Source organism: Antechinus flavipes, chromosome 5, assembly GCF_016432865.1.
Source record: "Antechinus flavipes isolate AdamAnt ecotype Samford, QLD, Australia chromosome 5, AdamAnt_v2, whole genome shotgun sequence".
Lineage (NCBI taxonomy): Eukaryota > Metazoa > Chordata > Mammalia > Dasyuromorphia > Dasyuridae > Antechinus > Antechinus flavipes.
This window is the reverse complement of record NC_067402.1, coordinates 285924581-286059172: the sequence shown is the minus strand read 5'-3', so window position 1 is coordinate 286059172 and position 134592 is coordinate 285924581. Positions and strand designations below refer to the sequence as shown.

Sequence of the window (134592 nt, the reverse complement as noted above, 5' to 3'; positions counted from 1 at the left end):
AACTGGGTCCAAGGCAATCCCAATAGACTTTGGATAGAAAATGCCTACCTGTATCCAGAGAAAGAACTATGGAGATTGAATGTAAATTAAAAAAAAAATAAATGTAACTGGGAAAAAAAACTTTATTTAAATAAATAAAATGCAGAGATACTGGAGTGGTTTGCCATTTCTTTTTCCAGCTCATTTTACAGATGAGAAAACTGAGGCAAATAGGATTAATGACTTACTTAGGGTCACACAGCTAGTAGGTGTCTGAATTTAAATTTGAACTCACATCTTCCTGATTTTACATCTGGCCCTCTTAGCGACTCTGTCCCCTAGCCACCCCTTCATTCAGGTATTCACGTTTCAATTGATGGACAACCAATTTTGTCTCCAGTCCTTTACTCTGGGCTTGGGGATTTTCCCCTTCCAATCTGAGATGCATTTTTTCCTTCTTGCACCCATCTGTGAATACCTTACCCAGTCTTCAAGACCTTACCCAAAAGTCTACACTTTCATGAAGCTTTCACTGATTCTCCAAACAAAAAAGGGCTCTCTCGTTCTTCTCTGAGCCCATCAAAGACCTTTCTTTGCACCTCTCTAAGGTGCAATACATGTTCTCTCATGTCAAGGTTACTTGATAGAAATGTGAGCTCTTGTTCAATTTGTTTCACTGAAAAAAGCATTTATTATGTGCTTCTTGTGTGTCGGGTCTACAGCTAGTTGTATATAAACAAAAGTGAATCTGCTCTCCAGTAGATAACGACAAAATGCAATCTACTGGGTCAGCCCTAATCTTTTCCCATAGTTCCACAGCTGTGTCTTTCACTGCCTTTTACACATCTTGAGTTGAATATCCCATTGACATCTCAAACTCAATTTGTCAAGAACAGAATTCATTATCTTTTCTCTCTGCCTTTTCCCCAACTTTCCTATTACTGTGGAAGATACCGACGGCTTTAAAGTCATCCGGGCCTTTGCAAAATGGGTCATTCCTGACGCCTCACTTCCCCGTTCCATATTTATTATATTATGAAATCTTCCTTCACGACTCTTACATGTGACCGACATGGCCACCATCTTTGTCCACACATTTGTGCCCTTCCTCCTGGACTGTTGCAATAGCTTTCTTGTTTGTCTCCTTGCCTCAAGTCTTTCCCCACTTCAATCCATCCTTCATCCAACTGCCTTAGTGATCCCCCCAAAACTGACTGCATCAAATTCCAGTGACTCTTGAGGCAGCTAAGTGGTGCAGTGCACAGTGCACCCATTCTGGAGTGGCAAAGACTCATCTTGAGTTCACATCTGGCCCCAGACACTTACTAGCTGTGTGTCCCTGAGTAGGTCACTTCACCCTGTTTGCCTCAGTTTCCTCATCTGTAAAAGGAGCTGAAGAAGGAAGTGGCAAAACATTCCCAATATCTTTGTCAAGAAAACCCCAAATGGCATCATAAGGAATTGGACACCTGCTGAAATGACAGGACAGTGGCTCCTGATTACCTTCAGGATCAAATATAAAATTCTCGAAATCGCTTTTGAAATCCTTCAAAATCTGGTCCCTTCCTCCCTTTACTGCCCTCCAAGTACTCTGGGATCCCTCTGCGTAATGGCTCTTTCCTCCTGTCCGATTCCCCATCCCCATCTTGGCTGTTTGCACTGGCTTGTACTTTCCCACCTTTGACTTGCAGCTTTCCCAATTTCCTTCAAGACCCAGCTCAAGTCTTTCCGGGTCCCCACTCCCCTCCAGGACTTGCCTTCTGAAATTACCTCCCATTACCATCTACTAATGTCTGATAAATACATAGCACTCAGTGTGCCAGCTTCTCCATTAAAATGGAAGTTCCTTGAGGGTCCGACCAGGATTGTATTTTTGGCTTTCTCTGTGTCCCAAGTACTTAGCACAGCGCCTGATACATAGCAAGCTCTGAACAAATGCTTGCAATCTTCCTGAAAGGATAATAATAACAATAATAATAATCAATACTAGTTATTGATTAGAAAAAAAGACCCCCAAGCAAATTTTGTCCCAGAAAATAGTCAGGTCTCCCTTTGTTTCCTCTCCATTATATCCCATGACAATGAATGCTTATATTTCTGTTAACTGCTTCCATCAGCTTTTAAATACCCCTTTTCTCCCCTAATTTCCTTTCATTTCAATGGAGTCGAGCTGAATTTGCAAATGTATTATCAACTCCTTTCAACATCAGGTCCTTGTTTTCACCGAGTGCAATTTGGCCAGATGCCCCCTTCTGATGTCACTGGACCTCTTTGAGAAGGAAGGACAATTTTTAGGTGAAGATACTGAAGGCTTAGATGGGAACTGATTTATGTAGTGACTAATCTGAGCTTCTCACCCTAACCTTGTAACTCCAAATCTATCAAGTCTTTTGTATTTTTCTCTCCAAATCATCCCCTCCCTCATTTTAGTAATGATTAAAATATATCCGTCAACATATTTTTCAATTATTTTTAAATTTACATCAACATTTTAAAAATTATTTGCTTATTAGTATTTGTTTATTTTTTATTACAGCTTTTTATTTACAAGATATGTGCATGGGTAATTTTTCAGCAACGACAATTGCAAAACCTTCTGTTCCAACTTTTCCCCTCCTTCCCCTCCCCCCCTCCCCTAGATGGCAGGTAGAGCAATACATGTTAAATATGTTAAAGCATTTTAACATACATTTATTAACTTCTTACTATATCCTGAGTTTTGTGTCCAATATTGCAGAAGAGCCAAATCCTGAGAAGATGTAATTTTTGTCTTTAGGGGTCTGGGATACACATAACTCTACTCCATTCCATTCAATACACCCTTAAAAAAAATAATACATCCAAGGGACTAAACCATGGCAAAGCAGTAGCAAACAGCTTCTGCCCTCCATGAGTTTATAAAATTTTGGGATATGTTATGTGTAAACAAGTAAATATAAGACCATTCGAGGGAGGAAAAGTAGCCCAGGTGATCTGGGAAGGAAGACAAAAAAAATCTAAGATATTCATAGAAACAAGAGGTGGAGTCTTGAGTTTGAGGAAAAGCAAGAAAACCAGTATGGCAGGAATGTACAATTTGGGAAAGAGGATAATGTTAAATCAGTCTGGAAAGGAGACTGGCTGTGAAGGGCTTTACTTACCAAGCTGAGAGGCTTGCAGTTTATCCTAGAATTAAGTGGGAGCCATTAAAGATTCTTGAGCAGAGGAGATGCACATATAGATAGTGCAATAATATATGATTGATGCCTCAGAAAGGGAAATTTATTGTTCTTCAACCATTTTCAGTCATATCTGATTCTTTGTGATTCTATTTGGAGTGGTCTTTCTATGGCAAAAATTCTGGAATGGTTTGCCATTTTCTTTTCCAACTCATTTTACAGATAAGGAGACTGAAGCAAATAGGGTGAAGTGACTTGCCCAAGGTCATATAGCTAATAAATGTCTTAGGCCAGATTTGAATTCAGGAAGATGAGTCTAGCCATTGTACCTCCTAAGGATGTGAAAAGGTGAAGTGGGAAGAAGATTGTCATTTCATAGGAGAAGGAACCAAAAAAGGCTTCTTGGAAGGAATAGTTGAAACTGTAAAAAAAATGGGTTTGAATTGAAGTTGCAAAGGAAGGAGGATTTTACAAGGAAGAAAGAAGAAAGAGACATATATGTCCGAATCAATCGACTTTTATTTCTCAATGTATCCCTTCTCCCTTCCCTCCTAAATAAAAAATATCAGAAAAGTCTGCCATTTTCTATAGTGTTCCATATTTGAGTTCCTTACTCAGCAAAGAAAGAAGGGAAATGCCTTCTAATAAAGGCATCTTTTTTGAGGTTGAGAAAAAGCTTTATTAAGTAATGACTCTATTCCTATATATTGTGCAAGATTCTAGGAATACAAAGACTTCAATGAAACAGAGCCTGCCCTCAAGAAGCTTACATTCTCCGGAATTGGAAAAAAACAACATGTACACACACAAGAGTACAAAATACAGGATGTATATACAGAGAAACCAGAAAATGATCTCTCGGTGGAGGAGGCATTAGCTTCTGGAGATGGGGAGGTCAGCAAAGTCCTTGTGTAGGAAGCAGCTCTTGAACCCAACTGGGAAAAAATGGAAGACTCCTACGAGGTGGGAGTAAGGAGTAAGTGGATTTCAGGTTGGGGAGGGAAGTGTAGACAGCCTCCGGGAAGACACTGAGACCAGACATGGGAGAATTAGAATGGGAAATAGCAATCCGAGCAGTTTTTCTGGATTACAGAACACATAAAAAGGAGAAATGTGTCATAAATTTGGCAAGGGTCTTACCAGGCTTTAGATCCGAACAAGAATCCTCGGGGTAATAGGGAGCCACTGAATTTATGAACTAGGGAAATGATGCAGCTTTTTGATGCAGAGTGTGGGAAATGGACAGTAATAGGGGAAGATCCTTGCAGGAGGAAGGGAGATCTTAAAGAGCTGGAATTTGAATCTAGATCTTCCCACGTCAAGCACTCTTTCTACTGTTCTACAATGGGAAAAAGGGAAACAGTAGGGTGCCATTTTGCATAGAGTTCAAGGAAAATGAAACATGTTAGATGCTATATTTTAACATTCTGTGTTCTGAGATCCCTCTCAGTGCTAAAATCTCAAAGTTCCAAGGGTTCTCTTCCCATCTTTGACATCCCATGTACCCAGATATAGCCTTGTTATAATTATGTTCCAAAATTTGAAGGAATATGAGAACTGTAATCAATTTATTGAGCTCCTTCTCTGTGGCAAACACCATGCTATAGTGGCCCTAAACAAAGAATGAAATAATCCCTACTTGAAATGAGTTCATACTATTGATTACAGTTCTCATATTCCTTCAAATTTCGGCAGTCTATCTAAAATTGTGTCAATCTATAAAGGAAAGAAAAAGTCGCTCTTGCTCTTTAGAATATGATTATAACAAAGATATATTGTTTATGTTTTTTACTACTGGGGGCCTAAAGCATGGCAACTGCTCTGGCTCCTTAGGTGGTGGTCGTCATCCTCCTCCTCATCATCATGCTTTCTACAGTCCTATATGGTTTGAAAAACACTTTACTTATATTTTTAGTTCACTTGATCCTCATAACAACTCTGGGAAGTAGGTACTATTATCATTCCCATTTTACAGATTTATATTTTACAAACTGAGGCAAGCAGATATTAAGCAACTTCTCCTGGAAACTCAGGCATAGAAATCCATTTTCTGGGCCAAGTCCTGAGCTTTTTTATACTTAGTTTCGAGAGGTCTTGAGTAAAACTGGGAATTAAGGTGTCTGTTTTTTTCCCAAAGAGTCACCCAACAACTCCCCTTTCCAACCCTTCCCCAGTAGTCAACCTCCTGTGTTCAAAACACTAGCTTTTTTTGTTGTTTTTTTTAAACAGCCCTCAACTCCACCCTATCAGTTAAGGCCATCAACCCCCGCTGGGTTTGGACATGGAGATAAGAAGAGGCCCTGAGAGGGAGGTCAGGGGAGAGGAGGATCACAATGAGGAGGCATTCCAGGAAAAGACCCCAGAGTACACAGAGTCCTGACCCTTTAACTTTTGGAAAACAAAACACTTTCACTTTCCCCCACCCCCCAAACAACTTCACCTCCTTCAGGAAGTCTTCTTCTGTGGACTGGTAGGGCTTGGAAGATGACTTTCCTTCTTCTGAGAATACTGGATAAGGCAGATGAAAGACAAGGAAGAATCCAAGCTCCCTCTGAGCCGAGACACCTGGGGGTCTACAAGAATCGGGGTGGGGGGATCTTAGGGAATAAATAACAAAAATATCCCCCCAATTCCCTCAGCAAAAAAAAAAAAAATGTCCCAACATGTTCCAGAGGCCAAATCTAAGAAAGAAGCAAACAATTAAAACCCAATACCTCAATTGTCTATTTACAAATAATCAGGTAATGAGTAATAAGCAAGATGAATTAGGGACCCTATGCAAGGAAGTCCATTTGACATTACAGATCTCACTGAGGTTCAGTGAGGTTGGACCCATGTTCACATTATGACTCTCTACAAAAGGAGCAGGACCAGTTAAAAGGGTAGAATAGCACAAACATATAAACACATCTGTTCTGCAATTCATCCATCTGTTTTCACTTTTATCCACTCGTCCGTCCACCCACATATCCATCCATCCATCATCCATCCATATATCCATCTGTCCTTCTATCCATCCTCACTTCCATCCACTTATCCATCCAATCACATATTCATCCATCCATCCATCCATCCATCCATCTAGCCACATATTCATCCATCTATTCATTCACCCACATATCCATCCATCCATCTAGCCATTCTCACATCCATCCACTCATCCATCTATACATGTGTGTATAATTTACATCTATTGTGTTTATATTAACTTCATTTCTAAATACGTTCCTTTTCCTTCTCCTCCTTAGAAAACCAACTTTGTAACAAAGAATAAGAAAGAAAGTGGGGAAATGAATCACCTCCATTCAGCAAAATTAATCAATACAACAACTGAATCTGGTAGTACACAGTTGTTAGTATATAAGCAGTATACTGACTAATTCCAAAAGTATTTGTATGGTTTTAAGCTGTTAAAAGCTAATAGGTTCCATACCCACAATCCTCCACTTCTGCAAAAAGCTAGGGAGAAGTACATTTACTTCTTTTACTCAAGATTTGGTCATTATAAATGCACAACATTTAGTCGTGTATTGATTTGGTGCTTTTCACATATATATCATTGAAATCATTGTGCAAATTGTTTTCCTGGTTCTGCTGACATTATTTCATGGGAGTTCATCTTAGTTCTTCCTCCTTTCTTCACATTTGTAATTTCTAATGACATGGTCATACTCTATCATAGCTCTTCTATGATTTGTTTAGCTGTCCCTCAATTGAAGAGTACTTATTTCATTTCCAGTTATTTGTATAGTATTATATATCAAAAACTTGTATGTGGGAATCTTGTGATCCAAAGCGAGTGGTGAGTATTAGGGAGGAAGCTTTGTGAAGATCAATAAAGGAAAAAGCAAAACTGATATTGTCAGTGCACAGTGCACAGACCACTTGGACAGAAAGAGGAAGTAGTTGAGAGATTCAGGAAAAAAATCATAAGTCTGGAAAATATATTGGGGACTGGAGATTTCAGTTACCTGAATATCTACAGGGATTTCTCTTTTTCTGCTCAAAGCAGAGAAACTAATGATTCCTTGATTTTTAAAAATTAAGTCATCCTTTAAAAAGTGGAGGAAAACGATAAGAGGGGGGCTTCTTTTGGTTCTGATTGTCACCCACAAAAAGGAGCTGATTTGGGGGTGAAAATGGGAAACAGGAAGCACAGTGAGAACTTAATCTTAGAATTAATGATTGAGGGGAGAAAGGCCAGACCTAGTCTGATATAATTCTTGTGCTGGAGAGAAATTGTATTTCCAAAAAAATGACAGAAAAGTAGGAAGCCATGGCCTCAAATTCTCCAGGGGAAGTCAGCTGAGGAGGTAGGAAAGATTCCAAGAATGAAATTCTGAAGACCCAAAGAAAAATGAGTCAGAGGGGGGAAAGCTAAAGAAACCAACAAATGCATATTGGCTGACTTCAATTTTCTTTTTTTTTTTTTTTTTTCCTTGAAGCAATTGGGGTTAAGTGACTTGCCCAGGGTCACACAGCTAGGAAGTATTAAGTGTCTGAGGTCGGATTTGAACTCAGGTCCTCCTGACTTCAAGGCTAATATTCTATTCACTTGCCATTTAGCTGCCCTTGACTTCAATTTTTAAAAAGACAGAAGCAAGAGGAGTTAACAGATGATTAATTAAACTAAATGCATTTATTAAGTGCCTACTGTGTGCTAGGTGCAGATATACATACACACACAAAATGAATCCATCCTTCACCTCAAGGCGCTTACATTCTATTTTTTTTTTGTAGGTTATACATATACACTCATATTGAACATATTTGCACATTAGTCATGTTGTGAAAAAAGAATCAGAACAAAAAAATGAGAAAGAAAAAAACGACAAAAAAGTAAAAATAGGATACTTCAATTTTGGTTCAGACTCCATAGTTCTTTCTCTGGGTATGGCATTTTCCATTAAGAGTATTTTTGAATTGTCTTAGATCATTTCATTCCTGAGAAGAGCAAAGTCTATCAAAGGTGATCTTCCACACAGTGTTGCAGTTACTGTGTAGTTTACGTTCTATTGAGGGTCAACAAGCACACACAAAAACAGTCAACAAGCATTTATTAAGCACCTACAATATGCCCACCATGGTCCTTTAAGAATAAAATCAGGAGGTTAAAGCACAGATTAAGCTGAGCTTGAGGACATAACAAAATTTATTTAAAAAACCCCTATATTGGGGAAAAGAAGAGATAAGACCTCTGTCTCCCAGGCTGGGGACAGTGCAATGAAGATAACAGTTGACAAAGAAAGGCAAAGGAAGATCTAATTTGACTTCTGTCTTCTTTCTTGTCTTGTTGTTCCTAACAATGGTCTTTGAACTGGAAGCACAGAAAGAACAGAAATGGCTAATGAGGACTTGGTATCTAAGATAAGCAGAGAGATAATTGGTGGATATCTACGTGATAGCCTTTGGGGACTTTGTTGTGGCAAAACCAAATCTTTTATCCTTTTCTGTGTCAGACTCCTTAGGTTGTTGTTTAGTCAAGCCTAGAGGCTGTTTTTGAAGGCATTGATTAAAATTCATTAGGGTATTGCCAAGGGAACCAGTTATGTTGATTAATATAGTAATCAAACTATTAAAGAAATCCAAAAAGTTTACAGGCTTTTCAGGTTAAGAACCCCTATTCTTTTTTTTTTTTCCTCTGAGGCAATTGGGGTTAAGTGACTTACCCAGGATCACATAGCCAGGAAGTATTAAGTGTCTGAGGCTGGATTTGAACTCAGATCCTCCTGACTTCAGGGCCAGTGCTTTATCTATTACACCACCCAGCTGCCCAAGAACCCCTATTCTATATGAACCCCATTTTCAGGAAGGGCAAGAGTTGGGCAATACATCTGCTGAACCACACTCAGTGATAAACAGGAGAGATATGTCAATGCTGGAGAGCATAATGATTTCCAAGCAAGAATGGAGTCTCCAAGCAATAAGTCAGTGAACTTGACTTGAATTCTTTGTGTAGAGGAATTGGGCTCTCCATGTGGGAGGGCCGGGCTTACCATCCCCTTATGTGCGCCCCCAAACAAAGAAAGACAGGGAAGATAAGAGACTAGTGCACCTCCCACCCTGGAACTCTACCTCCAACTCCCGCAGTCCAGAAATTAAAATGCAAAATCAGTATTATAGAATATTTCATAGATTTATCACAATTAGTGAGTATTTTCATTTTCTCTTGTGAGTCTTATCTCCTTTATTTCCCAACCTTCACTCGGCCCAAAAGGAAAAATACTGGAATTATAGTTTTAAAATCATTTAATTTAATTTAATTTATGAATTTAAAGATATGGTATTATAATATCTGAGTTATACCCTTCCACTCTCAGGGATGTAGAATGCCCTTCCTCATTTCCTAATTCCGTCTCCCTTCCCCACCAAGAAATAATGTCTCCCAGACACCATTTTCAGAGGAGAGTTATTATACCTTTCCCATCCCTCTAACACATCTGTCTCCCATTCTGAGACCCCTTCCAACTCTTGACCTTCTGTGTCTGAAAGTCCCTCCCAGCTCTCCCATTCCTTGTTCTAAGGGCCGTCCCTGTTCCTAGATTTCTTGTTCTAAAGCAGTGGTCTCCAAAATTAGGTTACTGAGAGCATCCTGCTCTCCCATTTTTTTCCCCCCTCTGGGACAATCATACCTTCCCATAATTCCAAGAACTCTTCCACTTCTCTTCCTCTCTGCTGTGCAAGTCCCCACCTCCCCATCCCCTGTCTAAGTCCAGCGATGGCCCCTCAGGGCGGTTAGAATCTGAATGAGTTGTTACTCATAGCAACCGCAGGTGCCACTGGGAAAATTTGGCTCAAACTCCTCCTGCTAATCTTGATCACCTCTTGAGTCAGAGCCCTGTCTGCCTTCCCACCCCCTTTGTTTGGGGTGGGATGGAGTGAGTCACTCTGGAGGAGCAAGCTTGGATGGGTTGAGATGTGGACCAGGATATAATTACATTATTTTTCTGCCAAAATTCACTGCTCTTCCTAGATTTCCTGTGACTGTGGAGGGAACCTCAACACCATCTCCCTGGAGATGGAGACCTCATCCCCCACTCTCCCTCTCCCTCTCCCAGCCAATCCATAGTCAGCTTTTATCCTTTCTACCTCCACAACATCTCTTGCATCCTTTCTCCTTCACTAATAGCCACCACCCTGTTCTAGGTCCTCATAATCTCTTACCTGGATTATGGCATCCTGCTCGCCTACGGCCTCAAGGCTCTTCCCACAAAAATCCCACCACAGAGCTGTCGGAGTGATTTTCCTAAAGCAAAAGTCTCCCATCCCCAATTCAATAAACTTCAGTGTTTATCTGTTACCGCTCTCTTTTTTTATCCTATTTTATCCTCGTTATCTCTAGGATTAAATATTATTTCATTATTTTTTAGTTTCTATTTGTATAATTTTAATTTTTCTTTTAAAAAACACAAATATATAATTTTATATAAATTGGTCCTTTTGCTTTTGCTACATTCTTTTTAAAAGTTTTTTATTTTCAAAAAATATGCACAGATAATTTTCTTTTAAAAAACACAAATATACAATTTTATATAAATTGGTCCTTTTGCTTTTGCTACATTCTTTTTAAAAGTTTTTTATTTTCAAAACATATGCACAGATAATTTTTCAACATAGGCTTGTGTTTCAGATTTTCCCCTTTTCCTCCCCACCCCCTCCCTTAGATGGCAAGCAAGTTTTATTATACATAAAATTATTTAAATGCTGTTCTAAGGTTCCCCTAGCCCTGACACTCCCTGTTCTAAGCTCCTTTCCAGTTTTGACATTCCCTGTTCTAAGGTTCCCCCAGCCCTGACACTCCTTGTTCTAAGTTCCTTTGCAGTTCTCCCAGTTTACTCTTCCTATGTAGCTTCTTTCTAATCCCAAACTCTCCTTTTGGGTCACTGATCCACCTCAGGCTTCAGGCAAGGTCTGAAGGGAGGTGTTTTTCTGGGGATTTCCCTGCAACTCTGAAATTACACCCTACACATTTAAATCCCTGTATCCCACAGACTCTACCCACATGAGGCCATCGGTCCTACCAATGCCAATTAGTGCAGGTCCTGTGGGTGCACAGGAAATTCCGGTTGACTGAATAAAAGGCCAGGAGGCCGGAGGGGCTGGTTGAGCAGGGGCTGGTGGTCAGACAGGTTTTTCCAAACTTCTTTGTAAGACTGGAGTCACCCAGTCCTAGAACATCAGAGCCTGGAGCCACCTTTGTAATCCTGCTGTCAAAATTCGAGTTTTACAAATGGGGACCAGAGAGGAAAAAGGATTCGCCTAATTATCTATGGTGATTTGAGGGCAGGCCTGTGACATGAATCTATAAGGCAAGATTCTTGAGCTAGAGCTCTGGGACGTGTATACGTGCAAAAGGGTCTGTGTTAATATAGCTGAAGGTACAGAAAGTACCTGGAGACCAGCTCGGAACACAACGGCTCAGAAACAGCTCTTCTGGGGCCTTTCCCGGCTTCCCCTCCTCCTTCCCCTCTCCCCAGCATCTGGGGCCTTCTCCTTGGACGTCACCTCCCATCTCTCTGGAGGTATCTCTACACAAGCATTTATTTATATAAGTATAATTATAGATTTAGTATAATATATATAAATACTATTTATATAAGGATAATTATATAAGTAAATAAACCAAAGAAAACAGCATTCCTTACTAGAATGTAAGTTGCTTGAGGATGAGAGTTATTTTCCAATTAAAGAAAATTTTTGAACACAACAGGAGAATTTTCATATACAAAATACAACAACAAAAGATATTGGATATGAAAGGAAATTGTTATGTACAACTCTTTTTCCCTTTTAAGTACATGATAAATTCAACAAATAACTTTTTTCATTTAATAGTATTTTTTTCAATTTCATATAAAGATAGCTTTCAATATTCATTTTTTTGTAAGATTTTTGAAATCCAAACTTCTCCTTTTTTTCCTCCTTTTTGAAGACAGCAAGTAGTCTGATACAGATTATACATGTATAATCATTCAACACATAATTTTCAAAGCTATTCTACTTGGGTGTTTCTTTCTGACTTTCTTTTTGTGCTCTTTTGAACATTAAAAATGATTTAATGACTCTCTCTTTCCCTCCCTCCCTCCCTCCCTCCCTCTCTTCCTTCCTCTCTCTCTCTCTCTCTCTCTCTCTCTTTCTGTTTTTCCTCTCAGTTCTGCTCTCTCTCCCCCATCCACTCCTTCCTTCTGGAAAAAAAAAAGAGGAAAATCTCTTACAACAAATAAGCCTAGTAAAGTCAAACAAATTTTGACTTTGGTTGTGTCTGAAAATGTAAGTCTTGATTCCGTTGCTCTGTTCCATTCTCTTTCCTCCAAAGGATGGGCAGCAGATTTCATGTTTTGTCCTCTAGAACAAGATTGAATTGCTCGGGGTTGTTAAATCTTCTAAAATTATTTGTCTTTATAATGTTGTTATATAAATAGTCCTCCTGGTTTTGTTTATTTTCTTCTTTATCACTTTATACAAATCTTTCCTGTTTTCTCTAAAATGGCTTAAAAATGTATTTTTCAGTTATCAAGATGTTTTTTTTCTTCCTATATCTCTCTGGAAAAAAAAGGAAGAAGGAAAAGAAAGAAGGAAGGAAAGAAGGAAAAAACTGAGAAAAGGAGGGAGGAAAGGTGAAAGGAAGGAAGAAAAAAGAATCTGAGGAAGAGGAGGGAGGAAAAAAGAGAGGAAGTGAGTGAGGGAGGATGCAAAGAAGAAAGGAAAGAAAGAAAGAAAAATGAAGGAAGGGAGGAAAGGAGAAGGGAGGGACAGAAGAAAGGAGACTGGGAGGGAGGATGGAAGGAAAGAAGAAAGAAAGGAAAGAAAGAAGGGAGAGGGAGGAAGGGAAAAAGAGAAGGAAGGAGAGAAAGAGGGAGAATTACAAAATGCCATAAGCACAATTGAACAAAAAATCTCCACATTGATCCTAAACAAAAAATATATTTCTTACTCTGCATGGCCTCTGTGACATGAACTTGATATTTTTTGTCAAAGAATCTAAAATCATCATTGATTGGGAGAAGCTAAGTGGCCAGTAGATAGAACACCAGCCCTGAAATCAGGAGGACCTGAATTCAAACCTGTCCGCAGACACTTAATGCTTTTTAGCTGTATGACCCTGGGCAAGTCATTGAATTACAATTGCCTCAACCAAAAACAAACAAACAAACAAATAAATCATGATCGATTATGTAATTAATCAAAGTTCTTAAAAGTCTTTCAGAATTGCTTGTTTTAATGTTGATTTTACAATATAAATTGTTCTGGTTCTGCTTACTTTATTTTTTTATCAGTCCACACAAATTTTCCCAGGTTTCTAGGAAACCATCCCTTTTGTCATTTCTTTTGGCACAGAAGAATTTATATATGACCACATTGATATACCACAGTGTGTTTAGTCATTCCCCAGTTGCTGGGCACCCCCTTGTTTTCCAGTTTTTGCCACCACAAAGAAAGCTGCTATAGATAATTTTATAGATATAGGCCCTTTTTCTCTTTCTTTGGTCTCTTTGGGATACAGATCTAGCACTGATAGACCAAGATCAAAGAGTTTAGAAATTTTCTGTACATAATTCCAAATTCCTTTCCAGAATGATTGGACCCATTCACAGCTCCATAAACTATACATCAAACAATGTCTATTTTCCTTCTTTTTTCCCTCCCTCCAAAACTTGTCTTAAAAAATTTTTTTTGTCATCTTTAATGATGTGAGATGCAACCTCAAAATACCTTTAGTTTTTCTGTCATTATTAGTGATTTGGAATATTAAAAATATATGATTAGAGAGAGCCCGGATTTCCTCCCTTTAGAATTTCCTGTTCACATGTGTAAATTATTTATCAATTGGGAATGACTTATTTTTATACATTTGAATTAGTTCTTGATGTATTTTGGAAATGAGATCTTTATCAGAGAAACTTCATGCAAAGATCCTTTTTCTTAATTCCCCTCTTAACTTAATTGCATTGTCAAAAAACATTAAGTGTCTATGTGTGTCAGGCTCTATACTAAATACTAGGGATACAGAAAGAGGCAAAAAGCAAAGTCTTTTCTCTTAAAGGAGAATGGGAAAGGAGAGCCTTCCAAGGCAGGGAGGACAGGTAGGAAAAATGCCCAGAGCTAAGAGAGGGAGTATTAGATTTGTTTCTGCAAAAACTTTTATAATGGCACGTAATCAAAACTCTTCATTTTATGATCCTTTAATCCCCTGTTGACCTTGAACCTATTCTACTTAGAGATCAGAAAGAAGGACTTCCTTCCTTGTTTCTCTAATTTATAACATGATCTTTTTTTGTTTAGGTCTGCCTTCATTTGGACCTTATTATTATCTGAGGTACAAGTAGTTGGTTGAAATTAATTCTTCGGCATACTGTCCAATTTTGCTAGCTGCTTAAAAAAATCCAACAGGGATTCTTTTCCCTGGTAGCTCTGGGGGCTTCGTATTTATCAAACCCTGTGTTACAAGGTTTGTTTGCTCCTATAGATTGTATATCTAATTGGGTGCACTTTTTTTTAATGAAAGCTTTTTATTTTTCGAACATATGCATGGACAATTCTTCAACATTAGCCCTTGCAAAACCTTGTATACCAATTTTCTCCCCTTTCACTACGCCTTCCCCTAGATGGCAAATGGTCTAATATATGTTAAATGTGGTAGAAATATATGTTAAATCTAATGTATGCATACAGATTTATATAATTATTGTTCAGCTGCACTTTTGAAAGCAATGCCGAATTCTTTTGATTGTTTATGCTTTGTAATCCAGTACCCAAACCAGACGTCTTTCCACCCTACTTTTTCCTCTTCTTTTCCTTGAATTTCTTGACCATTTGTTCATCCAGATGAATTTTCTTATTATTTTTTCTAACTTTATGAATTAATCCTTCTTCAGTTTGATGGGTACATTGATTTAGGTAGTATTGTAATTTTTTCTTATATTGACTCAGCCTATCCATGAGCAATTAATATTTCTCTAATTATTTAGCTCTGTCTTTATTTCTGTAAACAGTGCTTTGTCATTGTATTGATTTTTAAAAATACATTCTGTGATTATTTTGAATGAGATTTCTCTTTATATCTCTTGCTGGGTTCTATTGGGATTATATGGAAATGCTGATGATTTGTGTGATTTTATTTCATTTTTTTCAACTTTGCTGAAGTTATCTTTCAGTTAATTTTTTTGTCGACTCTCCAAGATTCTCTCTAGGTCAAAGCTTCTTAAATTGTGGGATTAAACTGAATATGGGAGTCATGAAATTATGATTTATTATCAGTAAATATTTGATTTGTATATTTATTTTGCATCCTTATACACTCAGGGTCATGTAAAAATTCACAGATAAAAAGGGATTGTGTGGGGATCAACTATGACGGACTTGCTTCTTTTTAGTTCAGTGATCCAAGGCAATCCCAATAAATTTTGCATGGAAAACCCATCCAAATACAGAGAGAACTATGGAGACTAAATGTAGATTGACAATTGCTATGTTCACTTTTTTCCTTTTTCTTCAGTAGTTTTTCTTTTTTGTTCTGATTTTTCTCTTCCAATATGATTTATAAAGAAATATATAAAAATGTATATGTGTAACAAAAAAATTGTTGTTTCTACATGTCACTAATAAAAAGTTAAAAAAAAAAAAAAGAAGAAACCTTGCTCAGTCTGGGTCATTTTGCTTCTTTTGTTTCTGGTTCTCATTCCTTCAGTCTCCTTTTAGTTTTTATCTTATTGTGTATACCCAAATGTGAACACCTGAAGACAAACATAGCTAGAGATGGGGAGTCACAGTGGTTAGGACATTGGACTTGAAGCCAAAACCATGGTTCAAATCCTGCCTCTCGGATACTTACAGCTGAATGACCTTAGGTAAGTCACAGCACCTTTGCCTCAGTTTCTCCATGCGTATAATGGGGGAGTTGGGTTATATGGTATCTTCCAGCTCATCTATGATTCTACAATTCAAGTTCCTGATATGGCCACATACAGAGAGGTCAGTTAAGAAGCATTTATTCAAGCTTCTCCTGTGAGTCAGGTACCTGAGAGAGGAAGACAAATATACACAGTCCCTGCCCCCAGTGAACTCACTTTTTATCAGAGGAATACACAGACACTGTCACGTACATCCACGCCCACACGCAGGACCAGACAGAAAGGAGATTTCAGGGACACATGTCCCTGTTCTGTCCCCCTTGGCTTCCTGGAGTTGGGTTTCTTTTGCCCAGAGCTGCCACGAGCAGATGCAGCTAGGCCCTAGAAGTCCCTGAGGCAGGATTTAACCCCCAGTCTTTTTGGCTTCGGATTCAGTGACTCCTGGGGGTTCAATGAATCCCTATGGCTCTTGAAAACCAAACTGGGCTCCAAAGCGGCACCTGTAGCAGCTATTAGTCATCGAGAGTTGTTTGTGAAACGCTTGGCTGTCCTGATCATTACTCCTTCCCCTCCCTCTTATTATTCTGTCTCCACCTCACTTCCTCAGCACTTGGGACAGCACACAGAGCCCCTCCCTGTGTGGGTCCTATGGCAGGAAACCGAGATATAGCCCCTCAGGGTCACAGGAGCTGACCAAGGTCCTGTCCAGAGTGAAACTCCTCCAAGTCCCAGAAGCATAATCAAGCTCTTTCTTTGTCTCTTATCTTCAGGACCCTTGGGAAATATGGCCAACCCTCTCTGAGCTTTCCCCACTCCCATCCTGGACTGATGAACTTAGGATTGTTGATTTAGAATTATAGGAATATCTGAAAAGTCTAATGAGAAAGATGAGGAAACTGAGGTCTACAGAGGAAAAATTTGCCAGAGAAGAGGATGATCGATTGGAAACTTATTGTAGAGATAGAGCTAGTGAGCTCTGACAGCTGATTAAATATGGAAGGAATGGGAAAAAACAAAGGGGGACTTGGAGGTGGTGAGTCTGGGTGGGTAGAAGTGCCTTCAAAAGAAATAGAACATGCTATGGATTGATGTAGAGGGCAACCCCTGCTGGTCTTCGCATCCCACCTTCCCACCATGTAGTCCTGTAAATCTTGGGGAGAAAGGAAGAATTTGGTGAGGAAGGGTTCTGCCTGAAGATCTGCATGAAGGGGTATCCACTTCCTTGTAACTAGGTGGTATAATGAATAGAGCACAATGCTTGCAGGAGAGAAGACCTGAGTTTGAATCCCGCCTTGAATGTTTACAAGTTGTAAAATTAGTTGTAAAATGAGGAAATAAGACTTGGTGATCTTTTCCAGTTCTAGATCCCTGTTCTCTTGGACTGAGCCCGGATTGCTCGTTAGGAAGTCTTTTCTTATAACGAGCCTAAATTGTTCTCCTTGTGACTCCCATCCATTGCTACTTCTTTTGTCTCATAGGACCAAATAGAGCACTTTAATTCCTCTCCCCAAATATTTAAATAGTCTATCATTTCCCCCAAGAGTCTTCTTTTCATTATTCCAAACACTCTGGTTTCTTCAACACAATCTTGAAGACTCTCGTCATCCTGGTCCTCAACTTTAGGAGATACTCCAGTTTATTAATGTCCTTTCTATAATATGGTCTTCTGAATTTCATGCAGTCCTTCAGATGTGTCCTACCAAGGCAGACGACATCTTTCGTTCCAAAGATTGACTCTAATAATTCAGTTTAAAAACTCATCAGCTTTTTTGGCTTCCACATTACACAGTTCACAAACATTGAATGTTCATTAAGACACTCAGATCTTTTTCATATGAACTGCTCCTTGGCCACTAGCCAACATTGCATCCTGTAATAAAGAAGTTGCTTTAAAAACTATATTATTAATTCAGATTAAATTTCAACTAATTTGATCGAGTCCCTTATTCTAGCCTTATTGGAAAGTTTTTGGATATTGACTCTATCATGCTGTATTCACTACTGCCCTCAGCTTGGTAACGTCTCCAGATGGGATAATTATGCCATTTGTAAAAATGTCTGCCGGCAGTTTCAGGACAAGGAAAAATAGCAAGAACGCTCTACTAGACATCACCCTCCATCTTAATATCAGTCCATTCATTAACTATTCTTTTGGGTTCCACACTTGGATCTGCTTTGAATACATCGGAACATATGGAATCCAACTGACTTCATTCCAATCTTATCCACAGGGATGAGAAAAGAGACTTCGTCAAATGTGTTTCTGAAATCCAGTCGTTCCGCATCTGGCCGATTCGCTTGATGAACCTGTCTAGTAACCCTATCAAAAAAAGAAAATGAGGTTAGTCTGGCCTGGCTTGTCTTGGATGATGCCGTCTGGATCTTAGTCATTGTCACTTCCTCTTTCTGCAGGCCCATAGGCCATCCCATTAATAACACATCTTAGAATTTTGCCTGAAATCACAGCCATTGGCCTATAGGTTTGAAAATTCCACTCCACAGGAAACTCGTGTTTCCTGTTTTTTCAGAGATCACCGATGGGGGCTTCTCTCAGGCCTCGAAGATTTTGTTTCCACTTAGCTAACTAAGCACTGTATCATGCTTTTATGATAGCCTCGAAATCCCTCATTTCATCTATTTCCTCTTTCAGATTTGTTGGTCTATAGCACACTTGAGCAAAGTAGAGATGACCCTCTTTGGGATTTAACTCCATGTTAAAGATTTTTTTAAGTATATCTTTCCTTATTTGAAATTGTTCTCCTCAAAGAAAAGAAAAACAAAGTAAGAATTGAGTGGTTCGGCCTTCCCTGTACCCGGGATGTTTCCTTTCCTCTCCTTGGCTTTTAAGAATTGTTAGCTTCCAATTGCATGTGTTTAACATATATTGGATTACTTGCCATCTAGGGCAGGGGATGGGGGAGGGGGAGGAAATTTGGAACACAAGGTTTTGCAAGAGTGAACGCTGAAAATTGTCCATGCGTATATTTTGAAAATAAAAATCTTTAATTAAAAAATAAATAAAATGAGTCAAACTATAAAAAAAAATTTCTTAGCTTCCTTCAAAGTTCACCAAAAAACTTTTCCTGATTCCCTTAGCAGCTAATCTCTTGACAGCCTTAATTTATTTTGTATTTGTTTACATGTGTATATGTTATTTACCTCAATAGAATGTATGCTCCTTGAGGGCAGGAACCGGTTTGTTTTCGGTTTTGTATCCCCGGTGCCTAGTACGGAAATCCTAGTGCAAGAGTCGGTACTTAATCAATAATTGTTCATTGATCTATGGCCACATTCTCTATGAGGGTGAGGACTTCTGATACCATTCTTATAGGGTTATAACACTCATCTATGTCCTTAGTTACTTTCCCTTATCCTTTTGCACTTCTTTTAGAAATCAGAGTGGTTCGAGGTGTATTTATCTCTCTCTCTCTCTCTCTCTCTCTCTTTTTGAGGCAATTGGGGTTAAGGGACTTGCCCAAGGTCACACAGCTAGGAAGTGTTAAGTGTCTGAGATCAAATTTGAACTCAGGTCCTAGCTGCCCCTGCATTTATCTTTTTAGAGACGTTCTCATCAGAATCATTTGAATGGTTTCACTCTTGAGAGTTTTCCAGCCCTCTTGGACTTAACTTATCCTGTGAAATCTTACCCCATGGGAGCCAACTTATTCCTCGTCTGAACTTATTCTCCCTAAATCTAAATTTTAGGCCACATTTTGCCTGACTTTTCTCCCCTTATTTATCACTTGCTTCTAAGATGGCCCAGTCACATTTTATGGAACTTCCAGTCAATTCGCCTTCAGCAATAACTTCTTTGTTGACCAGAATCAGGTCCAGAGTAGACATTCTCTTTGTTCTTATCCCAGATTTGAGGATTCTAGACCTGTAACAAGGAGGGATTTCAAAGGCCCTCTAGGCAAATGCCCTCATTGGATAAAGGAGAAAACGGAGGCTCAGAAAATGTATAGATTTATCCCGCTAAAGTCGGAAGGGATCTCAGAGGACAACAAATCCGACCTTTTAGCACAGGCGATTATTACGGCCTTTAGAGATTAAACAACTTGCCCCAAGTCATACTGCTGCTACATGACGGAGGCTGAGACAGAGGTCATCTGACTGAAGAGTCAAGGCTCTCTGCTGTACCGTGAATGAAATGGCCATGGAAGCAAGCCAGGCTCTAATTAGCTGCCAGCCCTGAGTAGAAAACTCCCAGCAGGGGCTCCGATCTGTCTGTGGCCTCTCAGCGCCTGGTCGGTGACCGGGGTCTCTCCCTTCATCCATTTCTTCCCTCCGTCTCGGCAGTCTGTAGCGCACAATTTTGCTGCCGATTCTTTTTCGGTCGATGTTCCTTTTCGTGCTTTCCAATGGGTCTCGCCCTTCCTTCTCATATTGCCTCATAGGAATATCTCCATAACAATATTATTTTACGCCCTCTTATCTGATCTATTAATTTCAGATAAGGAACATCCCTGAATCGAACAAGTCTCAGGGTTAGCGATGAGGACGATGTTCGTGTTACATCGTGAATTTTATTCCCAAAAGGCCCCTGGAAGGTTTTTGACGACACCCGTTACAAGTGGACCGTATTTAACCCACTGGGGAAATCGAGGCAAAGGGTGGAGTGGCTCGGTCCTTTTTCAGCAAAAATAGAGCTGGACTTCAACCCTTAGGAAGCTCGTCAGAGGGTGGATCCCTGGAAGCCCCAAGCGAGAAGATGGGGCTCTCTCCGGCCTCCAGATGGGGCCCCCTCATTAAGGTCATTACAAAATTCGAGGACCTTAATTACTCACCTTAAGAAGGGTAATCAAGGCTGGGCTTTGATCCAGGGTCTTTTATAAGCTTGGCTCGGAGCTCTGGGTGAACATTCATCAAACTTTGGGTGGAGGGCCTGGCCGGGTGTTAGGAATTTATAGGAAAGATGAGGGGGCAGAGAGGATGAGTCAGCAGCAGGGCGAGGCAGAGCATCTGGCCCCCAGAGCCCAGGGCTCAGAATCAAGTCATCTCACCCTTGCGCGCCTCAGTTTCTCTGGCTATAAAATGGGATAATCATCTCACCGACTTCATGAGGTCACTGTGAAGCTCCATCGAGGGCTTTAGACACTTGAGCTTTTGTCATTATTGCTGCTGGTAATTAGCAGGTGTGGGAGGTGAGGAGACCAGCTGATACCAGACTTTTATGTTATAGAGAAGAAAACAGGATCAGAGAGGTGAACTCACTTAGCAGAGGTCACCTAGGTGATAGGGACTTCAGTCCAGGACTGCGGACTCCTGGTCTAGCGCTGTATACCTGTTATCTCAACAACTCCAAGGTGGAGATTCTTATTACTCCATTTTACAGATTAGGAAACTGAGGCTGAGAAGTGAAGGGATGGGCCCAAGCTCAAAAAAAGGTTTGAGAACTGATCTGGCCCCAGTTTCCCATTTTACAGATGGGGAAACTGAGGCTCAAATCTACACATAGGGTTTGAACTCTGGATTTCAAAGTCAGTATTCCGCCTACCCCACCCTGCGGTAATACACCTGGCCTGATGAATAAATTGAGGTTTAGAAGGGGAGGATAATGAGCATTTCTATAGCACAAACATCACTTCATTTGATCCTCATAACCTGGGAGGGAGGTGCAATTATTAGTCCCATTTTACAGCTGAGGAAACTGAGACAGACAGCAGTTAACCCAGGGTCACAGAATCTGAGGCTGAATCTGAACTTCTGAGTTCCCAATAGCACTGAGATGTGGTACCTTGGAGCATCTTCAGCTGTACATCAGATTGTCTTTCGCCTTTCTTTGTAAAGCCAGAGCTTAATGTGTGCTTGGCATACAGTAGGCGCTTAATAAATGTTTATTGCCATAAATTCTATGAGGGAGATGGGAACAAATATCATTAACTCTGTCTTACAGAGGAAGTCCCTAAAGGGACTTGCCCACAGTCACACAGCATGGAAGAAGCTGAGTTGGGACTGGAGTCCAGACTTTGTGATTCTGAGTTGAAAACATTTCATTTTCTCAGGACTGTTTCCCTCTCTACAAAATGGGGAGGGGGCGACAGGGAGATTTGAACTTGATATATAAGTGCCTCTAAGTTGCTGGGAAAGAACTTTCACTTTTCTAAGCCCCTCCCAGCTCTGACATCCCCTGTTCTGAGCTCCCTCCCAGCTCTGACATCCCCTGTTCTCCCCCTGGAGGGCACTTGTTGATTGGTTAATGGAGAGATACAGGACAAAGAGATTGCAGTGAGTCAGCTGAAGGCCTGGGAGGACTCACAAGGGGCCACGGCAGCTTCCTCAAAGAGCAGCAAACAAGGACCAGCCTTCCTCTTGCCCGGCCTCAGTGGCAGAACCAGAGTAAGCTCCTAAGATGCTGTTTATCGGGGAAAAGCCCAAAGGAGGATGGGCCAACACAACAGGTAGTGAGCTGCCCATCGCTGGCTGTCTTGGGGTGGAGGCTGGGGGGGTCACTCATCACAGTGGACACAAGCTCAGGGAAGGATCCCCAACAGGAGCCCTTCTGTCCTTCTACAGTGATGTCCCGTGGGCTCCGGTACCAGTCGTGAAAACCTGAAACCCCTTAAAGTCACCTCGCATTCCCACAGGCCAGTGGGGAGCTCCCAGCCCTGTCCATCCCCCCCTTCTCTCCAATCAAGTCCTCTCCCTACCTCACCGGGACCATTATCGGCCTCCAGCGTGCATGTCACTCCTCCTGTCTTGAATCTTCAAAAGCTCCCCGCTGTTTACCAATTAAGGGGCGACATTCTCAGGGCTCTCTACCTGGCTCTAGCCTACATACCCAGCATTCTCATGTACGCCCCCGTTCCCAGGTAGCTAAGCGGCACAGGGGATAGAGCACTAGATTTGGTGACCTCAGAAACTTTCCAGCTGCGTGACCATGGTTAAGTCACTTAACCTGTTTCCTCAACTATAAAATGTCCTCTCAGGGATGCTGTGGGCATCTAACGAGACATTTGTAAAAGACTGAAAAATTAAAGTGCCAAACTACTGAACATTATTATAATTAATATATTAATATTTCTGTCCCCCTGGTTTTCAGTTTTTGAATCTCTGTGACCTCATTTTGGGTTTTTCTGGCAAAGATACTGGAATAATTTGCAATTTCCTTCTCCAGCTCATTTTACTGATGGGGAAACTGAGGCAACCAGGGGTAATTGACTTGCTCAGGGTCACTAGGCTCGTCTCTGAGATTGGATTTAAACCCGTGACGAGTGTTCCCGATTTCAATCCCAGTCCCCTCTCCACTGCAGCTTATCTCACTAATTGATATTTTCTTCGCTCCCTTTGAGTTCATTTCATCTTTGCGTCACCATTGCCTGGCACACAGCAAGTGCTTAATGCTTAGGGCTGCTCCTGCAGGTGGAGCTCCTCTAGTCTTTTCCTGTCTCCACGGGGAAGGAGCTGGGTTCCCGGCCTGGCTGTTCTGACCCAGCTCTCAGTATAAAGGAAGGCCTTGGAGTCCGAGGCTCCGTTCTGCTCTGTACATATCATCTCGGAGCCCGTGACCTCGTTCAAACCGTATTTGATCCCAACAGAGCTAACGGCTTCCCCGAGATCCGTCCCCAAAGTGATCGAGTACTTTTCTGATGAACAGAGGGTTCAGGGTGTTAGTTCCCCACAGCCCAGACTTTTTTTTAACAGCTTCCCCGAGATCCGTCCCCCAAAAATCAAGTACTTTTGTAATGAACCGAGGGTTCAACGTGTTACTGAGGAACAGAGGGTTCGATGTGTTATAGTTCTCACCGAGGGCAGGGTTCGGAGGGTTATATTCTTGTCAACCCCCGGCTGCCTTGCACCCAAACATGTGTTGGGTCATTCCGGGGCCTTAAGAGGGGAACGTGCCGGGGGGTGAGGTGGGGTGGGGAACACAAAGGGAACCGCTTGGAACCTGCCGTTGCCTGGCTATCGTCAGTTTTGGTCGAACTGCTGTGCTCACAAGGGAGGTCTCTATCTGGAACCGTGATGTAAAAATAAAACAAAATCCAAATCCCTAAACTCATCAAGCAAATTTAAGTCAATTTTTTAAAAAGCCAAATGACGGCACAATGTCCCTGAGGCTCGATTTGCTCAGCTGAAAAATTCATTCCCAAGATCCCACTGCCAATACTAGCTTTGGCTCTTTCTGGGCCTCAGTTTACTCATCTGTTAAATGGGTTAGGTGGCTTCTAAGGCCCCTTCCAGTGCCAAATCTCTGATCCTATTTATTACTGGAACGCAGAGGGGCAGAAAGGCCAGCCCCCCTTCCCTCACAACGTCCACTTCCCTCTCCCAGGGACCAAGGACCCAGAGCTAAGTAGGATGTTTTATTAAGTTAAAAGTTTTGCTGTGCAGGGAGGGCACCCCGCCTTCACTGTTTGGCTTCCGCGGTCCGGCTCAGGGCTTCAGGGCCCAGCTCCTCCCTCCCAATGTCCATCTGTCCGTCCGTCCATCCACAGGCCCCGGATGGCAGGGGCAGCCAGAGGCCCACAGCAGGCAGCAGTGAAGGAGGTGGGGGGCGGGGAAGGGGGAGGGGAGGGAATAGCTGAGTCCTCCTCTTCCAGACTGAGCCCCGGGGGCCGCCTGACCCCCGGGACCGAGCCGAGGCTGCCGGCGTGGGGGCCACGGGGTAGGAGGGGGCCCACTCGGTCCTAGGCACTCTTAAAAAACAAAACGAAACAAAAAAAGGACATAAAGTGTTTTTTCTTTGGGGGAAGAGGAGGAAAAAAATCTATATAAAAATCTTTTCACATATAAAATCCCGAAGAAGGTGCAAGTTAAGACCCAGTGTGACGGGCGCGCTCAGATCTGCAGAGTGTGTGTGTGTGTGTGTGTGTGTGTGTGTGTGTGTGTGTGTGTGTGTACGCGCGGCCCATGAAGGCGTGGTGAGAAAGCTTGGCTTCTGGTCTCCTCGGGAGTGGCGAGACCACGTCTCCCTTCTGCCGGCCCGATCCAACGGGGGTGGGGCAACTGGAACCTGCAGGACAGGAGGGATCACAGGGAGGGTAAGCAGCTCCCCTAAGTCACACAGCAAAGCCAGGGTCACACTTGGGTCTCCCATTTCCTAGTTCTCCGTTCTTTCCTCATCTATTAAATAGTCCCTGCCTGGTCCGCCTTGAAGGGGCGCTTTGGGAGAGTGATGTCTTTAAAAACCCTTATGGATTATCCAAGCCAAATACATTTTACAGAAAGGGAAACTGAGGCCCAAAGCAGCACATCAATAAGCATTTACTAAGCACTTACTGTGTGCCAGGCATTGTGCTAAGTGTGAGGATGAAGCAAAAGACAGCCCCTGCCCTAAAGCAGCTTACAAGCTCGTGAACATGTCAGAGGGAGATCATGGTCATCATCACTATTTCTGCTCCCTCCCCACCCCGGGTCCCCGACCGCTTCCCATACCTCCTCAGCTCTGCCTGAGAATCCCTAGGTCTAAGCACGGAGCCCTATCCCACCCCTGGGGTCCTTCCCAGCTCCCCCAGGTGCTGGGCCCTTCTCCACCTGATCTGTCTCTTGGGGGGCCCTGTGAGTGGTCTCCTGCCAGGATGGGGGCCGCGGAGGGCAGGGGGTCCCTCCCTGGGAGCCCCCGCTCACCTCTAGTTGTCCAGATTGTTCCGCATGGACTCCTTTTCCCGCAGGGCGGCCATGGCCAGGCGCAGGTGCTCCTTCAGCTGCTCGATCTCCCGCTCCGACCGCGACTTGATGTGGTTCAGCTCCACGTAGACATCCTGGTACTTCCCTGAGGCGAAGCGCTTGTCCTGCACAGGGCAGAGGCCTCCTGAGGCTCGTCCCGGCTTCCCGGGGAGCGGGGGGGGGGCAGCTGGGAGGCAGGGGTTCTGCTCGGGGGCAGGGGCCCGGACAGGCCCGGGTCTGAGGCCGTGGAGAGCCTCGGGTCTGGGAGACGAGTCGGCCACGATGCAGGAAACGCAAATGTGGCCCCAAGAGATCTCGCTAGCCAAGTTCTAACTCTTCTGCTGGCATCCAAGGCCTTCGCCAGGCTCCCAGACTCTCCGGCATCCAAGGCCTTCTGCCAGGCTCCCAGCCTCTCCGACATCCAAGGCCTTCGCCAGGCTCCCAGACTCTCCGGCATCCAAGGCCTTCTGCCAGGCTCCCAGCCTCTTCGGCATCCAAGGCCTTCCCACAGACTACCAGACTCTCCAGCATCCAAGGCCTTCCCACAGACTACCAGACTCTCCGGCATCCAAGGCCTTCCCACAGACTACCAGCCTCTCCGGCATCCAAGGCCTCCTGCTCTTAGCCTCTCTCTGGCTAGATTAGACTGGAGAGGCTTCTGGCCTCCGCTCCTCCTCCCTCTCCCAGGCCCGAATTCCCATCTCTTCTGGAAAGGGCGCCTCACACCACCGCCTCCAGGCAGCCCCCTTGGATTCCCCTAGTCATTCCTGACCTTCCCCTTTGGACTGGCCCTGCCTCAGGCACCGATCACCGATGGAGTAAAGCAGGACTGGGGCAGCTTATCTACGTTCTCTATCTTCTCTGGCTCCCACCAGGGGCTCCGGGCAGTGAGGGTGGGGTCATTGCTGAGAGTATGAATCATCAGGGCCGGGAGGGGGCTTAGAACGGGGGATGTCGGAGCTGGGAGGGGGGTGAAGGGTTCCCGACCCTCCCACAATGCTCAGCAGCCTCCCCACCAAGGCCGGTTCCGCAGCCCTGCCTGCCCCCCCGTGCCCCAGAGCCCCCCCTGGGCTCCCGCCAGCGGTCCCACCTTCTGGATCATCTGCAGCTCATCCCGGAGACACTGCACTTCCTTCTTGAGATACTGCAGCTCGTTCTCTTTCACCCGGAGCAGCACCTGCGGAGGGAGGGCAGCCCTGACCCCTTGGCTCCGGGGGGAACCACGAGGGCTCCCAGGCTCGGAGAGCCAGGCCCCGCTTCCCTGCTGGTGCCCTCCAGCGCAGTCTAGTCTCTGCCTGGCATTCAAGGCTCCTCTCCCCTCCCTATCCGAGTCTGGCTGAGGGTCTCTGAATTCCAGAATACATTTATCCCACTTTGAGCTTATTAGCAAAATGATTTTTCTTTACAACAAATCGGAGAAGGAGGAGACGAAAGTACGATGATTCCATTTCCTTCCTGGTTACGAGGGGGATTTTGAGCAGGGGGGAGGCAAAAGCTCGTTCCCTGACCCTCACCTCTTAACAATGACTGATATAAGTCAAAAAGTGTGTCTATAAAATGTATTTCTTGGGGCAGCTAGGGGGCGCAGTGGACAGAGCGCCAGTCCCGAAGCCGGGAGGACCTGAGTTCAAATCTGACCTCAGACACTTAATACTTCTTAGCTGTGTGACCCTGGGCAAGTCACTTAACCCCAATTACCTCAGCAGGAAAAAAAAAAAAAAGTTTTTCTTCAAAAACATTATTATAGCTGCCATTTCACAGATTAAGAAACTGAGTCTTGAAGGTAAAGACATTTGTCTGAGATTACCTGCAGAAGACAGACTCACATCCAGGTTTCCCCAGAGGATGCCCCCCCTCACTTGAGTCTTCCCGAACGGTTTTCCTACCCGAAAGCCCCCAGAAGCCTTCTGTGCTTGGTTTGGCAGAATCTCGCCCCCGCCCCGGGCAGACCCTCTGCCCACCGTCTCCCCTTCTCTCGGAACCGCGAGATTTAGGGCTGAAAGGCCGCCCACGCCGCTTCCCACCCAGTTTTACAGATGAGGAAACAGGCTCCCCTCACTGACCCACTACTCCTACAGCGCGCGCCCAGAAAGGGAAGGTTTGCCAAATGTCTCTCAGATGACGGGGCCTCCGCCTCCTTCCCCTGTGCTTACTTCTCCCAGCAGTTTCTCCCAGCAGACCCTGGGCTTTATACGTGCTAGATCAGTGTCTGCAAGCCAGCTTCCCTGACCCCAAAGCGAGGGCTACAGCCAGGGCTCTTTCCTATGGCCTCCCTAATCTGTCAGCTGTTCCAATTGACTGAAGACCTTACAATATTCTCACGCTTTCTCTTTCTCCCTCTCCCTTGTTACCTGTTTTATTTTTCTAGGTCAGCACGGCCGGAGTTCGAATCCTGCCTCAGATATTAACCAGTGGCGTGACCCCAGACAGATATTTTGCTTCTATCTGCCTCAATTTCCTTCTCTGTAATATGAGAGTCCCACATCGTGGGGCTCCTAGTAACATCAGCTGGTCCAAGCTGGACCGAGCCGGTCAGCTATCACTGAGATGGGTGATAACATCCGTTTCCTCAAGGGTTCAAGTAAATCCTTTGGCGGCCTTGTAACGCTCCCTCGATCCCTGAGGGAAGGCCTGTTCTGGGTGACTTAACAGAAAGGATTATTTTATTCTGTTGTCTTTGGATCTCCTGGATCTAGCTCAATGACTGGCACACAGTAGGTGCTTAATAAATCCTTGCTGATTAATTTTGAAGGCCCCTGGCCGTCCAGATTCACAATTTCTTGTTTTTTTTTTCCCCTCCCTTATGTCCCTTGCACAACACCGAGAACACACAGATCTTGAATTCCCCCATCTTTTTTTTTTTGATAACGTGTGAACCTGGGCAAGTCACTTCTATTAAAAATAGGAGCGACAGTTCACTTTTTTGTTCTTTTTTTTCCCTCTCATGGTTTTCCTCTTTTGTTTTTTTTTTTCTCCCAACGTGATTCATAAAGAAATGTTATTAAAATAATTATTGTACACGTATAAGCAGCAAAAAACCAAAACAACTCATTAAAAAATAGGGATGTTAATAGTACTTAATACACTTAAAGTCTTCATTATTTCACAAGTTTAGAGCTGGAATGGACCTCAGCAGCCATCTTAGCCCATGTTAACTGGGGCCCCGAGAGGTGGCCACAAAGGTAAACTGAGGAAGGATTTTAATCTCATTTAAAGTGCCGGACAAATGCTGATGGCTATTATTATTTTAATTTTTACTACTAATGATGATGATAAGCACATGTTAATTGGATTTCTCAATCAATTTCAGGCAAACCTGATAGGACATGTTCGGTCCCAGAGAGGAAGGGAGCGGACACACGTGACAGATTTTAGGATCACCCCAGTAGAGAAGTTTGTGATCACTAGAATCTTTGGGTTTAAAATGGAACAGTCCTTGGCTGTCATCCAGTCCAACCTTCTCTTTCTGAGACCTACAGTGAGGAAATTACTTGTCTAACATCATGGTGGTATACAGTATACAGTAGGAGTTTAATAAATGCTTGCCTTTTTTCCAAAACCAACCTGGGACCCAGGGCTCCTGCCACTCATCAAAGCTGCTGGGTGGGGGAGAGGGATGTCTCACCTCTAATTCACAGGAACTCCTCTCATTGTTGCGTCCTAGGCCGTCACTGGAGGCCTGGGAGGCGATGAAGTTTCTCAGTCGGCCGATCTCTTCTGACAGGCGGGAGTGAAGCTCCTGGCAACCACAGCATCAAGAGTGTTAGAGCTGGAAGGGACCCCCAGAATCCTGGAGTCCAAACCCTTTATTGAACAGTGCAGAAAACTGAGGCGCGGGGAATTTAAGCGACCTACTCAAGGTCACATAGGTGGTAAGTGACGGACTTCGGGGACACGGAGCTTGCAGGGGCCGAGGATGCCCGCTGACAAGCTTTCGTCCTGATCCCAGAAGTAAGGCGGGGTCTCCTAGGGCTAAGGAGGGGGATTTTTCCCAAAGAGGACACGTGGAGATGCTGGGACATCCCTCCATGTGCTCAACTCCTCTCTCCGTCTTCTCCCCATCCCCCCAGCCCATGAGCCTACCTGGTTCTGCCGCAGGAGCCCCTTGCCTTCCTGCTGGCAATGCCGTAGGATGCGTTCCCGTTCCTCAGCCTGACGGGTCAGGTCTCCGATCTCCAAGCACTTTTGGGAATATTGTTCAGAGAGAACCTGCAATTCTCGCTTCAAGGAATCCACGTCGGACCTACGGGCAAGGGAGAAGGAGAAGGGAGGAGAGAGAGAGACAGAGGGAGAGAATGAGAGAGAGACAGAGGGAGAGAGGAGAAAAAGAGGGAGGGAGGGAATGAGAGCGACAGAGAGATTGAGAGATAGCGAATGAGATAGAGACAGAGAGAATGAGAAAGTGAGAGAGAGAGAAAGAGAGAGAGAAACAGAGAGACAGAGAAAGACAAAGAGAGAGAGAGAAACAGAGAGAGAGAGAGAGACAGAGAGAGAAAGAAAGCATGAGTCATCTCCCACCTGCCAGGCAGCCCAACCCACCAGGCCAAGGCCTCTCCCGAGTGATCAGAGCTCAGAGGCCTAGAAGGAAGGGAAGGGGCTCATGACCCTCAAGAGGCCACTGACGACTAAGAAGCACTTCCTTTCTCTGGCCCAGCTCCCACAAGGCCCTCACAGAAGGCTCCCTGGCCTCCGCAGAGTCATAAGTTAGGGACAGTTGTCCAAAAAGTGAGGATAACACATGTTATTTTAGCTAGCCAAGCTAACCTACTCAAGGGCAAATCAAAACTGCCGAACCTCCTCATGTGTAACAGAAGATTTACACTAGATTAAAAGCCTAGTTGGGATCCATGAACCTGTTCTTAAAAAGCTTCTGTTAACTATAGTTCAATAGAATTGGTTTCCTTTAAAAATTTTTTTTATTTCCTTATTTTACGCTTTCAGAAACATTCATCTAATTAAGAAGAGGTTTCATCAAAATGCTAGAAAGGGCCAAGATGCATGGAGAGAGTCAAGGACCCTTGGATTAGATCATATACTTAGATCCCGCCCAGCTCTGACATCCCTTGTTCTAAGCTCCCTCCCAGCTCTGACATCCCCTGTTCTAAGCCCCCTCCCAGCTCTGACATCCCTTGTTCTAAGCTCCCTCCCAGCTCTGACATCCCTTGTTCTAAGCTCCCTTCCAGCTCTGACATCCCCTGTTCTAAGCTCCCTCCCAGCTCTGACATCCCTTGTTCTAAACCCCCTCCCAGCTCCGACATCCCCTGTTCTAAGCCCCCTCCAGACGTGACATCCCCTTTCTAGGATCCCTCTCCTATTCATCTATACATCCGTGTTGAGTACTGACATCTACTGGTGAAGTGTGATACTGCAGCAATCTGCAATTCGTGAGTTTGGGGAATATTAAGGCTGGAGGTTAAAGCCCACTTCCAGGCTGGGCGGTCTCTAGGTAAGGGAGAGGAAGGCTGGGATGGCGATTCCCCGAATGTGGGGAAGGGGACGGCTAGCACAGACACGTCTCCCCCACTTCAGAAATCAGCCGATCCCACAACCAGAGCCAGTTACTGGTTGCCTGTCTAAACTTAAGGAAAGGATGGGAGAAAGCCTGAAGCGCGCAGACTGGGCGCAGAAGCGCTTCCCCTCAGAGAGCTGGCTGACAAACAGTCACCGGCTCCCCTGCTTAGCCCCCTCAGAAAGGGCCGCCCATGGGGCCACCCGGCGGGAGCCAGTCGCCCAACGGACTCCACGAGCTCCTTCTCTTACTGGTGCTGCTTGCGGAGACTCTCTGGGCCTTGCTGAAGACTCCGTGTCTTTCCCAGTTCCTTGTTTAGCTCTTCCTTAAAGGCTTTCTTCATGGCTTCTATGGCTGTTGGAGAAGAAAGAGAGAAGACGGCACGAGGCAGCTGTTAGACACCAAGCCAGCCCTCCTTTAGAATGGATGCTAAAAACGGTTATTACGTGTAATTGGAGGAAAATAAAATACTGAATAAATTTTTCCCCTCTGAGGCAATTGGGGTTAAGTGACTTGCCCAGGGTCACACAGCTAGGCAGTGTCAGAGACCAGATTTGAACTCGGGTCCTCCTGACTTCAGGGCTGGGGCTCTATCTACTGCGCCTTCTAGCTGTTCTTTAAATAAATAATTTTTAAAAAAGATTTATATTTTTAAAAATGTGTCAACCATTCAGAAGAAGGCTTTTTGCCACAAACTTCTTGGGCTTTAATTTCTTCAAGCAGAAAAATAAGGACTTTGTGATCCTTTGTAACTTTAAATCTACGATTATATGATCCTGTGTGTATCCGATATTCTTTGAGCCTCAGTTTGCTTTCCTGTGATATGAGGGCCGTGGACTAGATGCAAGTTCTTTCCTATATAAATGTATGATCTCTCTAAGCCTCAGTTTTCCTCTCTGGAAAATGAGGGAGTTGGTCTTTATGACGTCATGTTCAACGATCAAGGTCAAGAGTACCTTTGGTTCTGCCTTTCACCGCCTCGATTTACGCAAATCATTTACCTCCTCTGCCTCAGTTTCCCCATCTAGCAAATAAGAATCTTAGACCACATGATCTCCCTGAGATCCCTTCCTTACCATGACAGTCAATGAAATAGGGATTCCTTTCAGTCCCCAAGCTTTTTCTAGGTTTCCCATCTAGGGCTGGAAGGGCAGGAAAGGCCGAGGAGGGGGGGCTCACCAGAGGCTGTGGCTGCCGTCTCCTCTGCCAAAAGCCACTCCTTCTCCTGCTGTAGCCGCTCCAGTTCCCGTTGGTGATGTCGCTGTAACTCCTCCATCACCTGCTGGTGGGACGACTCCATCTCCGCTAGGCTCCGCTCACACGCTTCCTGCAGAGGCCGGAGCAGAGGGGTCACTGAGGGGCAGGGAGGACAGAACTCTCCTTATCTGGATTCTGGGAAATGACCCTTTGGTTTTTCTGGGAGCAGGCAGAGGGAATTCTGAGAGGTGGAGAAGAGGGCCTGCATTTGTTCTGTAACACATGCCTCCAAGTGCTGAATTTATTTACCTAGTTTGTTATTTCTACATGGCTTACAACTTATAAAATTGGTTTATTTTATAAGTAGTTCCTAATTATTAACAATTTAGAAATAGATAAAAAATTCTTATTCAAAACAATGTGAAATAGTGATTTTTACATCTTTCTGCATAGTTTATAAAATAAATAGAAATAAAAAATAAATGTATATATATGCTTATATTTATATCTGTCATATCCCCTCAGAAGTATGTGAAACAGCCCTGTGTAAGATAAAAGATGGAATATCGCGCTGAAGGTACAACTGGAGGAAATATTGGAAAGGGGGCGAAAATGGAAACCGAGAGCTCAATTAGACAACAATAACAACAACATCGTATAGTCATACGATGATCAATTCTGATGGACGCGGCTCTCTTCAACAATGAGATGATTCAAACCAGTTCCAATTGTTCAGTGATGAAGAGAGCCATCTACACCCAGAGAGAGAACGTGGGAACCGAGTGTGGAATCACAACATAGCATTTTCACTCTTTCTGTTGACGTTTGCTTGTATTTTGTTTTCTTTCTCGTTTTTTTTCCTTTCTAGATCTGATTTTTCTTGTGCAGCAAGATGTATGTATACATATATTGGATTTGACATATATTTTAACATATTTAATATGTATGGGACTACCTGCCATCTAAGGGAAAGGGTGGGGGAAGGAGGGGAAAAGTTGGAACAGAAGGTTGTGCAAAGGTCAATGTTGAAAAATTACCCATGCATATGTCTTGTAAATAACAAGCTATAATAAAAAACAAATGAATAAATAAAAAGAAAAAAGAAATCTATTGCGATAATTTAAGTAAGATATAAAAGAAGGAAAAGGTCATCATGGTCTAAGGCAGGGGTCCTCAAACTACGGCCGCGGGCCAGATGCGGCAGCTGAGGACGATTATCCCCTTCACCCAGGGCTATGGAGTTTCTTTATTTAAAGGCCCACGAAACAGAGTTTTTATTTTTACTATAGCCAGCCCTCCAACAGTCTGAGGGACAGTGAACTGGCCCCCTGTTTAAAAAGTTTGAGGACTCCTGCTCTAAAGTAAAGTGCTCTGATGATAGTGGAGAAGGGACGGATACTATAGATGCTATGAAGGCAGAAGTTCTGGGAATGGATCAGATGGAGGAAATAAAGAAGAGGAAATATCTTTCATAGGATGATTCCTGAGTGACTAGAAAGTTGCAACTCTCAAAGTATGGAGGAAAAGCAGGATGGAACGCTACGGGGAAACGAGCTCCATAATGGACATCTTAAATTAGTGATTATATTGTAACAACGATCAACTGAAAGATTTAGTTTTTCTTCCAGTTTGAAGAGTAACACCTCCCTCTGCTATGAAAGAGACATTACTACAGGAACTAGAATGAGGCAAAAGTTGAAGTGAAAAGCTTTGAGGGCCCTTCAGTGGAGTCTGAGACACGAACAGATCCAATTATCCCGTATTTGGAAATGAAATGAGTCATCTAGAAACAGATCAAGAGAGTTGTTAGGAAAAATCAAGTCATGATGAAAAGGATAATCCAGGTTAGAAAAGGCTATCTAAATCCAGAGGGAGAACTATTGAACTCTTTTTTTTTTTTTTTTAAGCCATTTGGCTAATATGGAAATGTGTTTTGCACGACTTCACATGCATAATTGATAACATATTGTTTGCCTTCTTAGTGGGTGGAGGAGGGAAAGAATTTGGAACTCAATTTTTTTTTTAAAGTGAAAGTTCATAAAATAAATAAATAATAGTCTCTCTTCATCTCAAAAAAGAATTAGAAATGCTTATAGGACACCCAAGAGAGAGACTTATATTTTGATTCCATGAAAACAAAGGTTATTTTTTTTTCTAAGCGTAAAATCATTGCAGCTAGGATGAGATAAGAAATGGTTAACTTGGAAAAATCAGCATCAAATAGTTCAAATAAAACTTATTCAAGTTACATAAAAATGTTATAAGGACATAAGAAGAGCAATTCTTTAATAGATAAGGCATCAAAGGACATGAACCAAGATTTTTCAAAGAAGCTATCAACAACCATATGGAAAAATGTCCCAAATTGCAGGTTCTTTAAAAAACGTGTTGAAAGAACTATGGGGCAGCTAGGTGGCGTAGTGGATAGAATACGAGCCCTGAAGTCAGGAGGACCCGAGTTCAAATTTGGCCTTAGATACTTAACATTTCCTGGTTATGTGACCCTGGGTAAGTCACTTAACCCCAACTGCCTCAGCAAAAAACAAAAAGAACTCCGAGGGTTCAACTCAGTTGGGCGATTCTGACAGCAAAAGAAAATGACAAATACTGGAGGCAAAACAGGCACATTAACAGAATTTTGAAGGGGATCTTACCACCTTGGAAAGCAATTAAATTACATTAAGAAATCATACGCTTTGCCCCAGAGAGCCCATTTCTAGACATATGCCCCCCAAAGGGCAAAGACAGAAACCGAAGTCCCATTTACATTAAAATATTCACAGTAGCACTTTTTACGATAGAGGAAAATTAGCAACAAATAACTACTACATGTCAATTATGGCTCAGCTAATTATGAAATATCAATATCATGAATGTTACTGTACCACAAGAAATAAGACTTAACCAGGAAAATAATGTATACTTTACATTATAATAATGTAAGTAGAAAGAATACAAAACGAAACTTGAATCTGGAAAAGAATTGGGAAAACAACAGTGAACAGAACAGGGAATCCACCTTCAAATTCAGCCACAGACATTTACCAGCTGTGGGATCCTGACTAAGTCACTTAAACCTGCTTGCCTCAGTTTCCTTATCTGTAAGCAGTAAATGGCAAACTGCTCCAATATCTCTCCAAGAAAACTCCAAATGGAGTCACGAGAAGTTGGCCATGATTAAAACAACTTAACAACAACAGCCTTCCTCCCTTCTTTGGGATGGTAGAGGGCTCATGTACTCAGAATAATACTATGATGTATTTGTGGGTCTTATTGAATTTTTTTTTCCGATTTAAAAAAAAAATTATACTGGAGATGGGTCACTGAGTAGAGAAGGGGAGTAGACGTAGGGGAAATGAAGTTGATATAAAGCAATTTTGAAAATGATTATAAGCCAACAATGGTAGTTAGGACACGGAACCAAGAATGAATATGAAAAAGTGCCAGAGTCTTATCAGGATGGAGTCCGGAGCCCAGGCTGACCCACAGCTTCCACAGATGCCAAAAAACAACCTCCCCAACGCCTCAAGACCCAACCGAAAGGTCAAGACCATGAGTGGAGGTAAATGGGATGACCAGCGGCGGAAAACGGAGAAAATGACGCCCTCCATTTCTAATTTCCCTCACTGAGGCGAACGATCCTCGGACCAGAAAGGACCGAATGAAAAGGGGTTAATGAGGGAATTTAACCCAAGATAAGGGGGAGACGGTAAGAAGACACCTGGCCATCCTCCACTAGGGTGAGTCACCCGGTCCCATTTGAATTACATCCCAGGGCACAGAAAGCAGAGGCGGATGTGATTGCCAGGCGGCTATCGGGATCTCCGAGAAGCAGAAAAAAGCGGCAGGCCTGGAGAGCGAACGCCTTGGGGTACGGGAAAGAAGGTCGATGCTGAAAAGATTCGTGCTGAAGGTCTTTGTGGGAAAATACTATGGGGAGGATTAATACTATTGGATGGAATCGAGGGTAAGATGCAGCATGGTGTAGTCAGGGGAGCTGGACTCAAGAGTGGGGGAATCGGAGTTACTCCCGGATTGTATGTCCTAGACGGCTAAGGTTGTGAGCTTCAGACTTGTGTCAAAATACATTGGTAGAGGTCTAGGCCCTATTCCTTGCATTATTAATATTAGCATATTACTAATTAGTATATTATTAATCACCTACTAATATTAATGAGACCAATGGCTTGGGATACAAGGAATACTCTAAGTCAGAACGGGATGGTTAAGAATGAATGATGCTGGATGAACTTAATTTCCATCTTTGCGGATATACCCAGCCATAGCCCTCAGAGTTTCCTTGATTTTTCAATAAAGCTGGTGGCAAAAATCTCTCTCTCGTGGACAAGATGGAAGGATGGCGGTTGGATGATATTGAGGTTTGATGGGTCTGGGAACGATGGGCTCACTGAAATTAATTTCAACAGAAATTGCTTTTTAAATTTCATGGATTTTATTTTTGGTGTTTAAAAAACAACTTTCTAGGAAGGGATCCAGAGATCTCACCAGACCGGAGAGAGGTCTTTAATCTTGTGTCCCACTGAACGGTGTTTAATATTTTTGCTGAAGATTAAATGGACATTAATTAAGTGCTTACTGTATACCAAACATCGGGGATATAAAACTAAAACAAAGACAATTTGGGGACCCGGATGAAGGCACAGGAATACTTGATAATCTGATAATTATTGAATACGTAGAAGAGATAAAGATGAAAGAGATAAATAAAACTGGACAATGGAAACATTTAAAAAATTCATGTTGGCCATAGGTGAGTCGAAGCTGATATGATGATGACAGCTTACAAATAAGGCTTGCAAAGCAAATCATGTGGACCATCTCATCACATCAACCCTGTGTGAGGGATGTATTATTATCTCCATTTTACAGATGCAGAAACTGAGGGCGAGAAGTGAAAGATGAGATGTCAAATGCTTAAATGAAAAATCCTACATTTGGATTAAGAAAAGTGAACTATGTAAGTAGTAGGAAGGGGAGATGTCCACTTAATAAATGCTTGTTAATTGGTGGATTGAAACATAGTTAGAAATTAGTGTGGGGCAGCTAGTGGCGCAGTAGATAGAGTATTAACCCTGAAGTCGGGAGGACAGGAGTGCAAATTTCCTAGCTGTGCGAGCCTGGGCAAGTCACTTAACCCCAACTGCCTCAGGGAAAAAGAAAAGGAAAAAAAAAGAAATTAGTGAATGAGAAGACTCATAGATCTCAGAGGCCTCTATCCTCAATGAGTCAACAGTGAGGAAGGAAATAGGGAATAAGCATTTATTAAGCACCTACTATATACCAGACACTACGCTAAGGGTCGTGATCTCTTTGGTCAATGAGATGACTATGAACAAAACCAAGGCCATCTTGTATTAATATGCAAGGAGTCTATAATTTTGTCAGTGTGGAGGCCTTCTCCACTGATCCCAATTGTAATGTTACCAAGTAGAAAAATAGGTCCCGAGACCTGTCGGAGGCACAGGAGGGGCACTTGGTTTCATTCTACAAGAAACAAAATGGCTAATGGACCTGCCAGACCCATTAGGGTCCTTTACCCTGGCCAGATCACACCCAGATGCCATATTTCAGGATGTCCATTGACAAGGGTGCAGTCACAGAAAGGTACCAGATGGGAAACTAGGCCTTCCAAGAACAGCTGGAGGAGCCGGGCAAATGGAAGCCGGAGAAGAGAAATGATGTCTAAGTAATAGAATCGGAGTTTCGTATATAATCCTCCTCTTTTGTTCTTTGTGTAAGGAAATGCTCATGTTTGCTCAATAAAGAAAATCTGGGGGGAAAGGAGAAGAGAAGACATGGAATTGAGGGGAGAAAAGTAAACAGCAGTCATCAAATATGTGAAAGGCTGTCACATGAAAGAGGAAAATGCGTCGTTATACTAGGCCCCAGAGGGTGGAAGAAGGATCCTGGGTGGAGGGTACAAGGGAACAGAGTTAGATTCTATGAATGAAAAAAACGACTCGACTTGTTCCAAAGTGGACCTGGCTGCCCAGAGCAGTGGGGTCCCCATCCCGGAGGTCTTCCATTGGCAGTCGGTTAAGCTCTCATCCAGCACATTGGAGAAGGGAGCCTCGTTCAGCGCGCGTCGGACAAGCCGGTGACCGAAGTCCGTTCTAAGGGCGCCATTCTGAGACTCATACCCCCCAGAATCCAGCTGGCTACCTGCCCTGCGCAGCAGTCTCCCCACAGAGAGATGCTCCCCATGGAAAGCTACCGGCTCCAGGACAGGACAAAAGGCAGATTTTTGAGCTTCCCACCATTCCTGCTCCCGATGTCCTTCTTCCTGCTGATAATCCTCCCTTCCCATCACGCAGCCTCCAAGCTCCAACTCCTTCCTCTCTCTGTTCCAAACCCCATCTTTCACCCAGTTGTGCTTTCTCGCCCATCCTGCTAGTAGCACCCTCGCGCAGCATCTTGTTACTCTGCACCTAGCCTGTGGCCACAGCCTCCGGACTGGCCTCCCTGACTCCAGTCTTTCCTCCCCATTTATTCCAAGCCAATTCAATTCAACTCAACAAGCATTTATTATAAAGGTCTGTTCCACGTTAGCACTGTGCTAGCCCTGGGGATACAGATGCAGAAACAAACAGACCTTGCCCACAAGAGGCTTCCATTCTACCGGAAAAGTCAAACACATACAAAATGGGGACATACAACACATTAAGGAAATACAAAGTAACTTTAAGCAGGAGAGAGCTCTGATTACTGGAGGTTGGAAGATTAAGACAATATCAGAGGGGCAACTAGGGGGGCGCAGTGGACAGAACATCAGCCCTGAAGTCAGGAGGACCAGAGATCAAATCTGACCTCAGACACTTAACACGGCCTGGCTGTGTGACCTTGGGCAAGTCACTTAACCCCAATTGCCTCAGCAAAGAAAAGAAAAAAGAAAAGGAAGCTGCATGTAAGGGAAATTCGTTAGCATAATTTAAAAAGAGAACATCAACCGGGAGGAGTTAGAGGAAGGAGACTGGATTCAGGGAGACCAGTTAGGAAGGAAGCCTTTGATTATGGTCCAGGGAAAGGGAAGGAGGGAGGAATTGGGGGGAAGCCCAGGATGGGAAGAAGTGGGATCTGGAAGGACCCCCAAGACTCGAAAAGCTTGATGGGGAGGGGAAGAGGGCTTGACAGAGAAGGGTCAAGGATGATTCCTCATTTGGAAATGTGTGTGACTCACAGGAAGAGGAAAATCAGGAGGGCTGCCCCGGTTAGTCTGATAACATCGCTCTTTTGTCCTAGGGGTCCACCAAGGTCACCTACTTCAGAGGAGAGCTGAGGGAACTTGAAGGATAGCTTGAAAGGCAGTATGGGGTAGTGGTTAGGGTCTCTGCCCTGGGAATCAGGAAGACCTGAATTCAAATGACCTTGGGGAGCTTCATTAACTTCTCACAGCCTCAGTTTTTTTCATCTGTAAAATGAGGCAACTGGATGCTAAATCTATGGCCCTATCCTAGTTCCTCCCCTCCTCCCCAGATCCTTGTTAACAGAAGAGGAAACTGAGGTTCAAAGAGAGTAAATGGAGGCAGGGATTATGGGTTAGTGTTTGTATTCTCAGTGTGACGGAACGAGGAGACCGGGGTTTGAATCTCACCGCCATATTAGCAGCGGGATAGGGGCAAGTCACTCCATATCAGTTTTGTTCATCTGAGATATGGGGATGAGGCTTGAATAAGCTCGTTCACTCTGCCGGGCCTTGGGCGGCTCTCCAGGGGTGCAGCGTTCCAAAGCCCACCGCCCTCCCCCACGCCAGGAGGAGCCCTCGCCGGCGAGGCTACACAGTGGCTTTTTGAGGAGCTTGGCGAGAGGCCGTCCGGCTGCTCCGCCATCTCCCCCCATCCGCGCCCTGCTCACGTCCCCTCGCCCTTTACCTGGGAGATATAGCCCCGGGGGATGTGGCCGTCCTCGTGAGGTTTGGGTGTGTCCCGGGAACTGTCCCCTCGGAGGCGGCAGGACTCCAGCTGAGCCCGCAAGGACTGGACCTGTGTGAAGAGCAGGGTGGTCAGTGCTGGGGCCCTGCTGGCAGAGGGGGCTCTGGAGATTCAGTGGCGAGAAGGCCGGGACTCCCAGGTGTCAGAGAGGCCCGTACCTCCTTCTCCAGGGCCTCCGTGGAGTCTGCCGAAGGCCCCTTCTGCTCCCCTTTGCTCTGCAGCGCCGTCAGTGGCACCCGTTTGTTCTCCCTCAGGGGCAGCTTCTCCAGCTCCAGCCACTTTTTCTCGATCTCGTCACTCAGCCGGCTCTGCTGGTCCTCGGTGAGGGGGCCCCCCAGGACCTTGCGGGGCCCCTCCCCTGCCCCCGGTTCCCCGGCCCTGCTCTCGGTGGCCTCGAACCACTTCCGGCGCTCCTCGGAGCGCTGGGCCAGGTCTCGCTCCAGCTCGTCCTGCTTGGCCCCTCGGTCCGGGCCCCGGACGCTCCCTCCGCGCCGCTGCGGGGTGCCCGGGCTGAGCGGGGAGAGCTCCACGTAATCGAAGGCCTGGCGCTGCCCATCGGCCTTGCGGTTGGGTCCCCGGCCGATGACTTCGGACGCCGGCCGCTGCTCCTCGGACTTCAGGGAGCCCTTCTGGGAGCTGTACCCGTGGATCGTGTTCTCTTTGTTGCTGTCGGAGAGCCTGGGGAGCGAGCACAGCGGGGACAGAGGGCGCAGTCAGGGAGCCGGCAGAAAAATGAGCCAGACCCATGCTTGGCTGGCTTTCACTTCCTGCCCCGCGCCTTTGCCTAGGCTGTGCCCCCAGCCCGGAAGGAACGGCTTCATCTCTACCTCATTCATTAACTCAGAGCCACCCCTTCCAGGAAGCCTTTCCTGATTTCCCCAGGAGTCAGGGCGTTCCTTCCTCAGATTCCATTCAATTTGTGGAAATCCTCCCCAAGGGACGGCAATTCCCTGAGGCAGGAATCTTATCTGCCCATGCCCAGGACCTAATACCAAGCGCTTAATAAGCTCCCCTGGGTTGAATTTTCTCTCAGGTTTGTGACATTCCCCACAGATCAAAATAAACAGCCTGAAAGAATGGTAGGACGGTCAGAAAGCTAGGTTCTATGCATGGATTCTAATGCTGCTCTGCAACTGTAGGTCTCTGGGACCCTTTCCCTCTTTGTGCCTCAGTTTCCCCAACTGTAAAATGAGGAGGGAGCATATCATGTGATCTTTAAGTTCCCTTCTACCTTTATATTCTATCACAAATTTTTAATTATATTTAGATACTACAGAAAACAAAGGATCAAATTCATCTCTTCAAGACCCACAGTGCAAAATTATTTCAAAGGTGCAAAATCAAGAAAAAATGCACTCAAAATTCTAGCTTTGTATTCTAGAGAAATATCGAGATAAGCAATAAAGTGGGGGTCACAGATGGAATGCTGGGCTTGGGGTCAGCAAGGCTGGAGTTCAGATTCCTGCTGTGTGACTTCATTTTACCTCTCTGAGACTCAGTTTTCTCATCTCTAAAATGGGGCTAATAGGAGCTCAGACTGTTTAAAAAAACACGTCCTTGAGCATCTCTAAGCTGTATTGGATTGCTTAAAGGAGGTGGGAAGGGAGGGAGAAAAATTCAAAAACAAGCTTTTGTAAGAGTAAATGACAAAAACTATCTTTGCATGTATTTTGAAAATAAAAAGCTGAGGGGCAGCTAGGTGGCGCTGTGGATAGAGCACCAGGCCTGAAGTCAGGAGTACCTGAGTTCAAATCTGACCTCAGACACTTAACACTTCCTGCCTGTGTGACTCTGGGCAACTCATTAACCCCAAATGCCTCAGGAAAACAAACAAACAAATAAATAAAATAAAAAGCTGTAAATAAAAACAAATAAATAGATAAAAAGAAAGTAAAAAAGAAAAATTTGGAACATAAGATTTTGTAAAAGTAAATGTTGAAAACTATCTTTCCGTATATTTGGAAAAATAAAATACTCTTAAAATTAAAAAAATATATATATTATTCTTATACATGTTTAACCTCTACTGGAAAAAAAATAAAATAAAATAACTTATACTGGATTACTTGCTGTCTAGGGAGCGGGGAAGGAAGGAAGCAGGGAGAAAAATTTGAAACACAAGATTTTACAAGGATGAATGTTGAAAACTATCTTTGCATGTATTTGGAGAAATAAAATACTCTTAAAATTAATTATTCTTGCATATGTTTAACCTATATGGAGAAAAAAAACAACTTATGTTGGATTATTTGCTGTCTAGGGGAGGTGGGAAGTGGGGAGGGAGGGAGAAAATTTTGGAATACGAGCTTTTCTAAGGGAGAATGTTGAAAACTATCTTTGCATGTATATTGAAAATAAAAAGCTATTATTTATTATTATATTATATATAATATATATTTTATATTATTATTTTTTAAAAAGTTAAAAAAAAGAAAAATTTGAAACACAAGCTTTTATAAGGATGAGTACTGGAACTATCTTTTACATGTATTTGGAAAAGTAAAATACTTTTAAATTAATTATTCTTACACATATTTAACCTATACTGGGAAAAAAAAAACCCAACAACTTATACTGGATTGCTTGCCATCTAGGGGACAGGGAAGGTGGGGAGAAAATTTTAGAACACAAAATGTTGCAAGAGTAAATGTTGAAAACTATCTTTGCATATATTTTTGAAAATAAAAAGCTATTATTTAAAAAATGGGGCTAAAAATCAAACCAGCCTCAGAGGATTACTGGGAAACTCAGTCAGGCCGTGTGCTTAGGGCACTATGCAAACTTTAAGGTATTACTTGTTTTTCTGATTTTTCAGTCATGTCTGATTCTTTGTAAACCAATTTTGGAGTTTTCTTGGCAAAGATACCAGAGGGTTTGCCATTTCCTCCTCCAGCTCATTTGACAGATGGGCAAATGGAGGCAAACAGGGCGATATGACTTCCCGAGGGTCTCACAGCTAGAGAGTGAATGAGGTGGGATTTGAATCCAGGACTTGCTGACTCCATCCATTATGGCTCCCAACTGCCTTTCGGTGTTATATCGATGGAAGTTATTAATACACTGAGAGACAGGCAGAGAGCAGCACGACGTGATGGAGCCCGTCCTGACTCTGACATATCCTGGCTGTGGGACTCTGGCCAGTTTATCTATCCACCTGGCAGGTATCCCGGGCAACTCTCTAAAAGATAAATGCCCCAGTGGGTACCAGAAGGCATGGAAGCTTCCTCCCTTGGCGTTCCCTGGACCAATGACATCACAGGCTCAATTCCCATCCCTCTGAGACAGGGACAATCGTCCCCTCTCTAGCTCCCAGAGTGGCTGGGAAGAAAGAACTTTGGAGCATCCGGGTACAAATGGGGGTCTCTCTGCTCCGGGAGTTTATACCTCATGATCAGCTTAATCTGCTTTTAGAAGACGACCTCCGCCCTCCTCCCATACAGACCCCCCCCTCCTGCCCGCCTGCTCGTGCACGTACTTGGTGACGTCTGGGGCATTGGCCGGTCGTACGGTTTTCCTCAGAGCCTCGATCCAGTTCCTCCGGATGCCCGAAGTCATGGCGGACAATGTAAAGACAGCTTCCTTCGTCTGCAAGGAGACCCCAGAAACGGTTTAGTCCAAGCCCGGTCCCATCCCCCTGCTGGATGGATCCCAGCTTCCAAGATGTCTCCTCGGGGCTGTTGAAGGAGCTCTGGAATAGGTTGGGGGTCCCATTTCTCTCCTTCTACTTTTGGGGTTCAATACTAAACAAGCAACGAATAGTCAATGAATACTTGTCAAGAGCCTAGTGATGCAATGGCTAGAGTGCCAGACCTGGAGCTCAGAAGATCTGAATTCAAATGCAGCCTCAGACACGGCCTAGTTGCAGGACTCTTGGTGAATCACTTAACCCTCCCTCAGTTTCCCCATCTGTGAAATGAACTGACAAATGAACGACTCTGATATTTCTGCCAAGAAAAGCCCCGTGGGGCCACACAGAGTCGGACGCAACTGGAAAGAGTGAATAACAACAAAACTACACGTTCTGGGACTACAAAGTTTACAATCCAATCCCAGGTAGTGCGGAAAAGCTCAGTGACGGAGGTCACTTTGTTTTCCAGGAGGCCCCGGTCTTCCGAACCTCAGGCCCGGTGCTTTCCCCGCCGAACCCCCTAGCAGTGCGGAACCTGTTCCAAAGCCCCATCCATGCCATTCTCTCCCCTGTCCTGCTACTTCCAACATTTGCCTCTGGTCTCATGGTTCAGAACTTTCTCCTTGCAAAGAACCCTTAGAAACTCTCCCGAGGCTTGGCGCTTGTGGGGAGAGCAGCGGCAGCAGACACCGGAGTCGGGGATCTGGTTACAGGAGGCGACAGCAGCAGGGGGATTGGGGGGATGGAGAGGAGGAGGGGAGGGCTGGGGATCTCTTACACACTCCTCAGTAACAGGGAACCAGCTGGCCCTGGGCTAATGAAAGAGCGAGGAGCCTTGTAATCAGTGAGGTTTCAAAAGTAATCAGGGAGAAAGCCCGAGGGCTAAAGGCAAGGTCCCTTGGCGTCATCCCAAGGAGGTGCTTGGGTTTCCTATGATCATGAAGACTACCTCATCAAGTAGTGAGCTCTCCATCACCAGAAGTATTCAAGCAGAGACTAACTGACATCCCCTTCACAGATTTAGCACTAGAAGGGAATTTATAGCTCGTCTGGGCTAGACTTTATTTAATAGAGGATAAACTGAGGCTCTGAAAGGTTAAGAAACTTGCCCAAGTAGCAAATCTCAGAGGTGAGATTTGAACCCAGGCCCTGGGCCTCCAAAGACAATTTTCCTGACCATAAGGTGTCTCTTCCTGGGTGAAGGTTCCAGGATTTGCTGGGTCTGGGTCCCCTCCCACACTCACGTGGATCTGGAAGCCATAATTGCGTTGGACGGCGAACTCCGTCACATCTGTACAGGAGCGTAAGTCGATCTCTCCGTCCAGTTCATCGGCCTGAGACGGAAGGTGACGCGTCAGGGAATCGGCATGCTCCCTCCCCACCCTGGCCCCCAACCTGTCTGACATGCAGGCCCCGTGCTGGGGGGCAGATAATCCATCAGCCTCCCTCCTAAAAATGCTCACTCTCCCAATTTAGCTCCGAGGTAGCTACAGGGGGGAATCAAACCTTCTTATCCATTTTCCCAGCCTTTTCATAGTTTTTGCTTAAATATATTCTTATTTATAATATACATAATATATAAATATTAAATATATAAAATAAATATTGTATAAATATATTCATAAAATACATGCTTATATTTTAAATAGGAAATTCAATTTAATCATTAATTAAAATTTTATTTATTTATTTAAATTTTTAATAATTAAAGATTAAATACTAAATATGTTTAAATATTCGTTTTCCCTAATAAGAGTCATCTCTTATAACAAAGATTGGAACGAGAGGAAGAAACTGAGTAAAACCAAAGGTCAGTAATTCGATCTGCCATCATGAGTAATGCCCTTCCTATCTGTAGCACCAACCCCCCCTCAGAAAAAGGGGGACTGATTCTTCCTGCCTTTTCAGCGAAAGTTCCAAGAAGACCCCCACCTAAGAGGGGAGCACCCCAGGAGGTGCTCCCAGCCCATCTTCAGCCCCCAATATTACCTCTTCAGCGTTGGAGTCCCGGTAATATTTGAGGCTGGAGTCAGTCAGCACGAACCAATGTTTCTTCCACTGGAGGGAGGGAGAAGCTGGAGGTCAGCAATGGAATGACTTGGGGACGATTGGGTTACTCAATGGCGGATGGGGGGATGCAGCCGCCAGGAAGTCTCTGTGTGGCTGCAGTTGGAGAGTGGGGGGAGAGGCAGGAGGAAGAGGGGGAGCGGATCTGCCCAGGCTCTACCATTGGGGGGGGGGAGGGAAGAGGGAGAGATCGCTAGTAAATTAAGTGCCATGACAAAGGAAGGGATGAGAGAGCATTTATTTAGCACTTCCCAAGAGCCCAGCGTTGTTCTAGGTGCTGAAGAGACAGTGGGCTAATGCCTCAAGTCCGTTTCTCAGACCTCAGAGACTGATCACAAGGGAAAGGTCCTTAGCCAGGGAGGGAAGCCGTGGATTGGTTCGAATCCCCTCGATAGTAAGGGAAAGGAAAAAAAAAAGAAAAGGGGAAGGAAAAAGAGCTGGTCTTTAGGGATCAGAGAGCAAGGTCGCAGGAATGTAGACTGAGAAAGCATTGAGTTTAATTTATAGCAGAGGGAACCATGGAGGAAGAAGTAAGGATTTCCAAATCTTCCACAGGGAACTGGTATGGAAAGAAGCTGGATTAGAGCTTCGAAGTTCTGGTTTCCAATTCTGACTTTGTTGCATTATTGCACAAGCCAGACCTTCCGGTCTCAGTTTACTCATCTATAAGACTAGGGGGTCTGACAGGATAGCTTCTGAGGGCTCCCCCTGCCAGCTCTACCTCTACTCGACTCTCCTAGCCTCAGTAAAATGGGACTGGAGGCAGGTCCCTTCCAGCTCTTGCCTGGATCTACTACCCATCGGTCACTAAGGCCGGCCATTAGCCTCTAGAGGGCAATGGAGGGCCGCAGGGCCGGCTGGCCGAGGAGCCTGGCTAAAGAACTGACCACAGCAGCCAGGTCTGGCTAGCTTTCGGCCACGCCAAGGCCAAGAGTGTCAGAGCTGATGGCAAGGGAGCCTCTTTCCAGGGCTGGGTCACTCACTCTCCAGCCAGGCCAGGACCTCGTGGATTAAGTCCTGGACTAGTGATATGCAGGAAAGGCTGGGAATCCTTCAGGACTGATCTCTCCAGTTTTACAGATAAGGCCCCAGAGGCCCACAGCCAGCAAGGGTCTGGCCCAAGATAAGGAAGAGAGCTTGAAATAGGGACACAGAGCCTCAAGACTTCGGATCCTGCCTGAGCTCTTTCTATCTGAAAGATCCTGGGCAAATCATTGTGCTTCTGAGCCTCAACTTCCCAATATGTCAGAGAAGATAAAGATCTTGTACAACAACAGTGTTTTAAGTTTGCAAATATCAACTCATCTGATCCTCACAATAACCCTGGGATTTTTTTGTTTTTTTATCTTGTTTGTTTGTTTTTAACAATAATTTTATTTTTCAAAATGCATGCAAAGATAGTTTTCAACAATCACCCTGTAAAACCTTTTGTTTCAGATTTTTCTCCCTCCCTTCCCACTTTACCTCTCTCCTAGACAGTAAATAATCCAATATAGCTTAAACATCTCATCCTGTTTTACAGATAGGGAAATTGAGGCAGACCAAGGTGAAGCACTGGAAACTGGATTTGAACTCAGAACATCCTGACACTGGATTATATATAATTAAATTATACACATATAAGTTAACTAAATAATTAAATATATGTATATATATATATAAATTAAATAGATAGGTACATAGGTGTATGTAGTTTATGTAGTATATGTAGTATGTAGTGTATGTAGTTATGTAGTATAACATCTAGCTACAAATGTCAAAGGAAGCATTACATGGAAAATGTGCCCAATTTTCTTCTGATCCCTTTCCTCCATTTCTGCTAAGCTTTTCCTTCTCAGCAGGCCCTCAAAGGGCCTCAATCATGCACCTGTACCCTTAATCATACATTTCTGACTAATTGTTCCAGATATGTAGGTCTTATCTACTCAAGAACAAAGATGGCGGCTCAAGCTTCCTTCCCCTTCCCACATTTCCACATGAAAACACCCGACTCCCAAGGGTGATGGCTATGTAAGGAAGGAAGGGGAGGGGCCCAGGGGATGTTGGATATGAGGAGGGGTTGATGGAGAGCCTGGGGGGACTAGGAAGATGGGGTGTCCTCTTCAGTAACAGGGGAGGGCTTTGGAAGAAATACAATTCTGTTTTGGATGTGATGAGCTGAAGGTAGCCATGTCCATGCGCCATGTCCAAAAGGCAATGTGGGTAACGTGGACTTGGGATGTATCTGTCAAGTATAGAATCACTGACATAAAGATGATAGAGACCACAGGAAGAAAAGAGGGCTGAAGGCGTTCAGGGGAAGAGCGATGAGCAAAGTCCAAGGCTGCAGAGAGATCCAGAAGGATTGAGAAAAAGCTATCGGGTTTGGCCATTAAATCATTGATAATTAGAGAGATTATTTTCACTTGAATGATGAGGTCAGAAGCAAGATTTTGTAGAAGTTTTAGAAACAAATGAGAGAGGGAGTAGCTGGATGGTACAGTGGATAGAGCACCAGTCTTGGGGTTCGGAGGATTTGACTTCAAATTCAGCCTCAGATACATACAAGTTGCGTGACCCCAAGCAAGTCACTTGACCCTAGATTGGCTCCAAAAAAAAAAAAAAAAAAAGATGATAGGAAATGGAGCCACCAGTTGTAGAATGGAATTCTTTTTTTGTTCTTAATTATTTTTTAATTGAGTATTTTCTCCTAATTGCAAGTAAAAACAAATTTAACATTCATTTTTGAAATCAGTTGTAGATTTTTTTCTTTTTGATCTGATTTTTCTTTTTCTTTTTTTAAACAGCTTTTAATTTTTAAGACCTATGCATGGATAATTTTTTAACACTGACCCTTGCAAAACCTTGTGTTACAAAATTCCCTCCCCGCCCTTTTCCCTAGATGGCAAATATCCAACATATGTTAAACATGTAGAATTCTTCTATAGATATTTCCACAATTATCGTGCGGCACAAAAAACAAAACAACAACAACAACAACAAAAAAATCAAAAAGAAAAAAAAAAGAGAAAGAAACAAAATGCAAGCAAACAACAACAAAAATAGTGAAAATGCTATGTTGTGATCCATACTCAGTTCCCACAGTCCTGGCTCTCTCCATCATAAGATCACTGGAATGATCTGATTTTTCTTATTCAGCATGATAATTGTGGAATTATCTATAGAAGAATTGTACGTATTTAACAGATATTGGATTACTTGCTGTCTAAGGGAGAGGACCAGGAGAAAGGGAGGGAGAAAAATATGGAATACAAATTTTTGCAAGGGTGAATGTTGAAAATGATCTTTGTATCTATTTTGAAAAAAACTATTATTTAAAAAAAACCTCGTAAAAATAAATATGTTTATTGATTAGAAGAGAAAAAAATTAGTTGCAGATGGAAATATTAAGCAGTTTAGATGAGAAAAAGAGAGAAATGTAGGTCATTGGCTAGTAAGGATGGTCAGATCAAGTTTTAAGGATGAGAGACACATGGGTATGTTTTTAGGTAGCAGACAGGGATCAGATAGCCAAGAAGAGATCGAAGAGACAATGGGGATGGTAGTGGGAAGGAATGGGAGCGGATGGAAGGCTTGAGCTCAGCAGGACAAGGGCCACATCTACATGGGAGACCAAGATGGAGGGGCTCGTGAGGGAGGGCTGAGACTTGTGAGACAGGAGGCTAGCCGCCATGTTTTTAAGGAGGTCAGAGGCAAGCTTCTCCATTTTGGATCCCAAGGCCCCTTCCAGCTCTGCCTTGTGCTATCTTCTCAGGCTTGAAGTTCCAGGTTCAGAAGTGACAGTCGTGCTTGAGGTGCGTCATGCACTTATGTGCGTATATTTGTGCACACACCCACATCTGGTCCTGGAGTGCATATCTGATGGACTGGGATAGGTTTGCCCTAACTCCACTTTGAAACATTGAATATCCAGACCAAGCTTTGGGGAGGTGATTGCTCAACATTGAGTGTAGCAGGCCTGGAAAAACACACCAAATGGGCTAGAAATCAGACCCCTTTCATCTCCCCTGATCCCAGACCTTGGGGATTATGAGATCTAACTCCCTCTTTTTCTCTTTTCTGAGAGAAGTGAGACCCAGTGGAAGGGACCGCCAAGATCACATTTGAACCCAGAGCTTTCGACTTAACAATCTAGGCTTGTTTTCGCTCTGGCTCCCTCTTCTCTGGACAAGTGCTGGGGGTTCTAGAATCCTAAGGCCAGAGCAGTACATGGTGGTAATGAAAGCCTTCCAGGGCACTGGGCCAAGCGAGGGGAAATAGGGTCAGGGCAGAGCCATGGGGAAAGGTACGGGGAGGATAAATAAAGTGAGGAGTCACAGAGCAAGCATCCTTTTGGCCCTGGCCTAGGGGCAAGCAGAATCACAGAGAGCAGAAGGTTGCTCCCAGAACAACCCTCTCTAATGTCATGGAACAGGCAAGAGGTCACCACCCTTTCATTTCACAGATGGGAAACTGAGGCTGGAGAAGGGACTTTCCCTAAATCCAAAGGATCCTAGATCTTGAGTCGGAAGGTAAGTAAGAAATCATGTATTTTTCTGATTTTACAAAGGGAGGAGACTGAGAGTCAGTGTAGAGGATTCACTTAAAGTCATCAACCAAGTAAGGGATCCAGTTTATGGGACTCACTTAAAATCATCCACCAAGTAAGAGATCCAATTTAGAGGACTTGCTTAAAGCCATCCACCAAGAAAGAGATCCAGTTTATGGGACTCACTTAAAGCCATCAACTAGTTAAGAGATCCAGTTTATGGGACTCACTTAAAATCATCCACCAAGTAAGAGATCCAGTTTATGGCTCATTTAAAGTCATCAACTAGTTAAGAGATCCAATTTATGGGACTCACTTAAAATTATGCACCAAGAAAAAGATCCAGTTTATGGGACTCACTTAAAATCATGCACCAAGAAAAAGATCCAGTTTATGGGCTTCACTTAAAATCATCCACTAAGTAAGAGATCCAGTTTATGGCTCATTTAAAGTCATCAACTAATTAAGAGATCCAATTTATGGGACTCACTTAAAATCATGCACCAAGAAAGAGATCCAGTTTATGGGACTCACTTAAAGCCATTCAGCAAGTAAGTAACCAAGGTAAGATTTGAATTCAGGTCTCCTGACTAATGAAAAATCGGAGAAGAAAAGCTAAGATGACAAAGCGTGTCAAGTCCTCTTCCTGCCCTAGAAAGCTCAGGGTTCCATCTCCCCCAGTCAAGTTGGTTGGCTTTTTTTCTGAAGGGGAAAACCAGGGCACAGCAGAGAAGGGGAAGTGGCTAGTTCAAGGCGTATAACTGAACTCTCATGATTAAGCGGACAGAAAGAACTGGAGGTGGGGTGACTTCCCCTGTGCCACTAACTGGCTGGCTGGCCTTGGGCATTGAGGAATTCCCCCTCCCCGGGCCTCAGTTTCCCCATCTGTAAAAATAAGGTGCTGAGAGTAGTGGCCCTGTGAGTTCTCTCAGTCTGGGATTTTATGTTAACCAGTCAGCAGGAGAGGCCAATCAAACGTGTGTTCTCTTGGGGAATGGAAAGGGGAATGGGGCTAGGAGAAATAAGTAAGAGATGGAGGCGAGAGAGAGCCGAGGTATGGGAACGTATTCACCATCTGGGCAAAAATCCGGAAGATTTATCCCCAAAGGTCCCGGAGGAGAACATAGTCCACGGAGCCCGTTCCTGTCTCCGGGCCCACTCCCCCGTCTTTCCATTTGTCAATGCCCTAGTCCCATGCTTGGCCCGTCTCTCTCATTCCCTTCTAAAGCTCAGCCCCCATTCCAGGACTTCGAGTGGGAAGGTGGGCCCTCTGGGGCAGCAGGAGCGGGGCACTGCACCCACACCGAGAGACAGCCGAGACTATTTCTCGAAGCCTCCCGGTGGGTCTGGCCGGCTGCCAGTGCCTTTGATATGTAATGGATCCCTTAAACCTGACCCGCCATTGTCCCGGGCTCAGGGAGCCCCCCGCTCCCGCCTCGGCCTCTTGGCGAGGTGAGCCAAGGCCAGCGGGGGACGCGGCTCCCCGAGAACCGTTCAGGAGGGAGCGTCTAGTAGGGGCGCTGTGAGGGAGTGCTGGGGGAGCAGCTGGATCATTGCAGTGCAGAGTGATTGATTTCTTTTGTAATCTTGCATAATCTCGATTTTAGAAACACGATTCCAAGCAGACCGCCAGAGAGCTCCAAGACAAATTTCTGCCCCACTCCAAAGGAAGCACTCGTGATCTAGTCCAATCTCTCATTTTACATATGGGGAAACTGAGGCCCCAGGCAGTGGGGGTAGGGCCTTGCCCCGGAGCCTCGGCTGGCAAACGGAGAGCTGAGCTGAGACATCATGCTGGATCTCCCGACACAAATCCCATTAAACCACATGGCAGGAAACTCGGCAGATTCCCCGGGGAAGCCGGGGAGGGACTAGAATCGTGGCTGCTATTTATCTCGTGAGCATTTCGATCATTCCATCCCCAGCCAGCCCCAAGCATCTGGAGAAGTGAGGATCTGGCAGAGAAAGCATTCCGGGCTCCGGCTGCCCACAACGTTCTCCCCCTACCTGCAATGTTTCTTTACAGACTCTACCCGAGGAAAAATCATCTGTGTAGGTAAAAGTACTTTACATGTGTGATCACTAGAATCCTACATCTAGAAGTGGGATTTAGCTTAACTTCCCCTCATTCTACAGGTGGGGAAACTGAGACACAGAGCATGCTGGGAGGAATCTCAGAGGCCATCTAGCCCAACCCCCTCATTCTACAGGTGGGGAAACTGAGGCACAGAGCATGCTGGGAGGGACCTCAGAGGCCATCTAGCCTAATCCCCTCATTCTGCAGCTGGGGAAACTAAGGCACAGAGAGAGTCGGGGATTTCGGAAACCATCTATCTCAATCCCCTCATTTTACAGAAATAGGGAAACTGAGGTCCAAGGAAGTCAAATAACATGGCTCAGATCACACACCTAGATTTAGAACTGGAAGAGACCCAAGAGTTCAGCTCCAACACTGCATAGAAGAGACAACTGGGAGCCTGGTGAAGTGACTTATCCAAGATCACACAGAGGCAGGTACGCTAGCTGACTCTCAACTCCATGCTCTTTCCGCCAACAGAAGAAGGAGGAAGAGAGTGATCGTTTGCTTTGAGAAGAAGGGACACGGAGACCCCCGTCCTGAATCTTTGGAACCCCACTCAGCGCAGTACGATCTCTTACCTCTCCCGGTTCATCCAGAATGGACATCCATCCCTTCTTAAAGTTGAGAAGATCGGGCTGGGGAGAAGGAGACAGGAGAGAAGCGTTAGAAGGGGCAGGAACTGACCGGCGTGCCCACCTCCGAACGGACAATGGGTGAGAGACACAGGTGTAGAAGGAGATGCCCATCTCTGGGCAGGGTCAACGTGGACATCTGTTTTGCTCGTCTGTGTCTGAAACAGGGATTTTGTTTGGTTTTGGAGGGGAGAGTTGAAGGTAGGTGAGAGGGAAAATAAATGCTTGTTATATTTGTTAATATTTTTATTTAATTAATAATTAATGTAATATATTTGTTAAATTTGTTTAAAAAATGGGTGGAGCCTGGGAAGGAGAGGGGAGCTAGGGAGCTGTGCCAGTTAGCTCTTAACCACCCACAATCCCAGGCCTGGCCCTGATGGCTCACCCAACCCACGATTCAGAGGGAAACTGGTTTTTATTCCAGGCCTTACTGACTGTGAGCCCCAGAGCCTGAGTCTTCCTCGATGCTTCTGAAGAGGGAAGGGACCGTGATTGGTTCCTGGGATGAGAGTATTTTGCGGGCTTCCAAATGCCCCTTCTCGGCTTCCCTCTTAATTCCCATCCCAGTTGAAGGCGGTGCTTCTCCTTTGTCGAGCAAGATTAGAATTCCCCTGACCGAGCTAGAAGGGAACTAGCTTAGGGATCATCTAGTGCAACCCATTTTACAGATCAAGAGACTGACACACCCCACAGCGTCGAAATCACACAGGTAATGAGTAACAGAATCAGAATTTGAACTCGGTCCCTTCACTCCACACCTACCGCTCTTTCTCCCACATGCCCCAGTCCCGCCACCCCGCCTCTGGCTGAGGGGTTCACCAGGACAGCAGGACGAGGGGATGCTCCCCTGCCTCCTGCCCTCCCCGGGTCTCGGAGCTGTCCCTGGGGGACAGGAGCCAGCTGTCTGAGACGGAAGCCGGGGAAGTGGAAGGGGGCCAGGGGAAGAGCTCGCGTGACCCCAATCCCTCAGCCAGCCCTGAAGCTGGGGGCAGCTGGGTGTGAGAACCGTACCTGGCTGCTGCTGCCCGGGGCCAGCCCTGCCCGATGGCTGGGGGCTCCTACCTGCCACATCTTCTGACAGGTGGGAGGGCTGCTGGGAGGGCTTCAGCGGGCCTCTGGGCTCCCCACACGAGGGGATGCTGGGCTCGGAACCCCGCTCAGCATGGCCCCGCTGCCTCCTCCCCCAGCCCAGGGAAGCTCTCCAGGTGGGTCCCGCCGCCGAGTGCTACCCAAGCCTGGGGCAGGGGAGCCAGCTCTGCCGGCGGCCCACTGGCTGCTAGAGGAGAAGAGCTCCAGGACGGGCGCCAGGTCCGGGGGAGGGCGGGCCACCTGTTGCCATGGCCCCGAGCCCAGCCTATCGGGGCCCAGCATCGCCGGCCTGGGCCAAGGTGTCCAATTGCACGCAGGCTGGCTGGCCAGACCTCCCGAGGCAGCTGGAAATCTGAGCTGCCTGACCTGCTCTCCCACTCCTGCCTCTTTCCCAGAGGCCATCGCTCTGCCTTAGGCCGAGGAAGCGGTCAACAAGAGGCCCCTGACCACATCCCGGGGTCCCGACTCCTCCTTGCAGGGCTTCCTCCCAGCATGGCCCTGGAAGGCCAGGGCCGAGGAACAAGACAAGCCAGCAACGCCATTCCCGGGATCATTACTGCAGAGACAGGGCAGGCAAGGCAGGCAGGTTCTCACTTCTACAGAGAGGGAGACTGAGGCGCAGTCCAAAACCAGTGCTCTTTCCTACATCACGCCAATGCTTCTGGGGGAAGCCAAGGAGTCCCATCCCGGACAGCCTCCCCTGCATTCTCAGCGGAATCACAAGGACAGACCCACTCCATCCTCGGAGATCGGGGCTTCTGCGCTCTCACTGACAGAACCGTGGCCCCCAGACCCAGCGCTGCACCCACCTGAGAACCAGCCTCTGGTTACATAGGCCTGGGGTTTCAGTGGCTGGGGGAGAAGTGAGAGCCGTGGAGAATAGATTTTTATGAATTGAAAAAAATAGAGAACTAGCTCCATCTCATTCTTTTAGAGCTGCAATGAACTCGAAAACCATCCAGTTCCATCTTACAATTAGGGAAACTGAGTCAGGGAGTGCCGTGATTGCTCAAAGTCACTCAGTGGTCAATGTCAGCAGAGAGATCTGAACTGTGGTCAGCTCAGTCAAGTATACCCACATGGGGCACTCAGAGACATTTGAGGGGGTGGGCGCGGTTGGGCTCATTCAATCCCCATGGACCACATCTAGTATCTACTGCCCTTTCCGGAGCCAGGACGGGACCACATTGTGCTCCAGACAAGGCATCCCCTTACTCTGGTCTTTTATATACACAGAACATCGTATTTATTACAAAGATTTTGTTTTTCCCAATTGGGGGGGCCAAGAAACATAAAATAGATTGTTGCCGATTGACAAAATGTGACTTAATTTTTAAAAAATGTCAGACATAAAAAGGAAAACAGGGGCCATTTAGTCTCTTCTTCCAAGTATGGATCCTGGCTCCAACAGCCCATTCATTCATTCATTTACAAGCAAATGTTAATACCAGGCCCTAGCCTGACCCTGCCTTCAGGAGGCTTATACACACCCCTGTACAGTGCTCAGCTACTGTTATAATACGGGTCATAATCTGGGATCAAATCCGCCAGTCATCAAGGAACTCCTAATCTCATCCTGGTGGTCCTTGGTGCTGAATGAAGATGGAAGCAGTTTAACGAGTTGCCCATCATTCCCTACAGGACAGATTCAAATGCTCCCCAGTCCTAGACCAGAAGCCTTTGTGCTTGGAGGGCTTTCTCAGCTGTATCTTGTATCCCTGAGCTAAAAAGGGCCCTAAAGTTCATCTCATCCATTCCCCTGCCTTCAAGCAGGGTCACAGTTAAATCATCCAGTAGCAGGGGCTGTCCAGCCTATTTTTGAAAACCACCATCAGAAGAGACACTGCTGCCTCTGTCCGTGACCTGTTACATGCCAGAAGATCACAGACTTGCGCTCAAAGACACCTGAGAAGTCACGTAGTCTACCCCTCTCATGTTACAACCAGGGAAACCGAGGCCCAGAGAGGTAACCCAACTTGCTTGGGATCACACAGTCAGTAAATATCAGAGCCAGGACCCTCAACTGGTACAACCTTCTGGAGCACATGGCTACAAGTGTTGGTGGCCGTAGGGAAACGAATGGGGATATAAATAAACATGTAGGAATTAAATAAGTAAGATTTTAAAAAATGGGACTCTATCAAAATGTCAAAAGGTCCCACTTTGCATCCTGGTGGAACTTACAACCTAAGCAAAAGTCTCTCATATCTACCCTGGATCTGGCTCGATTCTGCCCTCCCTTTGGGTCCCGGAGCGGGTTCGATGTCCCGGCTCTTCCTTCCCCCAGGAAGCTCATCCTACGGACGGCAAACCCAGATTCAAATATTCGCCCTCCTCTGCTTCCACCCTTCCTTTCCTCACCCCGGCCGTTCCACACCAGGCTAGCAGATTTTGCATGAATCAATCCCTTGTCTCCATTGTCTTATTTATTTATTTCTGACTGCTGCCCACCCTAGGGGCTGCCCCTCCCTGCTCGCAGCAAGAGAGAGAGCCCAGTCCTAGTCACCACTCAGCAGAAGTGGGAAAACCGTGAAATCTGCTGACTGATGCTCACGCCCCAGAATGCCAGTCTGGCCTGATCCCTCCCATCTAATGAGAAAGCCCTCAGTCACCTCTCCTGCCAGGCTGCTGGTTTCCCCTACCCGGCCCCCTCCTCCTCCTCCCTGCAAGGATTTAGAGATGGAAAGGCCCCCTTTACAGACAAGACAGCCAAGACCGGAGGTGGGACAGGGAATGGTCACTGTCTCCAGTGGAAATCTCGGTCCTTCCCCGACAAGAGCCTCCGTTCCAGGCTGCTTGCGACAGTCTTGATAGAAAGGGGAAATGTGACCTACCATCCTGGGGCCGGAACATACCACAAGTCACTCCTGCTTTCTCAGCTGTGGTGCAGTGTGGGTGTCCGGTATCCCTGGGCTAAAAAGGGCCCCAAAAGTTCATCTCCTCCACTCCCCTGCCTTCAGGCAGGGCTACAGTTCAATCAGCCAAAGGCAGAGGCTGTCCAGACTATTTTTAAAAAAAACACTGTCAGAAGAGAAACTGCTGTCCCTGTCCATGATCTGTTAGCTGTCAGAAGATCAGACGGTGCTCAAAGACACCTGGGAAGTCACAGTCTACCCATCTCATTTTACAAACCAGGGAAACCAAAGCTCAGAGAAGTAACCCGACTTGCTTGGGTTCATGTGCTCCACTCCCCTGCCTTCAGGCAGGGCTACAGTTCAATCAGCCAAAGGCAGAGGCTGTCCAGACTATTTTTAAAAAAAAAAAACACTGTCAGAAGATCAGACTTGGTGCTCAAAGACACCTGGGAAGTCACAGTCTACCCCTCTCCTTTTACAAACCAGGGAAACCAAAGCTCAGAGAAGTAACCCGACTTGCTTGGGTTCATCTGCTCCACTCCCCTGTCTTCAGGCAGGGCTACAGTTCAATCAGCCAAAGGCAAAGGCTGTCCAGACTATTTTTTAAAAAACACTGTCAGGAGAGAAACTGCTGTCCCTGTCCATGATCTGTTAGCTGTCAGAAGATCAGACTTGGTGCTCAAAGACACCTGGGAAGTCACAGTCCACCCCTCTCGTTTTACAAACCAGGGAAACCGAGGTCCAGGGAGGTAACTCAAGTTGCTTGAGATCACACAGAGCCAGGATCTGAACCCTTTGATACACCATGCTGTGTCTCGAGCCCCCCAGCAAAAATGGAGAAAAGTCCCCCGTTTTCTTCTCTGGGGGGCTTCTTTCTCTCCCTGACTGGTTTCAAACATTGCCATGGTTTTTCCTCCTCTTTTTCCTTCCCACCAGGGAGAGGATGCCTAAGGGGGCAGGGGCGGGGAGGGACCTGATACCAGACCCAGAACAGGTGGAGGAAGGGGAAGCCCTCCAGCTCTGGCCTCCCTCCCAAAGCCAAAGCCAGCTTCCCTGGCCTCCTCAGGACCGTGCGTCCCTCAGCATCTACTCAGGTTACAGCATCTTCCCCTTGTCTGGCTGCGTGCTGGGAGCAGATTGAGCAGCTCGGGGAGGGAGGCTGAGAAGGGATGATGGTAAAATGACTCGCTCAGGGTCACATAGCCAGTCGATGACTACAGAAGGAGATTCAGATCTGGGTTTTCCGCCACGGCTCCATTTTTTGGTGGCCAGATCTAAACTGTTAAAAAGCTTTTGCTGCCATCTAGCCCAGCTTGGCTTCCGAGACTCTTCCTCTCTTGCTCTGGGTCCTGCCCTACAGGGCAGCCCTTCTGCTACCACGGAGCAGGATCCCAGACAGAAAGGGCCCTCAGAAGGTCACCTAGCCCATTTCCCTCATTTCTCCGAGGCAGAAGTGACGGGATTTGCCCGGGGTCACAAGAGGAGTGACAGAAGAATTTGAACCCAGACCTCTCACTATTCCATGCTCTCTCCAGCTTAGGAAGGAGAAAAAATCTCATCAGAAAAGTGGGAATTCTAGGCAAGGGAGGGACCTTTCCCAGAAGAGGGAAGAGGTCAGAGATAATTGGATTTGGACTAGGAAGGTCCTTTTGCTTTACAGATAAGGAAACTGAGGCACAGAGGATGACCACTCGTGCTGAGGTGTCCCAGGCTATAATAAGGATAGAGCCAGGATTCAGATCCAGCACTCTGTCCCCTCAACCACGCCTCCAGAACTTCCAGTCCCATGTCTTCAGCTGAGGATTCGGGATTCAGATCCCGCTTCCCAGGTCCTCGATCCCGGCCGGACCCCGAGCTGGCAGGGGCCGCAGAAGGCTACCAGCTGTGAGTGGGTCAGAGATCTGATGGCCGTCCCTCTGAGCAAGATCCACTAAATAACAACGTCAGCTAACATGTGGATAATGTACTGGGTGCCTGGCACTGTGCTAAGTGCTTTACAAATATCTCAACTGAGCCTACATCAACTCTGAGGGGTAGCTGCCGTGTGATCCCCATTTTACAAAGAAGGAAACTGAGGCAGGGGTAAGTGACTTGCCCAGGGCCATCCAGCTGCTAAGAGTCTGAAGCTGGTTTGAACTTACAGGTTCCCCTACTCCCAGGAGCAGTAAGAAGAGCTGAGGGTCAGGTCAGTCGAGCTCTCTGCCGGAAAGAACCAGACAGGGCTCTAAGGGCAGGCTGGGAAGGGAAAGGGCCGGCACCTCGGCAGCCCATTCTCCACCTGCCCCCTGCCCTGCCTCATCTGGGAAGGCTGACTCACTGGTCTCTGTCATCCCTCCCAGCTCCGCTCTGTTAGATGGCCAGGGAAGGGGCGTCTCCGGGCCAACAGGAAGGCCCCAGAGGCTGCAGGATGTGAGGAGGCCAGGAGGAAACGGAGGCCGGCAGCCCAGGGTCATCATCACCCCGCCGGGTGTGCCGCCCAGTCTGGCTCCGCTTCCAGCGGGGCTCCGGCGAGCTCCCTGGCAGGCGGCCTGGCCCCTTCCCGGGGGACTGAGGGGTGCGCACGGGGGGAAGCCGGGAGAAAACCAACCGCGGCCCCTCGCACCTCCCAGAACTCCCTCCAACCTCTCCCCTGCTCGGGTCACCCTCTCCGGGCCGAGAGGAAGGAAGCTGGGGGGAGGGGGTGGCGGCCGGTTTCCCCATCACTGAGAAGGGCACGCTTGCCATTCGGGGGCAGCGTCCGACAGCACGGCCAGCGCGGGGCTCGCCGCCTCCCCCTCCTGCGGGAGTCCAGGAGACAGGCGGGGAGCCGGCCCAGGGCTACCCCCGCCCATGTCACCCCGGCTGACCCCCACGCAGACCTCGGCTCCGGCTGTTAAACTCGCTTGCCCCCTCGCGCAGCCTCGGCTCTGGGGTCAGCTCCCTCCCCTCCCCGGCCTCAGTCTCCCAGTCCGTAAATGGAGACGCGAGCCCAGCGGGTCCTTTCCAGCTCGGAGCCCTCACCCCGCCGCGGGGAGACGCTCGGAGGCGCCACGGGGAAGAGATCGCGGGGAAAGGCTGGCTTCGGGGGGACCACGCCCAGCACCCCAGGAGCAAGTTCCACCGCGGGCTGGGCCCGTTTCCCGGCCGGGGCTGACAGCCCACGGGAGGGATCGCGCCCGTGCAGGACAGTGCGGAGCCTCGCGCCCGGGCTCGGGGCAGACGGGGAGCCGGGGGGCCTCCGGCGGGGCCGGCTTCCCTCCGCATTTCGCCCCTGCCCCCCTCTTCCCCAAGACAGACGGCGCACACTCGGCCCCGGTCCACCCCCTTCGCGTCCCGGGACCGGAGGGAAGCGGGGCGGGCTGGGGATAGTCAGGAAGTGCCGGATTGGGGGGTTGCATGAGGCCGGGGAAAGGGGAAGGGGCGCTCACCGTCATCATGCAGCCGGACGGCCCCCGGGGCCCCAGGCGGGGCAGCCCGGCCTGGGCCGAAGAAGAGCCGGGGGTCGCAGGGGCGGATCGCGGGCTCGCTCGCTCCGGAGCCCCGGTCAGTTGCCCGGGGCCAGCATCCCCGCCCGCCCGCGTCTCTTCGGCTCTCCCTTTTCCAAGGCTCGGCCGCAGCCTCTGCCAGCCGCCCAGAAAACTTTTTTTCTTTTCTTTTCTCTCTCTCTCTTTTTTTTTTTTTTTTTTTTTTTCAAACTTCCTGGGAGGATCCCGCCGGACCAATGGGCCGGGGGCGGTCCAAGCAGGCAGCGGCCAAGGCGGGCGAAGCGGCCAATGGGAGCCCCCGGGTACGGGGAGCCCGCGAGGGGGGAGGACAGGGGCCCCAGAAGGGGAGGGTGGAGGGGAGGCGGCCAGCCAATGGGGACGCGGAGGGGCGGGGTTTTCGGGGGCGGGGGGCCGGAGACCAGCTGGGGCGAGGGCGGGGCCCCGGGCTGAGTAAGGCCGGAAGGCGGCCACAGGTGACTCCCATCCCCGGGATTGCCCGGGGCCCCCGAAAGGTCGGGGAGGGTGCGAGCCGTGCGTGCGCGCGCCCAGGGGTGGTGGGGCAGGGGGAGTGGAGGGGGAGGGTGGGTGAGAGTCCGGGCGGGGGTGGGCGTGGCGTGAGCTAATCCCAAACCTGCCGATTTCTACCTGCGTGACTTTGAGCAGCCCCTTTAACCTCCCGGGTCTCAGAGCCAGAAGGCCCCTCCCTGGGGACGCTCCCGGTTCTAAACTCGAGTTTAAGCGCTTTCCTCCAGGTATAAAGACTATAGCTTCAGAAAGGGGCTGACCTGCTTTAATACAGGGATCTTCCTCCCCATAACAGTGACCCCCTCCTTCCCTCCTTCCCCCACCCCCCGGGGCCTAGCACCCCATCTGATCACAGATCTGGGGCTGGACGCTCCCCTCCCCCATTCATCTTTACAGACAGGGACACTGAGGTCCAGATCCGGGAACTTGCTCAAGGTCACACACGTAAAAGCTGGGAGACAAACCTAGTTTCCACACCCCCCCCCCCCCGCCCCCCCCGGCCAAGTATGCTTATTTATGACCTGCCCAGAGCTTCCCAGGCTTGGGTTTTTGTTATTATTTTTCCCCCTTCCATCCCAATGTCCCCACCCAGTGCCTTCCTTCCACTCTGAAAATGCTTTTTTTTTTTTTTTTTTTTAAATTTGAATTTAACTGAAACTCAGCGTTTCCCCTCACCCTCAAGTACTTTTGGCTTCCCGTAGTAAGCTTTCTCCTCCCTTCCCCCTTTATCCCACTCTAAAGAAGCCAAGTTAGCTAAAAGACTTCAGAATCATTCCATCTCCAATCTGGGACCCTCAGGCCATCTGGTCTAACCCCTCCCCGAAGAAGGAATCCTCTCCATGGAAACTCTGGCAGATTGTCACCCAGCTTTGACTTGAATACTTTGGGCGATGGGGACCTCAGTACTCTAATGAGCTTTTCATTGAGAACTGTCTCACTGTCAAAGGCTCTCCCCAAATACAAAGAAAATCTATCTTTGACTCTTGCAGCCGCTGGTTCTATAGAAAGCCCCAGATCTCTATAACACAAATATTGCTTCTACAGATACTTTTCAATATTTGAAATAGATATCTTATCTTCTCCAGGCTGAATAGTCCCAGCTCTTTCAATTATTCTCCAATCACTGCGGTTTCTAGACTCTTTATCACCCTGACCATCGCCCTCTGGCTCATTTAACAACATCCTCCCCAAAGTGTGTTGCTCCCAACTGATCATAACACTCCAGGGAAGACTCGAACACTCTATACCTTTCCATTTCTGCAATGCTCTAAGCCAGTGGTCCTCAAACTTTTGTTCTCAATGTCTTTATCCTATTAAAAAGGATTGAGGATCTGTCCAAAGAGTTTTTGTTTATGTGGTTTATAGTTATAGATACTGATCACATTAAAAAGAAAAACTAATTATGAATTTGTAGACTCTCTGAAAGGATTTCAGAGATTCCCAGAATGCTCTGGACCAAACTTTGAGAACCACTGCTCTCTAAGTTAACCGCTCTCTCTCTGGGCCTCAGTTTCTCATCTATGAAATGAGGATGTTGGACTAGATGACCTTTAAAGGTTTTAGGTTTGGTGACACTTCCCCTTCTAAATATTACTGGTGTTTGTTTTTTTTTTTTAATCTCCCTCATTCTGAATATGACGTGTCTTTTAATAGATTCTAAGTTTCTCTTAATTCTGACTCATGGAATCAAATGCAAGGGGAATTAGAGATTCTAATGCAGGGAGGCACATTTGACCACATGATTATGGCTCTATAGAAGGAATGGATTAATTAAAGACAGGATAATGTAGCACTTGGTAATTTAAGGGAATATACTGATGAGGAAATCCAGGAATTGGAAAGAGGAAACATGGCGGCAGAATACGTTTGTATAAAGAACAGAGGGATCAAGTGAAAGTGACATTGTCATGAGAATATGCTACAAACCACCTGGGCAGAAGAAAGAGCTAAATGAAGAGTTCTGAAAAACATAAAGAGATGACAAGCCAAGTGTACACAGTAATATAGATGTAACTGGGGATTTCAAGCATTCTCCCTGATAAAAATCAAGCCACCTAATGCATTCTTGCTTCCCTTAATTATAACTTTACCCTTCAATGTAATCAGATGAGGAAATCCGGGGATTAGAGGAAACATGACAGAATACATTTGTATAAAGAACAGAGGGATCAAGTGAAAGTGACATCGTCATGAGAATATGCTACAAACCACCTGGGCAGAAGAAGAAATAGATGAAGAGTTCAGAAAAACATGAAGAGATGACACAGTAAGACAAATGTAACTGGGGACTTTAAGGATTTAAGTGTAGCTTTCTCCCTGATAAAAATCAAGCCACCTAATAAATTCTTGCCTCCCTTAATTATAACTTTATCCTTCGATATACTCAGGTGAGGAAATCCGGGAATTAGAGGAAACATGGAAGAATACATTTGTATAAAGAACAGAAGGATCAAGTGAAAGTGACATTGTCATGAGAATATGCTACAAACCACCTGGGCAGAAGAAGAAATAGATGAAGAGTTCAGAAAAACATAAAGAGATGACACAGTAATACAAATGTAACTGGGGACTTTAAAGATTTAAGTGTCCCTGATAAAATCAAGCCACCTAATAAATTCTTGCCTCCCTTAATTATAACTTTATCCCCATATACTTAGGTGAGGAAATCTGGGAATTAGAGGAAACATGGCAGAATACATTTGTATAAAGAACAAAGGGATTAAGTGAAAGTGACATTGTCGTGAGAATATGCTACAAACCACCTGGGCAGAAGAAAGAAATAGTTGAAGAGTTCAGAAAAACATAAAGAGATGAGAAGCCAAGTGTACACGGTAATACAGATGTAATTGGGGACTTCAAGCATTTAAGTATAGCTTTCTTCCTGGTAAAAAGCAAACCATCTAATAAATTCTTGCCTTCCCTTAATTATAATTTTATCCTTCAAAAGGTGAGGGGAAATTGAAAGGTAGGCCATGAGAAGAACTGGATGGCAAAGTAAAAACAATGGAAACCTTAGCAAGGAGCGAGCACTCCCGTCATAGAATGTGTGATGGAAGACAGGAAGTTGGGTATAGTTTGACAGATGCCCTAGATCTGGGATGGCTGACTTCAAAGAAAGGACATGTAGAGTTCCAGACTTCTGTAGAGGAAGTTATCCCCAAAAGGATGGAAAGCTCTCAAGATTGAGATCCTAAATATACACAAAAAAAACTATTCTGACAAGGAAGAAGGAGATCCGTCCAAAGAGGCAGATGTGGATGCGCAGGATACTCTCTGATGAACTATTATGTAAAAAGACATCAAGAAAATGTAAGCAAGGGAGGGTAATGGTGAGTGGATAGAAAGATATGACATGGACCTGGAAGAATAACACCTGCAGTGCAAAGCTCAAAAGGACCTGAACTTGGCAAGAGGATCTAATGGTAAACATGGATGATGGAAAGAAGATAGAACTCCCTGAATCCTATTTTGTTTCTGTTTTAGAAGAATAGATTTGGAGCTAGAAAGAGCCTCGGGTTATTTAGTCTAATATATATGAGAAACCGAGACCCAGAAAAGTGGTGTGATTTGCCCAAGATCATACAAATCATAGGTACAGAGTTAGAATTTAACCCAAGTCAAAAGTCAGTCCTTTGGTCCAGTGGATGAAGCACTAGCCCTGAAGTCAGGATGATCTGAGTTCAAATCTGACCTCAGACACTTAGCAGTTGCTAGCTGTGTGACCCTGGGCAAGTCATTTAACCCCAGTTGCCTCAGGAGGGTAAAAAAACTCAGTCCTTTTCACGATAACCTGATACCTCTCTAGGAAGGACAGATGAAAAATGGCCCAGGGGGAGTTGAAACCCCAAATAAGGAAGAAGACAATAAGAAGGCTGAGTTGCCCTGGATGCATTTTTAGTTCTGTGACCCAGATGACCCCTATCTCAGGGTTGGGATAGCATCGCATAATGGGCTGCTCACTTGAGTCTGGAGACTCAATAGTTGCTCAACTATTCTGAGGAATCTTAAATCTTGTTTTGTCAAAGCAAAATTTGTTATTTTTAAGTTGTTTGTTTGTTCTTTTTTTTTTTTTTTTAAGAAAGAAAAACAAAAAAATCTCCTCCAGAATAGCAGAGGGATCACAGAACTAGACAATAAATGGCCTGGTTTTCGAGGCGAAAGAATGGCGTCTGCGTGGTGCAGGCTAATGAACTTGACCTTGATTTCCCCAGAACTCTGGGACATGTTATTAAAGAGATGGTTTTAAATGGCAGACTGTGTTATTAAGGTCTGTGGATACCTAGAAAAGGGGATGGCTATGGGTCAGGGTCGGCGGGGCCCCATCAACAGCAGGTCAATCCAGACCAACCTCATTTACTTTTAATAATAGGGATACTAGCCGGGTAGACCAGAGGAACGGGACAGACGGCAGATACCATTTGTCAGGATCTCCCCTGTCATCTTTATGGGCAAAATAAATAGATGTGGTCAAGGAGATACAGTTAGGCAGATTCAGAACGGGCTCAGTGCCTGGGATGGTGGTTAGTGTTGGGTCACCGGAGGAGAGTCTCTACCGGGGTGTCCATGGGAGCCATCTTTAACTCTATATTCTTGTTGTTGCTCCGTCAGGTGCCTCTCTTAAGGCATCCCCTGTTCTAAGCCCCCCCCAGCTCTGACATCCCCTGTTCTAAGCTCCCTCCCAGCTCAGACACGCCCTGTTCTAAGCTCCCTCCCAGTTCTGACATCCCCTGTTCTAAGCCTCCCTCCCAGCCCTGACATCCCCTTGTTCTAAGCCCCCTCCCAGCTCTGACATCCCCTGTTCTAAGCCCCCTCCCAGCCCTGACATCCCCTGTTCTAAGCCCCCTCCCGGCCCCGTTTGGGGTTTTCTTAGCAGAGTGGTCTGCCATTTTTTTTTTTCTGCCAACAGATTAAGTGACTTGAGCAGGATCATACAGCTAATCGACACCTGGGGACGGATTCGAATTCGGAAAGTCTTCCTGAGTCCACTGAGCCACTGGGGGCTCCCTCAATCCTGTGCTGTTTGGCAATTTGATCTGACATGTCTGTTACATGTATGGGTGACGGAGAACTGGGAGAGAGAAGAAGGGGAAAAATGGAAGGGCCAAGATGTTGAAATGAGACCAATAAAGTGAAATTTAAGAGAAACGTCAGGGTCTTCGAGTGGGTTCAGAGAAGCAGTTATATGATAGCAAGGCAGAGGAGGTGTAGCTATAGATGGACTACATCTATGAAAAAGATCCCGAGGTCTGAGTAGACTGTCAACTCCGTGTGAGAATGACAGGGAAGGAAAAAGCGCAAGTTCACTTTAGGCTGCACTGAGAGCAAGGCATCCATGAGTAAGGAGGTAGGGATCTGGCTCCACACTGCCCTGGGTCACTAGTAGGTACTGCATTTTAAGAAGGGTAACAACAGACTGCGGAGCACTGGACCTGAGTTCGAATTCAGCTTCAGACACCGACTAGCTTCTTGACCCCCTTCCACCCCTCCCCACACCCCCTTAGGTCAGGTAAGCTCTGAGGAAGCCAAGTGGGTTTTGGTTTCTGACGCCTCTGAGATTTGTGGGCTAATTTCCTTCCTGCCTGGCCCAGAGCTAAGCGTGAATTAGTCTGCTGGAAATCCTAGATTTCTTTTGGAGAACTTGGGGAGAGGAACCATGGGGCAGAAGTGGGAGGTCAGGAGGGCATAAGCCTAGAACCCAAGGCTCCCTAAAACTCATCTAGCCCAACCCCTTCATCTTAAAGAAAGGGAAACTGAGGCCCAGGGAAGGGACTTGCCCTGTCCAGGGCTGTAAGTGTGCACGCTCCCCCTTGGCGGAAGGCCTGTCCGGGCCTGCAGTAACACTCTGGTCTGGGCCCTCTCCGGGACCCTGGACCTCTCACGCTTATCTTGGCAGGTGTGTATAAGAATGAGGTTTACAAGGTGCCTGCTGAGGGTGAGCCGGGAAGGAGCTGATGGGAGAACGTTAGCAAGGGAGCTGACCAGGAGGGGCAACCGGGAGGGGACAGGGTTCAAGTCATGTGTGCCCCAAAGCCCACCCTCAGGGTGGCAAGAGACGCGTACCTGTGTGTGTACGCACATGTAGGACTGCCTGAAGATCAGAGATTTAGGGGTGAAGAGTGCTTTGGTGAATGTCAGAGCTGGGAGGGGGCTTAGAACAGGGGATGTCAGGGCTGGGAGGGGGCTTAGAACAGGGTGTGTCTGAGCTGGGAGGGAGGCTTAGAACAGGGGATGTCAGAGCTGGGAGGGAGCTTAGAACAGGGAATGTCAGAGCAGGGAGGGAGCTTAAAACAGGGGATGTCAGGGTTGGGAGGGAGCTTAGAACAGGGGATGTCAGGGCTGGGAGGGAGCTTAGAACAGGGGGTGTCAGAGGTGGGAGGGAGCTCAGAACAAGGAGTATTAGAAACTTAGAACAGGGAGGGTCAAGGCTGAGAGGGACATTAAAAACCATAATTCAACTTGTTCCTTTTAAAGGTGAGAAAGCTGAGGCCGGTGGAGGGGAAATGATGGCCTTGGGCTCTAAGACATATCGGAGGCTGGGACAATTAAAGAGCAGCTCTGCCTCCCAAAGGTGCTTCAGAAAATTCTGACACAAATAAGGAAGTGGGCACCCTTAACTCTCCTACACCCTCTGATGATGTTAGGGAAGAACCTTAGACTTAAGAAGCCTTGGAATTAATGGAACTGGCTTCCCCTCGGGCCTGCTCTTTGGGGACCTTTGAGGCCCTTTCCAGTTCCTGGAAGGGAAGATTCCTGGATCTCCAAGGGCTGTTCCAGCCGGCTGCTAAGCCAAGATTCTCCGGATAAGGTAACACTCTAGGCCCTGCAGCATCCTTTCCCTTGATGTAGTTTCCCCGTGACCTTTTTTGGGAGCCATCCTCGGGCCATGGGGCCATTCGCCGCCGATGGATCTGTGTCCTAGCCGACCTGGACGATGGACTTTCCCAACTTGGAGAGCCCTTGAGAGTCCAGTCTAATCCAGACCTGTCTGCAAGGTCCCACCCGGATGACCTTAGTCTGTAAAATGAGGGTTTGGGCAACAAGTCCTCCGAAGCCAGGATCCCAAGTCACCTAACCTCCCTGTGCCTCAGTTTCCTCCTCTGTAAAATTCGGAGGTTGGACCAGCTGACCTCCAAAATCCTTTCTAGATCTGATTCTATCATCTCCCATTTCACAGATGATTTCCCAGATGAGGAAATAAAGGGCCACAAAGGAGGAGGCGAGATTGCTCAAGTTTATACGGCTAACAATTGCTCAAGCCAGGGCTAGAAAGTAGGCCTTTTCTTTCTTGGTTCAGGGTTATTTCTTCTTAGGTCAAGAAACCGACTCTAAATAGTCTGGCCTACAGACCCCCAGGTCTCAGTTTCCCCAGGTGTAAATGGGGAGAGGGTGAACGCTGTGACCTCTCCATACCCTTCTCGCACTAATATCCCGTGACGCTTAAGAAGGCACCCGCCCTGTTTATCCTGTTAGCTAACTTGATGGGGCACATTCCTGGAGGGAGCTCAAAAAACTCTGAGACCCCGAGACCTGGATTCAAATCCCGTCTCGACTGTCGGGACCATTTTATGGGACCTGTTTCCCACATCTGCCAAACGAGGGGCCTCCTCATTTGTGGTGATCCGCCCCTTCCATCCCTCCATCTTGCACTACCCAGCCTCCGTCACCCCAGCACTGCTGTTCCAGGTGATTAGACACTCTTCCCTGCTGAGGTTTTTATGTCATGTTCTCCCCGCAAACATATTTGCCCATTAATGACCTTTGCCATCTTATCCAAAAGGTTGGGGAAGGCTGGGAGTGGGGGGCTTTAAATCCAGGGCAAGGGACACGCTGTTCTGTCATCCCCCGAGATATAACTGTCCGGGCTGGACCCCACGAGGCCGAACATCTGCTCCAAGGCTAGCCTGCCCCAGGAAACGGGCCCATTTCAGTTTTTCTTTCCCCTCCTTTTTTAATGAGAAGAAAACAAAACTCTCCGCAAAGCCAGCCCGTCCCTCCCCTCCCTCAAGGACGCTCCAGACGTCCATTTTGAGTGTTTACAGCCTTCCCTGAGCAGGAGCGATTACGTAAGGCCAGATGTTTATAGAATTGGCCCAGGCCCAGGTTGCAGTCTGCCCCCTCCCCACCCCCACCCCATCAGCTGTGTCTTCTCTGCCCTTCCCTCCGTCGAGATCCCCTCACTTTGGCCTTCCTTGGCTGGAAAGCGGGGGTGAGGAGGTCAGCTGGGTGGGGCACCCCACCCCACGGCTCTCCTTCCCTCCCTTCTCCCCCCTCGATTCCCCTACCTGGGAGGCCGGGGAGGAAGGAGGGGAGTAACCCTGACTTTTTTTTCTGGCCTTAGGGAAAGCCTCCTAACTGGCTGTGCAGAATCTCAGGAGTGGAAGTGTAAAAGAGGTTCACACGTCACTGATCCGGGCCAGGAAAATAGACCCATTCGAGTCACACGTGGGGGGTAAACAGAGGCAGGATTGAATCCAGACTCAACGGCCAGGGAGCATTAGTTTGGGGACTGAAAGGGTCTCGGAAGTCAGCCAGCCCAACCCTCTGTTTTTACAGATCAGGAAACTGAGGCTCAGAACTTCAGTGACTCCCCGCCGCGCCACACTGATCGGGGACAGGAATCGGGGCCTCTGACTGCGGTTCTAGGTGCGGCTATCCGGTCCGGCCCGTGGCCGAATGGAACCTTATTCTCAAGGCCAAAGGCCCAGACGCCCCACTTCCGGCTCCCCTTTGCTCCCTGTTAAAGCTCGGATAGTTAGGGTCTGGACGTCCATCCCTGGTCCGTCCCCTCCCATCCCCACAAGGCCAGAGGCCAGCCTACCCTTCGCCACTTGAGAACCCCCAGGGAAATCAGGAACGGGTTGAACAGCGTGGGCTGGTCTCCGGGCATGCGCCATGAAGTCACCAGTCGGCCCTTGGAGGGGCTCACAGCCTTTCCCTTCGCTTGGACGTTGTCTGCCTGTCAAACAGGGTCAAGTTGGTCCAAAGGTAGCTGCCCTCTTAGTCTCCACTCTGGGAGGGGGGCAGGGTCTGCCCTCGGCAAAAAACTGGGGAGTAAGGGAAGTTTTCTTTGCCGGGTCCTTTCCCTGGCCCTTGGAGGCTCCCCAAAACACTTGGGACCCTCAGGAACTTCCTCTTTTGGTCCCTTTGACCTGTTGACCTGTTGAAAACTCGTTCAAACACAGGTACTTGCTAGAAGTCATTTCCACTATAGTTTAAATGACTGAGGAGAGAGAATTGACCTTGAAGGCCAGAAGATCAAGATTCAAGTTCTGACTGATGACCGTTGTCTGCGTCACCCGGGGCCATTTCTCAGTTCCCTAGACTCTAGGCCTCTGACTTAAAGAGAGAGTGGCAATTTGCAGTGGTAGGAGTTCCCTCACTTGGGCTTTCCTTTTAATTGATGAAGTCCTAAATCTAATCCTTCTCTCTATAAATGGCGGGAGACCATATTGTGTGGGGGCTAAGGCTTAATTAAGCCAAATGCCTGAAGCTTGATTTTGGGGAGGGGAGAAGAACCACTGAAATGATCCCATGCAGCCTTTATCATTCCCATTTTATCCAGACTCAACAGCCAAGGAGCATTAGTTTGGGGACTGAAAGGGGTCTTGGAAGCCAGCTAGCCTAACCTTCTCTTTTTACAGATGAGGAAACTGAGGCTCCGAATTTCAGTGACTCCCAGCCACGTCAACAGGGTAAACTGAGGCAAAGGGAAAGCTTATAAGTGACTTGCCTAATCACACAGCTAGTCTGTACCCAAGACCGAATTTGAATTTGGATCTTCCAGACTAAAGGCCCAGCATTTTACCCACTCTAGCATGCAGTGAATGGGAGGGTGAGATTGTCTTGTTTTTTCCCCCTTTGGGGAAGAGCCCTTTGTAGGGGACCAGGGGAACTTCCTTTTGGCAAAGGGCGGGAGGGAGGCGAAGGCTCCCTTTGGCCCTCTGATGCTGCCTTCCTGGGGACTATTCCCCACTGCCCATCTTCCACCCCACAGAGCCTGATTCTGCTAGAAAGGGAGCTCAGCTGTCCCTGGGGCTCTGCACTGGGGCCTAGCCGAAGGTGGGCCCCAGGAAGTGTGAAGCAATAACCACAGAGATCAAAAGAGGATGTTGGGGAGTCCTGGGTAGCAGGATGGAGCGACGAGCAAAGAAAGGCCGAGCGGGAGGGAATGTTCGAATGAAGAACACGGTTCGGGGTGAGGGGACTCAGGGGACTTAGAACAGGGGATTCAGGGCTGGGAGGGAGCTTAGAACAGGGAATGTCAGAGCTGGGAGGGAGCTTAGAACAGAGGATGTCAGGGCTGGGAGGGAGCTTAGAACAGGGGATGTCAGAGCTGGGAGGGGGCTTAGAACAGGGGATGTCAGAGCTGGGAGGGAGCTTAGAACAGGGGAGGTCAGAACTGGGAGGGAGCTTAGAACAGAGGATGTCGGAGCTGGGAGGGAGCTTAGAACAGGAATGTCAGAGCTGGAGGGGGCTTAGAACAGGGGATGTCAGAGCTGGGAGAGAGCTTAGAACAGAAGGTGTCAGGGCTGGGAGGGAGCTTAGAACAGGGGATGTCAGAGCTGGGAGGGAGCTTAGAACAGGGGAGGTCAGAACTGGGAGGGAGCTTAGAACAGAGGATGTCAGAGCTAAGGGGGAGCTTAGAACAGGGAATGTCAGAGCTGGAGGGAGCTTAGAACAGAGGATGTCGGAGCTGGGAGGGAGCTTAGAACAGGGGATGTCAGAGCTGGAGGGAGCTTAGAACAGGGGATGTCAGAGCTGGGAGGGAGCTTAGAACAGGGGAGGTCAGAGCTAAGGGGGAGCTTAGAACGGGGGATGTCAGAGCTGGGAGGGGGCTTAGAACAGGGGATGTCAGAGCTGGGAGGGAGCTTAGAACAGGGGAGGTCAGAGCTAAGGGGGAGCTTAGAACGGGGGATGTCAGAGCTGGGAGGGGGCTTAGAACAGGGGATGTCAGAGCTGGGAGGGAGCTTAGAACAGGGGAGGTCAGAACTGGGAGGGAGCTTAGAACAGGGAATGTCAGAGCTGGGAGGGAGCTTAGAACAGAGGATGTCAGAGCTGGGAGGGAGCTTAGAACAGGGGATGTCAGAGCTGGGAGGGAGCTTAGAACAGGGGATGTCAGAGCTAAGGGGGAGCTTAGAACGGGGGATGTCAGGGCTAGGAGGGAGCTTAGAACAGAGAATATCAGGCCTGAGAGGGCCCTTAGAGATCACCTCACTTAAGACACCCACTTTACAGGAAGGAACAGGAAAGGGTGCACTCAAGGTTACAGCCAGCTAGTTCTGAGGCTGAAGCGGGGGTTGTCCCCTCCCCAGTCCAGGCCCGCTCTGCAGGTGGTCCCGGCAGGAGGATCAGGGACAGTTGTTCCCTTCTACAGTTCGCCATCTTTGAACCTCAATTAAGCTCAAGAACTCTAACAGAGCCCATTACCCCATAAGCTCCACGAGGGCAGGAGCTAAGCCGCTTTCTGCCCTGGCACTTAAACAAGCAGCTGCTGAATGAGGGTGCACAAGAGCCTCGGGCCCAGGTCTCCAGCTGGAGGAGACTCAGACTTGTCCAGTCCAAACCTCTCATTTGACGGAGGAGGAAACTGAGGCGGTGAACCCCCAAAGGTCCCACCTGAAGTAGCTGAGCCTGGATTAGAAATCAGGGCTATTGTTTGACCCCAGAGCTAGTGTCCTGTCCACAGTAGTTTCCCTGCCCCCCACTTTTAAAGGTGATATCATCACCTTGGTGGGGCTGATCAGCTCCCCCCCCCAACCCCTCTCATCCAGACCAGGGGTCCTTAACCTTTTGGGCAACAGGCATCCCTTGGATAGCATCTGTGGAAGTCTTAGAATCATGTTTTTGTGTGCACTGAATACTTGAGAGCTCAAAGGAAACAAGTTATACTGAGATAATTATTAAAAATTGTAGGGCCCAAAGAGCGAGCCCCTGTTCTGGAAGGACGTGGTGCACTTCTATCCCATGTCTCCCTTCTGCTCCCCTCCCAAGCCGGGGCCCCCACTACCGTGTCTGCCGTCTCCTGCTCGGTCACCAAGGGGGTCTCCTGGCCGGTGGCCGCTCCCGGAGGTCCAGGCTCGGGGAGGACGCTGCTCTCCGCTTCAGGCTGCGGCAAGAGAGAAAACCGTTCTCAGGCCGGGGAAGGCCTTCCGTCCCCCCGGCCCTGCTGGGCAGGGGCAGAAGCTGCCATGGCCACTGGGCCTCTTGCTGGTTAATCACTGAGGAGCCATACTCATGTTCCTTCAGTCTTCAAAACTTCTCTGTCTGATAAATGAGGGAGCTGCCTTAGGTGGCTTTTCTGCTGTGTGTGAATCTCTGATTCTTGGATTTCTTCTCAGTAAAATGGGTCTAATACCACCCCCTCTGCCTTTCAATCTCCCTTCTCTCTTCTCTCCTCATTTTTCTCTCTCTCTGGTTTTCTCTCTGTGTGTCTCTGTCTCTCGGTATCTGTTTCTCTTTCTGTCTCTCTGTATCTCTCTTTGTCTTTATCTCTGGTCTTCTCTGTCTCTTTCTGTGTATCTCTCTGTCTTTATTACTGTGTCTCTGTGTTTCTGAATTTATCTGTGTCTCTGTCTCTATCTCTGTGTCTTTCTGTGTATCTCTCTGTCTTTATTACTGTGTCTCTGTGTTTCTGTTTCTATCTCACTGTCTTTCTCTCTCTGTTTCTGAATTTATCTCTGTGTCTCTGCCTCTATCTCTGTGTCTTTCTGTGTATCTCTCAGTCTTTATTACTGTGTCTCTGTGTCTCTGCCTCTATCTCTGTGTCTTTCTGTCTCTGTTTCTGAATCTCTCTCTGTGTCTCTGTCTCTATCTCTGTCTCTCTGTGTCTCTCACATCCACATCTGCACATCCACTCATCCCTCCTGAGACCAATCTGTCTCAGGCCCCATTAGGCCCGAAGTAAGAAAACTAACTATGGCAGCTGTGGAAGGGGCTGCCTTGGGAGGTAGTAAGCTCACCATCCCTGGAGGCTGATGAGCAGGGCCTTAAAAATTATCTGCTAGAAATGCCTTTAGGATTTTTAATTTCCCTAGATGCTCTAGAGGAACCACAGCGACAAATCTTAAGTATTTTAGAGAACCACAGAGTTGGTGCCGTGGGGGTCTTGGTGATCATTGAATCCTATATAACAGGCTATGGCTAACGGTAGCTCCCAAAGCGCTCTATTCAGCCTCCACTTGAAGATCTCCAGCGATGGGCAGCTCACTACCTCACGAGCACCCCATTCCTGGCTCCAATGGTTGTTTTTCCTAAAGCTCAGCCCAAAATCTTTGTTTCTGCAATTCTGTCCCCCTCCTCTCCCAGCTCTGCTGTTTGGGGGTCAAACGGGACAAAATTATCCCTCGCTCACAGAAAAGCCCTTCAAATATCCAGCTCTGAGCCCCCCCCCCCATTTCCAGTTCCTCATGGGGATTGACCTTCCATATCCCGAGTCAGAGCAGTACCTGAGCCTTTCCTCGTCCCTTCCGCCCCCCACCCTCCCTGGAACGATCGCCCTCTCCGAATCAATCATGGTAAATGTCACATTTTCTTATTTACATGTTGTCTCTCCCTAGCGGCTCCGCAAAGGGGACGGAGGGACATTTTCTTTGGGTACCTAGCATACAGTAAGCATCTAATAGATGTTTATTGGGAAAATGAATCCCGTGTCTGGCAATGATCAACCTTGACCCCGAAGAGGTAGGAGCCCAGTGTACACTGGGTACACTGTCACATTGGGTTGTGTTGTGTGTTGTTATATCTTGGTTATTATGTTTTGTCTTACTTTTTCCAAGGGATGGCTCCAGATAAGGGAAGAGGGAGGGATCAATTTGAAGGAAAAAAAAAAAGGTGGAGGGAAGGGAACAAACATTTATTAAGTGCTTACTGTGTGCCAAGTGCAGTGCTCAGCACTTCACAAATATTATCTTATTTGATCCTCACAACAACCCTGTGAGGTAGGTGCTATTCTTATCCCCATTTTACAGTTGAGGAAACTGAGGCAGAGGAGTTAAATGACTTGCCCAGAGTTTGAGGCTGGTTCACTGAGCCACCTAGTGGCCAGTGAAGGTGATGTAAAAAAAACCCCTCAAATAACAAAAGCTACCCATTATAAATGTTAAAAATTTAAAAACACAATTTTGTTGAATTGAAAGGAAACTAAAGTGTCATCAATATGCTAATTGGGCTTCAGGGAGGGAGGGAGGATGGTATGTTGCAATCATAAGCCTGTAGTGTCCAGAGAGGGAAACTGAGGCACACTGGATCACCTGGTTAAATTATGACTCCTGGAGCCGGACCCAGGAGTTCTAGGAGGACCCTGGGGGGCGGGGAGAAGCCCTGACGGTCTCGGGCTTACCTCCTCGGATGGGTGGGGACCGGGCTGTAGCTCGTTAGCCATCTTGTCCTTGTCCTCCTGCAGACCGGCTGGCTCCGCGGCGCTCGGAAGGCTCTCCGCTCTGCTCTTTGGCCACGGGGCTGAGCCGCTTGGCTGTCCCGGGTCAGCCCCGTTTTCCTCGACGGAAGGAATGGGGCTGAGGAGGCGCTCCCCGGGGCCGTACCCGTTCACCTCCACCTGCCTGTCGTGGATCACCAGCCCGGCGGGCTCCGGGGCGCTCTGCCACTCCCGCTCCGGGGCCTCCTCGGCGCCCCTGGGGGGCCTGGCCCCCCCATTCTCCAGCCAGGATCCCGCTGTAAACATGGGTTCCCCCCTGGCCCCCCAGTCCATCTCTCGGTAGGAGTCGGGGCTTCTGGGTCCGAGCAGCTCCCCCAGACTCCCCCAGTCGGTCCCCACAGGCCTCTCAGGGCCGCAAGGATGAGGGAGCTCTCCCAGGTCCCTCCAGTCCACGTCCAAGGGTCTCTCGGGCCTGCGAGGGAGGGCCAAGTCCTCCAGGCCTCCCCAGTCCATCTCGTCGGCTCTCTCCAGCCTCCGGGAGCGGGGAAGCTCCCCCAGGCCTCCCCAGGACACCTTGGCGGGCCTCTCTGGGACAGGGGGCGGGCCGAGCTCCCCGAGGCCATTGCAGTCCCACTCGGCCCTCCCGGGCTGGGCCAGCTCCTCCCAGTCCTCCAGCTGCCCGCTCTGGCGGAGCCGCTCCAGCCGCCTGCAGCACACTTGCTCGGCCAGCGCCCGCCAGCAGCCCACGATCTCCTTGGTGGGGCCTCTCCACTCGCTGTCCGGATACATGTCCAGAGGCCTGGTGCAGGAGTGGCCCTCCTGGCCTCGGAAGTCCCTCTCCAGGCCCCGCTCCGCACGGGCCGGGCCGCCCCTGTCCCTCTCCAGGCCCCGCTCCGCACGGGCCGGGCCGCCCCTGTCCCTCTCCGGGTGCCTGTTGGGAGACCTGGGGACGCAGGCTTCCTCTGCAGGCCCCCACTCCTCCTCCATTGACTTTCCCAAGTGCCTGAGACCCAGGGGCTGCCTCTGCCCCGGTCGCTCATTCTCGGGGGGGATGTCTAGGCTCTTGGAGTGCACGAGCTGACCCCGGGCTCTGCATTCCCTCTCTGGGAGTCTGACCAGATTCTTGGGGGGCGCGGAGCCCCCTCTGCTCCGCCGGTCTCCCTCGGGGCGTCTCTCGGGGCTCTTGGTGTGAGGAGGTTCCCTCCTCCGGGTCTGTTCTGGAGTCTGGGGGGGCTTCTTGGTTACCTGAGGATGGGGCGAAAGGCAGGTGAGATGCGGGCGCCACATACAGAGACAAATGGCCCTTCTCCAGGCTGAGGGCTCAGAGCCCGGGATCTTGGCAAGGCTTGGGATATAGGGAAGCCACCATTCAGCCCGATTCCCCCTCCTGACTCGAACCCTGCCCAGGAGGGGCCGCTAAGTCAAGAGAGGGGCTCTTAACCTGAGCTCTGCAAACTTGTTTTTAAAAAAATTATGACTGCATTTAATCTAACTGCTTTCCTGTCCAATTTTATATGTTTTATGCAATTTTATATAATATACATATAAATTATATATGTTCATACTTTTATTTTATTTATATATTTATTATATTTATATATTCAATATATTCATAATATATTTATATATTAATTTATTGATTAATTACTATTAATCTATCTTTATATCTTATAAGTTTATATATTTATGCAATTTTATGCAATTCTGAGAAGGGGTTTGCAAGCTTCATCAGATTTCCCAAAGGTTCCATGAAAGGAAAAAAAAACAAAACTAAGAACCTCTGGTCTAAAGCAAAGCCTTGGATGTAGTCCTATATGGGGCAGGACACAGGCTGTCATAGAATCTACATTCAAATCCTGATTTTACCATTTAAAAGCCATGTGATCTTGGGCAGAAGGAAGGAATCGGATATTGAGATCCGAAAAATCCAGGTTAGAATTTTACCTCACCTCCTTAGACAAGGGACTTCATTCATTTGATCTTCATCTATTAAATGGGTATAAAACCTATGGTGAGAAACATGTGGTATGATGGACATAGCCGGAAAGGTCTGGGAATAGAAACTCCTTTCGAGCGAGGATTATTTCATTCTTTGTATTTCTATTGCCAACATCCGGGACAGTGTCTGGGACTTCTTGGAAGCTTAATCAACGCTTATTGATGGATTGGTTGATTTGATTAGTTCAAGTCGAGCATCTGGCTCATCCTGGCAAATCACTCAATCACTCTGAGCTTCAGACAGTTCCAAGGCTATAAAGCACAGAAAAAGGTGCTGACTTGTATCGGAGGAGAGAATTTCCTCACTGACGAGTTCCCTATCAAGATGGTTCTGTCTATAGTACAGGTTGTTTCAGGGCTCAAATGAGAGAGAGCCCCAAAGGCCTTGCAGATTTTAGCTACGTAAAGTCACTTATTGTTATTGTTATCTTATTTTTTCAATTGAGTTCAGGTAGAAATGGTCTTGGAACAAACCATTCGCTTGCTATTATTCTTTAATCTTTAATGTTTAATAATCACATAAATATGTGACTATTAGAGTTAGGGACCGGACTGTTATAATTATATATATATAACTATAGCTATAACATATAGTTATATATGTATATATATGTAGTTATATATAACTATAGTATATATAAAGTCATATATATAACTATGTTTATATAACAGTTATATATATAATATATGTATATATATATAACTATAACATTTATAACATATTTATATAACAGTTATATATGTGCATATATATAACTATAACACATAGTTATATATAAACTGGCAAGTTTGTTATAGCAAACTCCCAGAAATTCCTTCTTCCAGTACACATCGGCGTCCTTTTGCAACTTGCAAACACTGAGGATCAAGAAAATTGTCTGAATGTATCAGAAGCCAGGCTTCAAGGCGGATTCTCTCGTCCATCACGCTGCCGGGATTTCCATCGTTATCTCATTTTTTTTTTCAATGAGGTTCACATAGAAATTATGCTGGGACAACTTGCTGCCCTGCTAGTGTTCTTTTATGCCTAATGTTACGTGGATAAAATGACCGTAATTTGTAACTGCATGAGCACATTCAGGACCATTTCCATTGCAGATAAGATGATGAGCTTGACATGGACTATTTCTTGCTCCGATACCAGTTTTGCTTTCGGCTGTTGGGTCTCTCTATTTTGATAACTTTTCATTCCATGGAGTTTGGAGATTATCAATCTTTGGTAGGGTGACATCCGTTAAAAACACTGTCCTTATATTTTTTGTGGATCGACCTGGGTGACCGTGAGCAGCCTACGTCTGGAGTCACGCTGTAGTTCCTGTACCACCGATTTGTTGAATTCTCGCAATATTTTGAAGCTTGTATTTGTAGTGTTGTGATTTGTTGCTTGTTCGGCTTCTGGTATATGTGGATATATATGCACATATATCTTCTGTTCTAGCCTTTAGGTCATCCTCTTAGCTGATGGAAGCTTTTCCTTTTCCTTTAGGGGCGAGAGGGACTGGGCTTATGATTTTTGTTGCTATAAGCAATGAGGAAACTCCATTTAGCCATATAAAGTCCATACTACCACCCAGCAGATAGGCTTTCTCTCTGTAACTTATTAAAGTAGTGGTTCTCAGATTTTGGGGTCTGAGGATCTTTTTACAAACTTAAAATTTTTGAGGACCTCCCCCCACATAAAGCTTTTGTTTATATGGGCTACTGATACTGGAAGTTAAAACATTTTATTATTATTATGGGCTACTGTATTAGAAATTAGAACATATTAGTATGACAATCATTTTGACATTGAAGATCCCCTGAAAGGGTCTCATGGACCCCCAAGGGTCCCCGAACCCTTATTTTTTAAAGAGATTAAATGACCCACACAACTGACATGTAGCAGAGGTGAGATCTGAATCTTTGTCTTCCTTACTTTAAGGCTAGCTTCCATTACACGACCCTGACTTTATTTTAACATGATTGGTAGTCTGTAGGATTGATAGAGGGCCATTGGGATACTCTCAGTGAGTACCCACCATTAGTGGTTAGAGCTCCTGGCTCTGTATTTGGGAGCAGACCAGTGCAAATGCCCCCATGCCCATCCGTGTCATCCCCAGAAGCTAAGAAGGTGCTCCTAAACAGGACTTTCTGACCCTTAAGAGCAGGTTTCCATCTTTGATACTTTTTCTTTCTTTCATCACGTTACCCTCACTGGGAGGCATCCCCTGGCCAGGAGAGAGTGGGGGTCTAGACCAAGAGCGAATCTATGGCTCATAAGCAACACCATTCAATGGGACTCAGAGATGGAGGTCATTATTAGCATGGCCATGGAAGGTTGCCTCCAACTAAAGAGACTTGGTGGTCAGAACCCAGCTGGCTCCGGTTACTGATGGGAAGGGAGAGGGCTCACCGGGGCTCCATCCCCACTCTGGTTGCCCAGGGTCCTGGCCATACTATAAATCTTGCTCCAGGTGAAGGAAGAGGGTGTGTGTGGGTATCCCAGAAGGAGAGATCTCGTAACCTCCAATACAATCACTGGAAATGTGTCCAGGTTACGCCTTTCCCTGCATCCCGCATCCCTCATCCCCCATTCTCAAGAACGCAGTGTTGATACTGGTTGCCTCGGAGATACTGTGATCATATGAGGAGCACATGGGGTGGGGAAGGGAGAATTAGGCAACAGCTCACCTCTCGGCACAGGGCTGGGCTGGACTGTCTGCGCTGCAGCTGCCCCGCTGCTCGCCCGCCGCCTCTCGGGGACCTCCCTGCTTCCAGAGCCTGGTATGTCTCCAGGGCGTCAGACTTCCTGTAAGCGAGGGAAGCCACAATCTCTGAGGTGGGCCCATATCCAACACCCTTCTGCCAGCCCCTCCTCTTACCCTCCCCCTGCTTAGCTCCCTGCTTCTCAGGGACCTTACCCGAGTCCAGCTCGCCCAGCTGGGCAGGCAGGGGCTGTGTGATCTAGGCTCTGTGTTCCGAGCCCCCTCTCTTTGGGCCGGATGGGGTCCTGCTCAGCTCTGGGTCTACGATCCTATCCCTTCTCCCTAATCTCTGTTTTCTCCACTTTGAAGGACTACATGGCTTTATACACCTTAGCTGGGATCATAGGACACCCCTGAGCCTCAGTTTCCCCCTCTGTACAATGAACTCCCCTTCGCCTCTAAATCTAGGTTCCTATAAACCCGTAACTTTTCAATGTGAGGAGGTTTGCCCTCACCTCAAGCCAGAATCCTTTTGTCTGCAACTTCCTCCCCAAAGTTCCCGGCTCTGAGAGCCTGGCTCCCTTCAGGGCCAAGCGGGATAATCCATACCTTCCGTTTGGTCCCTCCCTCAGATAACCATCCTTCCACCAGTCTGTGGTCCAGAGGCCCTTCTCCGTGTGGGCCCCTTGTGACTGAGCTCCAATTTACCCAGGCTCCCTTTAAAATGTGGTGCTCGGTTAGTGCCTGATGCTCGCTCTGCGATCTGAGCAGGGTCGGGGTGGGAAGGTCCTGCTCTCTAAATGGGAACTCGAGCCATGCTAGTGACCAATCGGCATCTGGCGTCAGGAAGACCAAACTCCAGGCCAAGGTCAGAACTCTCTGGCTGTGTGACTTGGGATAAAGCACTTAACCGCTGCCTGCCTCAGTTTCCTTCTCTGTAAATGGCCTCTCCTCCCTCGGTTGTTGTAAAGATCAAGTGAGATAATATCTGTAAAATGCTTAGTACGGTGTCTGCTCTGTAGTAGATAAAATACAAATCATCATCATGTTGATTACAATTGTCATCTGCTAAAACACTATTCCCCCTCCCAACTTTCTCTTGTTGATTTTTTTTGGGGGAAGCAAAGCCGGATCCTGCTCCTGACGCCAGGGCCAGCGCTCCATCCATGGTACCACTTAGCTGCCTTTCACTCATTGGTTTTTTGAACCTATGAAGAGGATTTTTATTTCACCTCCCTATTTCGGAAGGATGAAGTTTTCTGGCTCCCTCCAGCAGAGTTGTAGGACATCCCCCTGGCTCAGTTCTCCATACGAGGAGAATACCTGCTATTACCTTCCATCCTGGAGAGGTCCCTCCCCTAGCATCCTCAAAGGTCAGCTCAGGCCTGGGGCTGCTCGCCTCTGTTCTGAGGAGGCGGACAGGCCGGATGGCTCCCAGACCCTGCCCAGACTCACCTGCGCTCATATCCAAAGATGCGCTCCACCTCGGTTCGCCCAGGGCTGCGGGTGCGGTCGGCGGCACTGCCGTTCGGCTTGCCCATGGCCTCTTTCTGGTTCAGCCTCTTGGGAGGGGGGAGATCAGCCAACACGGTGTACTCCTCCCGTTCCAGGTTACGTCTGCCCTCCCCATTGCCAGCCCCCTTGGAGCCAGAGGGCCCTGGCTGGGGGGAGGAATGCCTGGCAGCCCCTGGGGGGTCCCAGTGGCGGGGTGGGGAGGAGGCACGTGGGGCGTCTCGGTGCCCAATGCACACGTGGAGGGTGGGTTGGAGGCTATCGTGGAGGGAGTCCACGGAAGGGGTAAGGCTCTCGGAGCTGGCACCCGGCGGGGTCTGGTTGAGGAGGGAAGGGTCATTGTGGGTCTGGCGTGGAGGGGAAGTAAAAAGCGGGGCATCGCGATGCCCGATGCACACAGGAGTGGGGATCTGGGGGGGCTCGTGCTGGGAATCCATAGAGAGGGCCAGGCTTTCAGAGCTGGCCCCGGGGGGATCCTGGTAAAGGAGGGAAGGGTCATGCTGAACGTGGCGTGGGGGAGAAGAGAAGGGAGGGGCATCCCGGTGCCCGATACACACGGGAGGTGGCATGTGGGGGGGGTCGTGCACAGAGCCCGTGGAGGGAGACAGGCTCTCCGAGCTAGCTCCAGGGGCATCTTGGTAGAGGAGAGAAGGCTCTTGCTGGGACTGGCGTGGGGGAGATGAGGCCCGAGGGGCGTCCCGGTGCCCGATGCACACGGGAGGTGGCATCTGGGGAGGGTCATGTTGAGGAGATTGGCTCTCTGCAGTGTCTGAGGTATTTGGGAGGAAAGGAAAGGGGTCGTGTTGGGTGTGGCGAGGGGGCGAGGAGGCCCGAGGGGCATCCCGGTGCCCGATGCAGACAGCTGGAGGGATATAGGGGGGTTCGTGACGGGGGAATTGGCTCTCATCATCGGGGGGATCAGGGAAGAATGAGAACGGGTCATGCTGAGAGACTCGGGGGGGCGAGGATGCCCGGGGTGCATCTCGGTGCCCAATGCACACGACTGAGGGGGGGTTAGGAGAATCGAGGGAGGTGGAACGTGAGAGGGACGAGGCCTGGGAGGCAGTACGTGTGGAAGAGAGAGGTGGGGTGGAGCTTCGAGGGCCGCTCTGGCAACTGGAACCCCGAGTTAGAGTGTCACGTTGGCTGGTTTTGGAGGAAAGTTGAGATGAGCGTGTGGGAGAGGACATCTGGGAACTGTCACCCTGGACCGGCCGGAGAGGAAAGGAGGCCCAGGGGACCTCGCTCTGTTTAGAACGGGCTGGAGAAGAAGCCCGAGGTCCATCACTTTGAACTGGGCGGAGGGGGAAGGAGGCCCAAGGAATGTCACGATTAGTGCGATGAGGAGAAGAGGTCCGGGGGTTGCTCCGTTGGCTGGATCGAGTGGGAGAGGAGGACCCAGGATTGTCTCTCTGAATAGAAGAAGATCGAGGATTATCCCGCTGGGTGGAAGAGGCCCGAGGGTTATCCTTTGAGATAGTCCGGGCAGAAGAGGAGGACCAAGGATTGTCTCGGGTAGAAGAGGTTCTAGGGTTATCCCGTTGGCTGGAGGAAGCCTGAAGATTGTCCCGCTGGATGGATCGGGCAGAAGAAAAAGTGCCTGGGTTGTCTCTAGTAGAAGTTCGAGGATTATCTCGTTGGCCCGAAGAAGCTCGAGGATTGTCCTTTGGAGTGGGCCGGGCGGGAGAGGAAGCCCTGGGATTGTCTCTTAGGGTAGAAGAGGATCTAGGGTTGTCTCGTTGGGTAGAAGAGCGTTGGGTGGTATCTCTTTGGGTCGATGATCGATGGGGAGAAGAGGCCCTGGTGGTGTCTCTCTGGGTGGCCTGATGGGGAGAAGAGGCTATGGTGACATCCCTTTGGGTGGATCGATGAGGAGATGAAGACCTGGGAGCGTCCCTTTGGGTGGATCGATGCGGAGATGAAGACCTGGGAGCGTCCCGTTGGGTGGATCGATGGGGAGATGAAGGCCTGGGAGTGTCCCGTTGGGTGGATCGATGGGGAGATGAAGGCCTGGGAGCGTCCCGTTGGGTGGATCGATGGGGAGATGAAGGCCTGGGAGCGTCCCGTTGGCTGGATCGATGGGGAGATGAAGGCCTGGGAGCGTCCCGTTGGGCGGAGCGATGGGGAGATGAAGACCTGGTAGTGTCCCGTTGGGCGGAGCGATGGGGAGATGAAGACCTGGTAGTGTCCCGTTGGGCGGAGCGATGGGGGGATGAAGACCTGGTAGTGTCCCGTTGGCTGGATCGATGGGGAGATGAAGACCTGGTAGTGTCCCGTTGGCTGGATCGATGGGGAGATGAAGACCTGGTAGTGTCCCGTTGGCTGGATCGATGGGGAGATGAAGACCTGGTAGTGTCCCGTTGGGCGGAGCGATGGGGGGATGAAGACCTGGTAGTGTCCCGTTGGCTGGATCGATGGGGAGATGAAGATCTGGTAGTGTCCCGTTGGGTGGAGCGATGGGGAGATGAAGACCTGGTAGCATCCCGTTGGCTGGATCGTTGCGGGGATGAGGTCTGGGGCGTGTCATGATATATAGATTTTGCAGGACCAGGGTTTCGTGATATACTTCTAAGTCCACTTTGTAGACTTTGGGAGGTCTGGGCTGAATCCAACTTGTTCCGTTCCAAGGAGAAGTAACCACTCTCCCCACAAGACTTAACCCGGCTCTCCCTAGAACTCTGGTTCCCATGACTAGAATCTGGAAAGAGAAGAGGGGAGACACTGGAACACCAAAGGTACCACAAGGTAAGGCATGGAGCTGTATCACTGATGAGCTAACACCTTTTACCCTGGTGAGTTCTTAGTAAAGAGTCCCACTAGCTCATTCTGGAGCTGCTGAAGACTTTGGGTTGGGAGGCAGGAGATTAGAACATGGTTCTTCCATGTTAGCGGGTGAAGCTGACCTGATTTCATCATCTTCATGTATTATCCACATCTATAAACAGGCTCCTATATTAGGATCATAGGATTTAGAGGAGAAAAGGACCTTAGAACAGAAAATGTCAGAGTTGGAAAGATCTTCAGACAGACTGTACTGATATTCTCTTTGCCAAGGGCCCTCCTTCCTCAGAAATTCCCTGTTCTAAGCTCCCTCCCCACTCTGACCTTCCCTCTTCTAAGCCCCTCCTATCCCCAACACCCATGTTTTAAGGCCCCTCTCAGCTCTGGTATTCCCTGTTCTGAGGCCCCTTCTAACTCTGACATTCTCTGTTCTAAGTTCCTTTCCAGACCTGTAGAACCCAAAGATATAATGATAACTTCTCATAGATGTTGTCACAAGATTCCTGCTCAGTCTGGCTTTGTCATCTTCTGACATCCTTCCCGGCTTTGGAATTCTTTGCTCCTGAACCCCCAAATTTCCATTCTTGCTCTAGAACCACCCACCCAAGGTGGATTTCTGTAACTCTGCCCTTTTCAGAAAGGCACTTCAGGCATCTCTCCCTCTCTAGAAGGACTCCTTGAGCCTGGGATAGAAGAGAACTTACCTTCCCTCCTTAGTCCCAGAGTATCACCTGAGGCTGATGCCCTAGAAATGGAGGATGGAGCCTTCCGGGGACCATCAGCCTGTGCACGCTCCTGATGCCTGGCAAACATCATGATGAGCCTGTCAGAGTCCTGGGGCTTATTGAGCCAGTCGACAGCATCCAAGTCCTGCATGGACACAAGGGGTGAGAGATTGGAAAGGGGGAAACTTCCAAGGAGCCCTGATTCCAGGATCTCATGGGGTTAGGGAGCAACACCTAAGCTAGGTAGGGGTTTAGGGCAATGACCCTCTCTCTCAAAACAGTGTAGCACTGGAATCAGAAAAACGAAGGTTCAAATTTCATCCCTGTTCTTTAGCTCTGTGACCCTAAACAAGTGGCTTAACCTGCGCCTCAGTTTCCTTATCTGTAAAATGAAGAAGTTGTACTTAAAAGCTTTTTAAGTCTCTTCCAGATCTAGGATCCTATGATCTTTCACAGAGGTGGGGGACATGTGTAGAGACTTGAGTAATGTTCTGGTTAGTTTTGCTGAAGTGCTTTTAAATTCTTTTTAAGAAGGGATGGCTTGGTGGGTAATAGGTGCAAGAGGGGATATATTTGAAAATAAGAATGCTGTAAAAAACAAGACGTATCAATGTAAATTAAAAATCTGAAAAATTAAATGAAAAAATATACCTTGTTACAAAAAAAGAATGAAAAAACTGAAAAGAAATAAATTCCTAGACTTTTTTTTTCTGAGGTAATTATCATTTTATTAATTTTGGTTATTGAATAATTAATTAGCAGATGGTCATTTGGCTTTCTCTCACAAAAGATGAATAATGGACACCTCTCATGAGGTTAAACCTAGGCACCCCTTGAGGACTGCATCATGTTGCATGAAGGAGCTCAGACCTAAGAACCTGGGTTCAAATCCAATCCAACTTCTGACATTTGCTACCTTTGTGATCTTGGGCAAGTCACTCTCTAAGCCTCAATTTCCCCATCTGTAAAACGCAGGAATTAGATTAGAAGATCTCTGAGCTTCCTTTGTCCTCTAAAAGGATGAGCCTAAGATCCTCTAAGTAGCTGCCCTGATTCTCAGTGCCACAGGGCAAAGTTCTGCCAAGGGTTTCAGCGTCCTGCTGCGTCTGCCCCCAACTCCATTTCATCTACGGACCAAAGTGTGAACAGAAAGTCTCTTCTGGGCACCAGAAGGAGCCCCTAATTTGAAACGCAGGATTCAAAGCCAAAGGGAACCAGACAGATTCCCCCCGATAATGAATTTGGCCAGGAGGCAAAGAGCCCATCGGGCTAGCCCTGTCGGCTCTGGGATCCGGCCAGGAGCTCGTGTTTCTGGAGAGTTTTTTCAAAGGATGTCTATATTGCTCATCACCTACCTACACCAAACCTGGTGCTTCTTAGGCACAGATCTGATTTCACCAGGAGAGGGGACTCCCGGGTGAGGAAATTCCCTCTCCCAAGACAGATCAGCCTCTCCTTGGAATTTTGGGTACTGAGAAATTGCTGCTCGTGGTCCCTCTGCCAGTGGGTATCACTTAAGGAACTTGAGCCTGGGTCATCTTAACTCTGAGCCCCCATCCTCTTTTTGTCTATTCTATCACGACCATTTTAGACACGCCATCCTCTCTTTGTCTATTCCATCAGGCCCATTTTAGAGATGAGGGAAGCAAGGATTTGTCTGTGGTCACTGGTTTTCCCTCTGAGCCAAGCCCAGGGTTCTGTCCACCAGATCAGGCTGAGTCTGGGGAGCTGAGGTGAGTCTGATGGGCCACTCTGCACCCCCAGGAGTTCCCTGCCCCTGCTCACCACAGCGTCTGGGGTGCTGATCTCATCAGGACAGTGGGTGCCCGGGCTGCGGTCAGGGCTGGTGCTGGCAGCGACTCTGCCGGCCGGGCTGGCCTCTGAGGAGTTTCTCAGCTGTGTGCAGGTGAGGCTCTCTAGGTAGGGTACCTCACCCCCGATCTCTTGGCACCCAGGCTGGGTCTCGGGGCTCTCTGCTGAGGGCCACTCCACTGGAACCCCAAAACTAGAAAAGACAGACACAACAGCTGCTGCCGAGACACCGAAGTCACTGCGATATACGGAATAGGGCAATGGACTGGGTGTTAGAAAGACCAGAGTTCAAATCCCAGCTTAGACACTGAATAGTTGTGTGACTAAACAAATCACTTGATTTCTCTGTGCCTCAGTTTTCCCATCTGTCAAATGACTCAATGGTTCCCTTCTCATTCTAAATCAGAAACTGTTCCTTCCCCCAAAGAGATGGTGAATTGGGAGAAACGGACTGACAGGAGGCCAGAAACCTGTGTTACAGATGTATACATATAACGCTCTCTGTCCCTGAATCTCAGATTCAGACATGATGATAACGTTCACATGACCACAGGGGAACTCGGATGAGGGTGACAATGACCTGCTGGAAAGCTCAATAAAGTGATCTCGGAACAAGCCCGAGGGCTGGGGAGCCCCTGTCTGATACATAAGCTAGTAAAGGTCACAGTCGAGATTTGACTTTCATAGATGAGGAAACAGACAGAGAAAAGAAGGGGACTTGCCCAGTGTCTCCAAGTTTGTAAGTGTCTGGGGCAGAATTTGAACTCGGATCTTCCAGATTTTAAGCCCCACCTGCCACTTTCCTCCCTAGAAATATATCCATTTGTCTTCCCATGTCAACTTTTTATGGCCCATATTGGACTTTGTCCCTTCTCGCTCCTCCTCCGTGCCATTCCCTTTGTCCCATTAGTGAAAGGACCTCCATGTTGGGAAGTGGGGGCAGGCCAGCTATGTTCCCTTCCCTTCCTAACTAGGCTGTGACCAGATATGGACTCCTTCCCTTCCCCTCCTCCCTTTTTCTGTATTGTCTTCCCCTATTAATTTTAAGCTCCTTATTAATTATAATAATTGTGATAATTTAATTGGAAGCCCCTTTCTTTTATTTGTATTGGTATTTTGCTGCTTGGTTCAGTGCCTGGCACAGAGTGGGCATTCAATAAATTTACTTCACCAGCCTGTCTGCCAGTTTCCGCCTTTGATAACGAAGGGGTTTGACTGGGTGACCCCATAAGTCTACGATTTGAAGTCTCACCTGACAAAATGAATAAGACTAAGAAGTTTTTTCCAGGCTGTCGGAGAATTGCACATCACTAACAACCATGTGGAAAGACAGACCAGATCGTTAGTCCTGAGAAAGGCCATCCCGTTCCCAACAAATGATCCAAGATGCTAAAAGATGGAACCAGTCAACTCCGGAGGGCCTCTGGGAAGATGAGGCTGGAGATGCCCATCAGTCTGATATTTCTGTATAAGTATTGGGAATTGTGGGAGAAAAGTCCCCAAATTGTTCAGAGGTTCTGACCCAGAGATGTCCCTGGTGGGCACATACCCTCCCGGGAGCAGAAATAGAAGGTAAGGTTCCTATTGAGCAAAATATTAATAGCAGTAATGTTTGTGGTAGATCCCTCACCAAAAAACCCCCTCCAACTCCTCAAACTAGAAACTTAGTAGCTGCCCATCAGTTGTGTGAATCACAACGGAATGGAATTCAATGACCTCAGAAGACATAACCACTGTAAGAAATTCATACACTTAACACTTCCTGGCTGTGTGACCTTGGGCAAGTCACTTAACCCCAATTGCCTCAGCAAAAAAAAGAAAAAAGAAAAAAAAAAGAAATTCATAGACAGGAGAAAAGTCAACAAAGAGAAAGATACTGTGGGACCACAATGGTGGAAAGGAAAGCAATATTTAATGGCAGCCAACCCTTGATTAAATATGGCAAATGACCTGATTCCAGATAAAGATTCATGAAGGAACCTCACTTTTCTTGGAGAGAGGGAGGAGGGAGATTGGCAGGGGAATGTTGCCCAGAGAAGTATGAGGCTTGGAGGTCCAGGTTTTGCTTTAACTTCTTTTTTTCTGGGAAGGGTCAGTTGAAATGAGTGTGATATTAAAAAATCTATCATGAAAACCAATCTTTCTTCTTCCCTTCCTCTCTCCCTCCCTCCATTCCTCCCATTCTTCCTCTTTCTTTCTTTCTCTCTCTTTCTTTTTTCTCTCTCTCTTTTTCTTTCTTCTTTCCCTTCCTTCCTTCCTTCCTTCCTTCCTTCCTTCCTTCCTTCCTTCCTTCCTTCCTTCCTTCCTCCCTTCCTTCTTTCTTTCCTTCCTTTCTTCCTTCCTTCCATTTCCTTCCTTCCTTCCATTTCCTTCCTTCCTTCTTTCCTTCCTTCCTTTCTCTCTCCCTCCTTCTCTCTCTCTTTCTCTTTCTTTTCTTCCTTCCTTCCTTCTAAAAAGGGAAAAAAATCTGGGATGGGTCAGCTGAGTAATTGTAAGTGTGAAGATAAAATCCTTTAGTTTTGAGGAGAGGTCAATAGTGGGGTTGGGTGTTCCCAGAATTCAAAACGAAAGGATCAAATGCCTGCAGAGACCCAACAAGTAGACATTTCAGCCCTGGGGGCTTCTGGGCAACAGAAGAGCGGAAAGAAGGGGGGCCAGGAGCTGCTGGGAGAGACGTCTGATGCTGTGAACTTGGGTAAGGAGAATGCAGAAATGTGATACGGGCTGTGCGAGACACCTGGGCTGTCTAGAGTTTGCACCTGGAAATGCCCTCACCCTGGAGAAAGTTTAGCCTTGCCACACACTGGTTGAGTAACAACCATAATAAAGGAGACCGAAAGGTGTGAAAGAAAGGATTTGACTGTGGACTCAGAATCTGGCTTCGAATCCTACTTCGAGCACTTACTACTTTAGCTGTGTGACCTCGGACAGGGCTTTGCTTTTCTCTTCTATTAAATGGGGAGCTGGCCGAGAGGATCCTAGAGTTCCCTTGCGGCCCAGCTCAGCGTCAGGAGAAGTGACCTTGGGCTCCAAAAGACTCGGTAGGACTCCAGGTCGGAGTGGTCCCGCCCAGAGGAAAAAGCTCAACACCACCTTGAGACAAACTTAATGTAGGCCCATGGCTCCGGAGCCAGAATGGACCAAGGCCACTGAATCCAGCCCCTCTCTCCTCATTTTTTGTTAAGAATAAGAAACCTGATCTAGATCATATAACAAAGTGTGTGATACAGGATTTGAACCCACATTCTCTGGGTTCCAAGTCCAGGACATTCTCCCATCTATCATGATACCTCCAGAGAATTATCGTCTTCATTATTATCATTATTATTATTATTTTGGCCACAACATTCATGAGGAACTCTGTGGAGAGGTAGTGACCTGGATCAGGAAAGATCTACCTGGAGGACGGCTATGGGCAGACCAAGAATGTTCTCACTGTTCTACAGAGAGGGCTTAGGGTTAGGAAGTAAACATCGGGATTTGAACTCAGGTCTCTGGTCTCTAAGTCTAGGGATGTGTTCAGTACTGAAAAAGTGTCAGCCTTTCCCAAAGGAGCGTCAAGGAGGAAGAAGTGGAGGTGAAGAGGAGGAGAGTGGGGGAGGAGCCGCATGACAACTTTGATGGCAGGAATCGGACCACAGGGCAGGGCTATCTGGCGCCCACTGGGTGGAGGCAGAGGAAGGACTTCAAGGATGAGCCTCTGTCACCAGAGGGCAAGCCTAGAGGAGCCAGCTGGGGTTCAGGGTTCAGGGGAAGGCTTCTTGAGACCAGCAGCAGGCCCGCCACCCTCCTCCCCCACCCTCTACAAGGTGATATGCAGGGGTCTGGGCCAGGACCTACCTCTCAGGCTTATGTCCCAGGGAAGTGGCCACCACCAACTCACAGCTGGGGCTCAAGATGCAGAGGGTATCCTTGGGGTGCTGGGGACCTCGCTGCAGGTCACAGTAAGGGTCCTCGGCTCCCAGAGGTGTCCCTGTCTCCTGAAAAAGGAGAGGAGTAGCTGTTGAGACACGGGGGAGCAGATACCCAAATGTGGGGGCTCCTCCACTCTGTTTTAATTCCTCGATGGGGGCAAATGTGTGTGTGTGTGTGACTGGCTGTGTGACATTTGCAAAGTTACTTTCCCCCTCTGTGAAATAAAAAGATTGGACTAGATGGTCCTTCCGGCTCTAACTCCTGTTCCTAAAAAATCAGTGTTAAGCTTATCCTTTACAGACCCCTGTAGTGTGCCTTGTACCCTGTGTGCTGTTATCCTGGGTGGAGAGATGTGCTTGTAGCTTGGGGTGCGGAGGGGCAAGAGAAGCTAGAAGGGAAGGAGGAAAGAGGGAAAAGAGAGTGTGGGATTTCAGAATGTCAGAAGGACTCTAGAATAAGGGATGTCAGAGTGTTGGGAGAAGTCAGAAGTGTCAGAGAAGTTGGGAGGGAGCTTAGAACAGGGGATGTCAGAGCTGAAAGGGAGCTTAGAACAGGGGATGTCAGAGCTGGGAAGGGTCTTAGAACAGGAGAGTTCAGATCTTGGAGGGGCTTAGAACAGGGAATGTCAGAGCTGAGAGGGACTTCAAAACAAAATGTTAGTAATGTGGAACATCAAAGCTGAAGGAGACCTCAGAACATAGAATGCTAGAATATAAGATGTCAGATTGAGGAAGTTTCTTAGGACTTAGAATATTGCAACTCAGGGAACCCTTAGGATGTTAGAACACAAACTCTCAGAACTAAGCAAGACCTTAGAACAGAAGTGTCAGAGATTAGAATGTTAAAAAATCAGGGTGGGATGTTAAAACATAGAGTATTAGTACTCAGAATATTCACTAACAAATAATAAAATAACAATTCATACAATATGTACTCATAAATTAGAACTGGGAACGTTTCTTAGCCTTTTTGTCCCCAGTGACCCCGAGTATATTAGGATATAAAATAGGTAAACAAACCAAACAATTGCTAATAACAAATTATAATTGTGCAACTCCCACATTCAGTTATGGAACCTATATAGGGTGGAAAACTACTGTTAAAGGAGCTGAGTCTTAAAGTACCAGAGCTAGGAGGAACTTTAGAAAACCGTGTCAGAACTGGAAGAGACTCTAGAACTTAGAACGGAACAGTTAAGAGGGATGTTAGAATGGGAACTGGGAAAGCTGGGGAAATAGAGAACATGGAATTTTAGGACATAGACGATGAGTACAAAGAACATCAAACTGGAAGTCGGTGTGTTGAAACTTGCAGGGGATCTGAGAACGCAGAATGTCAAAGCCTATATTACCAGAGCCGGAAGCGGGCTGAGGACATAGAACGTTAGAACCCAGGCGTGCTGAGAGCTGGAGAGCGCCTAATTCAGGGGTTCTTAACCCTTTCTGGGTCCCTCCCTGGCCCTTCCCAGAAGCAGGTTTTAGGAGCGTTAATGACAGGGTGAGGAGGCTGAAATCCAGATCCGAGAGCAGGGGAGAACAAGTCCCGAGAGCCCAGGCCGAGAATCCCTGCTCTAGTCTATGCCACAGGTGCAAACCCGGACCTGGAGGGGACCCGTGGCTCCCCGTAGGGCACCAGGCAGGTAGGAGTAGAGGTAATATAAAGGAACTGGGACTAAGTCAGCGGAGAAAAAGGGAAGAGGAGAGCAACGGGGAACTCTGGGATGAGGAGGGGGCGCCGTATGGGAGGGGGGAGGGAGATGGGGGCTCCGCCGCCGCCGGCCGGGCCCCAGGTGTGGCGGCTCTGGGCTCGGCCACGGGGAAGCGGCTCGGCGCCTCTGGGGCAGCGCCCCTCCCCCGCCCGGGCTCCCCCATCACGTCGCAAGCCCTCGAGGAGTGGGGGAAGTGGCGGGCTCCCGCTTCCTCCCATCCCCGCCCCGCCCCTTCTCTGCTTACCTCGGTGCCGAGGGCAGGCTGGAGGGCTCCGGGCAGGGCAGGGCAGGCCGGCTGTCAGCGCCCTTGTCCCCCCGGGGGGCGCGATGCTCGGGCCCCCGCGCCGCGGCCCTGACTCCCAGCCCCGGCAGAGCAGCAGTAACCCTAGAGGGGCTGGCCGGGAGGGAGCGAGGGCCCTCATTACTCTTTCATAAGCCGGAGCCGGGCCAAGAACAATGCCGCAAATGAAACCGGCCGGAACTTGACACCTGCCGAGCTCACCTGAGGGCCCCAGGGAGCAGGGAGAGGGGCCCAGGGATCCACACACACCGCGGCTCCCCGGGGGGACGGAGCCCGGTCCTCGCGGTGCCTCGGACCCACCGGCCTCCCCGGGGTGGGAGGACAGGGCGGTGAGCGGGGGCCGACCCGAGCAAGAGGACAATCCCAGAACCCCCTGGGTCTCTATTCCGGACCCCGATGGGGAGAAGGGAGCCACGGATCCCTGCGCCCCCGCGAGGGCCGTTCCCAGGGCCCGGCTCTTTGGGACCCAGTATGAGCTCCCCAGCCGGGAGCTCTAGCTCCAAGGCTTTCCCGGTGTGGGGAGGAGGGGCCGAGGGCCTGTGGCTGGGGACAGAGTGTCCTCACCGGAGCCAGATCTGAATCAGAGCAGGTCAGTGGGTGGAGGCTATCCCCAGGGGCCGGTGGGGAGGTTAACCAGACGCACAGCTCAGGCAATGTTTGCCCTTTCTTCTCCCTTTACCCTTCCCCCTTGTTGTACCCAAGGGGACCTTCGGTTCTCTCTCCCTGCTTCGGTACTCAGACTTCTTGTCTCTGTTTCCCCCCCTCCCCTCATAGAACAACCCAGATCCCTTCTGGGGCCATGACCCAGTTCCCAAAGAGAAGCTGGCTTCTCAGACACCCTCCCTGTATCTCCACCCGCCCTCCTACCCCGGGACCCGAGAACCCTCAGCGATAGCTACCGCTCCTTGGCCGGTCCCATGATCCAGGTTGACTCAGTTTCTCCCCCATGCTCAACACGCAAATCTCCTTTTTGGTCTAGGGAGTGGTAGCTTAGAGCGTGAGAGTAGGATTTCTCAGGCTGGTCTTAGATCCCATAGCTCTATGGAAGCTTATTCTCCTTCTTGCCCCACATCCCATTTGTGGGCATTTGCTATTCCCTAACCTCAGCTTGCCATTTCCCTCTTCCGAGCATGTGCCCAGGTCATCCCAGCGAACCCTGCTCCACACCTGGGGCTTTCAGAATCCTTATCAGATGTCACTTCCTCTGAGCCGATTTCCTGATTCCCACTTCTTCCTTCTGCTGAAATTTCCCCAGAGGGCTCCTCAAATTTCCGAAGGGCCCGTTGGTGGAATTCTTCCATCCCCCCAATCCCTCTCTACTTTCTATCATGTTTATGTATGTTTGTGCTGGCAGGGCTGAGTCATTTTTTAATCTCTGCATCCCTGGCTTGGAGCACGGTGCCTTACAACTCTATAGAAGGTCCTTAATAGAATTCTGGTTGGGTTTGAACCACTGAGTCGCCAGGGTCCTACAGACTTGGTCACGATTCCATGGGAGTTGACTGGGGTCCCAAGGCATCTAACTAAGATCACACACACACACAAAGTAGAAAAGGGGCAGCTAGGTGGTGCAGTGGATAGAGCACCAGCCCAGAAGACAGGAAGACCTGAATTCAAATCTGACCTCAGACACTTAACACTTCCTGGCTGTGTGACCCTGGGCAAGTCACTTAATCCCAAGTGCCTCAGCAAAACAAAAAACAAAGATACATAAAAACTCATTGGAATTTCCCAGAACCACCCGAGGATTCTAGAAGAAGCTCTTCATGTGTCCTTGTAAAAAGCACCAATTTCTTTCTGTTCAAAGTTTCCCTGAAACTATTTTTTTTTCCAGAATCAGATTAATTTCCCTTCTTCAAGGACCATTTGTCTAAAACTTTGTGCAATGTTCCCAAGTGTGACCATAAACAACAGCAAAGAGAGCTTCGGGCCTTCTTTACACTTAGTGTCGGGCTCCAGATTCTCTCAATGGATTTTCAAAACAAAAACTACAAAAGTTCCATGACTTTTAGAAGTTTGACACCTCCTGGGTTGGAACCTAGGCCAAAAGTCCCAGCTGGCTTTGGCAAGCCTCAAGGGCATGGGTCACAGCAGTATCACAGACAGCTGAGAAGTCAATGAGATGGAGACAGAGATGTTTTGAAAGGGGGTTGGGGTAAATCACTCACCCAAATCAATCACATGTTTTTAAGCACCTACAGTATATAGCATTGGGCAGGGATTAGTTTTTACAAAGATAAACCCTGAATATTTCCCTGCCCTCAAAGACCTTATATCTGAGTTTGGGGATGGGATTGTACCACATGACCTCTGGTGTCATTTCTGATTGTTTTTTTCTTCTCTGATTACTTAATTTAATCTTCCCAATCTCCTCCTTCCCTCTGTCTCTCTGTCTCTGTCTCTGTCTCTGTCCCTGTCCCTGTCTCTGTCTCTGTCTCTGTCTCTCTGTCTCTCCCTCTCTCTCTCTCTCTCTCTCTCTCTCTCTCTCTCTCTCTCTCTCTCTCTCTCTCTCTTTCTCTCTCTCTCTCTGTCTCTGTCTCTCTCTTATTTATTTATTTTGTCGAGAAAACTTAAATTGGAGAATTGACTTATCCAAGGTCATATTGTCCATGGGTGATAGTTCCATGGCCTGCTGAATCAGTCACCGCCTTTATTCCCCATCCTCAATCCTTCTCACCCCATTGACTTGATACGGTTGGCTTACCTGCTGTGTGCCGGGGTCATAGTGGGCCTCCTGGACCTCAGAACAATTTTGGCAGTGACTCTCCGCAAACACACAGACCTCAGAGTGCTTACGTGAGATAGTGTCTGTCACCTTCTTCATCATGGAAAAGATCTAGGCCAGGACTGTCCCCCAGGATGGGACCCACTCACTGGCAGGCGCCTAGAATGCAAAAAAAAGAAGACAGATGTCAGATATGTCTGCTCCCAAGTGCTCTCCTTCCACTCATACACACGCGCACACACACACACACACACACACACACACACACAAGTACAAACATACGACTGGTCTTCCATTGAACCATCAAAAGTATAATCTTCACCACTGCCAATCATAGCCTCTCTGTGATTTAAAAGGTCATGAATCACTACGTCCAAAAAAGAAAAAGAAAAAACCATTTTGCAGCCAGCCAGCCATGGAGTGGGGTTTTCCACACTTAGACAAGCCAGGCCGGGAGAATCAGCCAACACTTGTACGTAGGTGGCAGAGCATTCTGTAGCTAGGCTCACCTCCGGGATGTGATAAGGATTGGGGGGGTGGGGGGGAGATAGGTCTGGGGAGGAATAAACAGGCCCATGGACAGAGACTTAGTCCAGACAAGAATGGTAAGATTTTACTCACATCCTTCACATGAACAGATTTATAGGTTGTTTAGATCCAGAATCCCTCTGAAAGTAAAGAGTCTTAAAAAAAAAAAAAAAAAGGAACTGCACTCTATAGAATTAGGGGATGTTAGAGGTTGAAGAGTTCATGGAACAGAGATCTGTGCTGGAGAGACAGAACTATCAATGTCAGGGCTGGGAGGGAACTTAGAATAGGGAATATCAGAGCTGAGAGAGAGCTTAGAACAGGGGGTGTCAGAGCTGGAGGGGGTTTAGAACAGGGGATGTCAGAGCTGGGAGGAGGCTTAGAACAGGGGATGTCAGGGCTGGGAGGGGGCTTAGAACAGGGGATGTCAGGGCTGGGAGGAGGCTTAGAACAGGGGATGTCAGGGCTGGGAGGGGGCTTAGAACAGGGAATGTCAGGGCTGGGAGGGGGCTTAGAACAGGGGATGTCAGAGCTGGGAGGGGGCTTAGAACAGGGGATGTCAGAGTTGGGAGGAGGCTTAGAACAGGGGGTGTCAGAGCTGGGAGGGGGCTTAGAACAGGGGATGTCAGGGCTGGGAGGGGGCTTAGAACAGGGGATGTCAGGGCTGGGAGGGGGCTTAGAACAGGGGATGTCAGGGCTGGGAGGGGGCTTAGAACAGGGGATGTCAGGGCTGGGAGGGGGCTTAGAACAGGGGATGTCAGGGCTGGGGGGGGGGCTTAGAACAGGGGATGTCAGAGCTGGAGGGGCCTGAGAATAAGAAATGTCAGAGCTAGGAGGGATCTTAGCACAGGAGATATCAGAGTTGGGAGGGCCTTTAGCATAAGGAATGTCAGATTTGGGAGAGGACACAGAACAGGGAATACCAGAGCTGGGAGGGGCCTGAGAATGGAAAAGAATCCCTTATCATAATGTTTCAGACTTGAAAGGGCTTCAGAATAGGGACTGTCAGAACCACGAGGGACCTTAGAACAAGGAATTCTGAAGATGGAAAGAATCTTAGGTGTTCTTTAACAGTCCCTCCCACTCCTTGATTTTACACAGCAGGAAACTGAGGCCCAACAGTGTGAAGTCCTAGAGAGAGGAGGCGGTCCCAGAGCTGAGTTTCCCAACTTCAGCGTCCCTCCCAATCTCGTCCTTCTCTCTGCACTGTTACCCCCGGTCTGTAGCAGGGGCAGGGTCATTGCCCAACAAGCCCAAGAAGAGATCAGGAATCCTTCGGAGATTGGCTGAGCCGATATGTTACGTGTAATTATCTTATTATCGGGCTCCCGGAGGCAGCAGGCAGCCTCTAGCATGGGTTCTTTCTCCTTGCCTCTTGCAGCACACAGGAAGGGAAAGGGAAGACTTTATAGAGCCCTTTCTCTTCCAAACAAACTGAGGCAGGCTGGGAGCCCTGCCCCATTGCCAGCCTGGGTCACCCAAAGTGGCCCAGAGTCCCCTCAGATCTCGGGCAGCCGAGTACAGAGAAGACGAGCTCCTCCGCCTACCCGGGGGCTGGAAGGCCACCCGTAACAACACTAATTTCTATGTTCCTAGCCCTACAAGAGCGCTAAGGCTCACTCAGGCCAAGGAAGCGAGCAGGGCAAAGCTTATCGGGACTGGTTTAAAGTTAGAGCGGAAGAGCGGAGTCTTTGGGGTCGGAAGGTTTGGCTTCCAGCCCCGACTCCCGTTAGCTTCTGGGGGGATGGCCCGGGAAGCCACTTTGGAACCAGATTCCCACCCCATGTGCCAAATACAGGAATCGCAGCGGAGTCCTCTTCGTTCCCTTCAGCTCTTGCCCAGGATGGCTCTGCCAGTGGGTGCCAGGGGTGCCAGGAGCAGGATTACAGCTCGGCTCTCTCCTGACCCTTTCCGTACTCCCAACAAGCTCTTGATGAATTTCAGGGCAAGTTCTTGGGCCCGAGGACCAAGGACTAGCCTCCTTCCCCAGGGACCAAGGACTAGCCTCCTTCCCCAGGATCCCCGGGGTAGTCTCCGGCCGATGGATGAGGCTGGGCTGGGAGGGGCGAGGTCTTTTTCTGCAGAGCCGGACGCCAGTCCTCCCTGGGGGTCCTCCTGGCCCCCAGGATCTGCCTTGGCATTTCCCCTCCTCCTCCCTATTGAGCGATCTCCTAAGCTGGAAGGCCATTTCCTCCCCCCTTCTCCCTCCTCGTCGTCCCAGCTCTCGCCCTGACAAGGACGGCGTGCAGAAAGCAGGCTCACTCCTCGTCCTTTCCTCTCCGGAGAATCCCGGCTTCCCGGGGCCACTCAGGAGCGAGCCCCTCACCACGCATCCCCACCCAGATTTCAAAAAAAAAAAAAAAAATTAAAGAGCCTCGCACGCAAGCAGCCCAGGCTGCTAAGCGACCTTTGCAGAGGACCTGGGATTTGCAATGAATTATTCAAAAGGCACCCCGGGAGAAATCCGTTCCGGACACTGGAGGGAGGGAGCATTATCGTGGGCAGTGCACTCGCTGCTCCGCGCCCCGGCTCCTTCTGCTCAGCATGCACGCGCTCACTTTCTTCCTGCATCCCTGCATCCCTGCACCTCTCCATCCCTGCACCCCTGCATCCCTGCGTCCCTGCATCCCTGCATCCCTCCTTCCCTCCATCCGGCCCCCGTACCTTGCATCTGTCTGGGAGTGCGCGCTCCGGCTAAGCCGAGGACTCCTTCTCTCTTCTCTCTTCTCTTTTTCTTTTTCTTTCTTTCTCTCTCTCTCTCTCTCTTTTTTTAAACACAATGAATCCGAACGTTCCCTAGGAGGGGAAGGAGATAGGCCGCTTCCCCTTGCTAGTCTTCCATAGGCTCCATCTAGGAGACTCATTTGCATGAAGCCCTCCCTATTGGCTTTTCGGAAGTGGGGGCGGGGCTCCGGAAAGCCGCCTCAGGGGCGCCGGGCTGGCAGCTAATTTGGCCTCGGGGCAGTGGGAAAGGCTGGCAGCCGGGCAGGCTGCCCAGACTGCTTGTCCAGTGGCTGCGATTTGACCCGAGGGGTCCCCCAGCGGAAGGAGTGGGTGGGGTGAAGAGGGGCCCCTCCAGAGGCAGCCTGATATCCCCTTTGATCTCCTTACCTGTCCAGGTAATTGGCTGTTCACCTGACCTCCTTTGCCTCAGTTCTCTGCCACTGTTTTTCCTATACATAATTGGGGAGGTGTGTGTTGACTCTGGGTTTAGGGGAGCACTGTTGAAACTCCGGCTATGACACTATCTGCACAGCTATGGACAGCTACCTTCTCGTCTCTGAGCCTCGACTTCCCCTTCTGTAAAATGGAAGTAGGACCAAGTTATATCTAAAGTTCCACACACTGACAGACAAAGCAGGGGTGTGTGTGTGTGTGTGTGTGTGTGTGTGTGTGTGTGTGTGTGTGTGTGTGTGTGTGTGAAAGGCTGTAGAGGAAAGTGCTGAGATCCCAGCTCTGTCAGCAGGTCCCTTAGGTGCAATAGGAAGGAAGGAATAGGGCTGGACCATCCCAGGTCCCTTCCAGGCCTCATACTTCCCATTCTAGGGAGGCTTCCTCAAAGTTCTAATATTTTATTTTCTAACAAACCCTGTTCTAAGGTCCCTCCCAGATCTGCTATTCTATGGTTTTCTCCTTTCTAATTCTTACTCTTCCTTCAAAGCCTTACTCAGTACTCACCTCCTCCAGGAAGCCTCCCCAGGCATGTATTTAACTCATTCAACAATCGATTTAGTAAATACTTATAGCATTTTTAATACTGTAAAAAGTTCCAGATGTGGCCCAGGACAGAGCAGGCTGGCCATCCAAGTTCAGCTAAAGACTCATCATAACCTCACTGATGGAGAAACGATTACAAATTTTCATCACTGAGGCAGCATGGGGCGATGGATGGGAAGAACCTTGGACTGAAATCATTGGACCTGAATAAAATCCAGGTTCAGTTCCTTATTACCTGTATGATGTTAGACCGAAACCTTCCCTTTTCTGGGTTTCTGTTTCTCCATCAGTAAAATAAAAGAGTTAGATTAGGTGGCCTCTGAGGTCCTTTCGGCTTCAAATTTATAATTTTATGCTAATATGGTGGCCAGGCTCTGGGGGCAGGAGGACTGAATCTGCTTTAATGGAGGGAGGACTCGACAAAAACAGGGACAAAGTACAGAGCCCTTTACTAGATAAAGTAGGGTGGGGAGGGGGAAAGTCCATTTAAGTCATGGTCTTGTAGAGCTCACATCTAGTGGGGATGAGGGCATTGAGGGAAGGGACAGTTCCATGGGAGGCAGTAAGAGAAAAAAGGTTGTTACCATTTGTGAGACTAGGACAGTTCCTGGAGGAGGTAAATGCCTTCTTTGCTTGACATGGTGATGATTCTGGATACTCAGGGCACACTCCCCCGTTTCATCTCACTGAGCTGGAGCGCCTGTGAGGAGGACTCCAGCCAAGGACTGTCTGTCTGTCTGTCTGTGGTATTAGGATTAACCTCCTCAGATGGGAAGATACATCAGATGAGCCTGGGGCTGGAGGAGGGGCGGAGAGGGAGGAGAGAAGGAGAGAGAAGAAATTTTCAGACACAGAAGCTCATAGAGACCATGTCCTTCTAGAGATTGTGATCTATCTTCCTGCATTTGTGAATCAGAATTCAAAGGCTGGGTGGGCAGAATGGACCCAGGAGACAGAGTGAATGATGGGTACTGGAAAGTGAGGAGGAAGAGCTGTATTGGAGCTGAGTTTCGGAGATATCGAATTTAAGATGCAGGGAAGGTGGGGCATCCAGGTGTGGCCGTTTGAGCTCAGAAGAGAGATAAGAATATATTCAATGAGTTGTGTGTCCTACTTGGCTATATATTTATTTGTTGTAAGAGAGAGTTAAGGAGTTAGTCATTAGAGACAGATGGAGAGAGGAGAGAGAGAAAGAAAAAAGAAAGGAATGAAGGGCAGAAGAAAGGGAGAAGAAAAAGCATCAGTGAAACATTAATAAAGATACATCAAAGAAAACAAAATGTTCAGAAGGGAATAACAAACAGCAATTTTGTTACCGCCTTCTTAAATTTAATATACAGTTTCAAGGGACAAACTGAATGATACAGAAATTTGAAGCTTCTTTATGATTATAATAATAAGAAGAAGAAAGTTTAAACTTAAAAAAAAAGAAGAGAAAGAGGGCCAGATTGGAGAGATCTGGAAGACATCTGCGGGGAGGTAGTGGTTGAAACCCTGAGAACAGAAATGATTGTTGTGGAGGTGAGGGGACTGAGAACAGGGACTAAGGACAAGGAAGAGAAAGCAATGGAAGAAAATGAGAAATTCATTGAGAGAGGTAGGAGGCAAGTATGTGAGAGTGATGTTTCTGAAGCCTAAGAGAGGAGAGTACCCCCGGGAGTGGGTGATCAGTTGTGTGTCAAAGGTACAGAGACAGAACATTCAAAAAAGGCCGGATTTCAATGAGTCAATAAACATTTCTTAAATGCTTACTATGTGCCAGGCACTGTGCTAAATGGGCAAATAAAAAAGACAGACAGCTCCTGCCTTTCAGAAGTTTATAATCTAATGGGGAGAGACAACAATAAAAAGGAAAGCTGAAAATGGGGAGAGAAGGGTGGGGTGGGGGAGTGGAAAAGCTCAGAGAAGTGTAGACAAGCAGGAAAACAAAAAAGAAGAAGGCATTGGGAAATGATAGCTGGGAGGTCTTTAGGAACCTCAAAGAGAGAAAGTTCAGACACATTGCAATGAGGTGTGAGGAGATGGAGGGATGGGGAAGCACCTCCAACTTTATATTTTATTTTTTAAATAAAAATTTTTCTCTCAAGGAAATGGAATTTCTGGGATTTTAATGATTTTTTTCTGGAAGGAAAATATAAATTAGTTCTTAATCTAGTATTTTTAGTTGAAATGCGAAAAATAAACCGAAGATAGAGAGAAAGTTAAGTTTGGTACCTATTTGAATGGGTGAAATGAAGTAATTTATTTATTTATTTATTTATTTTGATTGAGGAGACAAGGCTTTGTTTACAGATGGGCATGAGAAAGTGAAAAAGGAGAATTTGAAAGAAAAGGAGAAATAGGATTTTAAAAGACTAAGGGTGAAGCCGGTGTTTAGCCAAGGGGCAGAAAGGTGGCAGCTCAGGATTCAGAATGGGCACACCTCATTTCCCTGGGTTTCCTGCTTTCTTTGGCTAAACTCTATTATTTGAGTATTGGAAAGGACTTTGGGCTCCTGGTTTTTTGAAGGGGGAGTCACTGAGAAGTAACAATGATCTTTAAAAAAAAAAAAAAAAGAATGACTAAGGATAAAGAGATGCTTGGGAGGGAGATGAACGTTGGAGCAAAGACCTGATGAAGGAAAAAGGTTGAAAAGAGCTCCTGGTCATAGAAAGGAACTCTTCCCAAGGCTGAAGTGGAAGATGAGAGAGCAGCCTGGGAAATATCTTTGGAAAGAAGGAAGTGAGGAAGCTGCCCTTGGAAGACCCCAGTATTCTCATGGAGATAGGAAGCGGGTGTGCTGGAGCCCCAAGTGCATAGAACTTGTAGAACTTGCTCACCTTCCTGTGTGGGCATTTGCACCAGGGCTGACAATACAAAGCTGGACTTGCTTTATTGTCTTGTTAATTGTCTAGACTTAAGAAAGAGTTGAGAAAATGGTAATCATGTGGATTGAGCTTAAAATGTCTCTTGGGAATATTAAAACAACCCCCCCCCCCAAACCACACCATTGTTAAACATTTATCGGCATATCCCAGCAGCTAGACCCTATATTTAATTGATTTTGCTTAACTGTATTTTTTTTTTTAAACACAGGGAAGAGTTCTGTTGGGGGACGGTGAGTCCTTGGAAAGTGAAAAGGATATATTTTTTAAAAAAGCAGCAAAACTCGGGATGCTTCATTTCCCTCCCAAGCATCTCTTTAGCCTTAGTAATCCCCCAAATAAAAAATCATTGTTACTTCTCAGTGACTTCCCCCTCCCAAAAACCTGGAGCCCAAAGTCCTCTCCAATAACCGGGGAGTAGAGTTTAGCCCAACAAAGCAGGAAACCAGGAAAATGAAGAGTGTCCATTCTGAATCCCCAGCTGCCATCTTTCTGCCCCTTGACTAAGCACTAAAACTGAGGACGGTTAGTGGAGCTGGGAACTCGTCCCACCGTTCTGGAGAGTAATTTGGAATTATGCCCAAAGGGCTATAACATTGTATATGCTTTGATCCAAGTGTCACTAGTGGGTCTGTATCCTAAAGAGAGCCCCCTCCCCAAAAAGGAGCTCTTTGCACAACAATATTTATGGCAACTCTTTCTCTGACAGCATAGGATTAGAAATTGAAAGGGTATCTATCAATTGGGGAATGACTGTGTAAGTTGTGGTATATGATTACAATGGAATACTATTGGGTTATAAGAAATGATGAGCAGGATGGTTTCAGAAAAAGACTTATATGAACTGATGCAAAGTGAAGAGAGCAGAGCCAGGAGATCATTGTACATAATACAATATCGTACAATGATCAACTCTGAGTGACTTAGCTATTCTCAGCAATACAATGAGCTGAGATGATTCCAAAGGACTTTGGATGAAAAACGCTATCCTCCAGAAAAAGAACTGATGCAGTTTGAATACAGATCAAAGAATAATGCCCTTTCCCTTTTCTTTCTTTCTTTCTTTCTTTCTTTCTTTCTTTCTTTCTTTCTTTCTTTCTTTCTTTCTTTCTTTCTTTCTTTCTTTCTTTCTTTCTTTCTTTCTTTCTTTCTTTTTTCTTTCTTTCCTTCCTTCCTTCCTTCTTTTTTCTTTCTTTTTTCTTTCCTTCCTTCCTTCTTTCCTTCCCTCTCTCTCCCTCTCTTTCTTTTTTCTTTCCTTCCTTCCTTCCTTCCCTCTCTCTCCTTCCTTCCTTCCTTCCTTCCTTCCTTCCTTCCTTCCTTCTTCCTTCCTTCCTTCCTTCTTCCTTCCTTCCTTCCTTCTCTCTCTCTCTCTCATTCCTTCCTTCTCTCTTTCTCTGTCTCTCTCTCTCTCTCTTTCCTTCTTTCCTTCTCTTTTGCAACATGGTTAATATTTCATATTGACCTCTGAAGGTCACCCATTCTCCACATTACAATCTCAATTATAGGACTGGAAGGCACCTCCAGTCTAACAATAATACAGATGGGGAAACTGAGGCTTTGCCCAAGATCACAGGAGTAGCTATGAGCAGAGGCATGATTTGATGAATCTGTATGAGCTCCTGACAGACAGACAAAATGCTCAGCTGCACGCAGACTGAAACTTTTTATTTTAACTTGGCCGATGTGGAGATTTGTTTTTCTTGATTGTATGTGGTTGTAAGAGGATTTCTTTTTTCTTTTTTTCTTTTTTTTCTTTTTTGCTTTCTCAATGGTGGTGGAAAGAGGGGAAAGAAAACAGATTTTGATTTTGAAATCTTATCTATCATCTATCTAGCTAGCTATATCTCAGGTAAGTTCTCCCTCTCTGGGACTCCTCTATAAAATGAGGGGACTGGACAAGATGATTTTCAAAGTCCCTTTCAGCCCTAAGGCCTGTGATACCATAAGGATGTCTAGATTCAAAGGGAGTAAGGAAACCCCCCCCCCCCATTCTTCCCCCCATTTTCCACTTCCCTCCATCTCCAAATATCAGAGGGAGAGGGAAGCAAGGAGGATGGCTATTCAAAATTCTTTAGTGAGGGAACAGGCAAGCCAGGGCAAATCCTAGAGACCTGTGAGCAGAGGCAGGGCAAGAAGAGAATAATGATTATGACAAGAAAAATAATAATCCTTTCTCAGCAGAGAGGCCCAGGCACCCTTAGCTCCTGGAGCCTCACACCTTCCCTGTGATATAGGTAATGGAGAGGTATTATTAACCCATTTTACAGATGGGGAAATTGATGTTCCAGAAATTGCTGAGTGGAATATGTTTCCTGTTTCTCTTAGTCCATGTTCTCCCCACCTACAGCTGGCCCTTTACCCCAAGGCATATGATGTCATAGAAATCAGTGGGTCCATCTGAGGCTACAGTGGAGGAAGGGATAAAGCAGCAAAAGAAAACATTGCAAATAAAAAAATGAAACATTGGGAATGGAATGTGAAGATGGACCTTGGCTCCTAATTCAACTGTTCCCTCTGAGAGCCTCCTCTTCCTCGATACAATACAGTCAAACTGATTTTCTGTTGTTCTCTAGACAAGATAGCCTATGTCCACCGTTTTATCCCATCACCATACCTTTGCCCTGGCTGTGACCCCTATGCCTGGAATACACTCCTTCCTCACCTCCCATCTCTAAGAATCCCCCATTTTCCTTCAAAGTTCAGTTCAAGAGCCACTCCCTATATGAAGTCCCCAGATCCCTCCAGCTGCATTCCCTCTCCTTCCCCCCCCCCCCAAATGACCTTATATTTGACACGTTTCACTGATAGAATGTGAGGTCCTTTTTGTTGTTGCTCCGTTGTTTTCCAATTGTGTCTTACTCTTTGTAATCCCATTTAGGGTTTTCCTGGCAGAGTGCTTTGCCACTTTCTTCTCCAGCCAATTTTACAGACGAAGAAACTGAGGCAAATGGGGTAAAATGACTTGCTCAGGATCAATAAGCTAGGAAGTGTTTGACACTGGCTTTAAACTTGGGTCCTCCGGAGTCCACTTTGCCAACTAGCTGCCAGGTCCCAATATATTTCCTCAGACTTTTTGGACAAGACTCTCCTTCTGAACTTTGGGATTCAGCCTAACTGGCTTTCTCTCTGATCTCTGCACTCATCTCCTACCTCTACACTTTTGCACTGGCTGTGACACATGTGGATTGAATTCTATCTTTACATACACCTTATGAGATCTTCTCTAAGTCTTTCAACTGCTAGTATCTTCTCTTCTGAATAACCTGACATTTAAAAAAATTATTCATTTTGTGTATACATATATATATTCAATTCAATTTATATATATTAAATATAGCCAATGTAACAATATATAGCAATTCAATTTAATAAACATTTTTTAAGCACTTACTATATACCAGATATTGTGTTAAATACATCGGGGATACAAAAAAGCAAAAAGACAGTCCCTGTCTTCTTCAAGAAGGGCAGCTAGGTGGCTCAGTGGGTAAGGGGGAATGAGGAAGATCTGAGTTCAAATTTACCCTCAGACACTTACTTGTTGTGTGACCCTGAGCAAGTCACTTAACCCTCTAAAATAAACAAATAATAAAAATAAAGTTATTATCATTTTTTGCTGAGGCAATTAGGGTTAAGTGACTTGCCCAGGGTCACACAGCCAGGAAGTGTTTAGGGTCTGAGACCCTGACTTCAGGGCTGGTGCTCTATCCACTGCACCATCCAGCTGCCCCAATAAAAATACATCTTAAAAAATAAAGAGGTGACTCCTTCAAATAACAATAATCATGATGATTCTATTTTTTATCTTCCCTTTTAGAATTTGGACTCGTTGGAAAGAGGGGGTTTTGGTCATTGTAATTCTGAGAGATTGATTATGCCCTCTCACCCATGGGAACAGGGCAGGTTCGTTTCTGGGTAGCAAAGATGTCCAGAATCTGTCTCTTTTAAACTGGAGAGGTCGTGGGGCCCTGAGAGGAGGCGACTTGCTGGAGGTCACACAGCTGGCAGACCTGTGAGACCCAAGGGACCTGCACTCTGACCTCATCTGGCCTAATTGTAACATGCGGCCCCAGTAATTACCCCGGCCCGCCCGAGATTTTCCTTTCATGTGAGAGTTCTCACCGCACCCTCCATCCTGACCAGGAGATAAAGCGTCCCCATCATCACCTCGAGGACTGGGAGATACAAAGGCTGGGAGAGACTGGGCTGCGAGAGGGTAACAGCTCTCCCTTCTGGCCCAAACAGAGTCCCCCCTCCCCATAATAGGATCACAGATTTAGACCTGAAAGGGATTTAGAAATCATCAAATCCGCACACCCATTTTACAGATGGAGACACTGAGCCTTCACCTATCACACCCCCACACCCATTTTACAGATGGGCACCCCAAGACTTCTTCTGTGTTTGAGGTGATATTCGGATCCAGGTCTTTTGCCCCAGCTCACACTCGGTGCTTCCAGCTCTGGAGGCCACTGGTTGTGGTCCTGCACAAGGACAGATGAACACGAACACGGCTGATGGCAATCCCACAGCTTCCTGGGAACTTGCGGTCAGGCCTTCTCCCCTGTGGCCGGTGGCCATCCATCTCTGCCCTCTCCTACATTCACTTGCCCAGGGCCGGGGCTGCTGGATCCCAGGCAGGTTGTGATGGGGGTCCGTGGTTTCTCCCGGCTTTGTTGGACCCTGGCCCCGGGGGAAGAAGGGAAGTGGGTCTGGCCAGACGGCAGGAGGAGCCCGAGCCGGGCTGGGTGTGGAAGGCTGGGACCTCTGGTGGCAAGATGATCCTTCTCGGGAGGGCCGTGGCTTTTTCCAGTCACCACGATGGGAGCCTCGGGAGGCCGGCTAAAGTACAGAGGATCCCATTGTCTCTCACTCTGCCGGGGTGGGTGTGGGCGCCCAAAGGGCCAAGGGATTCAGACCGGTTACTTGCTGGGAGAATACGGGGGAAGGGGCTCCCAGGAGGGCTGCAAAGCATCAGGCGTCCCCATGGATCCTCAGGGTTAGAGGAAAGGGTCACACAGCTGTGACAGAAGGCACTACCGAGTCATGAGGAGCCATGCTCGGGCAGCAGCTCGGAGACCCGCTGGGAAGGCCGTTTGTCCCAGGCTTAGATGAGGAAAGAGCAGGGTGCGATCATGGACCGTCCAGAGTGACCCCATCCAAGGCTCCTTCTGCTCCTCCCTCCCAAACCCTGGTCTTCCCGTGGCCCGCCACCTTTGAAAACTCTGGACTCTGACCCATACATGCTATGTTCACTTTTTTTCTCTCTCATGGTTTTTCCTTTTTGTTCTGATTTGTCTCCCCCAATATGATTTGTGTATTAAAAATATACACGTATAATATTAATATATACGTATAACCAGGAAAAAAATAAAACAAGCCGCTTTAGAAAAGTAATAGATGTTACTGAGTCAAAAGACCTGAAGCTGTGAAAAATGAGGAAAAACTTGGGGGTCGTACCCCTCTGGAACAATGCAGGGAGAAAACAGAATCTGGAGAGATACTCAATGACTAACCATGGAACCTCACAAGAGACCCTGGGTCTCAGTCTCTTCATCTCTAAAATGAAGCAATTCCGACTTCTGTCAAGCTACCATTACCCGGGGGTCAGAGGCGGATTAGAAATGGGCAAAGTGCTCTTTCTTCTGTTGTTCACGACCAAGTTTAATGTCAAGAAATAGCAAAGAATACTTCCTGCCTTCTCCACAGAGATGGGGAACATTATCCCTTAGACTCAAATCAACAGCTGTCTGGAGTTGCGGGGGAGCACTGTGCTGGGTCAAACCTGGCGGGGGAGACTGGCAAGCGTCCGGTGGGGTTCACACAGGCTGGCACCTTGCCGTGGTCAGTGCCCGGCCTCCCAAAGGGGGACAGGCTGTGGTCAGAGTGTAGTCTGGGAGCTAGGAGGCACAGTGGATAAGAGCAGCGGTCCTAAAGTCAGGAGGGCCTGAGTTCAAATTTGGCCTCAGACTCTTAACACTTTCTAGCTGTGGGACCCTGGGCAAGAACCCCAGTTGACTCAAGGGAAAAAACAAAAAAAAAAAATGCCCACAACTCCCTCCCTGCAAGGACCCGGCCCGCAGCCCTTGTGTCCTCCTCAGCGTGGTCCCCACTTTCTACCTCTCCCCTCCAGTTCTAAAGCCCCTTCTCTGCTCCCCACTCACTTAGGGCAGACCTTCATTGCTTGGGCCTTTGCCACGGCCTCCTGGGGCAGTGCTGGGCCTGGTGCCAGGAAGACCCAGATTCAAAGGCAACCAAAGGGTTGCCTGAGCAAGTCACTTACCCTCCACCTGCAAAATGGGAATAGCGTCACCTGCCTTCCCGAGATGGCAGAGTGCGCTCAAGGACTGCCCAGTGGGGCTTGACTTCCTGTGCATAATCCATACATTTCCTGCCTTCTCCAGGCATAGGGAAGGGGCCAGAGAAAGGGAGAATGTAACTCAACGACTTAAAAAACATAATTGAGAAACATTTAATAAAATAAAAATAGATTTTGAAATCCAATTTCATAAAGCAGCGTGGACAAACGCAGACGCTCAGGCCGCCGCCCCCAGCACGGACGAGCACAGACATGGGAGAAACCTTCAGAGCTGTCCCCCAAGGCCAACTTGGCAGATGTGGTTTGGGGGGAGGTCACTGAACCTCATCCTGGAGGCCAAAGCTTCTTCCATCTGTGGTTCTGACTCTGGGGCGGGAGGAGGAGGAGGGTGAGCGTGTGAGAGAGCGGCTGGGAGATGGGACGCGCCGTGACTCCGAGGCGCTTCCAGCAGCACCTGCGCGCTGCGCTGTGGGACTTCAGCGCAGCCTTGGCTCTGCACACACTGATAGAGGCTCCTCGGCCTGGATCTGAGACCAGCACACGTGAAGTTTTCTTGGGAGAAAAGGCCGTCCAACCTTTCCAGCCACAGGGGACCCCGGGAGCCCCGGTTGCTGGGAATCCTTTCCCACAAGGTTCGGTGCCTCAGACTTGTGTCTCCGGTGCCTGGGTCTATGCTCAGTGATGGCTCCAGACTCCGTGGGTCTCCCGATGGCTTCTGTCCACTGCTCCCGGATCGGCCGAGGGTGCCGCCTGGGATCCAGAAAGTCCCCCCAAACCTTGGGATCTGGTCCCCGGCCCCACTGCTCTCTCCGGAAGGCCCCCAGAGCAGTCGCCGCTGGCTTTGGAGCCACTGTCCCTTACCACCCGTGAGGCAAACAGCCAGAGATTCATAAATGGCCACTGGCCGCACCCGCTAAAGATCACTGAATGTCGAAGGTGGTCAGTGAAGTCCCAGAGCCAGGCCCACCCCTACCTACGAGGGCTGGCGGTCATCACTCTTCGGGGGCCACAGGTTCACCCTGAGAAGAAACAGGAAGGGGCTGAGGGGCTGCTCAGAGGCTGGGGCCCAGGCGGGCCAGATGGTCCTAGGGTGGGGGCAGCACTTGAACCCAGACCCCTCAGCTGGGAGAAGAAAGGCAGAGGCGTGGGCTCCACGGCCACTTCCGGAAGACTCCAGCCTCGAGGAGGGGCCGCAAGGGAGGCGTGGGGGCCCACGGCTACCCAGAGCCCCCATCTCTCTGGCTCCCGGCTCTGCCGGTCATCCTGCGGCGCTGCGTCTTGCTGGTCCGTGTGGCGCTGGGCGGCTTCTTGGCGGAGTCAAGACCACGATGTGGACGTGGGCGTTTCTTCTTGGCGCGCTTCTGGCTCCGCGCGTGGAGGGAAGCCGTAAGGGAGGAGATCCTGTCCAGGGGAAACCAGGGGACATGATTTCTGGTCCACAAAGCTCTGTCGGGCCCAGGGACGACCCCTCCCCGGGACATCAACCAAAAGAACACAGAATCTGAAGGGGGGGGAGGGGGCAGGAGGGGGCCTAGGTGGTCAGGCAGGGGTCAGAGGTTACAGACAGATCAGGGCAATGACAGGACAACGGCTCTCAGGCTGTGCCTCCTTTACAACTCCTACAAGCAGTGGGGGAGGGGGGTCTCCTAAGTCCTGCCCGGCCTCCCACCAGGTGGGCACCACATGCCCCCTGCACTCCAGGGGGAGGCCTCTGACTGAACCCCCCTGCCACCAGGGGCAGATGGGCCTGCACATCCAGTCTTATGGGGCCCGAAGGAGATCCGAAAGGGGCAAGAACAGACATCAACAAATGCTCCCCAAGTAAAGGAAGCTCTAAAATATCGGGGGGCACCCTGAGAACTGGACAAGGACAGGAGCGATGGTCGGAAGCACCCACAAACAAGTATCTGGTCGTGTTTTACCTTGACTCGTGGTGCCCACAAGTCCGCCCAAGCCTGAGGGAGCACTGACCAGAATCTGCCCCCCTGGCATGAAGCCAGCCAGTGCCCTCTCCCCCCCAATCTGACACCTGAGCCCTGGGGGGTCCCTGGGATCCCAGGATGTCCTCCCCAGCCCCCCACCCTTGGAACCAGACGCACGTGCCTCTGGTGCCCTCTGCTGGTCAGGCACCTGCCTTCCCGTGGGTCCACCTAGGGGTGTCCCAGCTGGGCAGGGAGGAGTGGGCATGAGAAGGGGGCTCACCTCTGAGACAGGAAGGGGCTCCGAGACTTCTTGGGCAAAGCACTGATGGCTTCCTCTGCCTCTGGGTCCTCTTCTCTCTGGAGGGGCAAGTGGGACTCCTTACAGATGAGGGAGCGGGGGTCCCACAGGCAGCCAAAGTCCCCTCCACCACAGTGGTCCCCCCGCCACCGCCCAGGCTGGGCTTGGTCCCCGAGTTCCATTGCGCCCCTCCTGGCTCTGGCCTTCCTGCACTTACCCCAGGGGGGGGCAGCCCCAGGCGCCGGGCCCCCGAGAGGTCCAGGTCACTGATGGTGGTCACTGTCACCGTGTGGTTGGGGTGGTCATACTGCACACACTCGGTCTTGGAGGTCACCAGCTGGTCCAGCTCATCTGCCTCTTCTGCAAGGGGCAGGAGTCACACAGAGGCCCCCCCGCCCCCAGGGGGATCCGGGACCAGGACGATTCCCCCTGATTCCTATCTGTGGGTGGTGGGGGTCTCTGCCCTCCCCCCACCAGGACTTACCCAAAGCCTCTTCCCGATCTTTCAGCATCTTCAGATACTCCTTGTGGCGCTGAAATGGGAGGGGGGGGCAGGCCTGAGCAGGGACTCTTTGGGACAGTGGCCACCAGCCGAGGTGCCCCCCCAGGGGTTCCAGGGCTCACACCCTAACACTTGCTGTGGGTGACCCGGCCTCGGTGCACCCCGGGCCCGTCCTCAGCCAAGCAGGCCACGCCGACACCCCCAGGGCCAGGCGGAAGAAAGCCCCCCAAGCTGGGAGACGGTTACTCCTCCCTGTCCGTCTCTCAGGGCTGGCCCAGGGGGTGGCCGCTTAATAAATGTGCGGCCATGGGAGGACCGGGGCCTTCTGCTCCCGCTAAGCACAGGGCCGGTCGCCCTCTGGCCCCCCGGGCACCTCGTCCCGGAGCTTCCGCTGCTCCTCCTTCAGCTTCCTCCGGATCTCCTCCAGGGCCGCCTTCCTCCGCTCCACCTTCCGCCGGTGGAAGCCCGTCAGGTAGTCCCTGCAGAGACAGAGGAGGGGGTCCTGGTGAGGAGGGGGCCGAGGAGGGGTCTCTCGGGCCGCGGCTCGCTCCCAGGAGGACGGCCCCGGCACGAGCCGTGCGCTTTTACAGAACAAACCCAGGGGGCGATTATGACTGAGGCCGGTTCTGGGCGACAGGCGGGAAGATGAACCTTTGCGCCTTCTCTGCAGGATGCATCACGTTTATAAACACCTATGATATATTTGCACCTCAGCCCGTTGGGGGCTTTTTACTCAGCGCAGCCCTTTAAATGCCGTCTCAGAACCCCGGGACCCCCATTGTCAGCCCGTTTTAGACGAGGGAACGAGGCAGAGGCCGACCTTGCTCCGTCCGGGGGAGGGCCCTGCCCACAAGGGACAGGGAGTGACCCATGGAGCGGGGTGGGAGGCCCAGGGATCCTGCAGCCTTGGGAGGGGGTCTGGACAGGACCTCGGAGCTGGGCCCAGGGCACCCTGTCCAGGCAGTGGCTGGGCTGCTTGGGGTGGGCTCAGGAAGAGCCGCCTCACACTCTCCCCTGATCTCTGCTCAGTTTTATCATCTGTGAAACGGGGTTGATTGTACCCCATAGTCTCTACGGCCCCTCCTGGATCACTGTTAGCGCCTCCAGCCTCTCAGTCACGGGGAGCTCACTACCTTCCCAGGCAGCTTATCCCACAAAGGGCCAAGAACGCTGGAATTGCTGCCAGGGTACCTGGGTTCAAATCCTGCCTCTGAAGGTTTCGGTTACATCCCCGTCTCCGGGATCTCTTCTCCCCACCGCCCTTCCCGTCTAGGAATCTGAGGCAGCCTCGATTTTCCCCTTCAAAAAATGGGGAGAATGCCGTGGTCCCATGCTCGCAGAGCGTCTACGTCACCACCTACACTGTCTGCAGTTGGGGCCCATCCAGAGCGGGCACGGGGGGCGCCTGCCCATGCCCGGGGGATTTCTGGCGACGGGGGTGGGCGTCCTCTCCAAGACTCGCCCCCAACACCTGGAAATTGCTTTGTTTTTTTCACTTAATCCCTCCTCTTTCACCTCCTCCAAAAAAAAAAAGCTCGGAGGTCACTAACAGGGGAAACTGAGGCTGGCCCACGCTCCCGGGGCAGCCCCGCCCCCCAAGCGCAAGGAGAATCCCCAGGAGTCCGGGGCCAGACTAAAGGGCGGGGAGCGCTCTGAAGGCTCCCGGGGCAGCCCCGCCCCCCAAGCGCAAGGAGAATCCCCAGGAGTCCGGGGCCAGACTAAAGGGGGAGGGGGGCGCTCTGAAGGCTCCCGGGGCAGCCCCGCCCCCCAAGCGCAAGGAGAATCCTCGGGAGTCCGGGGCCAGACTAAAGGGGGGGGGGCGCTCTGAAGGCTCCCGGGGCAGCCCAGGGGCGGAGGGGAGGGCGCTCAGGGGAACCACGTGGTTCCGGGGGAGCTCAAGAGCCGCGGGCGGGGGTCACACCCGGCCGAAGGAAGGAGGGCTCACCGCCGCTTCTCCTCATCGAAGGTGAGCACGAGGCGGCCTTCGCCCTCCTTCTTCTTGTTCTTCTTCTTGCGGGCCATCGCCGAGACGCAGCCGGCGGCGGAGCGCGGCTTCCGGAGGCTGCAGCCTGTCGGGCCGGCGCGGCTGGACGTCAACTCACGCAGGAACTTCCGCTTCCGGCTTCTGCGCCCCGCCCCCGCCCCGCCTCCTGGCGAAGCGCCGTGGAGCGCCCGGCCCCGCCCCTGCCTGCACCCGGCAGTGCTTGGAGCCAGGCCCCTCCCTCCGCTTGACAAATGGGGAAACTGAGGCTCAGATCTGGGTCCTCTCCACGGCACAATGCCCTCCAGGCACGTCGGTGTCCAGTTAAGACTAACTCTTCCCCCTCAGCTCGCTGCCTCTCCCTCACTCGGATTCCCGCCTCAGACTCCCGTCAACCCTCCGTGGCCTGCCCCCTGTGGCCGAGACGGCTGGGGGAGTCTCTAGCTTCTAGTCCCGCCCCCCTCCAGTCTTCATCCTGTCTCTCCCTACTCGGTAATCCCCGGAGGCTCCCTCACAACCCCACCAGCAAGCAGAAAATCAAGCTTTGGCCTCCAACGCCCTCCGTCACGTGGCCCTGTAACTTCACCACTGCCCTCTCCGGAGCCGCACTTCCACTCACGGACTCGGGCCCTTTCACTACGAGAGACATCTCTCTCCCCCCTGGGCCTTTTTGAACCCCCCCTCACCCCCACCCCCTACATCCAGGGAGCCTTCCCCGGCCTCTTCGTTCCCTGCCTTCCCTCTCCAGAGTCTTTATTAAAACCCATTTGCTCGATCCCCCATAGGACTGCGGGCTCCTCACGAGCAGAACTCAGCACATTGGTAGGCATTTAAGACGAAAGTTTGCAACCCGGCCCCCCCAAACTCGAGAACTGGATTCCTGGGCCGCAGTTTATTGCTCGACTGATCTAGATCAGTGGTTCTCAAACTGTTTTCCCAGTTATCTGTACCATTACAAATCGAGCATCTGAGACGGGGATAGTATTTTAACTTACCGTATTTATACAAAATTAAACATAAAACCCTCTGAAGGGGCTCAGAGACCCCTCCCCCCCAGAATTTTCTCTGGATCACACGGAGAACCACCGACTTGGAAAATCTTTACTCCAATAGGAGTGATTTTTCTATTCCTCAAACTGAAGCTGCATTGTGGCAAGCCCCCGTGCCTGACATCTTACAGGAAGGGAAAGTTTTAGGGCCGAACACAGTAACAAGATCAGCCACCATCACCATAGTCTCACCCCCTCCTCAGAATCCAAACATCGTACACCAAAAGAAACGTTCAAGCTCCTGGCAGTTTATTGTCGTCGCAATCAATAAAGCAAAGACATAGATAATTATTTGTAATACTTTAGCGGGTCCGTTCTCCCCTACTCGCAGTCTAGCTCCTCTCAGCAGGCCCGGGGAGTGATCCTCGGCGTCTACAATCCCAGAGCGGTCCAAGTCCAGTCTCCCTTAGGGGCTCCATCAGCGCTCCCCAGTCCCCCCGGTTTGGGTGTCTTGCAGTCCTAGATAGTAGGGTGCCCCCCCCCCCCACACCCGGCCACCCCGGTCTCCGAGCTAGGTCTCCAGCGACGGTCCATTCCATTCTAACCGTGCTCCTTGAAACTACTTTGCTTCCACGGGATTCTCCGGGGCAGGCCAGGCCGCAGAGTAGCTCTCCCGTTTGTTCATGAGCAATGCAGAGTTTGGCCATATATCGAAGGCCGTGGGCAGGCAGTCCAGCTCACAGTAGAATCCCAAAGGAGGGCGAGGTTCCAGTCTGCTTCAGTTCGGGCTCAATGTAGTCCTCTCAACATGTCTGGTTCCGCCAAGACGTCTTTGCAGAGGGCTTCGGTATCAGTCCAACTCATAGAGGAGCCCGACGAAACGATCGGCTCCCAGGCGAGGCACGGGCTGGCCCGGGAAACGCGCGCTTCGGTAGCAGACCAGGCGGTGTGCGAGCCACGGGGCTTTCGGAGGGGCTCCACTCCATCACCAAGCAGAGGGCTTCGGTACCAGTTCAGCTCATAGTGGAGTCAAACAGCAGAAGTCCCGTCCGATACAGCACTCGCTCCAGTCCAGCGAACCGACCGCCTCCCTTCTCTTGATATGTATAGCAGGTAAGCCGGAAAGGCGGCCCAGCGACGGAGTCAAGCGGCAGAGAGATCGGGTGCTTTGAGCGTACTGAAACGATATTTCCCATTCGGGCGTTCTGCAGCTCGTACAAAAAGCCTCCGGAGCTCGGGGCGCTTCCGCTCACCTCGCCCGGCTTCGGGACTTGTCTGCAGCTCGCAGGCGGCTCGTGGCAGGTGCTCCGCCAGCTTCTTCTCCACTCCGCGACTCGACCACTTTCTACAGTCCGGCTCTCCTCCAGCAGATGGCACCCGAGCCTTTTTTTTTTTCCCCCCGCAGCCGCGGCTTCTCACGCCTGCGCCGTACTACCCATGCCACAGTCCTGTTCTCTTGAAGGAAGGGAGCGTCGTCCTTTCGAGGAAACCAGCTCATAAATCTAGCTAGCCGGGGATCGTCTTCAAGAGCAGGTCCAGAAGTCCCCGGAGACCCCCCAACACGCTTCTGCTAGTCTTAACCCTTCTTGTGTGCACAGCTCTCGCACGGGCCGTTCAAATGAAGTCCTGCTGACGTGCCCACCCCGGGGGCACTCGGGTCCTGGGCACAGACTGCCTTTGCGGTCACGGTGACCCACGGCTGGCCCTTCTCTCGGCCCATCCTTCGGGGCTTCGCGTTCTCTCAAGGACCTACGCTTCCCGCAGGGCTTGGGGTTCGGGGGAACCCACTCTCCCAAGGGTTATCCGTGGGCTTCAACGTCTGCCTCGGGGCGGTCGGTTCTGTTATGCAAATGAAGCTCCAAGGGCACTTCCGGAAAGCACTCCGAGAGGGTGGGGGAGGAGAGGCACAGAGCATGCTCAGGCGGGGTCCCCGTCCGGAGTGGAACTAGAACTTGAGGGGCTGGGTTCACAGCTCCGAGCTCTGCCCCGACGGTGTCTTGGACCCGAGGCCGGGCGGGCTGAGTTCCAGGGGCACACCTAGCCCAGACAACTGCGAGGGACCCCGGAGGGGATCGATCGATTCCCTCCTTGTGCAGAGGAGGAAACTGAGGCACAGGGAGGGGAAATGGGCCACAAGGTCATAGACCTAGAGATAGAAGAGAGCGGAAGGAAACGCGGTCCGTCCCTTTGTTTCATAGAGAAGGAGATAGGCCCAGGGAGGGGAAGTGACGCCATAGGACCACGACTTTAGAATTGGCGATGACCTCAGAGACAAGACGAGTCGTTTCTTAAGTCCCCGGGGCTTCCTTGATCAGACCCTGCTGTCTATGACTGGTCAACGATGCTAAGGGGGGAGGGAAGAGCCATTCATTCATTCAAGATTGTGACGCGCGGCAGGAGTCGATGCTGAAAAGTGTCTGTCACGTGACACTCCATAAGTCACGATGGAAGGGTGTCTGTCACATGACACTATGAGTCGGTGGTGAAAATGGTGTCCTTCACACTCCACGACTGAGGTCTAAATCTGTGTATAGACACATATGGATGTGGGCACGTATGTGTGCTTTTTACATATTAATGTATATATAACATGATAATATTTTAGTGGAAATGTGCGTCTGTTATAAAAGACAACCAGTAGATTTTGTTGTTGAGTCTCCTTGTACTCCTGGTGACTTGATGGACCCTAGCACACTAATACATCGGCTTTTCTAGGCAAAGATACTGGAGCAGATTGCCTTTTCCTTCTCCAACGGACTATGGCAAACCCGGTTAAATGACTTGCCCAGTGTCACACAGCTAGGAAAGGTCTGAGGCTGCATTTGAACTCAGGTCTTCCTGACTGGATGATACACACACACACACACACACATATATGTTTATATATAATAATAGGTAATATGTGCACAATACATATATTACTATGAGTGTATATGTAATAAATACATAACACATTATTGTACTATATATTATATATAATTATATATTAATAGAAATGTATGACTTACAAATCAACTCTCGATATATCTACACACCCATAGGGATTTATATTTATTGATGGATATGTTCATATATCTATCAATCAACAATAACTATTTATTAAGCACCTACATCATGCCAGAATGGCAAAAAAAAAAAAAAAAAAAATTGAGGGGAAAGACAGTGCCTGCCCTGAAGGTCACAATCTAATGAAGGACACAACAAACATATACAAATCATACATGGGATAAATAGGAAATAACTAATAGAAGAAGAAAACCAGTAGAATTAAGAGAGATTGGGAGAGGTTTTCTGGAGGAGATGGAATTTTAGTGAGATCTAAAGGAGAGGATTTAATTTATAAAATTAGAATTCAAATAAGAAAAATGGGATTTTAAAGTTCCTTTGTGAACCAATTTGCTTGCTGTCTAAGGAAGCAGGGAGGGAGAAAAATTTGGAACAAAAGGTCTTACAAAGATGAATGTTGAAAGCTATCATTGCATATATTTAGGCAAATAAAATACTATTTAAGTCCAAAAATAAAATAACTATATATGCAAAAGAACAAAGAATGTAATGTACATGTTATCCACTTCCAGATCCTTCATCTCTATCATCTTCTCTTAAGGTCCCTGAGACCTTATAGATAGTTATTAAAATAAATCTAAAGGTCCAGTATTTAGGCATTTGTTTGGAAAGATTTCTGGGAATATTCAAATGGAGCTGGTTTGGTATTTTTCAGTCCTGTTATCTATTACCTTTAGGATCCTGTTTAGAATATACCATTTAGAACCACCAACTTTTATTTATCTCTTTGTTATTGTTTTCCTTAGAACAACAGCAGAAGTCCCAAGGATATCAAAACAATTAATTCCAGCTATCTGAGTCCTGTAAGTACATCATTTTACCTAATGGAAAACATTTGAAAACATTTGGAAGTCAGCCACATATATCTTATTTACCAAGGGGAAATGTCTGATCTTGTTGCTTTTTTTTTTCAAAGTAAAATTTACTACTTAATTAAAATACTTATATCTTTATCACCTTCCCTCTTTTGAGGATATATGTTACATCTTTTTGATGTGATACTGTATGGACCTAACTTTATATTGAAATATATAACTAAGAAGGCAGTGAATAAAGGGATGGCATGGGTAAGGACTGCTTTGTCCTAGCTTCCTAGATGAGGATATTGAAACAAGTAACAGTCACAAACTCAGAAGAGTAATTCAGCTCTATGAGCCTGATTGTTAGAATCAAAAGATTTGTTATAGAACTTTTACCAATTCAGTCACTGTAATTACAGAAATGATTATAGAATTTGCTTTGGAAGGAAGAAAAGGGGATATGATGGCAATAATATTAAGACTGTTTTCTCAGGCCTAAGTCTAAAATCGCATACTCATCGATCGTAGGTATTCCATGACAGAACTTCCTCAGTTTGGTTTGATTTTAGGTAAAAAGTCAAAGATCCTTTTGAGGCAGCCAATCATTCAACAGGGTTCCACATTATTCACAGGGAGAGAATCTCAGAATATCCAGACTCAGAATCAACCAAGTGAAAATGTTTTTTGTTCAGAAAGGAAATAGCACTGTGGGAAAATTGAGTCAAGAGGATACTGCCATTACTGTGTGTAATTGTCTTTTCAACCTTTCCTGTTACTCATATATACCTGTAACATTTTCAGATCAAATTTTCTTTGAGCAGCTCTTGGAATTACCCCTTAGATCGTAGATTACTGGTCTAAAGATAATTAAGCAGTTATATCTGAATCTGAAAACTCAGATTCCCAAATCCCAAGATGTCCTACCTCTGCCTTTTCCTTTTGCCTTTCCCAACATCATGGTCTTTTTCAATGAACCCCAGCCTTATTATGTGGACAAAAATTTTAAACTTCAGCTTCAGTATTTGACTTTATTGTGAGTAACCTGAATTAATTTCTTTAAATCGATTGATTTGCTCTTCTTGCTGTACAAGGGACTTTCAAAAGACTTCTCCAGCACCACAGTTTGAAAGTGTAGATTCTGTGGTGTCCAATTTTCCCTATAGTCTAACCCTTATAGCCATACATAATTATTGAAAAACCATAACTTCAACTATATAGAACTTTGTCAGCAAACTGATATCTTTACTTTATAGTAATGTTTATATTTGTCAAAGCTTTCCTTCCAAGGAGCAAACGCCTTTTAATTTCATGGCTGCAGTCTCCTTTTGCAATGATCTTTGAACCCAAGAATATAAAATCTGACACTGCTTCTATTTCTTTTTCCTCTATTTGCCAGAAAGTGATGAGAGAGTTGCAAGCCATGATATCACCTTTTCTGATGTCTTGATTATCTTGGTGAACAGAGAACAAATAATAGAATTGTTTCTTTGCAATGTATTTTTATATATTTCTTATCTTTCCTTGCAGTTCTCTGGGATTCTGCATTCAATTTGGATATATCTTTTCCTTTCCCTTTCCTTTGTTTGCTCAGTTATTTGTAAAACTTCATCTGACAGCTATTTTGCTTTCTTACTCTTATTTTTCTTTGGATTTTGTTTGTTTGTTGTCTCCTGTACAATTTTAGTGTTCATAAATTTTCAGGCAATCTGTTTACCAAATTGAATCCCTTAAATCTATTCACTTTCACTTCATAATGAATGTCATTTAGATCATACTTATATAGTTTTCTGGTTTCTTCTACATTAAGTCTGAATTTTGCAATAAGGTCATTACATAAACCATAGTCAACATCAAGTCTTGTTTTAACTGACTTTAGAGAGCTACTCGCCTGATTGAAAAATATACAATCAATATGATTTCAATATTGACCATCTTTTGTTACTGAAAAAAAGTGTTTGCTATGACCAGGGAGTTATTTTGAAGGTCAAATTTGTCTGTTATTCCAAATAGCCTTTGATTTCTTATTTTAGCATTTCAATCCCCTATGATGAAAGTGACTTTTTTGGGGGGTGTTATTTCTAGAATGTGTTATTGGTCTAGATCTGTGAAACTTTTTGGCGTTAGTGGTTGGAGCATAGACTTCTATTACTGTGATGTTCAATAGTTTGTCTTGAATTCAAACAGGTATCATTCTGTCATTTTTGAGATTATATCCTAGTATTTTTTCTCACCCTTTTATGGACTATGAGAGCTACTCCATTTCTTCTAAGGGATTGTTGCCCACATATGTACATGTAAGGGTCATCTGAATTAAATTCCCTCATTCCTGTCCATTTAAGTTCATGGACATTCAAGATGTCATCGTTTAAATTTTCCATCTCCTGTTTGGCCACATCCTATTTATCTTGATTCATAGACCTTGCATCCCAGATTCCTCTACAATATTGATCTTTAAAGCATTTCCTTTCATCATCAGACACCTCCACAGCTAAATTTGCTTTTGGTTTTGGCCCAGTTGCTTCATTAGGAGTGTACTGGACACCTTCTGACCTTAGGTTCTCATCTTCCGATATCTCTTTTGGGTTTTCATGGCAAAGATACTGGCTTGCCATTTCCTTCCCTCGTGGATCACCTGTTGTCAGGACTCTTCACTGTGACCCATCCATCTTGGGTAACCCTCAATGGCGTAACTCATAGTTTCATTGAGCTACACAAGCCTCTCTGCCATGACCAGGCAGTGATCCAGGAGGGATCAGTGAATGATAGATTTGTATAAATAAGAATATATCACATTATAAAAGTCACACATTTATATCATTTGCTTGAATGGGATAAACTGTATTCCTCTCTTGCCTCTGCTTGTTGATGGGTCATTGGCTGTAGTACTCAGTTAATGCAACCCCAAGCAATTTTGCCCCATTCTTGGGGACTATGAAGGAATCAAATAGATCACATCAGACTCAGGTTCTTCAGACAGATAATGTTCTAGTATTTTGATCTTGGGAGATTTCTGGGTAAAAAAAATCAACTAGGTGTTAAAGTACATGTTATTCAGAAAGTCATAGAGTTAGCTTAATGTTGCTAATATTGTCTGTATTTCCTATTTGTCCATCTGGCACTTGAATAATGTATTAGATGTAAATCGTTAAATCCTGATGTGATCAGCTCTATGATAAACATTGGTGTTACGGGTCAGGATTGTGATGACTTGAACCTTCTGTTTTAATGGAGGGCCTTCTTTATTTTGGGCTGAATACCTGGACTAATTTTAGGATTCTTCCAAACTCTTTATCTCTTCATCTTATTTCCCCTGGGGATAATAAGAAAGAAATCTGATTGTCATTTGTAATTACCATATTATCTTTGCCATCTTCCTGTGTCTAAATCCCTTGTTAATTTTGATCTGATCTGATGTAAATTCTCGTGGTCAGTAGGATCCCCATCATTAATGATATATGGTTGATTCTGTTCTTTCCTGATTACATTCGATAAAATCTATAAATTCATAGCAGCAAATACTGATATAGCAAATACTAAACAATCATTCCTGAAAGAAATGCAAGGTTGAATTCCTATGAATCTCTGATTGCAACATTTGCTTTAGCACTTTCCAGAACAATCTCATGTACAGATCTAGAATTTCTTTTTCATTTTTCTGGATGTACTGCTTTGTTGATTCATTAACAGTGAACTCATGACCAACAACTCAATGCTTAGTGCCTGAAGGAAGCTTATCTAACATGAGTATTTTCTCTGTGAGTCACCTCACTACCTTCTTGGGTTTAGGAACTCTACACAGCACTGTCCTAGGGGGAATTGCTAAAAAGCAATTACTAAAAGTATTGATTTAGGGATTACAAATAAATTTTAGTGAGTAGGTGAATTTGCAAATGCGGAATCAAAGAATTAGGAGGATCAACAGTAAATTTGACCTCAGACTGAATTCTTCCTTAAAGCTTTCAGTTTTTGATAAATCTGGTCCTTTTGTATCCCAAAGTGCATTGCATGTAATAGATATTTAATAAATGTTTATTTCCTGATTCTGTATTTGTGGCAATTGCTCATATATTTGTAAACTAAACCATTCTTTCTCTAATCTATTCCCAATATGGAATCTGGTCAGCTTTCCTTTTTGGGTTATCTCCTGACAAATTGGAAGAAAATTCATGTCCTTTGGGCAGAGTTCCAAATTGTTCTCTGGAATAGTTGGGTCAGTTCACAATTCCACCAACAGTTCATTAGTGTTCCAATTTTCCTCATTTTCTTTTTTCTCTCATATTGGCCAATCTGATAGGTGTGAGATGATATCTCAGAGTTATTTAAATGTGCATTTCTCCTATCAGTAGTGATTTAGAGCATTTTTAATCTGGTTATCGATAGTTTTAATTTCTTCTTCTGAAAAATGCTTGTTCATATCCTTTGACTGTTTATCAGTTGGGCTCTTCTTTTTATAAAATTGACTCGCTTCTTTATATTTGAGAAATGAGGCCTTTTTTTGAAATCAGAGAAACTTGCTGTAAAAATTTTCCCTCCCAGTTTCCTGTTTTCTTTCTAATGTTTTAACTTCTGAAACTAGACATATCAAGCCTTGGGGAGGATCTTTTTTATTTTGAAATATTGAAATAATGTGTTTGTGTAGGTTAATTATTGAAGCTTTATACTTAAATCAGAAGAGCTATTGTTATATTTGGATGATTCTAACCGTCATAAATCCTGCCTAATTTGGAAGTGAAACACTGCCTAATAATTAGCGATTGCTATAATAACATAATAAATTGCTATAATAATAATAATAATAATAATAATAATGCTATAGCTTATTGCCACAATGTGGCAAAAAGAACATTTTTGCTCTTCATGAAGTTTCCATTGAGGGAAAGTGATGGCACAGGTTCCTTTTTATTTGCCTCCTTCTTTTAGGCTTGCCTGTAATTGAACAACCTTATCAGTATTCAAGGAGAGGGACAGCCCTCTGAGGTCTGTTCATTTTGATTTATTAGAAGAAAATACCATGAAGGGCTGGTCTGTCTAAACCTGTACTTATGGAATTTCTATATTTTATTACTCAATGTCCTGGGATATTATATAGCACTGTTAATCATGAATCTTTACATAGTCTAAAAGGTTAAAAAAAATACTTCCTAAAACAAATGAGTGATTGGTCTGTTCCAGCAAACCCTGTAGTACCCATATTTCACATCAAAGTACAAAAGAAATGAATGAAAAACCTATCTATCTCTGAAAACTTTTTCACTGACATCTGTTTTCAAAGATAAGGGAGAGACTGGAGGAGGCAATAAGCATTTATTAAGTGGCTACTATGTGCTAGGTACTGTGTTAAGTGCTTTACAAATATATCATTCCATCCTCATAACAACCCTAGGAGATAACTAATGTGATTATCCCCATTATAGAGATGAGGAAACTGAGGCAAACAGGATTAAGTGACTTGCCCAGGGTCACACAGTTAGGAAATACAGTAAGATGAGGTGCTCCCAATCATGAACTTCCTAGGACCTGATGAAGAAATCTGTTCTTTGATAGAAATCTAAAAGTAGAGCACCCCGGTGAGAGATGAGAAGGCAAGAAGTGAATTAAAAAGCAGATAAAAACTCAGAGGCCAAGATCTCGTCTAGTGCTGGGTACAGTGCCTGACACATAGTAGGCACTCAATACATGCTTATTGATTGATTGCTTGAAAGACTGTTTGCTGTCCAATGGGGATATTCTGACAGAAACAACTATTCTGTTGAACATAAAAGAAGCATCATATATAATGGCCTGTCTTCTGTCATCTACAGTTATTGTCCCAAACCAAAGCATTAGTAGAAAGACTACCTCTTTTTCCCCTTCATTAAAATGCCCAGATGATCAGCCAATTCTGATGCAAACTCACCTTCCCAATAAACAAGGACTTCCAGTGTCCATTTGATAAGCTTTAAGATAAGACAAAAATAGATTATTTCTCCCCAAACACTAAAATGCTCAGATGACCGGCCAATTCTGATGCAAACTCACCTTTCCAATAAACAAGGACTTCCAGTGCCCATTTGATAAGTTTTAAGATCAGATAAGAAAGATTATTTTCCCCCAAACACTAACATGCTCAGATGACCAGACGATTCTGCTACAGACTCACTTCCTAATAAACAGTGACTTCCAGTGTCCATTTGATAAGTTTTAAAATCAGATAAGAAAGATTATATTTCCCCAAACACTAAAATGCTCAGATGACCAGCCAATTCTGATACAAACTCACTTCCTAATAAACATAATTTCCAGTGCCATTTGATAAGTTTTAAGATCAGACAAAAAAGATTATTTCTCCCCCCAAATTAAAATGCTCAGATGACCAGACAATTCTAATATAAACTCACTTTCCCAATAAACAAGAACTTCTCCTGCCCTTTTGGTTATTTTTGCAAAAACAAATATTCCGTTGAACATAAAAAGAATAAAAAATTTAAATAGCCCCTCCTCTGGCGCCTGTAACTATTGACTCAAACCTAGATAATCGATTCTTCCCAGATATTAAAATGCTTCATGACCAGCCAGTTCTGATGCTGACTCCTCTTCTTAATAAATAGGGATTTCTACTGATTTTTCGATAGATATGAAGACCAAACAAGGAAAGATTGAGAATTTTTTTTCCTTCTGCTGAGCATTCAAAGATTCAGGTGACATCATTTTATCTTTGTGGCCTAGCTCATACCTGAGAAGCATATTCCCATATCAAGGAATCTCCTAATCTTTGCTCGAGATCCTCAATTTGAGGAGCAATACCTACTTGTTTCCTAGGTAGCCCATTTCTCTCTTTGAATAGCTATAATTGTTAGGAATATTGCTTATTTACTTGTTTGTTTCTTAAACATTAAAAAACTTTTCCCCATTATAAGTAAAGAAAAATTTTTTAACATTTACTAAAATTTTTTTTGAGCTCCAAATTTTCTCTCTTCTCTTCATTTCCCTTCTCCTTGAGAATAAGAAACATTTAATATAGGTTATACATCTTCAATCATGTAAACCTTTTATTATATTAATCATGCTGTGAAAGAAGACAGAACCAAAAGGGGAAACACACACACACACACACACACACACACACACACACACACACACACAAATGCAGAAAGTGAGAAATTGTATGCTTCAGTTATGCATTTAGACTGTCAGTTCCTTCTCTGGAGGAGAATGCTATAGCATTTTTCATCATGAGTCCTTTGAAATTGTCTTGGATCATTGTATTGATGAGAACAGCTAAGTTATTCATAGTTGATCATTGTATAATATTTCTGTTACTGTGTAACAGTGTTCTGGTTCTGCTCACTTCACTTTGCATCAGTTCATGGAAGTTTTTCTGAAATCTCTGCTCATCATTTCTATTATAATCATTGTTCCCCAGTTGATAGACATCCCTTCAATTTCCAATTCTTTGCCACCACAAGAGCTGTTATTAACATTTTTATACAAATAGCCTTTTCTTTTCTTTTCTTTTTTTTGCTGAGGAAATTGGGGTTAAGTGATTTGCCCAGGGTCACACAGCCAGGACGTATTAAGTGTCTGAGACCAGATTTGAACTCAGGTCCTCCTTGGTGCTCTATCCACTGTGCCACCTAGCTGCCCCTCCCCCTGTCCTTTTAAATCTCTTTGGGATACAGACCTAGTAGTGGTAATTTTGGATCAAAGGATATGCAGTTTTATAACCCCTCAGGCATAGTTTCAAATTGTTCTCCAGAATGATTAGATCAGTTCACAATTCTACCAAGAGTGCATTAGTGTCTCCATTTTTCCACATTCCCTCCAACATTTCTTTTCTGTTATATTAGCCAATCTAATAGATGTGAGGTAATATCTCAGAATTGATTTAATTTGTTAAAATATTCTAATCAATAGTGATAGAAAACTTTTTTTTCATGTGACTAATAGATAGCTTTGATTTCTTGATCTAAAACTGCCTGTTAATATTCTTTGACCATTTATCAATTGGGGAATGACTTGTATTTGTAGAAATCTGATTCAATTCTATGTATTTTTGAGAAATGAGGCCTTTATCAGAGACACTGTAAAAATCATTTCTCCACTCTTAGCTTTTAAATGAAATATAATCAAAATTGTCTATTTTGTATCTAGTAATAAATACTCTCTATCTCTTATTTGGTCATAGATTATTACTTTCTCCATAGTTCTGACAGGTAAACTATTCCTTGTTCTCCTAATTTGCTTATAGTATCATCTTTTTTAAATTTTATTTTTTTTTAAATTGTATTCATTTTATTTTTCTTGTTATGTGGTGTAAGATATTAGTCTATACCTGGTTTCTACCATACTGTTTTCCAGTTTTTCCAGCAGTTTTTGGTCAAATAGTGATTTTATGCCCAAAGCTGGGGTCTTTATGTTTATCAAACACTAGATTACTATGATTATTTATTGTTGAATCTTGTGTACTTACTGATATATTGCTCTATTTCTTTGCCAATACCGTATAGTTTCCATGATTACCATTTTATAATATGGTTTCAGATCGGGTTCAGTTTGCATTTGTTTTAATTAATTCCCTTAATATTCTTGACTTTTTGTTCTTCCAAATGAATTTTGTTATGACTTTTTTCTGTCTCTGTAAAATAAGTTTTTGATAGTTTTGTTGGTATAGAGTTGAACAAGTAAGTTGCAGAATTATCATCTTAACTATGTTGGCTCAGTCTATCCATAAGCCATTGATATTTTCTCAGTTGTTTAGATCTGACTTTATTTGTTTGAAAAGTGTTTTGTAATTATGTTCATATAGTCCCCAGGTTTATCTCAGCAGACTCCTAGGTATTTTATACTGTCTACAATTATTTTAAGAGGAATTGCTCTTTTTATCTTTTGCTACTAGATTTTTTTTGATAATATTCAAAAGTGCTGATAATTTATTGGGCTTATTTTTTAACCTGCAATTCTGCTAAAGTGGTTAATTATTTCAACTAGTGTTTTAGTTGATTCTCTAGGTATACTGTCTTATCATCTGTAAAGTGATAGTTTTATTTCCTTGTTGCCTATTCTAATTCCTTAAATTTATTTTTCTTCTCATACTGCTATAGCTAATATTTTTAGTACAATATTAAATCATAATGATGATAATGGGCATCCTTACTTTACCCCAATCTTGTTGGGAAAGTTTTTAGCCTTTCTCCTTTACAGATAATGCTTGCGGATGGTTTTAGATACTACTTATCATCTTAAGGAAAGTTCCATTTATGCCTATGTAGTATTTTTAATAGGTTGTTTTTTGTAAAAAAAATTTTTTTCTGTATCTATTAAGATAATTGTATGATTTATGTTCTTTTTGTTATTGACATGGTCAATTATGCTGATTGTTTTTACTAATATTGAAGCAGCCCTATATTCCTATATTCCACCAGGTCATGGTATATGATCCTTGTGATATATTGCTGCAATCTCCTTGCTATTATTTTATTTAAAATTTCTGCATCAATATTCATTAGGGAAATTGGTCTGGATTTTTTTCCCTCTGTTTTGACTCTTCCTGGTTTAAATATCAGTAGCATATTTATGTCATAAAGGAAATTTGGTGGGATTCTATTTTTGCCTAATTCCCCAAATAGTTTATATAGATTGGAATTAATTATTCTTTAAATGTTTGGTAAAACACATCTAGTTGTGGGGATTTTCCCATAGGGAATTATTTAAGTATTTTATTTCCTTTTCTGTTAATTTGGATAATTTATACATATATATTAAATATTGATCCATTTTGCATCGATTATCAGATTTATTGGCATACAATCAGACAAAATAGCCACTAATAACTGTTTTAATTTCTTCTTCATTGGTGATGAATTCATCCTTTTCATTTTGGAAACAAATGAACAACAAATAAACAACAAAAATTACACTGGTAATTTGGTCTTCTTTCTTTTTAAATCAAATTAACAAATCGTTTGTTTATTTCATTTTTTCTTTTATAAAATCAATTCTTGCTTTTACCTCTTTCAATCTCTTCTCCCTTCTACTATTTCCATTTTTCTTTGTCCCTTTCCTGTCCTATTTCATTATAGAGTAAAAAATATTTCTATATCCTATTGAGTGTATATGTTATTCTCTCTTGAATAAAATACCCAATCCAATGAGACAAATCCAAGGAGAGTTAGATTCAAGTGATGTTCATTTATCTACCTTCTTTCCCTCCAATTGTAATAGGTCTTTTGCGCCTCTTCCTATGATATAATTTGCCTCATTCTCCTTCTCCATTCTCTCTTTCCCTCATGATATTCTCTTTCTCAGCCCTTAGTTTTTAAAAATTTTATCATATCAATTTATAATTTATAAATTTTATATTCATCAGTTTATAACCATACTTTCTATATACCTTTTGCAAACTTTTCTGCATTTATTTTTGTTAATAATAAATAGCTTTTTATTTTTCAAAATACATGCAAAAATAGTTTTCAGCATTCATACCTGCAAAACCTGTTGTTCCATATTTTTCTCCTTCCCTACCCTAGACAATAAGCAATCCATTATAGATTTAACATGGGCAAGTCTTCTATACATATTGTCACAATTATCATGATATACAAGAAAAATCAGATCAAAAAGGAAAAAAAATGAGAAAGAAAACAAAATGCAAGCAAGCAACAACAAAAAGAGTGAAAATGCTATGTTGTGAGCCATAGTCGGTTCCCACATTCTTTTCTCTGGGTGAAGATGGCTCTCTCCATCACAAAACTATTGGAGCTGGCCTGAATCACCTCACTGTTGGAAAGAGCCATGTCCATCAGAATTGATTGTCCTTTAGTCTTGTCGTTGCCATTATAATGATCTGCTCATTCTACTCACTTCACTTAACATCAGTTCATCTAAGTCTCCCCAGGCCTTTCTGAAATCATTCTGCTGGTTGTTTCTTACAGAACAGTAATATTCCATGACATTCATACGCCATGACTTATTCAGCCATTCTCCCACTGAGGGGCATCCATTCAGTTTCCAGTTTCTGGCCACTACAAAAAGGGCCACCACAAACATTTTTGCACATGTGGGTCCCTTTCCCTCCTTTATGATCTCGTTGAAATACAAGCCCAGTAGAGACACTGCTGGATCAAAGAGTATTGCAGTTTGATAGCCCTTTGGACATAGTTCCAAATTGCTCTCCAGAATGGTTGAATCCTGATCACTCATGATTCTAGTGCCTCCCCTCTCTTAATTATTTCCTAGTTGTCCTGTAGATAGCTTGTTTGCATGTTGTCTTCAAATGTTAGATTGTGAGCTTTTCTGGTAACTCTAGTCCACAGCACAGGGCCTAGCAAACAGGAATCACTTAATAAATGCTTATTGATTGACTCACTGGATTGGTGAAGGAACTGGAGGTGTTCAACCTGGTGAAGATTTGGGTAGAGATTGGGGATAACTTTTTTATGGGTTTTGGAGAGAATGGCCAAGAAGGGCACATTCTTTATGGCATTGCCTGATCCCAATCTGCATGGAGATTTGGTAAGCCCATCTTGGAGCATACACACTGGAAAGTCCCAGTCCTCTATTTCAAAGGACTTGATTATTGACTGTGGATTTACTTCATGGGGATAAAAAAGCCTTTTAATGAGGTGTTGAGCCAGGAGCAGTTATGCATATAAAAATGCTTGCAAGCTGATCCCTTTTTTTCTTCCCTGACTATGGTGTGGGTGTGGGCATCCTGAATCAAAGGACAGGTATCAATAGCCACATTGTCTCATCTCCCTCCTCAACCACAAAGGTCTGTCTCCTTTGTCTCTTTGTGTTTAATCTTTCCAGATCATAAGCAAAGGAATGTGGGGGGACAGCAGAAAGGAGGCAAGAACCAGCTAGAAGTGGTTCCCTCATTGAGCAGGGAGTAGTCACCTGTTTGAATCAGTTCATTTGAACAAGAGAGCAGTGATGGTGAGGGCACTATCTCAAACCTTTAACTTCTCATGGGTACCCTTAGAATCTTGTAGTACTTAGAAAGAGTGGCCACCCCATGGGGACCTAACCTGCTGCTCTGAGTGAGAGTGTGAGAGGGAGCCCAGAACCTGGGCTATACCTATATTTGGGGGTTGTCCCTTGGAAAAGGAGTTAACCTCATTGCTCATGGTCTCAGAGGGGAAACTAATAGTTGGGCCATAGGGGGAGGGGTGGATGTGCCTCAAAATAAGGAAAATGTGCCTGATGTTGAACTCCTCGAGACTTGCATTGTTAATGATGTTCAAACAATGGTTCGTCAGAGGTATTAAAGAGAATATTGCTGCCCTGGGATGGATCTCTGCAGGCAGTAAAGGTCAGAGCCGGGATTTGAATCCAGCTCTCCTGACTCTCAATCACAAAAGCTCCCCTTGCTCTAGTGTTTCTATATCACTTTCCTATAACATCTCTAATTTGGTAGGTAGCTAGGAAATACAACTTCCCCCTTTGTACGGATGGGGATATTGAATGGTCTGCGGCCACACAGCTACAGCGTTTGGGAAGTGGGATTCAAAACCAGGTTTTCTGATTCATAGTGGACAGTCTGCGAGGCTCGTATAGTGGACAGATCATAAGCAAAGGAGTGTGGGGGGACAGCAGAAAGGAGGCAAGAACCAGCTAGAAGTGGTTCCTTCATTGAGCAGGGCTGCCAGGAGCAGTAGTTGAGTAGTCACCTGTTTGACTCAGTTCAGTTGAACTGGCTTGGAATCTGGAAGGTCAAGATTCAAATCCCATTTCAGATACTTGCCCTATAGGTGGGTCAATCACTTCCCTCCTGGAAGCGTAGTCTCCTTAGTGATCAAGGGAGGGATTTAGGTGGGGCCTTGTAAGTTCCCTTCACGTTCTAAAGTTAGGGTCTAGTGCTTTTAAAAGTCAAAGTGTGTAAAGGGTACGGGCTGAGAGTTTAGGATAGTGACACATCAATGTATTGTACTTTGGAAGAGGAGAAGAGACATCATAGGGCCAGAAAAGGGACCTCAGAGGCCATTGAGTCCAACTTCTTCATGTGACGGAGGAGGAAACTGAGGCTGGAGAATGACTTGGGCCCATAGATGCATATATAGAAAGCTGGAAAGACCTGGGAGACCAAGCTCTTCATTTTACCCTTGAGGTAACTGAGATCTAGGGACTTCTCCAAGGTCATCTAGGCAGTGAGTGTCAGAGGTCAAATTCAAACCCGAAACTTCTTATTTCATAGCCATGTAATGTCTTCCCCTTCTGCTCCGATCTTGCCTGTAGATCTCTCTGAGTTTTCTTGGCTGGTCCTCAAAGTGACACAGGGCTTTCCTGGTTTGGATTCAGCAGCTTCCTAGCAGGTGGGTTTGCCCAGGATCTGAGCAACTCCCCCTTTCCCTAATACACAGAGGTTCCCCTGCAGTTACTACTCTGAGAAATCCCTTCCCCCCTGCTAATCAGGAAATGTCACCTCTGTTTGTATTATAACCTGGGCTCTTGACAGTCTGGACCCCCTTCTCACAATAATGTAGTGTTTTTGTCATTGTTTGTCATTTTGTGAAGGCTTTTAAAAATGTGTTTTTAATATTCATTTAAAAAAATTCTGAGTCCCAAATATTCTTCCTCCCTCTTACCATTCCCTTCCCCACTGGGAAGGCAAGCAATATGAATTATAATAATATTCTGAGTCCCAAATACTCTTCCTCCCTCCTGCCACTCCCTCCCCCCACTGGGAAGGCAAGCAATATGAATTATAATAATATTCTGAGCCCCAAATACTCTTCCTCCCTCTTACCATTCCCTTCCCCGCTGGGAAAGCAAGCAATATGAATTATAATGAATAAAAATATGAAGGAATGCTTGGAAAACCAAAAGTTACTGACAATAAAGATGTCATTTTTTTCCCATTTGAAATCTATCCCAGGTGAAGAACTCCTGTCCCAGAAGGTCACCATAACCCCCTGAGATGAAGGGATTTGTTCAGGCTCATCTGGCCACCCTTCCCAACTCAAACCCAGCCCTTTATTCCCCACACCAGAATAACACAGACAATGTCAGCTGTTATCATATCATCATCATCATCATCATCATGCTTTTATTAGAAATAAGAACGTCTCAAGTTCTACTTGTGGTCGTTAGATTGGGGGGGTAAGTCAAAGGTCACAGCTTTCACCTTGAAGTCATCAGACACTACCAAGAAGTTAATTGTTTTGAAGTCTAAGTAATTGGCATAATTGAATTGATAGCCATCCTCCAGCTTCACAACAAAATGAGTTTTCTCAAAGATTATGGTAATCTGAATGGGGAGAAGGTGGAAAGTCCTGGATTCAGATTCCACTTCAAGACTCTCACTACAAGATGACCTTGGAAATAATGATTTCTCTATTCTGGGCCTCAGTTTCCTCCTCTGTAAAATGAGGAGGTCAGACAGCTGAGGTTCTTTCCAGTTCTAATTCTAGCATCCTGTTATATATCCTGGCAGACCCCAGAGTCTTTTCTAGCCATTTTGGGACCACTGCCTTTTACAACTCCTTTCCTTTCTCCCCAATTTCTCCCCAGCTCAAGGGATGTTGCACTTCTTGCTGCTGACCTTTGGAAACCCACTGACCCCTTTCTCCTCTGGCCTTTCATCTTTTCTCCAGCAGAGTTTATTTCCAGGATTCTTCTGTCAAATACAAGGAGTGAATGAAATCATCTCTTGGGGTCACCTCAAGTAGACCGTTCCATACTCTGATTCTGGAGACTTACCTCCACCTTGTTCTCTGGAACAAAAGGAAAGTGAGTTTCCTTATGTTCAAAGTTCCAATGACCATTATTGCGGGAGTTGAAGATTAACATACTGGTATCCTTTTAGGCATTGAAGTGTGGGTTCAAGTGCAAGACAAGGTTAAGATCATCCTTTCCCAGGTTTATGCTAAAGCTGGAATTGAGAACATGTCTCTGTCATTAGCATGGAGTCCAGAACCTTATCTCCCCAACCCCCCACTCAAGGAATTCCTGAACTAGAAGACCCTCAAAGGGACCCTTACCCAATCCTGGACCTGAAGCATCCCGGCTTCTCTTCTGCAGGAACCCTCCTACCCGACCCTGTTCAACGATCGACAGCTGTCCATATTTTACTACCTCTGGGGAAAGAGAGCTCACTGTCCACTGGGACATTTCCTTTCAGGAAATGGGCAGCTTGGATTGGGAAGTTTTTCCTGATGCTGAGTCCTGCCTCTGCAGCTGATGAAGTATCAGCTTGGTGCTTGTCATCAAGAGCCAAGGGCAAGCAGGTGTGTAAGGGACTCAGCTCTCACCCAGAGCTAAATTGCATCTCTCCTCCTCATCTCCCACATCCAGTGGGACATCTGCTACTTTTATGCAGATTCCAGGTGAGAGGTCTAAATCATGGAAAACCATGCCCTGAAGAGATCAAGCACAGAAAGTTCAGGACTGGAGCTGGAGACCCAGAACTTCCAGTTGGGGAAGTTCCACCATCTACACATGTTTTACAGATGTTCTAGGAAAGCAGGCTCTCCTCCAGGCTTGTTAGGGCTGAAATGGGAGTCAATCTCAGCTCTGTGACTTTGGGGAAACCTCTTCATCTTTCTGGATCTCAGTTTCCTCATCTGTTAAATGAGGAATTAGCCAAGATGATCGATCCCGTCCTGTCTCATTTTCTACATCAGAAAACTGAGGCTCAAAGAAGCAAGAAGTGACTTGTCTCAACTGACTTAAGTGAGCAACAGAATCTAAACTGGAAGCCAAGTTTTTCCTGGGTACCAGGCCCATGCTCTGTCTGTCCCACTGGCTAAGCCAGTACCATCTTAGATTGCTATCACGCGAATCCTAGCATTTGGACAGTGTTTCTATTCAAAAGTTTGGAGATACATTGTACCTCAGTGGGGAACCTCTGTGTTAGTTCAATCTTCCCTTGCTTTCCCCATGCTCCCCACCCACTACCCTACCCTTTTCTTCATTTTTCCCAGAACTCTCTTCATTTCACTAAGCAAAAAGTAATTCCTCCCCGGGAAAGTT

General features: G+C 46.9%; 2 protein-coding genes across 2 annotated transcripts; both read right to left on the bottom strand.

Moving 5' to 3' along the window:
- Positions 1-24281: 24281 nt before the first annotated feature.
- Positions 24282-98955, bottom strand: TRIOBP (TRIO and F-actin binding protein). The gene is made up of 23 exons (XM_051961898.1): positions 98851-98955; positions 95638-95817; positions 90850-90989; positions 86983-87202; positions 85177-85342; positions 81635-84389; positions 80166-80283; positions 75462-76742; positions 73131-73229; positions 69942-70079; positions 53134-53190; positions 45870-45938; positions 45125-45214; positions 43728-43837; positions 40411-40930; positions 40193-40303; positions 32286-32433; positions 31358-31460; positions 29681-29840; positions 29223-29336; positions 26688-26774; positions 25559-25722; positions 24282-24944 (listed from the first exon to the last, which is right to left on the bottom strand). Exons 2-22 carry the CDS (start codon positions 95758-95760, stop codon positions 25561-25563), a joined length of 6771 nt encoding a protein of 2256 aa, XP_051817858.1. The 5' UTR covers positions 95761-95817; positions 98851-98955; the 3' UTR covers positions 24282-24944; positions 25559-25560.
- Positions 98956-109215: 10260 nt separating this feature from the next.
- NOL12 (nucleolar protein 12) lies at positions 109216-113919 on the bottom strand. Its single transcript, XM_051961896.1, has 6 exons — positions 113754-113919; positions 112182-112287; positions 111791-111839; positions 111524-111666; positions 111289-111365; positions 109216-110487 (listed from the first exon to the last, which is right to left on the bottom strand). Exons 1-6 carry the CDS (start codon positions 113828-113830, stop codon positions 110304-110306), a joined length of 636 nt encoding a protein of 211 aa, XP_051817856.1. The 5' UTR covers positions 113831-113919; the 3' UTR covers positions 109216-110303.
- Positions 113920-134592: the final 20673 nt, after the last annotated feature.

Excerpts from the sequence above, each read along its gene's own strand:
- NOL12 (XM_051961896.1), bottom strand. The coding sequence starts at position 113,830 with ATGGCCCGCAAGAAGAAGAACAAGAAGAAGGAGGGCGAAGGCCGCCTC. Across the intron at positions 112,288-113,753 it reads TTCGATGAGGAGAAGCGGCG|GGACTACCTGACGGGCTTCC; the intron begins GTGAGCCCTCCT and ends CTGTCTCTGCAG. Across the intron at positions 111,667-111,790 it reads AGATCGGGAAGAGGCTTTGG|AAGAGGCAGATGAGCTGGAC; the intron begins GTAAGTCCTGGT and ends TGCCCCTTGCAG.
- TRIOBP (XM_051961898.1), bottom strand. The coding sequence starts at position 95,760 with ATGATGAAGAAGGTGACAGACACTATCTCACGTAAGCACTCTGAGGTC. Across the intron at positions 84,390-85,176 it reads TCTGGGACTAAGGAGGGAAG|ATTCTAGTCATGGGAACCAG; the intron begins GTAAGTTCTCTT and ends TTCTCTTTCCAG. Across the intron at positions 70,080-73,130 it reads AGCAGGAGACGGCAGACACG|GCAGACAACGTCCAAGCGAA; the intron begins GTAGTGGGGGCC and ends CCTGTTTGACAG.